The sequence below is a fragment of the Megascapheus bottae genome, chromosome 9 (genome assembly GCF_031878675.1).
Source record: "Megascapheus bottae isolate mThoBot1 chromosome 9, mThoBot2.hap1, whole genome shotgun sequence".
NCBI classification, from domain to species: domain Eukaryota; kingdom Metazoa; phylum Chordata; class Mammalia; order Rodentia; family Geomyidae; genus Megascapheus; species Megascapheus bottae.
Window position 1 is genome coordinate 12809735 of NC_143517.1, and position 144179 is coordinate 12953913.

Below are 144179 nucleotides of genomic sequence, written 5' to 3' on the forward strand. Positions count from 1 at the left end.
TAATAAACAAGTATTCAAGAAGGGAATCTCTGTGTACAATCACTGGCACATAGTTTTTAGAACATAATTAAAATTAAGCTGAGGGTTTGTGTCATAGATACAGCAATGGTCCAATAAAACATTAAGTAGATGAACTTCTGATTTTGAGAAAACTAATTTTGTAAACAAGTATAAAAAGATAAAAAGACATTTCATCTATGCTGTTTTCTGTAAATCTTCACTTTTCTTTATGCTAGAAAGTTAGTGAAACTGAGACCTAAGTATTAGCCACCATTACCAGTTTTACAAAAAGATTTTGACATTCTGAGTTATTACTGTAAATGTTGTTCATATGAAGCAATAAAAAAATTGATGTATAGTGCTGGTTCTAGGTTCCTGATAGAATCTGAAAGGTTTATTATAGAGACAATTGTAGTTTTGAATCGTGTTTAATTTATACATTGATCAAACAAGGAGTTATCATTCAGTACTGTTTCAACATATTCAAGATATTAAAATTTGCATAGGAATTTATAATGGGTAGACCTTTGCTTTCAAAATCATTTTTAGTCATAGTTATGACTTATTGCTATGAAATTCTTGGTCATAAAGGCTTTGACTATTTTTCTAGGAGAAGAGATGCTCTATTTGTATTTTTTTATGTAGGTATTGATAGAAGTTGTACAAAAGATTCTCTGGCCTTTGTGGAGCTGGGAGTTGATGTTCTAGCAGGGAGAACAAAGAATGGGCCAAGACTGTGATCCAAAAGAAATTTGACAGCATGGGGACAAACACTGCCTGCAACAGAGGACAAAGGAATTCAGGGAGTAAGAAAACCAAGGAGTAGCTCTACCATGCAGATTGTTTATCAAGGTCAAGTGAGAAAATCTATTGTGTAGTCATGATTGGACTTTAAGTGCTGAATCACCTAACCAAATATCTTTTTTAAAATGGGTAAATATCTTGTAAACCACCCAGGCAGCATCTCAAGGTCAGGAAGTTAGTTAGATTAACCTATGACTTTTCCATTCTTAACTATTCATGACAGAATTATGACAAAGAATAATATCTACCACATTTATGAGAAAATAAATGGATTACTGGATAAATAGTTGAATATACTGATAGAAGAATTCTGTGGATGGAGTTAAAAATACATATTGGACCAATTCTGCCTAAATCTAAAGTTTGAATGAAGAAGGGAAAGTACATTCGCAGTTTAATGATTGTTTACTAGAGATGTGATTAGTCTCTGAAATTATCTTCCTACCAAAGTTCCTACCAAAGTTTGTTCATATTTTGTTCTTGTGTTAATTTTCCTTTTTGTTTCAATGATTTCTTTCTGGATATATAGCCAGGATAGGATTATTTGTCAAATTACATTATTCTAAATATATGTACAACATGCAATAGAATAAGATAAGGTTATGTGAGTAAATATATGTAGGATATTTGCCATATTATGAGGCACTGTAATGAAATAGAGCATGTTAAATTTGGGCTCAAGTAGTCTAAAAAAGATGTAGAGTAAATTTAATTCTGTAAGTATACTATATTTTCTCTGCACAACTGGTCCCCCAATAGATGTACTGTGACTTCAAAGAGTAAAAAAAAAAATCTCGATGCATGCTAAATTACTGGAACTAACTCTCCTGGCACTTTCAAATACAGCTTCATGTTTTGTTTTGTTTTGTTTTAAATGACTTATGATAGGTTATTTTAAAATGCTTCTTTGTTATCATGTGGTAATAATAAAACTACATACTCAACTCTTGATTTAGAGTAAGGGAAGTCAAACTCTAACACAAAATTTGAAATCTGACCTGGTATATCGTATATACGTTTATTTGTTTATTTGAAATAGGGAAAGGAAGGGGGAAAACAAGATGGCTGGAAGGAGGTGGGGGGAAGGAAAAGGGAACAAAAGCATGAGAAGGGGTATCAAGTTTCAAGAAGTAATGCATCTGCTACCTGACAAATGTAACTGTAATGTCTCTATACATTATTCTGACAATAAAATACAATAAAAATAATATAAAACTTTTTTGGGGCGTGGTAGGGGGGAAAGGGATAGGAAACTTATGTCTCCACTAAATTCAGAATCCAAACACTTCACAAAGTCTTTTTCTCTTGTGATTTGGCTTTGCGGTTTTTCGGATCAGATTGCTCAATTGGTAAAACAAAGCTGAAAGATCCCTGGGCGGCTTTGTTTACCAGGTCTGTGGCAGGCACAGGGGATGGACTTCAGCAGCACTGGGGCCGGATTTCCGGCTAAGGGATCTCTGGGAAATCCTTTGCCAGTTAGAAAGATGGCACTGTCAGCAACACCTCTCAGGCTCCAATTGCTTTGGCCGGGTCTTTTCCAGCAGTCAAGATGGCACTGCTCTCAGCTGGTGGGGAGGGGCTCCCTCCCAATGCCGGTCCGCGAGCAGAAGTGGAAACCTCCTCGGAGGTACTTACAAATTGCTGGATTCTCCGGTTCCGTGAAGCTGGCAGGTCCGTGCACGGCCGGGTGTCGGCACTGGGCTCCCGCAGGCTCTGTGTGGCTCTGTCTGCAGCCTGCGGGTCTGCGCTGTCGTGAAGTGCTGTTTGCTCTGTGGCTGGTGGGGCTCCATGCTGTCTTCTCATGCCGGTATTCTGCCTTTTTCCTCTCTGACTGAGATATCTGTGGTGCTAAAGCTTACTTAGGATCAATTTCTGGTAAAGAACTGTCCCCTACACTGCCAAAACTGGTATCTTGGCTGGAGCTCAGAACAACCCACACTGAACCGCCGCCATCTTCCCAAATTTTTTGAGTCGTTAGATTCTTAAACAGTTTTAATAACTAAGACATCTCTGTACAATTACAACATTTCTTAATGCCTAAAATTGTTTCTTTATATGTAAAGGCTAGCAGTCAGTTTATATATTCAATCTTTGCCTAATAGAAGCACAATCCATTCAATATCAAAGTAAGGCCACCATAGAATCTCTGGCCCCATCTTATATCTTAATATGAAATATTAAGATATTAAAATCAGGATTGTAACAAAATTCCCAAGTGACACATTAATGTATTCAAATTTAATATGTACGACCCTAAAGATTCTTTGGAAAACTAAATTTAAAGAGCTATGTGGGTATATAGCTAACAAACACAGAATGAGTGATTACAAACAACTTGCATTTGCTTCATAAGTGTAATGGTGGATGATCTTGATGTGGGTATTTTAGTAGCCACTTACGCAATCCATTCAGGACTTTTCAAAGAGCCTAGGAGCAGAGTCCCTTCTCTTGCATTTACTGCCTGACAGTAGGTATGACATAAATATTACTTTTCTTTTGCTATCTGAAATACAAAACTTCATAAGAGTAGTTTTAAAATAAGAATTTTAAAATGTACTCCCTGGACATGCCTTTAATCCACACTATATGAGAAGCATTGGTAGGAGGTTTAGGGATTTGTAGGAGTTCACATCAGAAATATGAGACTCTTGAAAATAAAACGAGTGCAAAAGTGTTGAGGGATGTTGAATTACTAGAGCATTTATCCCTTAGTAAAAACTCCAATATTAGCCCCCAGATAAATACAACGTAATGTGTCAACAACATATTGTTTAGGACATTAAGCCCAATTAAAAATTGGCAAAGTGTCAGGTTGTGACTAAAATTCTAGCTTCTCAGGAGCCGGAAATCTTACAATTGTGGGACTTTCCCTGGGAGGCAAGTCTGTGAGACATTTATCTTCTTTTTTTCATACATTTTTTATTGTAATTAATAGAAGGGTTACATTATATTTGCCAGATAGAAGGTGATTTAATTCACATACATTGATACCCTTTCTCATTTCTTGGTTAAAACATTTTAATCTAAAGAAATTTTCATGCTTTAGGATATTAGACAGATTTGTGGCACTATAATGACACAAGATACATATAAAGAGGTCTATTTTTTTTTTCAAAATACAGTGGTGGCTCAATGTGCCTCCCCTTGCTGAATCACCTCATGATAGCCAGTGGTGGTAAGTACCTGCTGATCTCAGCTTACTTCTTTTATACCAGATCATCAGCATATGTCAAGTGATCACATAAAAACCACCTTCCAAAAGCACGCCTGCAGTCTCCTAGAGACTGTTCACTCACCTCCACATCTTAAAGGCTCTACAGTCTCCCAACTAATATTGGGAGCTATTTTGGGCACTAAACCTCCATACACACAAACCTTTGGGAAGATAATATCCAACCAAATTCAAACCATAGCACTCGGTATATAATATGCCCTATTGAATCTATGTACCACTTTAATGTATGTTAATTACTTTGCAATAATTAATAAGCAATCATGCTATCATTTGTTAAAGTTTGGGCTTCAGATTGGGCATCTCGAACTTTGAAAGACAGTTTCCTCTAACTTGTTAAAGTTGTCTAATAATTTCTTTCTCTCTCCCTCTCCCTCTCCCTCTCCCTCCCTCCCTCCCTCCCTCCCTCCCTCCCTCCCTCCCTCCCTCCCTCCCTCTCTCTCTCTCTCTCTCTCTCTCTCTCTCTCTCTCTCTCTCTCTCTCTCTCTCTCTCTCTCCTTTGTGAGTCATGGGGCTTAAACTTGGCCTGGGCATTGTCCCTGAGATCTTCAGCCCAAGGCTACCACCCTATCCTTGAGCCAAGCCTGCTTCCCATTTTCTTGAGGTTAATTGGAGATATCAGAGTCTCAGGTCCTTTTGTGCCTGGGCTGGCTTTGAACCTTGATCCTAAGATCTCAGCCTCCTGAGTAGCTAGGATTACAGGCATGAGCCATTCTTGGGACAATGCCCACCCATCTGTCATTACCTCAAATCAATGAGAATAATTAATGAAATATTGGCTAAATTGAGGATTATAACAGGCTATTAGGAAAGTTTCTTAGTTATCTTGATTCCTTAAGAAAGTAGATTTGCAGACTAATTGAAAAGTGTGCATTTCAAACCTTTACATATCCCAATATAATTTCTAGCTTTCACTTTTTAATGTGAAAGATCATCCTATCTTCATGTGTGACATGTCTTCATGTCTTCATGTGTGACACAGAGTGGGAGTTGAGACAAAACCACAAATGAAAGACATAAATAGAATATAAAGAACAATATTTATGTATCAATCTCTGTATGTATGTATCATCTATGCTTCTTAAAGGAGACACCTATTAAGACAGAAATATATCTGCTACATGAAGCATTATGTAAAGCATACAGATTCACTGGAAACATAGGTGACAATGATGAAAATAAAATTACATTAGTAACATTAGACTGAGGTAATAGCTCACTAGTAGTATATGTCATGTTCACCTGGTGTGAGGCATTGGGTTTATTCCCTAGCACCACACACAGATGCACACACAGACATATACACACCGAGAAAAGAAAACAAACAGGAAAAACTCCACCAATCTGTATGTTTTGGAGATTTTGTTTTAAAATACTATGATTGCTAGATGTGGCATGGTTGGTGTGCAGCAGCTCCTGCAGGGAAGGGCGAGTGCAGTGATGAGGACTTTACGTGTGGTCCGTGTGGAAACTGAGTAAGCCTGTGCAGCTCCATAGATGTTTGGATAATCCCAAGTTTAGTTTGTTCTGACAACAATGTCAACAAGAATTGAATGTGGCTGGAGGTAGAGGGTTGACTAGGTTTCCTCCTTAAACTACAAGTACATTTCCTAGGTTCTTCTAACACTTAGAATCCACTCCTGAAGAGAATGTAATCTGCCATTCGAAGTCATTTGCACCTGACCTAAAGGACAGAGCATAAAAGGAATTTTAAGTCTTTATAAAAGTTTATTGTTAGTTTTATGATATAATTAAATGAAACATAAGAAAGCAACACTGTGGCTATAGCTAACAAAAATAAGCAGAATTGACCCAAAGCCATTGCATGGGGCTCTGTGGATAAGGCAGATCATTCTGAGAGCTCCGAATGCACCAGATGCTATGAATTTTTGAGAGTTTTCCTAGTCGTTAATGCTGACACTCCAACATAGTTCTCTGTAGGAATACACTGTTCTAGCTGGACCATGGGCTCAGGAAAACAGAAAATCATTTAATAAACTGAAAAATAGAAGTGTTCAGGCAATTTACAACTTTGCCTCATTATTATTATTTGATTAGCCACAAGTACAAGAAAGTTTCATTGTAATATGTCCATGTATTTAATTCATTTGATCACAATCTCCCTCTTACCATTCCAAAACCAGTCTCCTCAGTTCTGCCTGCTCCATTTTCACACATGTACATAGAATACTTCAGCAACATTTACTCTCCTTTCTCTTCCTTCACATGACCCCTCCACTAGTAGCTATTCTTAGATAAGATGTTTCAATTTAGTATTATTCATGTATGTTGCAGCTCATCTTCAATGTTCAAAGTATTTCCCCGTGGTATCTCCAGAGGCTTTTACAATTCTTTAGTCAGAAGATCTTGTCTGTGGGTACATATATATTTATTATTTGAGTCTAATATCCACATATAATGAAATACATATGACCTTTGTCTTCTGAGACTTGCTTACTACCACTTTGCAGGATGTTTTTCATGTCCATGTAAATAGAGTAATTGCATTCTCCTTCTTCTTCTTCTTCTTCTTCTTCTTCTTCTTCTTCTTCTTCTTCTTCTTCTTCTTCTTCTTCTTCTTCTTCTTCTTCTTCTTCTTCTTCTTTGCCAGTCCTGGGCTTAAGCTCAGGGCCTGAGCACTGTCCTTGGATTTTTCTCAAGGCTAGAGCTCTACCACTTGAGCCTCAGCACCACTTCTGGCTTTTTCTAAGTATGTGGTACCAAGGAATTGAACCCGGGTCTTCGTGCATGCTAGGCAAGCACTCTACCACTAGGGCAAACTCCCGGCCTCTGCATTCTTCTTTATGGATGAAAAATACTGCATTGTTTTCAATCCATGGATCTACTATAGGGCATCTGGGCTGTTTTTCAAAGTTGATTATTGTGCATAGTGCTGCAATAGCCATGGGTATGTATGTGTTTCTATCATACCTGACTTTTATTTCAAGGTATTTCTGGTTCATACTTTCTCAGCTTTTACTTCCTACTTTGCCTCATGTTCATGTCATGGCAGATAGCTGGAACCACTTCTGGCCTAGATAAAGTATGTATATTATAGTTTTGAACAATTACCAGCATCGCAGGCCAACGGGAGTATCTTGCCATTTATCCAGTTTCTTTGTGGCTGTTGTTCCCAGTTGTCTCCTAATGACATATGTGGCTAGTGTGTTCCTAGACCCAAATAATGCTGGAGCGACACACAGCTGCACTGATTCCTTCGGCTAGTTGTCACCAGTTTTGATTGCTTTGGGCAACATCCTGAAATGTGTCTTCACATCTCTCCAACTGGAGCTGTTCCCCCTTCCCTCTGCACATCTGCCTATTCTCACAGTTTGCTCACTTTAGAGCTCAAAGGGAAGATGGGAAATTTTCCAGTACAAAACACCTGAGATTCCTGCTATTTTTATAGAAATTCCGTACGTTGAGACAACAATGAAAAATAAAGCAGAAAAAAAAGGAAAGAGGGAAGGTAGAAACTAAGGGAAGGAAGGATGAAGGGAGGGAAAAGGTAGGAAGGACACCTTCCTAGGGAAGTTGAATTCAAATATGTAGAAAACAGGATATTTTATCTTCTTTTTTTTTTTTTTTGCTAGTGCTGGGCTTGAGCTCAGGGCCTGAGCACTGTCCTTGGACTTTCTCAAGGCTAGAGGTCTACCACTTGAGCCTCAGCACCACTTCTGGCTTTTTTCTATGTATGTAGTACTGAGGAATTGAACCCGGATCTTTGTGCAGGCTAGGCAAGCACTTTAACCACTAGGCCAAACTCCCAGCCAAGGATATTTTATCTTCTATATACATTATGCTGTTGTATCCACACTGTTTTTACATTCATATTTAGGTCTTATTACCCAAATATGTCTCAGATATAGTGATTCTATTTACTATATTTGGACTATATCTAGCCTACTGCCAACTACTTTTTTGCTAAATTCTCTTATCAGATGTCTTTTTCAATCCTATAGTTTCCTTTGGTGGAATTTTCTTTTTTAAAATGAAATTCCCATGAGTCTATAGATATTCATTTTAAAGTAGTTATTTAAATGATAGTACTACTTGCTTCAACTTTGGTTGTCTGTTATATTACAACTTCTCCCTTGATTTTTAGTAATAGTATTCTATTTTTAAAATTTCTCTGAAATGTCATATAATATTTATTATATATTGAGTATTTTGTATATAAAACAAGCATGGAAGAAAATGCATTTCAATCCAGACCACAATCTGTTCTTCACTCATGTGAGACTAGATCTAGTATGAGTTTTTTTTTCTTTATTCCAGTTCACTCCTGGAATCAGATGCTTTGGAAGGAAGAACTAGTGTCCTTATTTTGGAGAAACTGAGATCTGAGAATTGTGAAACTTTTAAGTAAATGGTGCACTTTCAGGTAGGGATTTTTTTTTTGTTGTTGTTTGTTTTTTAATTGTTGTTGTTTTAATGGTTATTAGTGAGCTCCCAACACCTCTTATCTAGTATCATGCACCTTGAGAGATCTTACCTTATTTCTGGTTCTGACTTTAACTTTCAGTATATTTCCATGTCTATGGAGTCTTTATGTGAAAGAATTGGTAGATGGTTGGAAAAATACTTTCCTCTGGGACTTTTTAGAGTCTGATTTATCTTTCTCTTCATCCTGAGTCTATATACTCCTTCTCCTACATGCCCTGTCTATGGAAAAATTATACCCTCTGTCTTCGTATACTAAGCTATGAGCAAATGCTATTCTTCTGGAAACTACTCATTTCTCTCTTAAAGGTTCTTTGCTGTTGTCATATTTTGCATCATTTAATTTCTAATGCCTTCAAGAAAGATAAATATATTGTTAATTTTATTAATATTTTAATTATTATAATGAGACTTGTAGTGTTTATTAGCCATTAAATACTGAGTATAAATTTTATCCCAGGTCGCTGTTTTTGTTCTCAACTGGGACTTTAATGAGGGAAAACTGAGAATAAATGGGAAAATACTGTTGAAATGTCTTCAAAGTATTTTGAAAATGTTATAAGTATTTTTTGAGTAGTAAAGGAAAAAAATTCTTCAGTAAATATATATTCTCAGATCTCAAGAACAAACACAAATTGTTTTTCTGTTGACTGCTTCTCACTTTCTGCAGCAATGGTTGTTTCATGCAAATTTATGAGGAAATAGTGACAAGAGAGTGTCTTTGATAACATCTGCCTGTGAGTGTTCAGAGCATTCGACATTTGAATTGATGTGGGTGAGAACAAATGTTCGTGTTTCTGAGTGGGATTGAGGGGAATGCCTGCCAAGTCTAACAGAGAGAGGGTGATGTGGGAGAGGTACATCTGTAGCCACACACTTTCCCTCAGTGTGAAGGCTGCATGCAAATCACTAGTGGGGAGGCATGTTTGTTGGCCATGGCATGGTGATTATACTCTAATTTGCACTCTTTAACTTATGAGTAAGCACTGCTCAGTTTAGTCTGTGAACATGGGCTAAATGTAACAGTTAGAGCAGCGGCTTAACAGTCATTATATAGCCTTAGAAAATTCACCTCCTCTTTTATTACTAAGTTTAAGTACTACATTGAACTTAAATGAGCCTTTCTATGCAGAGTACACTCAGTGTAAGAATCTTGCTCTAGGGGCCTGGAGTTTGGCCTAGTGGTTAAAGTGCTTGCCTAGCATGCACAAAGACCCAGGTTCGATTCCACGGTACCACATACATAGAAAAAAGCCGGAAGTGGTGCTGAGGCTCAAGTGGTAGAGCTCTAGCCTTGAGAGAGTCCAAGGACAGTGCTCAGGCCCTGAGCTCAAGCCCAGGACTGGCAAAAAAAAAAAAAAGAATCTTGCTCTATCTTTTGTTACAGTAGTAATATTAAAACTTACATGCATGTAAAGATGACATTCTTTCCAAACCACACCTTTCCAGAAATTCCTAATAAACTACCTTAAGATGTTCTTCAAGTGATACCTGCCTCTACAGGCTAACTTGACCTAAATAACAGCTTGATTTTTTATGAGACAGGTGTGAATTCATCTCTCCCAATCTCAGAATATTTTTGACTTCAGAAAGATAAGAAATTTTAGGAACACTGACAAGAAAATTTCTGGCAATAGACACACAATCATTTCAAGAAGGTATAAGAATATAGGGTATGGACTAAACAGATTGTTATGAGTATTGCAGGTAGGGGTGACAAAGAAAAGTAGGAAATTATAAGTCCTGCTGAAATCTTTTTATCAATGTTGAAAATTTGAGCATTGAAACAAAATGCAAACAAAAATGTTTAAGGATAAAATAATTCCTTTATTTTAATTTTTTTATTGTGATTAATAGAAGGGTTACGTTATATTCACCAGATAGAAGGTGCATAATTTCACAAACATTAACACCTTTTCTCATGATATAGTCCCAATTTTCCTCCCACCCTCCCCCTGCTTATTTTGATTTCCCCCCTTTCCTGAACAATTTCAAATAACCAATTAAGCACATATAAAATATATCAGATAACAAGGTGAAATATTGTAACAATATAAGATAACCAAGGGATGGAAAAAGAGATGAGAGATAGTACATTAAGGACAACAGTCACTCATTATATGGGTTTTGTTTCCTTATCCTAGAGATCCTTATATTTAGTGTCATACTATTTGGCCTTATGTCTCCAGATTTTGTTCTATTTTAAATCTCTGCTAGGAGAGCCGAAGGTTTCTACTGATTTTGACAAATGAGGTAAACTCTTGGGCCTATGTTCCTTTGAGTCTGGCTTACTTGATATGTTTTTTTTCTAAGTCATTCCATTTCCTTACAAATGGGGAAATGTCATTCTTTCTGACAGCAGCATAGAATTCCACTGTGTATAAATACCACATTTTGTTGATCCACTCATCAACTGAAGGACATCTGGGTTGACTCCATATTTTTGCTACGGTAAATAGTACTGCAATGAACATCACTGTGCTAGTGGATTTAGTATGCCCTTGTTTCTGGACGATTGGGTAAATGCCAAGTAGTGGAATTGCTGGGTCATAGGGGAGCTCTATATTTAGTCTTTTGAAGAACTGCCATACTGCTTTCCATAGTGGTTGAATGAGTTTGCACTCACACCAACAGTGTAGTAGTGATCCCTCCTGACCACATCCCCTCCAGCATCTGTTATTAGTTTTCTTGATCCTGGCCATTCTAACAGGAGTGAGGTGGAATCTTAGAGTTGTTTTGATTTGCATTTCTTTTATGACCAGAGATGTCTACCATTTCCTCATGTGTCTATAAGACATTTTTGTTTCTTCTTCAGAGAAGACTCTCTAAGTCTTTGGTTCATCTTTTAATGGGATTGTTGTTCTTTGGAGATTGGTTTTGGAGTGATTCAATTTTTTGAGCTGTTGATATATTTTAGATATGAGGCCTCTGTCTGTTGTATGGTTAGTGAAGATCTTCTCCCACTCTGTAGGCTTCCTAATTAATTTACTAGCTATGTCCTTTGCCATACAGAAGCTCTCCAGTTTAGTGCAGTCCCACTTATCCAGCCTTTCTCTGAGTTGTGTTTCTTCATCCTTATTGAGAAAGTTTTGACCTGTGCCAAGGAGATCTAGTGTATCTCCTATTCCTTCTTGTAAAGTTTTCAGTGTGTGGGCTTTTTATCTCGAGGTCTTTGATCCATTTGGAGTTAATTCTAGTGCAGGGTGATAAAGAAGGATCCAACTTTAGTTTTCTGCAGGTGCTTAACCAGTTCTGCCAGCACCACTTGTTGAAGAGGCTGTCTTCCTTTCATTCTATTTTTTTGGCTTCCTTGTCAAAGATTAGGTCACCATAAGTCTGTGGTTTAATATCTGGGTCCTCAGTTCTGTTCCATTGGTCTTCAGGCCTGTTCTTGTGCCAGTACCAAGCTGTTTTGATAATTCTAGCTCTGTAATAGAGTCTAAAGTTTTGAATTGAAATTCCTCCTTTCTGCTAAGAAGTGTTTTTGCTATATGGGTTCTTTTATTATTCCATATGAAATTTTGGATTGCCTCTTCTATTTCTTTGAAGAACGACATTGGAATATTGATGGGTATTGCATTGAATTTGTAGATAGCCCTCGGCAAGATTGTCATTTTCACAATGTTGATTCTTCCAATCCAGGAGCATGGGAGGTGTTCTGCTTGAATTCCCTTTTTCAGGGTTTTAAAGTTTCATCAAAAGGTCCTTTACATTCTTAGTTAAGATAATACCTACTTTATTTTCTTTGAAGCTATTGCAAAAGGAGTTGCTTTCCTGATTGTTGCCTCATTTCTCTCACTGTTGACTTAGAAGAAGGCAGTTGATTTTTGAGGATTAATTTTATAGCCTGCTACCTTTCCAAAGTTTTGAATCAGCTCAAGGAGCTTGGGAGTTGAGTCTATAGGGTTCTTTAAATACAGAATCATGTCATCTGCAAAGAGGGAAAGTTTCACTTCCTCTTTCCCTATTCGGATCCCCTTTATGCTTTCTTCTTGCCTTATTGCTCTGGCTAGGAATTCTAATACTATGTTAAAGAGGAGTGGAGAGAGTGGGCATCCTTGTTTTGTTCCTGATTTTAGAGGGAATGGCTTTAGTTTTTCACCATTAAGTATAATACTAGCTGTGGGTTTGTGATACACAGCCTTTATTATACTAAGGAATATTCCATGGATTCCTAGTTTCTCCAGAGCTTTTAGCATAAAGGGGTGTTGGATCTTTTCAAATGCCTTTTCTGCATCTATCAAGACAATAATGTGATTTTTGTCCTTGCTCCTATTGATGTGTTGAATTATATTAATTGATTTGCATATGTTGAACCAGCTTTATCTCCCTGTGATGAATCTTGGTTAATCATAAATAATTTCTTTTTTAAAAGTTCATTTTATTTATAGAGGGGCTACAATTACATTTGTAAGGTAGTGAACATTCTTCTTGAACTCTAAGAAACTTCTTGAAACTTCTGAGAAAATTACCAATCACTTGGATTTAATTTACATTTCTACATGGCTGTCTTTCAAACTGTGAGAATAAGGTTTTTTATTTTTTGTTTTGTTTTGTTTTGTTTTTTACCCAGCCTTTTGTAAAGGCTGGATAGCCTTTGCTTTTTTAAAGAATTTATTAACATTGATTTTTACTTCATATTTCAAATGATGTGTTTAATAAACAAGTATAAGGTTTTTAAAAACTACCAAGCAAATGAGAAGGGGTATGAAGGTTCGAGAAGCAATACACACACTATCTGATGAAGGTAACTGTAATCCTTCTATACATTATCCTGACAGTAAAGTACAATAAAAATATCAAGTAAGACATTCAGTAAGGTTAAATTATTTATGATCTTAAAATAAATGACATATGTGAAAGAACAGAAATCCTGCAAGTTTGCTTCCAGATTAGCAGAGTTTAACTAGGGATCAGTGAATCAAAAATAACTGAAATTTCTAAGAATTGGGAGATCAAACAACATAACACAACACGGGGGATAGCCAAGAAATCCCAAGAGAATTTTTAATACATTCTGTGAAACTTAAAGAGAAAATAAAACATCAAAACAAAATTTGCACATTCCTTTGAACTAAAGCTATGTTTTAAGGAAAATTTATAGCATTAACTACACAGCGCAGGAAAAACAGAAACAGCTGCCTTTGTAAGTTTTATTTATATTTTAGGAAATTGGCAAAGATGCTGAGTTTAGTCTAATCGGAGCAGAAGAAAATTAATGATAATAATTAAAGCAATAATGAATAAAAATGAAAGTAGGAACATAACAGAACATGGTGGGTCACACCTGTAATCCTAGCTACTCCAGAGGCTGAGTATTGCCAGATGGGGCACTTGAAGACCATAAGATCCTTATTTTCAAATATACATTAGAAAACCCGAACTGGCTCTTTGGCTCAAGGAGTAGGGCAGTAGCCTTGAGCTGAGGACAGGCCCAGAGTTCAAGCCCCACAACTGACCAAAACAAAAAATAAAATAAATTCTCAAACTAGATCATATACTAAAAAATTAACTTTCTGGCTCAGTTGGGAAAGAGAAAGGGAAGGAGAGAGAGAAGGAGAGGGGGGATAACTGAAAATACCAAATCTATGAAAAGATTTATTACTTCTGATTATAGAAAATTAAATAATAAATGGATATTCTTAACAAATCTAAATCCCACAGCTTGATAACTTACATTCTATGTGCTAATCGCCTGAAAAATATGTCCTCCTACCTTATATAGGGAAGAATAGTTCATATGAACTAATTTTTTCTTACTAAATAAATAGAAAAGTAATTTACAAATTTCCAATATGACAACACTAAGTACAAGTAGTTTTACTGAGTATCTACCAAATATTTAAGAAAGATTTATTCTATATTCTCCATTCTCCTCCAGAAAATAGAAGCAAAGTGAACAGTTTAAAACTCATTCTAAGATCATCTTTTATGTTAATGCCAGCTAAAAACATGAAAACAAAGAAACACCATCTACCAATATGTTTCATAATGACATATGTAAAATTCCTCAATGAATATTATGAATCAACCAACTATCTATAAAATAATTATATACTCTAATGAATGTGTTTTTACAGTTTAGTATATATGTTTCACATTTGTAATTCCAGCACTCAGTAGACAGAGGCAGGAAGATTCTGAATTTTAGTCTACCTTCATCTGTATAGCAAGGCTTTATCTCAAAAACTAAAGACTAGGAATATAGCTCAGAAGGGGAACATGAGCCAGGCCCTGGTTTCAATCTTCAGCAGCCCCACAATAATAGGCTTTCATTCCAATTATGAAGTTTGGTTTATCATTTCAAAATTATTTACAAAGGCTCACAGTAGAACTAAAAGGGATTATAACATATTTTTTAAAACCAAGAAAATAATAGAAGGTTTGAAATAAGAAAACTGTTTTAGCTTTATTAAACAAATACTAATTTGTTATGATGTATGTTATATATATATATATATATGAGCCTCAGCACCATTTTCAGCTTTTTTTCTATGTATGTGGTACCAAGGAATCGAACCCGGGTCTTCGTGCATGCTAGGCAAGCACACTACCACTAGGCCAAACTCCTGGCCCATCATATATTTTTTATTGTAATTAATAGAAGGGTTGCATTATATTCACCAGATAGAAAGTGCATTACTTCACATACATTGATACCCTTTCTCATCAACTGAGGGACATCTAGGTTGGTTCCATATCTTTGCTATGGTGAATAGTGCTGCAATGAACATTGTTGTGCTAGTGGGTTTAGTATGTCCTTGTTTCTGGATGGTTGGGTAAATGCCTAGTAGTGGAATTGCTGGGTCATAGGGGAGTTCTATGTTTAGCCTTTTGAGGCACTGCCACACTGCTTTCCATAGTGGTTGAACGAGTTTGCACTCCCACCAACAGTGTAGTAGTGATCCCTCCTGGCCACATCCCCTCCAGCATCTGTTGTCATTAGATTTCTTGATCCTGACCATTCTAACTGGAGTGAGGTAGAATCTTAGAGTTGTTTTGATTTGCATTTCTTTTATGACCAGAGATGTTGAGTATTTCTTCATGTGTCTATAGGCTATTTTTGTTTTTTCTTCAGAGAAGACTCTCTTTAAGTCTTTGGCCCATCTTTTAATGGGATGGTTGTTACTTTGGAGGTTAGTTTTGGAGTGATTCAAAACTAATTTTAAAAGTTAATAAAGTTTATTTATTAAAGCTCAGTAATAAAATGGTAACCAAATTTCCTTTCCTGTCTTGATCACCCTAAATATAGTTTATTTTTTTTGTGAGTGTGAGAATTAAGGTTTGGGTTATTGTTAGGGTTAAAAATCAGGTGAGAGTGAGGTTGAGGATTAGATTTAGGGTTCAGGTTAGGGCTAGGGTAAGGGTAAGGTTGAGGGTGAGGGTGAGGATGAGTGTGAAGGTGAGGATTAGAGTGAGGGTGAATTTGAGAGTGAGGGTGAGGTTTAGGGTTAGGGTTTCGATTATGATTATAGTTATTGATGGAATTAGGCATAGGGTGAGTGTGAGGGTGAGGGTGATGGTGAGGGTGACGGTTAGGGTTAGAGTGAAGGTGAGAATGAGGTGAATGTGATGGTTAGGGTTAGGGTTAGGTTTAGGGTTAGGTTTAGGGTGAGGGTGAGAATGAGGACATGGTTGAGGGTTATGGTTAGGTTAATGTTTAGGTTTAGGTTTAAGGTGAGGGTTAGGGTGAGATGTGAGGGTGAGGGTGAGGGTTAAGTTTAGGGTTAGGTTAGGATAGTGTAAGGGTTAAGGTTACGTGTAGTGTTTTAGGGTTAGCATTAGGTATAGGGTTTTAGGGTTAAGGTTAGGATTAGGGTTAGGGTGAGAGTTAGGCTTATGGTTAGGGTGACGGTGAGGGTGATGGTGAGTGTGAGTGTGAGGGTGAGGTTTGGGATTGGGTTTATGTTTAGTTTTATTGTGAGGTTTAGGGTTATGGTGAGTGTTAGGATTAGGGTTAGGGTTAGGGTTTGTGTGAGGGTGAGGTTGAGGGTGCATGGTAGGGCTAGTGTTAGTGTTAATTTTAGGGTGAGGGTGAGTGGTGAGGGTAAGTTTTAGGGTCAGTGTTAGGGTTAGTGTTACAGTTGAGGTTACGTTTCTGGTTAGGTTTAGGTTTAGTAGTGATAGGGCTAGTGTTAGGGTTAAGTTTAGGGTGAGGATGAGGTTGAGGGTGTGTTTGGGGTTTCTGTTAGGGCTAGTGTTAGGGTTAAGGTTATGGTTATGGCTAGGGTTAGGGTTAGTGTGAGGGTGTGGGTGAGGGAGAGGGTGAAGTTTAGGAATAGGGTTTTAGAGGTATGGTTAGTGCTTGCATTAGTGTGAAGTTGAGAGTGAGGGTGAGAATTAGGTTTAGGGTTTGGGTTAGGGTTAGCATGAGGATTAGGGTTAGGATTAGGGTTAGGGTTAATTTTAGGTTTAGGGTGAGGGTGAGTGCAATGGTGAGGGTTAGGGTGAGGGTGAGGTGAATGTGAGGGGAGGGTTACCATTAGGGTTAGGGGTAGCATTGGGGTTAGGGTGAGGGTGAGGGTTAGGCTCTGGGGTAGGATTAGGTTTAGGGTGAGGGTGGGAGTTAAGGTGAGAGTTGGAGTGGGTTAGGGTTAGGGTTAGAGTGAGGGTTAAGTTTAGGCTAGTGTTAGCGTTAGTGGTAGGATTAGGATTATGGTTATGGTTACGGTTTGTGTTAGGGTTAGGTTTAAGTGTAGGGACAGTGTTAGGGTTAGGGTTTTAGGATTAGGTTTAATATTGGTGTTTGGGTTATGGTTATAGGTTTAAGGTTTTAGGGTGAGGGTTTGGGTTAGGATTAGGTCTATGGTTAAAGTGAGATTGAGGGTGAGGGTGAGGGTGAAGATGAGGGTTTTGGATAGGGTGAGTGTTAGGGTTAGGGTGATTGTGAGGGTGAGGGTGATGGTGAGATTGAGGGTTAATGTTTGGTTAGTGTTAGGGTTAGAGTAGTTTGAGTGTGAAGGTGAGGGTTATTGTTAAAGTTACGGTTATAGTTATGGTTATGTTTAGGTTTAGGGTTATGGTTACGGTTAAGGTGAGGTCTAGGTTTAGGTTTAAGGTTAGGGTAAGGGTTAGGTTTAGGGTTTTAGGGTTAGGTTTAGGGTTAAGGTTAGTGTTTCAGGATTAGGGTTTTGGGGTTAGGGTTTGGGTTAGGGTTAGGTTGACGTTGAGGGTGAGGTTCATGGTTAGGGTGAGTGTTAGGGTTAGGGTTAGGGATAGGGTTAGAAATAGTGTAAGTGTGAGGGTGAATGTGATGGAGAACGTGAGGGTGCTCGTTAGGGTGAGGATGAGGGTAAGGGTGACTGTGAGGGTGAGGATAAGGTTTAGGATAAGTATTAAAAGTAGGGTGTGGGTGAGGTTGAGGTTGAGGGTGATGGTGAGGGCTTGAGTGAGAGTGAGGTTTAGGGTTAGTGTGAGGGTTCAGGTTAAGGATATGATTAGGGTGAGGGTTATGATTAGGGTTAGGGTTAGGGTTAGGGAGAGGTTGAGGGTGAGGTTAAGGGCGAAGGTAAGGGTGAGGATGAGTGTGATGTTGAGGGTTAGGGTGAGGGTGAGTGTGATGGTGAGTGTGAGGGTGAGGGTTAAGTTTAGGATTATTGTTAGGATTATAATTAGTGTTAGGGTTAGGGTGATTTTGAGGGTGAGGGTGAGGGTGATGGTGAGGGTGAGGGTTAGGGTTAGGGTGAGTGTGAGAGTGAAGTGAGGATGAGGGTTAGAATTAGGCTTAGATTTAGGGTTAGATTGAGGGTGAGGGTGAGGGCGAGTGTGAAGGTTAGGGTTAGGGTTATGTATAGGTTTAGGGTTAAGGTGAGGGTTAGGGAGAGTGTGGCAGTTAGGTTTAGGGTTAGTTTAGGGTAGGGTAAGGGTTAGGGTTAGGGCTAGTGTTTTAGGGTTAGCATTATGGATAAGGTTTATGGTTAGGGTTAAGTTTACGGTTAATGTTAGTATTAGGGTTCTGGTTAGAATTAGGTTTTGGTTTAGGGTTAGGGTTAGGGTTAAGGTGAGGGTGAAGGTGAGATTGAGGGTTAGGGTTAGGGTTAGGTTTAGGGTGAGGGTGAGGGTTCGGGTTCAGGTTAGTGTACGGGTTAGGGTTAGGTTTAGGTTTAGGTTTAGGGTTAGTTTAAGGTTAGGGTTCAGGTTCAGGTTAGGGTTAGGGTTATGGTGAGGTGAGGGTGAGGGTGAGGGTTAGGGTGAGGTGTAGGGATATGGTTAGCATTAGGGTTAGCATTAGTGTGAGTGTGATGGTGACGGTGACGGTGAGGATGAGTGTGAGGGTGAGGGTTAGGTTTAGGGTCAGTTTTAGGGTTAGGATTAGTGTTAGGGTAGGGTTACAGTTAGGGCTATGGTTAGGGTTTTAGGATTAGGGTAAGGTTTAAGGTGAGGATGAGGGTGAGAATGAGGGTTAGGGTTAGGGTTACGATTAGGTTTAATTTGAGGGTGAGCGTGAGGATGAGGGTTATGATAAGGGTTAGGGTTATGTTTAGGTTTAGGTTTAGGATTAGGTTAGGGTTAGGGATCGAGTTAGGGTTTGGTTTTGGGTTAGGGTTAGGGTTAGGGTTAGGGTTATGGTGAGGGTGAGGGTGGGGGTAACGGTGAGGGTGAGGGTGAGGGTGAGGGTTAGGTTAGGGTTAGGGTTAGGGCTAGGGATATGGTCAGTGTTAGGGTTAGGGTTAGGCATCGAGTTAGGGTTTGGTTTTGGGTTAGGGTTAGGATATGGTTAGTGTTAGTGTTAGGGTTAGGGTTAGTGTGACAGTGAGGTTGAGGGTGAGGGTGAGTGTTAGTGTTAGCATTTGGGTGAGGATTATCATTAGGGTGAGAGTGATTGTAATGGTGAAGGTGAGGGTGAGAGTTAAGGTTAGGGTGAGGGTGACAGTGACGGTGAAGGTGAGGGTGAGTGTGAGGGTATGGTGAGGGTTAGGGTTATGATGAGGGTTAGGATAAGTGTTAGGCTGAGCCTAAATATAGTTTATATTCCCTAAAATAATGAGTTCAAAATAGGATCTGACTATATTGAGATCCTATAAACTAAATATAGATAAAGCTTAAATATAAAAATAGGCTAAAATTTAAAGGAAACAAAAGTACAAACTCCAAATTGATCTTGACCTCATGTCACTCCTGCTCCCATCCTCCTTGTTGATTACTGGCATATATACCAGGACTGTAATCTATTTTATAAATACATATAGTAAGCATATACAGGATCACATGCATATATTCACACAGGTATTAATTATATTATACGCAGGGGGGAATTCCAAATGCTTCAACTCCTTTGAAAACTAAAGTACAGTCTAACAAAATGAATACCAGAAAACTGAAACTTGAGGTGTCAAGGAAGAAAGGTTAAGGCATAAATAAGGAAGGGTGAGTAACCTAATGAAGAGAAGAAGGAATATAATCATAATATTCATGGTATATATGTGAAAATGGAATGAGGAAAATTGAGGGGATGTGTGAAATGGCAAGAGTTGGGGGGAAATGATCAAAGAGGTGACATTATTCAAGATGCATTGTAGTCATAAATTGACATGATGAGTGGAAATCTCTTTGTACATCTACTTACACATAAAGAAATGAACAAAAACAAGTAAAAAGATGTATTTAGTATGCTAGTAATAACCAAAGCAGACCAAGGCTGGCTCTACTAATATTCAACCACATAGATTTTACATCTTGTTCTGTCTCAAGAGAAAAAGAAGGATGCTATTGTGTCACCAATTTCATTTCCAGTTCCTGATAGTGGCAGCTGACGTTTGACACTGATGTTAACAAGACTAATACTTTTTTCCTTTTGTGGCAGGATCTCATTATTACAGTTGAGTTTCAGCCTCCTGTGGCTTTTTATTTTGCCTTATACCTGGAAATGGAAACCAAGAAACAAACACTTCTTAAAGTAGTAAAACCATAAAAGTCTGTTGCAAATTGTAAAATGCATTAATCCATTGTGTGTTAACAGATCAAGTAGGCAAACATGATTTGTAGAAATGAGAATGATGTCTAAAATCAGTTTTAGTTATGTCAGAAAACAAAGTCATGTTTTTCAGATTCTTATCTGTGCACTTAATGTTTAAATGGAATGTAATTGGGGGGACTGGTTTTCAGTTCAGCCACAGTTAGGCTTTTCTTCATGAAAGGATGAGAGGCAGCATGAAAAAAATGAAGTGTTAAGTCATATGAGCTACAACCAACCATGCCAACAGATCTTGCCTTTCCCACATTGTTTTGAAGCATATGCCTTGAATTCACATTGCTCTCCCAGAATATAGTTGATTCGATTCTTCAATTTGATTCAGTTCCATTCAATTCAATTATTTCTTCTTATTTAGAAATAATTCTTTAAAATAATTCTATGGTAATATGTAGTTGCCTAAATTTCCAATTTGTTGGTGGTGATGGTTCAGGACTTCAGAATGATTTAAGATGATATAGTAAAGTTTTTCCTCTACTAGAAAGATCCTCTGCTACTAGCAGAGGATCACAAAAGCTATGTACATATGTCCATGTAGAATGAGATTAGTGAAATGAACTCTAGTATAAGGAAACAAAAGGTTTATCTTTGTGATTTCTGTTCTTAATGTACTATGTGAAGTTATTTCTTCCCCCCTTATAGTTTATCTCATGTTGTAATTGTATCTGGTGTATCTGGTGTACTTGGTGTATTGTATATATGTTCATTTGAAATAGGGAAGCAAAGTATGAAAACAAAATGATTGGGAGAGGGTTGAGGGAAGAAACTGGGAGACTAACATAAGAAGGGATATCAACTTTCAAGAAGTAATGTACCCACTACCTGAGGAATGTAACTGTAACCCCTTGATATAGTACCTCAACAATAAAATACAATAAAAAGAATAATTCAAAACGTTTGTAAAGGTCTTTCTCTTCTAGTGTCTATGTGATCTCAGAGTCTTTCTGGGGGTACTCCTGTGGACAGTTTTGGGCAAACTGACTATGTTCTTAGGAAGAATAACTGAGAGATAATAAAATTATGAAATCAAAGAATGTAAATTATAATAGAATCAGGAGAAGTAAAGTAATTGGTTCTTAATTTTGTTTTTATATTTTTCCTCTTGTATATATTACATTTTAGATATCAAGCAGAGCAGCTTCTATAATCAGGCAACAATATTTTAGTTAGATTTTAATTGGATGTGTATAGTTCTTAGGATAAGTTAATTAACTCCTTTTTTAAAAAGCCTCTCAGTTGTTCTCAGAGGATGCCAAAAAGATAATTAGGCATTCTGTAAGGTATTTTTAACCATCTTTATTACTACTGATTGCTGACAAGGTAGCAGACAATAATTGACTTTTGGGGGGTAGTCGAGTATTTTTAAAAAACCTTTATTTGGGGGGGATATGACAGTACCAATTACTACAGCAATAATATCTTTTAGGCAAGTTGGAGTTAGAGGAGGAAACATAGAGACCCATTTATTTCATTTTTTTCTGTATTCAACTTATCTGTCAATAGCCTATGGATACATGGAATTGTTTCTCAGCACTCATGTTTCCAAACTCAAACTTCATGTTCAAACTTCAAGAGCGGTAAACCATAAATTTTATGTGTGACAAAGTTTACTATAACTCAATTTTGTTTGAACCTCAGGCATATGACGCAGTTGTTATCACAGGGTAGGTGTGTTAATATTTGTAGTTGAAATAATATATACAGCACACTTAATTCCAAGAGCAGATTTTTTGATACATGAGCATTAACTTTTGATCCTATTTAAAATGATTTTGTGAATGCAAAATGGTGTCATTATATTTAAAAGAAATTCTAGCTACTATAAGAGAGGCTAAGATATGAGGATCACAGTTAAAAAAGCCAGCTTGAGAAGAAAAGCCCATTAGACTCTTGCCTCCAATTAACCTCCAAAATGCCAGAAGCGAAGGTGTGGTTCAAGTAGAAGAATGACATTTTTGTGCAAAAAAGCCAGGCAAGAATGAAAGGCTTTGAGTTCAAGCCCCCGTACTAGGATCAAGAAAGAAAAATAAAAGGAAAACAGAAGAAACAAAGAGAGACATCATATAATCAGGAGCCATAAACACATTTAGAAAAAGTATAAGTGTAACTTTGGTTGTTACCCAAACAAATAAAAATCCAAAGCAGACATTTTTCCTCACTTTTTCTTTCTTACATGGGACAGCCCTTTAATGAGAATTTATTCCTTTAATTCACACTTCTCAGTAATGTATCTTTCCTTAAGAAATTTCTATAACGTGCAGGAGGAAAGTTCTACTTTAGCCTTTAAAATCTATATATTAGAAACAGAAGGCATGTTTTCCACTAAAAAGCAGCTGTCATATAAACAGATAATTGAAAATATGAGAATTTTATATAATAATGATGTAAAACTATATAAATTTTCAATGATAATGTTACAATATAAATTTATCAACATGGGCTATATCCTTCTGATAAGAGACTATTACATAGTCAATAAAGGCATGCTACAGAATAATTTATAACACCAAGGAAGGCTGTTTGCTGTCATTCAGTGAATGTATGTATTATATTTATTTCACATAGACAAAAAAGAAAAAAATCCTAAAGATGTATTTACATATCAATATAAAATTTACACAGACACACACACATATCAAGTAGATATGAATAGGTCTGTATGGACAATCAAGCAATAGTAATCCGTAAATAGTGTCCAAATGAATACCTGGAAACAAAAATGTTTTGGGGCAGAGTAAAGGTGGAACACACAAATGGAGGGAGGAAGAGTGAGCAAGTCATTCAGTGGATACTATGTAGAAATTAAACTATTTAACTGGAGGGTAGGGATGGGAAGAGGACTAAGGGGAGAAAACGAAAGGACTGAATTTGATCAAGATGCATTTTACTCACAACCTGACATGGAATTGTAATTAGTGATACATTTTTTTTTATTGCCAGTCCTAGGCCTGAGTCAGGCCTGAGCACTGTCCTTGGACATTCTCAAGGCTAGAGCTCTACCACTTGAGCCTCAGCACCACTTCTGGCTTTTACTTTTCTATGTATGTGGTACCAAGGAATCGAACCCGGGTCTTCGTGCATGCTAGGCAAGCACTCTACCACTAGGCCAAACTCCCAGCCCTTAGTGATACATTTTTAACGAAAACAATATTGTCAGCATCCTTATATTTCCCAACCTTTTTGCAGTTCATTTCTATAAGATTTGTAAGGAAAATAAAAGAACATTCAGAATATAATCTGTGCTCTATCTTTTCAATAATGTTACCCTAATCAGGATCCAAACACGTCCAAAGAGGCTCACACTGTTTACCTTCAATCTTATTTAGAAGAGAGTTTTGGCTGATTAATGGAAGGAAGTTAGTCCTTCAATGGAATTTCCTTCACATGAGTCATTTCTGGTACAGGTACCAAAAGTTTCTGAGACAGTTTACCCTAAATAAAAAGAAAAAAGGGTTATTTTTCTATCCAGAGTTACATCAATACAGTTATAGCCACTTATTTTAAACAAAGAGGGCAAAAACAGAGAAAAGACAGTCTCTTCATGAAATGGTTGGGAGAAAAGTAAATATCCACATATAAAAGACTGATCCCTGTCTTTCATCTTGTAGAAAAATCAATTCAAAATGGATCAAAGACAAAAATGTAACACCCCAAACTCTGAAACCACAACAGAAAAGCATGGGAAAAGTGCTTCAATACAGGCATAGGCCATGCTGTTTGAAAGAGGACCAGAGTGGCTCAAGAAATAATAGAAAAAATTAACAAGTGAGATTGCACCAATAAAAGCTTCTGCCCACAAAATAAACAATTTTAAGAGAAAAGAGAGAACCTTTAGACTGAGAGAAAAATTTTCCAGCTATCCAGTTGACAGGGGAGTAATAAGGAAAATATATAAAAAATTTAAAAGTTAAATACTAAAATAAAAGGTATTTGAGTCAATTAATGCCAAATAAATTGAACAATTCTCAAAAAGATGAAATGCAAATGGCTAATACATCCATGAGAAACTCTCTAATAACTTTAGCCATGAAGGAAGTAAAAATAAAGACTACATTTAAATTCTATTCCTCTCCAGTAGGAATGTCAATTAAGAAGAAAGCAAACAACAAATGCTGGCAAGGCTGTGTGTAGAGGGGGAAAGAACTATACCATATATTATATACTAATAACAACATATGCTGTGTACTACTATTGGAAAATCACACTAGTGTAGTCACTGTGGAAATCAGTATAACTGATTCTCAATAAACTAAAATTGGAGCTAGAATATGATCTTGAGTCACCATTCCCAATATATACTTGTGTGTCTATTGTTTGATAATTGTCATACATACACCTGCATATTCATGTGTGTTAGAGCATTATTCATAAAACAAGTTATGGAATAAGCCCACATAGTTATCAACAGATTAATGGATAGGGAAAATAGGATCTATATACACAATAAAGTATTATTCAGCCACAAAACAATGCAAAAAGTCACACCTTAAAAATGAATGAAACTAGAGTTCATCATATCAAGCTAAATAAGCCAGATTCAGAAAGACAAATATCATATTTTTCTCATGTAGCATGAAAGTGGTAGGGACCAAAAGGGAACATGCTCACATAGCAACATCAGCAAAGCTTGAATCCCCCACCAGCTATAGGCCCCTTCTTCCAAACTCTGAAGCCCTGAGACATACCAACCAAACAACAGCAAGCCTCTTCTGAGATGTGTGAGGTTCAAGTTGGTGGGCTTACTTCCCACAATTCTAACTTTGAGAGATGTTTATGTATAATATGTCTAATGTAAGGCCTATTTCCATAGAAACTTATGTATTTTTGTGTATTTTGCCTAGTTCTCTATACCAAGTTTTGTAATCCACTTTCTAGTTTTTCAAAGAATACCTGAGACTGAATAATTTATAAAGTAAAAATGTTTTTGCGGGACTGACTCATTTGGTGGCTGAAAAATTCAAGGCTATATGCTACATCTGCTTATACTTTGATTCACAGTGGGAAAAGAAAGACTAGAGAAAATGGATGCATGCAGAAGAGAAAAGAGAAGAATCCTAAATTAAAAACAATTCAGTTCTGCAAGAGTTGAGAACTCACCCTGCTCCCCCAACCCTCACCCTCAAATGGCATTAATCTGTCCAGGAAGGCTCTGTCTCTCAGGACTAAAATGCCTCCCAGCAGGCCTCTTCTTTCAATAGGGTTGCATCAATAATTAGATCTTAATGGTGATTCTGACTGTAGACAAACCATGGTCAACCCATAGCATCAAGTTAAGAATTCATTATATTAAAATAACGGATACAGCGACTGTCTCTTCGCTGTACACAAACCAATAACAACACTATTATCAAGAGTACCACCAGGAAACCATTTCTCAAGGACAGGAGTTGGGAAATGGTGTGGTCAGCCCTCAGACTGTGAGCAAAGTCTCCTGCTCCTTGCTAAAGGGAAATGGGATGTTAATTGGTCATAAGGTGTTGCAGAATTATGAGTGATCACCTGCACTACTTTATCAAGCCAACATCTAGAAAATGAGGGACTTCTATACTGAGTATTATTCAAACACAATGTTATAGAATATTGGTTGGGAGAATAGTTTTTTAAACAACTTATCCTTAAAAAAGTGAAGTGTGGTGTATTTCCTTCTCATCACAGGCAGAATCACGCTATGAACATTATGCATTCAACATAGAGCTAGGAAGAGAACTATACATCACCTTCCACTGGTGGTAGAAAACCAGCTTCATCCCAGATGGAAGAATTTTTCTGACTTTACCCTTATAACAAAAGAATCCTTATTAACAAAACAAACTCCAGTATGGGAAAAAAAGCTATCAAATGATACTGTAAGAGTTTGAGAGCCTCTTCAGTAGCTCTAGAAGAAGCTCTTGTTTGTAGCATCTTATGTTTCATTTTTAAAAAGAAAACATGGACTTTGAAGGCCTCAGAGCAAGTTAGATTTAGATTCTGCAACATTTTTTAATACAAAAATGAAGGTTTCCTTGGTGATGTGTAAAGCCCTAAGACTTGCAATAAGAATTTCTGTGCAGACTAGACCCTTGAGTCACCCCAAACTTGCTCAGTCAGTAAAAACAACTATTTCTGAAAAAATTCACCCCTTTTGTTTGAATATCTTGCCTTAAACATAGTCATACATAATTCATCTTCTTGGACACCTTTGTATGTTTCCATTGTACTTTCTGGACGATGGCAGTGATGTGACGGGGCTAAGGTTGAAAGAATGTTTTATATCCTAGTCCTCAGGCGCTTTTCTGTAGAGAGCTACATCTATATCACAAGAAATGTCTTCGCAATTCAAATTTCTGCATCCTTCCTAGCTCTTTTGAATAAAATCTCTATAGGGAATTTCCTTTAGCAACTCACCAAGGGATTCAGACTCAGATTCATACTAAAGTTTGAATACCACTGTTTGATTTCTACTTTAAGCAACTTAAAACTTGATCCCATTCATTAAGAAAAAAGACCTTGAACATCAATGCAATTTTATTTCCATTCTTTTGTGTGTGTGCAGAATTTGCTTTTTAACTGTATTCAAATCACATAAAGCAACTCAGCAATTCAGTGATTAGACAGTCTTATTGGGTTTGATCTGCTTAAAGTAAACATACTTTAAGAAAGGTGCAGTAAAACCAAAGCAGACCTATCCATTGTTGTTTCTCTTCATTCTTTACTTTCAGTGTTAGGATTCTACTTTTAACAATATCATAGAATGTTTTACTTATGAGATCAGATACATTGTTTATATATTGTATGCAAATATAATCATAAAAATGTCCAGTTTCTCCATTTCATATTATTAAAAGTACAAGTAACAAAAATCAGGTGTATGCTGGTTATATTAACTCAGCATTTGATTTATCATTTGTGGTGACTAAGATAAATCCTTCCTAGTTGTATGGAAGTGCGTTCCACTGATTCAAGGTATTACAATTTTACTGAGGAAATGAGGCTTATAAATAGCAACAACTAGTAATTAGTACAAACTAATTCATGCTCAAGTGACATTTTGTAGACTTCAGATTATTAATGTCTTATTTACTAGAACAGAGAAATCATTGTAATTAAAAGAATAGACTTCACTTGAAGGATTTCAACTGAGTCTTAAACAGGTATGTAATCATGATAGGTAGAAAGGAGGGGTCAGCCAGGGAGAGCTGGTAAGTACAGTGGCAGAAAGGTAGGGACGAACAGAAGCAGAAGGCAAAAAGAAAGCTAGATGCTTACCATAGTTGACAAGTTTAATTAAATAAGTTCAAATATATTAAATATTAACATCATTTAAGAATGTTTATTATAGCAATTTATCCTGTATTGAAATTGTCTTTGCTTATAAGTGCAGGGAAGATTTCAATGTAACCCAAAGTTTATGGATACATACTGTTTATCCTAGGGTTGGTAAAGGGCAAGAAAAATGGAAAAGGCAAGAGAACACACAGGAACCACAGTGCATAAAAATTCACCTTTATATTTTACCTTTCATCAACATGACATAAATTAAGGCATAAGAATAGCTTCAAGAAATAAGAGAAACAGTCTACCAAAAGCACTTTTTGGTTTGGTCCAGACACATTGCCCCAAAGTATTATCAGTCCACACAATTTTGCTTTTTTTGGCCAACACTAAGTAGTGTGACATGTCCTGTTTAGTATCTGTCCCATTATCTACCAAATTTATCCTTTTGAGGTTATGCTGGATAGTGAAAAATAGAAATGAAGGACAGTAGAAGAAGAAGAGATAGAACTGGACGAAGGGAGACATTTTACTGGTGTTATGCATAAGCTCTTCAGAATACAGATTTATGTGGAAAAGAAAAGGAAGGTGAGTGTTCCCACTGACGATGTTTTATGTGAAGCAATCCTTCTGGATAGCATTTACTACTATGCTCAACTAGCCCCAAAGAGGATGGCAGAGACAGAATTTCTTACCAGGCAATCTGCTGAAGACTGTTCTACACACAGTAACAAATGTTTATCGATGAATGATTTAACTGAAGAGGTACTTACCAGACAGTTGCAAATGTGTATTTCCTGAAAAGATGATAAAAATATATTAAGCAAAAGTCTGAAGGACAAAAGTTTTTATATTCATCATGGTAAATATTGCCTACTATTTGTAATATTATTTACAAATGAAGCATCATCGGTGTACCTTACATAGAAGCCCTCAGTCAGGAAATAATTTGACACCTGGAGACACACTATGATGTTTGGGGACCAGGATATTGATCAAAATCAGGAAGTGCTACTAGCATCTACTGGAATAAAGGATGCTTCTAAATATCACACAAAGAATAGGTCACTAAGAAAACATTCACTGTTTTCTCACACTTATTTTTAAAGTTCCAGACTCTATGTTCCAAGTTAGTTAAAAAAAATCTTTAAGAAGTTGTACAATGGAGAGAAGGAAGATGGCGCCGAGACAATAGGGACGCTGCCTAGCTTTCTCTGACAAAAAGAGAGAACCAGGGAGTCCCACGAGCCAACTACCTTAAGAAATCCACAACAACAAATTCAAAAAGCAACGGAGAAGGACTCAAACCGGAAAAGAAATCCAGATAAAGCTCACATCCAACTTTCTCAAAGAATTCGGAACGCGAGGACCCCTCCCCCACCTCTCGCCCAAAGCCGCGGAAAGCCGCGAAAAGCGGCAGCTGGCGCCGGACCAAGCCTCGAAAAGCGGCTTGAGCGGGCACCGGCTCCACGCGGGGAACACGGGGCGGGCACCGGCACTAATCCACGAAAAGCGGCGGCAGTGGAGAGCGCCAGGCTGGGAGCCCAACGGCTGCAGAAACCAGCACAGAACTGGGCCATCGAACGGCAGAAGCAGCGGAACCCAGACGCGGAACCAGAACAGCAAGCAGCTGAACCCAGAAACAGAACACAGGCGGCGGCCGGAGACCAGAGGGGAGTGAAAGACTCCCCACCACCATGGAGCACCCGCAGACTGACGCAGAGGCGTGAGTAATACAGCGCGTCCCCAAACACATCAGGAATGCGGAGCAGGTGCCAAGCAATAGAACTTAACTCAGACCCCAACACCCCGCCCGAGAAAGACTGGCAGGAGCAGGGAGGCAAGGAATTTAGAATCCTGTCCCTTCCCTCAACAGCCCCCTCCCTCAGGCCATTGACTGGAGATTGACAGGCGGGCTACCCATAAGACCCAGCACCCCACCAAGGGAGGCGGGGCTGTCCCAACTCCCACCCGCCCAACGGGCTCAACCCCCAGCCCTCTGACTGGAGACTGACAAGCGGGCGGACCCTAACACTCTGCATCACACCAGGGGAGGTGGGGCTGTCCCAGCTCCCACCCGCCCACCAGGCTCCTCACCCAGGCCACTGGATCTGGAGAGTGGAGGGCATTGGGACCCTGCCTTACAACAGTGGGTAGGGGTGCGGGTAAATAGGAGCCTGCATCTGCCCCCCCTCAATTCTTGAGCGGGGCATCCTCCAGCTGGGAATCCTGAGCAAGACACCACCAAGCCCCCCCCCCCCAGTCACAGACTCTGACAAAGCAGTGGAAACACAGCAGGGATCTGAAGGGCTGACCAGCAGCCAAGCTCCCCTTCTGAGAACCAAAAAGGCGCGGCTCCGCCCTTGGAGCCCACGTCCCCAGCTGGGCCCCGCCCCTGGGAACAGAGGGGTCTCCTGCTGGTCCTGCTGAGAGCTCCTGAAACTCTCAATCCCCAGACCCTTGGCTTGGGGCCGCCCCTGGAAGCAGCACAGGAAAACGTCCGCCAACCACGCTCAGACGGAAGCTCGCAGATCCATTCCATGGTCCACTGTGAGGCCACTGGTTGGGCTAAGAGCTAGTCGTGCAGCAACACATAAGTTTTATTCTAATACTTTCCAAACTTTGTACTCAAAAACGCTACCTACTTACCCCCTGACCTCTCTCATTATATTTTTCTATCTCTGGACCTCTGCTCCTCTTTCAACCCTTATACTACATGGATCTACACTTGATGGCTGTTGAGCAACACTGTATATCTAGGTGTTTAATTATTCTCTAGGCTCAGAGGGACTTAAAGACAATAGAGATTGGATTGAGAGGCTTATTGTTTTGGATATAAATCGCTTATCAGTGAATTACTAGACTAGTCGGTAACTGCACAAAAAGAAAGAGTGATAACACCAATCAAAACTTGTAAACATCTAGAGTCTGCCAGCTACAGAGGTCTAGGTTGGTTATATCTGAAAAACTATAATCGTGTTTAGTATTAATCTTGTTCCCATTTTCAAATGGGCAGAACAAGAAACTCAAGAAAAATGTCAAATCAAGAAACAACATCACCCACCCCCCCCACCCAATGTAAACAGCCAATGGAACAGTCACTGGCAAACCTAGAGGAGAGTCTTCCAAGTGCTGTACAAATGCAATTGATAAACATCATTAATGAAAAATGTGAAAATATAAAGAAAGAGATAAGGGAGGAAGCCATAGCTGAACAAGAGGAAACCATAAACAAGGTGATAAGTGAAAAAGAAGAAGCCATAAAGGAGGCCATAATAAAGGTTTTTCAAAGAAAGATGGATGAATTCATAGAATCCACAAATAAAAAGGTGACCGAACTCCAGCAAATGTTCAAAGAAAATAAAGCTACTGAGCTAACCACTCAAATGGAAATCAAGGAGCTAAAGAAATCCATACATGATCTAAAAGAAGAGATGCAAGGCATCAAAAATGAGCAATTAGAAGCAAGGGAGATGAAAAATAAAGTAGATAGCTTTGATAGCAGGTTAGACAATGCAGAGGAGAGAATTTCTGGGGCTGAAGATAATTTAGTTATTATAGAGAGAGAACAGAAAATGAGTCAATCCAAATCTAGGAATAATGAGAGAGTGCTTCAGGAGGTCCAAGATACAATTAGGAAGCCTAATTTAAGGCTAATTGGTATTGAGGAGGGCATGGAGAAAGAGGTCAATGGTATTGGAAATATACTTCAGGGAATCATCTCAGAGAATTTCCCAAATATCCAGAAGGGCAGACCCATCCAGATACAAGAAGCTTTTAGAACCCCAAACAGACCTGACCAGAAAAGAACATCCCACCGCCACATCGTAATCCGAACTGGATCAATAGAAACCAAAGAAAGGATCCTAAAGGCAGCCAGGGAAAAGGGTTCAGTAACCTATAAAGGAAAACCAATCAGAATAACCCCAGATTTCTCAGCAGACACCATGCAAGCAAGAAGTGACTGGAAGCATATATGTCATGCCCTTAAGTCAAATAACTACCAACCAAGGATACTGTACCCAGCTAAGCTCTCATTCATAACTGAGGGAACAATAAAAACATTCCATTCCAGGGAAAAGCTGCAACAATATGTCGCAACAAAACCAACACTACAGAGAATTCTCAAAGATGTTCTATACATAGAAAACCAAAATAAATGCAATATAAGGAAAGAAATGGCACCTAAACAGCATACCATCTAAGGACCACAAGAACTGTCAAGACACAGGCCCAAATAAAAGCTTTTAAAAATGGTAGGAACTAATAAATATCTCTCAATCCTAACTCTCAATATCAGTGGACTTAACTCTCCAATTAAATGGCATAGGCTGTCTAGTTGGATCAAAAAGCAAGAGCCATCATTCTGCTGTCTTCAAGAGACACATCTTACCCAAAAAAACAATTTTTGAAAGAAAGAGGTTGGAATAAACTCTATCAAGCTAACGGCCCCCATAAACAGGCTGGAGTTGCCATCCTAATATCAGATAAAATAGACTTCAAACCAAAATTAGTAAGAAAAGACAAAGAAGGTTACTACATACTACTAAAGGGATCTTTCCTCCAGGAAGACATAACGATCCTAAATATTTACACACCCAATCCCGGAGCTCCAAACTTCATCAAGCAAACTTTACTTACACTGAAACCATACATAGATCGAAATACAGTGATTGTCGGTGACTTTAACACACCACTCTCACCTATGGACAGATCAACAAGGCAAAAACTCAACAGAGAAACCGTAGAACTGAACAACTATATAGACCAACTAGATCTAACAGACATCTGCAGAATATTCCACCCAGCAACAACACAATATACGTTTTTCTCAGCAGCACATGGAACATTTTCCAAAATAGATCACATCTTAGGCCATAAAACAAACCTGGACAGATTCAGAAACACTGAAATTATTCCATGCACACTCTCAGACCACAAAGGCATCAAACTGGAACTGAACACTCATCTCCACCAACGAAAACCCTGTAACTCATGGAGACTGAACAACACATTGTTGAATCACCAATGGGTCATCGAAGAAATCAGAACAGAAATCCAACAGTTTATGAAATTTAACAGTAAGGAGCACACAAAATACCAACTCCTTTGGGACACAGCAAAGGCAGTACTCAGAGGAAAATTTATAGCGCTGAGTGCCTACAACAACAAGTTGGAAAAATTGCAAACCAACAATTAATGTCTCACCTTAAGCTACTGGAAAAAGAGCAACAAACCAACCCTAATCCCAGTAGAAGAAAGCAAATAATTAAAATCAAAGCAGAATTAAATGATTTGGAATCCAAAAAAACTATAGAAAGAATGAACAAAACAAGGAGTTGGTTCTTTGAAAGAATTAACAAAATTGACAAGCCCTTAGCAAATCTTACCAAAAAAAGAAGAGAGCATATCGAAATAAACAAAATCGCAGATGAAAATGGTAATATCACGACAGAAATTACCAAGATCCAGAATATCATGAGGGAATACTTCTCAAACCTTTATGCCAACAAATTTGAGAATCTAGATGAAATGGATGAATTCCTAGCCAATATTAACATACCCACACTGAACCAAGAAGAACTAAGCCAACTGAACAGGCCTATTTAAGTTCTGAAATAGAAATGGCAATTAGCGAACTTCCACCTAAGAAAACCCCAGGGACAGATGGATTCACAGCTCAATTCTATAAAGTCTTCAAAGCAGAGCTCACACCAATACTCCTCAAGCTCTTCAACGAAATTGAAAATGAAGGTTCCTTACCAAACTCATTCTATGAAGCCAGTATAACCCTCATCCCCAAACCAGACAGAGATTCATCAAAGAAAGAGAACTATAGACCTATGTCTTTGATGAACATCGATGCAAAACTTCTCAAGAAAATACTGGCCAACCGTCTACAACAACTCATCAAAAAAATTATACACTATGATCAAACTGGATTCATCACAGGGAGGCAAAGCTGATTCAACATATGCAAATCAATTAATATAATTCAACACATCAACAGGAGCAAGGACAAAAATCACATGATTGTCTCAATAGACACGGAAAAGGCATTTGACAAGATCCAACACCCATTTATGTTAAAAGCTCTGGAGAAACTAGGAATCCATGGAACATTCCTCAATGTAATAAAGGCTGTGTATGAGAAACCTACTGCTAGTATTACACTTAATGGTGAAAATCTAAAGCCATTCCCTCTAAAATCAGGAACGAGACAAGGATGCCCACTCTCTCCACTCCTCTTTAACATAGTACTAGAATTCCTAGCCAGTGCAATAAGGCAAGAAGCAAGCATAAAGGGGATCCAAGTAGGGAAAGAGGAAGTAAAACTATCCCTCTTTGCAGATGACATGATTCTGTATTTAAAGAATCCTATAGAGTCTACTCCCAAGCTCCTTGAGCTGATTCAAAGCTTTGGAAGAGTAGCAGGCTATAAAATCAACCCTCAAAAATCAACTGCCTTCCTTTATGACAACAGTGAGAGGAATGAGGCAATAATCAGGAAAGAAACTCCTTTCACAATAGCCTCAAAGAAAATAAAGTACCTAGGAATTAGCTTAACTAAGAATGTTAAGGACCTTTTTGATGAAAACTTTAAAACCCTAAAAAAGGAAATTAAAGCAGAACTAAGGAAATGGAAAAACCTCCCATGCTCCTGGATTGGAAGAATCAACATTGTGAAAATGACAATCTTGCCAAGAGCTATCTACAAATTCAATGCAATACCCATCAAATCCCAATGTCATTCTTTAAAGAAATAGAAGAGGCAATCCAAAATGTCATATGGAATAATAAAAGACCCCGTATAGCAAAAACACTTCTTAGCAGAAAGAACAGCACTGGAGGAATTTCAATTCCAAACTTTAGACTCTATTACAGAGCTATAATTCTCAAAACAGCTTGGTACTGACACAGGAACAGGCTTGAAGACCAATGGAATAGAACTGAGGACCCAGATATTAAACCACAGACCTATGGCCACCTAATCTTTGCAAGGGAGCCAAAAAAAAAATAGAATGGAAGAAAGACAGCCTCTTCAACAAGTTGTGCTGGCAGAACTGGTTAAGCACCTGCAGAAAACTAAAGCTGGATCCTTCTTTGTCACCTTGCACTGGAATTAACTCCAAATGGATCAAAGACCTGGAGGTAAAAGCTGACACACTGAAAACTTTACAGGAAGGAATAGGAGATACACTAGACCTCCTTGGCACAGGTCAAAACTTTCTTAATACGGACCAAGAATCACAACAATTCAGAGAAAGGCTGGATAAGTGGGACTGCATTAAACTGAAGAGCTTTTGTATGGCAAAAGACATAGCTAGTAAACTAATCAGGAAGCCTACAGAGTGGGAGAAGATCTTCACCAACCAAACAACGGACAAAGGCCTCATATCTAAAATATATCAACAACTCAAAAAATTGAATCACTCCAAAACTAAGCTCCAAAGTAACAACCATCCCATTAAAAAATGGGCCAAAGACTTAAAGAGAGTCTTCTCTGAAGAAGAAACAAAAATGGCCTATAGACACATGGAGAAATGCTCAACATCTCTGGTCATAAAAGAAATGCAAATCAAAACAACTCTAAGATTCCACCTCACTCCAGTTATAATGGCCAGGATCAGGAAAACGAATGACAACAGATGCTGGAGGGGATGTGGCCAGGAGGGATCACTACTACACTGTTGGTGGGAGTGCAAACTCGTTCAACCACTATGGAAAGCAGTGTGGCAGTGCCTCAAAAGGCTAAACATAGAACTCCCCTATGACCCAGCAATTCCACTACTTGGCATTTACCCAACCATCCAGAAACAAGGGCATACTAAATCCACTAGCACAACAATGTTCATTGCAGCACTATTCACCATAGCAAAGATATGGAACCAACCTAGATGTCCCTCAGTTGATGAGTGGATCAACAAGTTGTGGTATTTGTACACAATGGAATTCTATGCTGCTGTCAGAAAGAATGACATCGCCCCATTTGTTAGGAAATGGAAAGACTTAAAAAAAATCATATTAAGTGAAGTAAGCCAGACTCAAAGGAACTTAGGCTCAATGGTTTCCCTCATTTGTCATAATCAGAAGAAACCTTGGGCTCTACTAGCAGAGATTTGCAATAGAGCAAAATCTTGATACATAAGGCCATATGTGAAGCTAATTGAAAGGACCTCCAGGATATTGAAACAAAAGCCATATAATGAATGATTGTTGTCCTTAATGTACTATGTTGTCTCTCATCTCCTTTGCTGTCCCTTGGTTATCTCATATTGGTATAGTATCTCACTTTGTTATCTGATATATTGAATTTATTTGTATTTGGATATTTGAAATTTGATAGGGAAGGGGGGAAAACCAAAACGGGTGGGGGGTGTGCGGGGGGGGAGGGAAATGGGTACCAAGACATGTGAAAGGGTATCAATGTATGTGAATTAATGCACCTTCTATCTGACAAATATCATGTAACCCTTTTACTAATTACAATAAAAAATTAAAAAAAAGAAGTTGTACAATGGAGTTGCCATTAAACAAAATAATCTATGAACACAATCCATGCTTAGTAATGTCACCCTTCTCATCATTCTTCACCTCTCCCAACCTCACCATTTCCTTCAGCTTTCTTAATGTTGTAGAATGTGCATTGCATTTTATGATTGCATTCTAAATATTGCCAGTTGTCACCCTAAACTTTAGATCAGCCATCTTTTCTGCTTCGTCTTATTCCTACTATATTTGATTAGCTCCAATATAAAATTTCTGAAGTATAAGAACTTTGTTCTCCTATGCCCCAATCTCTCCAGTGCCTTCCTTTTGTATTTAAAATCAAAGCCAGTACAGCACATGGCCACAAGGCTTCTTTGAGGCTTCAACTCTGTTCTCATTGCCCCATGCTCCGTTTTTCACTATCTTCAGGGCACTCTGGCCTGCACAGACTTATGGCAGTGCTGATCTAGTTCATTTCCATCTTCAGGTTTTGTTCTTGCTTTTCTTTGTCTCCAGTGTTCTTACTTCTGAGTTTGCCATGGCTTCTTGCTTTTATTCTTCAGGATTCAGTTGGCAAGAACTGTTTTCAAGTGATTTTATCCTTGACCAAGAAAGAATTGTCTTTGAAGTCTTACCACCTTTATAAATTCTATTGTCTTTATTTCTCAGTCAACTAAAAATTACAAGCATGTGAACCTCACAGGAAGGAACCTTGCCTGATGGTATTTCCAATGTTTAGAACAGAGACTGGCATGTTGTAGACGATGAGCAAATAAATGAACGATAGAATGAAAGGAATAGCCACCATAAGGATTCTATTTTCATGTTGTGAATGAACAATGCTGGTATAGTACCTATATTTTATCTTGGATTTGCTTCCCTTCTCCACAGGGGAACTATAGGAACAGGACACACACAAGTAGGCAGTGAGGGAAGACTTTCCCTGGAAGGTAGACTAGGAAACATACACTGAGGTCCAGATTGAAGAGGAGGGTCCTGGCTATGCTGGAGACATGTGCATAGGGACCAGAGCAGAAGCTGAAGGGTAGAACAGTTATGTCTGTTGAGAGAATGGACTTTCTCCCCAGGGATTAGAAGATTCCAGAAGGGTTTTAAATCAGTAGGTATTGTTATTATGCAGTGACCAAAGCATGGAACATGAGTGAAACCAGGATGTCATTAAGCCACCTTAGCATGAGTTCTGATTTGGGGGAGAAGGAGGGTTTGTTGATGAATGGAAGATTGCTGCTACCATTTACAATCCACTGTTCAGGGCTCATACTGGATGAATTATTAGGTGGCTCTTAGCCAGTCAGAGAGAAAAACACTAGATTAAATGACATTCTCCTGCAATATGTTAAAAACAAAATTTGCAAAAATGCATTTCTCACTAATGAGACTACTTTGGTTGTGAACTCACCCAGAACTATCCATTTTATATAAATGCATTTAATTTTTCTACCTCTTTTCAGGTACAGACCTGCTAAATTATGTTTCACAAATGGTCAGATTCAATCAGACTGTTCATTCATACCAGCCAGGGCTCTGAGTAATTACATTTTATCTCAGATAATTGTAATTTGTCTTCCATTTACATAATGAAATCACTTGGTATCACTCTTCCAAGATCTCAGGAGGAATATATTAATGTGTTAATATTTAGTAATTATTTTGTGTATCCTATTTGTTTAGCAATCTTTAATACATCTACCAAGTGCAGGTGCTGTTATCGTAGATATATCAAGCAAAAAAATCACCACAATTATTTGCAAAACAGAAAGCCAAACAGTTTATTTGGATCTTTATGAAAAAATTAATGAGACAATCTGGGACTCCATATGAACTTTGGGAGCTATGTAATCAGATTTGATTTTTTCACAAACATATAAACAAATAAAATAATTTCAGTGTAATTTTGTATAGAACAAAATTCATGCAAAATAATTTAGGTATGTTTACAAATTTGGTTTTTGTTGAGTGTAAGGTCCTATAGCAACCACTGTTTTTTAATAGGACATTGAGTCTTACTTTTATATTCAATTATTTAACTATGTGAAATCACATGTGGAAACTCAATTCCATACTGAATCTATCCTTACATCTGTAGTCAAATGGTCAAGTTTATTGTCATCATCTCCTAGTTCATGAATTCCAGGCTGTCCTTTTCATCACACAGATACCTGTGCTTCCTCAAAGATTGGCTTTTGTAAAAACGGAAATGTTTGTACATGAATAATTTATATTTACATCTTGTCTTGTCTATCAAATTACTGACATTGAAGTTTATATAACAGAAGTGATATTGTTATTAATATTAAAGTAATGTGAAACTGCAAAGAAGTTTGCTTTGCCTTAATAAAATCTTTATGTAAACTATTATTCTACTGTCAAATTAGTAATGCAGAAATGTAAATATCACTTGAGAAAGCATCTTGAACTTGAAAACACCATAATGTCAGCACTTCAATAACTTGTCAAAAATGTTAACAAATTTTTAAACATGGGCTTAAGCAGATTTGAATAATAATATATAATATACAATAAAATATTATAATCATGTAATGATAAAATGGATAGGCTAAATACAATACAACAAAATGGAAATTCCCAAAGTTTTCAATTCACTAAAATGCTCTATCTTCTTCTCATTTATTTCCCCAAGTCATTGAGTAAGAAATACACTAATTGAAGAATATTCAACTAACAATATTATGGAGATTGTAGTAAGATTATAGTCATGGTCTAAGATTTGTTAGATTTATTACATATAATATAGCATACTATTTGGGATTATGAATTATTATTTTAGATTATTATTGAGATTCACAAAGAGACAAGAATTAGGAACAGTTCTTTGTGTCTATAAACCAGCTTCTTGAGAATCAGGGATTTGGATAACTGTAGTTCAAGGACAGTCTGGGGAAAACATGAGAATTCCTATCCCAACAAATGAGCTGGATGTGGTGACATGAGCCTATGACCCTAGAACTCAAGAGGCATAAGCAGATGAATCATGGTCTAAGGTTGGCCCCTGGAAAGAAAATGCCAGGCATTATCAGAAAAAGAAAAAACGAAAGCAAGAAAGAGAGTTCAGAATGTTTCTCAGCTGGACCAAGACGGATGGGGGGGGTGTTGGGGGGGAGGGTAATGGGTACCAAGACATGTGAAAGGGTATCAATGTATGTGAATTAATGCACCTTCTATTGGCAAATATCATGTAACCCTTTTACTAATTACAATAAAAAAAAAGAATGTTTCTCAGCTGGTAGACTGCCTGCCAAGAAAGCATGAGGTTCTTAGTTCAAACTCCCCCAATATCACCACCAGTAACAATAACTAATGATAATAATTTAAAATCTTCCAGTTTAAGAGGAAAAGAGAAGAAGCCAACGATTTATGACCTAGGAAAAAATCATTTACTGTATGTTTTGATTAAATTTTTGTAAGTTTTTATTGGTTCTTCATCTGTTTCTTTTATTTGTATACTTGCCCTCTACTTGTTCAAATCTCTCACTGGTTCATTATATTTCTTTTCTTTTCTTTTTCTTTTTTGCCAGTCCCAGGGCTTGAACTCAGGGCCTGAGCACTTGCTTTAGGCTTTCTCATGGCTAGAATTCTATCACTTGAGTCACAGTACTGCTTTCGGCTTTTTCTATGCATATAGTGCTGAGGAATCGGATCCAGGTCTTCATGTAAGCTAGGAAAGCATTCTACTGCTAGGCCAATCTCCCAGTCTCGGGTTCATCATATTTCTTTCTGCCCAAATTCTGCTTGTATTCCGGATGATTTTGGTACTAATGGCATGAATTCTAACATTAGGTGTGTGTTCCCATTCAGAACAGATTTGCATGTCTAAGTGGTACTTAACACCCCTCTGCAGAACAGCACCAATATGAGTTTACGTAGAATTCCATCACTCTCTGGGAATACTCTTCTGCTTTCCAGCCTTCTTTCTCCACATCTTTAACTGTATTTATTCAATTTGCTGCCTGAAAAGGCCCAGTTATTTAACAAAAAAGCACAGAACTTAGAATTCTCAGAGTGGTTGCAGTTGGTCTTTATTGTGACTTGTCCTGGATTCTTTGTTCTTACCAGATTGAGAGTTCCTTGTCCATACTATTTCAGGTGAGTCTTTCTATCAAGGTCCAGCCTACTGAAGTGTCCTTGTCTTTCTCTTTCTCTCTTTCCCCACAATAAGTTGTTTGCATGCCTCTTCAGTTAGGTAATATTTTAAATTCAGTACTTGATTTGAGAAAACTTTTTGGCCTTGTGTGGAAGAGATTTGGGTTCTGCTTTGACAGTTATCTGTATAATTCGTTAAGTCATTAACTATTACTTGCTACTTAAAAAATTGACTGACACAAAATAGTTGAATAGCTTTATGACACACACTGTGATGATTTTGTACATGAATGCAGTGAGTAATGCTCAATTCAGCTTGATGTTGTATTCAGAATTTTTCTATCTTTACTGAGAAATATTTTCATGTTTTACATTAACTTCAAACATTTTTCTTTTAGCTATTTATGTCTATTTTGACTTCTTTTAACTTTTTGCATATTCTGTGAGCTCACTTGCATTGCTTATTTGTATTATTTTGCATCTTATCTCCCTGTGTAATTTGTATATTCTCTGAGTTTGCGGAGGCATTTTCATTTCATCAAACATTCAAGTTTTTCATTTCATCAACTATTCTTATTGTCATTGTTCTTGAACCTGTATTTGAGAGAACATCCCTCTGTACTGTCAGGTATATCATCTCTCCTATAATTGTTTGCTTTTTGAGATGTCGAGTGCCTTTCTTTTTAATATTTTGTGGGTTTCTATATTGAGATTTTTCTCATCTGATATCTGTCCATTGGATTTTTCTCTTTCATCTGGCATGATTCAGCAGAAGTAGGCTGATGTGCCAAATCTCACCACTGGGGCATATGACTAAGTAATGAAACTTTCAATTGATTACCCAAGCAAGCATTTAAATATGGTAAAATCTCAATTATCTAGATAATTGATTTATTTGTGAGAGGGATGAGCTTAAGAAAGCAACTAGAGAAATAAGATACATTTGTAAAAGAGTCAACAAGTATTAAAAATTAAAATTATGAAGAAAGAATTGGGGAAGAGGTAAGTTGGGGGATGTGTAGAAATATAGTTCATTTATTGTGATGAATTGGTATTGTGAGAGATTTACAAAGGATAGGAAATTTAAAGAAAAGAGGAAGTAGAATAAACAATCAGAAGAGTGGTTTAGAGAAGTAGGAAGTAAATTAAAAAAGTAGATAAAAGAGTGACAAAATATAAAATAAAAAGAATGAAAAACTAAAAAAGAAAGCCCATCAGAGGAGAAGATTTTGGGTTCTAACACCAAAATAGATGCTCTCATCCTGTCACTGGTACTCAGCTTTCTGACCACAAATTTCCTGCCATTACTAACGCAGATCCCTCTGGGATCTAGGTTGACCTGGTACAGGTAAAGCTTCAGTGGAAGGACAAGAGTGGAGGCAAGCATTATGGGAGTAGGAGCTGTTTCCTGGGATTGGCTCTGTAGGGAAGTTTCAGGAGTGCAAGTGTCAGACAGTGGTAGGGGTGGACAGTGGAGTCTCTAAACACAGATAATCAGTCAGAAAATATTTGGTCACTCTCATAGTTCATGATTTGCCTAGCTAATGTCATCTAATGTCTGCTCTGGCCTACCCATGCAAGCTTTTTCCTTTGCACCCTGGTTTCCAGTGGAGAATTAGGAGCTAGTAGATCTTGTCAGCAGACACTGTGCTCTGGCTGGGGTGATACTACTTCCTTCTTTCATGTTGGCACTATATGCTCAAATTTGAGGTCCTGGCTTCCGATTTGTGCGTGCACGCACGTGTGTGTGTGTGTGTGTGTGTGTGTGTGTGTGTGTGTGTGTGTGTTTTAAGTTTTAGATATGGATCTAGATATGACTGAGTGAAAAAGGGATTCACCCATCCATGGATCTGAAGCCTTTAATGAGATCTTTAGCCAAAAAAAATGCTCAGGAGTCAGATTCGTGTCTATACATTGGGCTTGGCTGGGGAGCCGCCCTCAGGGATTCAAAAAGAGCATGGAGGAGTTCACATAGTTTTATCCATTCATTTGGTATAGAGTTATTAAATTATCCTGAATCGCTAAGAATTTTTTTTCATGGAGAAAAGGAATATTGGCATGCTTCCCTGGGTGTGTGATGGCTCAAAAATTGAAAACATCAGCCCTTAGGGTGAGTTTTCCTGTTGGTCTTTATGACCTCGAGAGGGGGGTGCAGGTATGTGTCAGAAGTTATCAAATGGGCTGATTAAGTCTTGCTGGCTTTTGCTATTATTTTGTTCACATTTGATTCAGAGAGGTCTTACTGGAAGCAGAAACAAGGAGAATAAAAAATGAGAAAGAAAGGTCCAAGCTGGAATGATGACAGGACAAGACAGACCTGTATAGTACTTCTCCCTCCTTCCAAGTAAGACATTCTCTTTGCTCCTTCTGGACATTGATACTTTAGTTCTTTTTAACTTTTCTCTAGCTTTTTGTGTTTTTTTTGTCCTCTTACACCTTATAAATTCCCCTACCTTTTATTGTAGTCATGTGTCTGTGATTTTACCTCTGGTGTGTGGAGTCGTGAGGGAGTGGTCCCGTCAGCAGATGTCATCTTGAGCCTCTGCAAAAGCCTTGCATGGCAAAGCTGCATTAATGTCAGATCAGAGTTCCTTGAGCTTGAAAGACCTTCTGATTGTTAATGGTAAGAGAAACAATAGCAGTATTTCTTACTCCATAATGACAGAGAGCAGAAACTTTTCCATTGTTTATTTACTTAAAAAAAATTAAAAGCTAAGGTGGAGCTTGCTTAACATGATGGTCCTGTTCAGTGGGATAAGAATTACATCATTTCTTGCTAAACCTTCTAAATGTCTGTATAGCCACACACAAGGATATATAGGGGTGACATTGATCAAAATATATTGTACTCATAAGCTGACATGCCTAATTGAAAAAAAATGTGGAAAATAAAGAGTAAAATGGATGTGTTAAAGTGTCTTTCTTTTATTACTGATTTTTTTTACAGCTCTAGCACACTAAACCTAGGGGGTTAAATATCACAGAAATAATTAGTATATAGCTCAATAAAAACTTATTATTATCCAAGTTTTATTTAATGCATTTCAACATTGATTCTGATTCCAGGAAATATTTCTATTATATATACTTTCTATCTCAAATCCACAGCCAAATCATAATTGCTTCTCCTATTGGAGTTGAATGATCTCCCAAGTGGCCTATCTGGCTTCCATCTTGCCCCACTCTTGCCAAATAGACAGAGAGCAGTTCTTTAGTAGATTAGATTAGATCAGATCACCTTGCTCCTCTGGCTAGAACATTCCTTTTTAAAAAAATTGTTTAAAATGAAATCCAAACCTTAGTCTTGCACAATGTAAAAATATCTTTTTCTCTGCCATGCCTCCATTTCTTTACTCATGGGGTACTCGTAGGAGGCTGGTTTGATTTAACCTGGTGGCTTCCTTTTGACTTGCCTGATAACTCCATGAAATTTTCACCTGATATCCCACAAGAACAGGTGAATGGATACTATAGTTCAATTTCGGTAATTTAGATAAAGAATCTGAATTAATTAAATGATAAAACTTTTAGATTTGAACATATAGATGCTTACCTACCTTTGGAACTAAAGATTTCCTTAACCCTCCTGAGTTCTTTACGTATAAAATTTGGATATAATCTCTACATCATAGATCTACTAGTCCACGTCATTGAAGTCACACACAGAGTAGACATATAATGAGTGATAACTATTAGTAAGCACCCAAAAGAACAAATAGAATTGTCCTTGTATATGCTATTTGAGTTTCAATTATCAACAAATTCATCCTCTGAAAAGTTCTAAATCTAAGGTTTTCCCTCATTTCACTATTATCCTATTATTGTTCTACTCACTTGCAACCTTGATTTATTATTTTCTTATTTTTTACAGAAGGGAAATAGCAATGTTAGTTTTTATTTCCACTTTGATTCCACATTGTTTTTACAATTTTTATGCTGATTTATCCCATTTGATGCTCAATTAACAATGTTAACAGTTCAAAGAAGTTAAGGCACAGCCACAAGAAGCTCAGGTTAGTTTCATTCACATATACCCCTAGTTTCTGGTTTTCTCAGGTTCTTCCCAGAATCATCCTAAAGAATTCTGAAGGCAAGGATAAGTGAACTTAAATATGAGGAAAACCATAAAGGAACATCAGTAATGAATTTAACAAAAGCACAAATATAGCTATACTACCAGAACACAAATCAAATATATATACATAAGTATCTATATACATAAACATGTATATATGTGTATGTAATTATATGCTAAATAATATTTTTGAAATTTTAAGTTTTAAACTGATGTCTTGAGTAGTTTTCTGATGGCCTTTTCAATGTTTAAGTTAGATTTTTATCTGAAACAAATTACCTTAAAGAAAGGGAATTTAAACATAACTACTTACAGGTATGGTCAGTAGGTAAATGATTTGTCATGACTATGTTTCAATAAACTTAATTTACAAAATTGAAAAAAAAAAGAAAGGGAATTTTTTGAAAAAAAATCGGTGTTTAATTAAATAGAGACAGACCTTAGAGACATTATTAAGTAAAAGTTTAAGGAAAATTTTAATTGCTTAGTAATGAAGCCTATCCTTGAAAATTTTGTTCTGAAATATCACAATGCTAAGAATATGAAGAAATGTGCATTTCAGAAGACTAGGTGGTGATATAAAAGTGAATGACTCTCAAGAATAAGAAAGATCAGTGGAAAGAGACCTGGAATTCAAGAGACCAAAAGATCACTTTTAAGATGGAAATACTGAGTCCTTAGACATGCTTTAGGGCTTCTCAAAAGGTAGACAGGATCTGGGTCCTATTTCCTTACTGAATTTCATAGTTGCATAGAAGAATGAAGTAACCAATTAATTGAAAATATATCCAGGAGCCAGTGGCTCCAATTAGTCTACCATCTTCTCTCATTTAAGTTGTATAAAGAGAATTATAGCTAATATGAAAGACAATGAGAAAAATTGGAAGTACTAATCACTTTCTACGTTCCCAAAATTTTTATGATTTTTTTCCAAATACATTTCTATCCAAAATGATGAAGTGAATAATTAAAAAGTTTATGGAGGGGCCGGGAGTTTGGCCTAGTGGTTAAAGTGCTTGCCTAGCATGCATGAAGACCCGGGTTCGATTCCTCGGTACCACATACATAGAAAAAAGCCGCAAGTGGTGCTGAGGCTCAAGTGGTAAAGCTCTAGCCTTGAGAAAGTCCAAGGACAGTGCTCAGGCCCTGAGCTCAAACCCAGGACTGGCAAAAAAAAAAAATGTTTATGGATACATTGTAAGAATGATACAAAGGTCAAAGGTCATGGCAGCAAAATCGGAAAATTGCTGACATCCATCAAGATGTATTGTATTCCTAAACTGCTTTGTCAAATGAAAGCCCCCGGAACTACTACTTAAAGATAATACAAATATAACTTTTTTTTAACTTTTTTTATTTTTGCCAGTCCTGGGCTTGAGCTCTGGGCCTGAGCACTGTCACTGGACTTTCTCAAGGCTAGAGCTCTACCACATGACACGAGCCTCAGCACCACTTGGGGCTTTTTTTTTTTTTTTTTGTATGTATGTGGTACTGAGAAATCGAACCCAGGCCTTTGTGCATGTTAGGCAAACACTCTACCACTAGGCCAAACTCCAGGCCCCACAAATGTAACTTTAAAAAAAAAGGAATCTTTTTTGTTGTCCCTAGGTTAGCTCATATTGTTACAGTATCTTACCTTGTTATCTAGTATATTGTATATGTTTATTTGTTTATTTGAAATAGGTTAGGGAAGGGGAGAAAACAAGGTGAGGGTGGGAATGGGGGAGGGAAATGGGGACAAAAACATGAGAAGGGGTATCAATGTTTGTGAAGTAATGCACCTTCTATTTGGCAAATATAATGTAACCCTTTTATTAATTACAATAAAAAAGAGTACTAAAAAAAAGGAAATGACAATGGAAGCAGGAGTGTTTTCAGGGGCTGAGGGTATTTTTTTTTAATGGACACCCTAGTATACATATCTAAGATGTGGAAACCATCTTACTGCTGCTGACACACAGAGCTGAAAGAGACAGCATCAACTACAACATCTGTCTGTTTCTGCAAGCCAGGTTGTCAGGTTCTCAGTATTTATAAGATAAGCAAATCTAAGTATGACTCTCAGTAAAACCAAGGCCAGGATACTGATGTATGAATAGATTAAAGGATTCAGAGTATTTACATCTTCCTGATGGAATTCTTGTAGTTAAAAAAATGTAAAGAATCTGAAATAATGTAAATATATGGAAGATCTCCAAATTGCTCAGATGTTTAGGGTCAAGATTTAAATTATTTGAACAGATGGTTAATTTACCAAATCCATTCTGATTTTCCCTACTTCCACTTTCAAAATTGGGAAAAATGACTCTAAAAATACTGTTATTATAAGTAACTACATGCAGTAGGGTATTTTAGAGAAATAAAATTAAGTAAGATTTCTGAGAAAATAGATCTATCAGGAAACAGACATGTTTCCCATGATTACAAAGGCAAGGCAGTCCTACCTTGTGCCATCTGCAAGCTGGAGAGCAAGGACATCAGGGCTGTGCAGGTCTGAGGTCCTATTTTTTATTGTAATGTATAGAGGGGTTACAGTTATATTCACCAGGTAGTAGGTACATTACTTCTCACACATTGATACCCTTTCTTACGTTTTTGTCCCTACTTCCCTCCCCCACCTCTCCCAATCATCTTGTTTTCCCCTTCCCTTTGCTATTTCAAATAAATAAACATATATACAATATGCCAGGTAACAAAATCAGATACTGTAACAATATGAGATTAACTAAAGGGCAACAAAAGAGAAAAGAAATAACATAGTACATTAAGAGCGACAATCACACCAGATAAAGCTCTTGTTTCCATATCCTGGACTGAGGTCCTATTTTTAAAAATAAACAGTTTTTCTTCTTTCCATCTATGTAAAAATACTATCAAGGTATGTAGTTTTCTTTATTATCTGTGCAATTTTATGACTTTTATTCCATGCTCAATTTTAACTGATCTTTCTACACTCAATTTGAAGGTAATATCTTTATAATTAGATTCTACTTACTTTTCTTATTTCTTTGCTCTCACTTTTATCTGCTGTTCATTTACAGTATCTCTTTAACCCAGCCTTTTCCTTGAGACTCAATTCCCAGCCTGGATGTATATCATTATTTCTAGCAAGAAGTTAGTGGTTTTACTTAACTCCTTTCTAAAAGACTATATCTGTCTTCCATCTCTTTGACCACCAACACCTTCAGTCAATATATTTTAGACATTTGAAATGCATAATACCAAAAATGGCCTCCCAAGTAGTAGCCAGGATGTTTTCAGGATGCTCATGGTTTGTCTGGCATTCCTAAAGGCAGCAGTAGGACTCTCCTTGTCCAACCCCAAAAGGAAAAACTTCATGCAATTAAGTAGTTAATGATAGGTAGATAACACTTATGTCAACGGGGGCTGTAAAAGCAAATACTCCTCTTAGACTAAATCTAGGGTCCTTTTTGTTCAGCGAAAAATCATTTAGAAAATAACATTAATCAGTAAGATGTGAATTACTAGAGTGCTTTAAATGATCTCCAGGGTGTCTGAAAAGTTAATTGCATTCCCTGAAATTATGAAATTTTATCAGGGAACACCTCATTGAAGAAGATATTCTATTTGGCAAAACGAAGACAGAGTAGTTATCCTTCATCACTCAGGTACATGTTTGCTTTTACAAGTTCAAGAAAGATGTAGCAAGTATTCAAAATTTTCTGCCCTTTGTAAAGACAACATTCACAGGCTGGGTGTTTAGCCCAGTGGTAGAGTGCTTGCCTAGCATGCACAAAGATCCGGGTTCAATTCCTCAGTACCACATAGATAGAAAAAAGCCAGAAATGGTGCTGCAGCTCAAGTGGTAGAGCTCTAGCCTTGACAAAGCCCAAGAGCCCAAGGAGAGTGGTCAAGCCAAGTGCCCACGGCCCAGGACTGGCAAAAAAAAGGACAACCATTCACAAAATTCCAAGCAAAGGGGTTAGTTGATTAACGAAATTGTGCTCTTTCTGAACCCTGAAACAAATATTGTTTCAAAGCATGAGTTTTCTATAGATATCTCTGCCACACTTTCCATGGCTTAGATCATTCAAACAAAGATACCCTTTGAATGTAATCGTGGAAAGGTTTTGGGAAGCCACTGTGCTGCATTTCTCATTTTCTATCTCAACCTATAGTGGTTAACTCCATCTAGAGAATGATTTTTACTTCATTTTGTGACTCCTTTTCATGGGACAACTCATTCTTGAACTTATTATTAAGATTAGTGAGAGGTAGGCTATTCTGAATTGAATGTTTGTGGCATACACATCTACACTAATTCAAAATCTTGAATAAAAATCTTGCTTTCACTTTCTGCCCCAACTCCATTCCTGAAATGTGATGGGACATGATAGGGCCCTTGGAAAGTGATCAGGTAAGGAGGTAAATTCCTGGTGAATAAGATTAATGTCTTTATACAGGAAGCCCTAGAGAGCAATGCAAAGGAAAAATACAGGGAAGCAGATTGTGAACCTTCAACACACGAAATACAGAATTCTGGTCTGCTCACCTTCAATGTCATCTGGCTTGGGAAAGTTAATGAATAGGAGACATGGTGATGCATTAAAATAATATTTCATGACTTTTAAGAAGCATATTGATAAAAATAATATGACTTCCCCTTGATGTCATTTTCCCAGAACATTTATCCTTCAGACCACTCAATGTGATTTGAGGAACTTCAGTATCCATGGAGCATGATCAGATGTCTGAATATGGTCCACTGCCCAGCTGTGATCCCTGTTGGCATGAGCATCAGCTGCCATAATGTGATTGAGCAATCATCAAATAATCCCATCCTCCAGCCTTCATCATGCCAGCTGGGACAGACGTGTGCTATCCCTGCCCATTTCGGACTGAGTTATAGAGTCATAAGCAAAATAAACATCGTTATGGTTTTAAATCACTGAGTTTTAGCTATGGTTTATTATGCAGCAAGAGATAGTGGTATTTACTTAACAAAACATTCCTCTACTATTCAGCACAAATTTTGTTTCATATGCATACCCTAAATTGTTGTATATAATCTGTGATCCTGCAACTGAGGGATATTACATTCGTCTGCTTCTCTCTTTGTAATTTTGGAATGTTGTTTTACTTTTCCTTGCAAATTATCTGTGAGATAGAGATTAAGCAACCTAATTTTAAAATATGAAAACTGGCACCTGTAATTTTAATTTCTACTATATCCCTACTATTTTATGTTAGAGATTAGGAAGAAAAAAAGAATGAAAGAATTGAATCAATGTTAAGACCTTCACCTTTTTCAAAGTACTCTGTGTACACCTTTACCTAAAAACAATCACTCAAAATCAAGGACTGATATAGTTGGGAGATCAAATGTTGTACAGGTTAACAATGGGAACGGTAAAATATCATCATTTTTAACTCCTGAGAGTTTTCTTATTCTTCCAGGTTCTCTTGGTGCATCCTAATTACAGGCCACAGCCTTACATCATAGCACCTTGAAGCTCCTGACACAAAACACTTCTAGTTGGACACCAGGAGCCACCCACTTCTTCAGACTGGGTTACAATTTCCTTATCCTCGGAATTTCAATTATATATATATATGTATATGTATATATTCAAGTATATATCTGTACATACATACACACATATAAGGCATGGGTGAATTTAAAATGCAAGCTTAGGTTATGACTATACCATTTTTGTTTTGCCTACTGCAAACTTTAGTATGAGCTATTTCCCTAGAAGTACTTGTTCAATTGCATTTTATGATTTATTTCCCTTCTATGTTGAGTCCTGTTGGTTCTTGAGGTTCTAGTCACAGATGGCTATCTACTCCATATAAACATCTCTCATGGCCAGTGATCTTCTGCTTCTCAACCTTTGGAAACTTCACAATCTTTCCATCTTTTATTTATAAGACATTTGTATAAGACTCTATTCTATTCCTCCCACCAGTTACATTGGTGATTACGGTCATTTGAAAATGGCTGGACTGTGGGGCCCGCATGTTCCGATGCAGAAGTTTGAGCCTCTGTGTGGTAGAGTTGGGAGGTGGTGAGACCTTTCACAGAGTAATTGGGTCACAGGAAAGTTTCTCAGGAAAGGGTTAATATATACTTATGAAATACTCTGCTTAACCGCTGAAGTTATAGGTTGTTATAATGTGAGAAAAACAAATCTTTTAAATCTCTTTAGCTCTTGTCTTGTCAGGTCATCTCTCCTGTATACATTAGTGTTGTTGGTTGTAATAACCTCTGCCGTGAAGGCCTCAGGTCTCACCAGAGGTCACTGATGACAGGGATATTTTGAACTGTTAGCTTTCAAAACCATGACCTAAATGAACTTCTTGCCTTTATAAATTATTTCTTCAGCAAATGGACTAATACAATGCTCTACTCAATTTTGTGACTTTCATTTATTCCAGCCCATTGATCAAGCGAATTCTGAGGCTAATATGTAACTTAGAGGAAATGACTTGTATTTATTTTAAAACACATTTAGATGTTTTGATGACTTCTTGGTGGTTTATGTAAATCACACTTGTATATTCATATTCATAGGTATATTTGTGGTTTTTTAGAAATTATTTTTATTTGAAAATTCTAAAAGCAGAGGAGTTACAGTTACACAAGTTAGGCAAACAGTACATTTCCTTTTGGACCATGTCACCCATTCCCTCACTTTTTCCCAGTTTTCTCCTCCCATCCCAGGAACAAGTTGTATAATTCATTTTCAGCAAATTCTTGCGTGAGTATCATTACTACCTTTGTTTACCCCTTGTCCCTCTATTTCTGTGCCTTCCCTTACACTCAAAGACAAAGACAAGACAAAAAGAAAAGCAAACAAAATAGCAAAACAGAAAAACTTCATTTCCATTTCATGGATTGCATTTTGATAAATATTATTTTGCGTACATATTTTTGTACATAGGCTTAGTGGCTTAATACTTCAATAATATGCCTTATGAACTAGTGTTAGATTCCAGTGTTCAGGAAAAACTGTGAGTAAAAGAGAACATTTGCAGTATATTGCTTTTGTCTTATAAAATATAATTCACATGTTCTATATGAACTAGATTTGTTTTTCTTTTGTGATATGTCTCTGTCTATCTAAGTCTCATTACTCCTCTCATCTACACACACACTCATGCAGTCTTCTTTCGTAAGAGTCAGTTTAAGCCAGATACAGTGGCTCAAGTCATAATCCATGAATTTAAGCCTGAGGCCAGCCCAGGTGAAAAAAGTTCACAAGGCTCCATCTCAACTAAAGTCTAGAAATATCTATTATCCCAGATGCAGCAGAAACATAATGTCTGGAAGCATTGGCACAGGTTTGTTACCCCAGTGACATGGAAAAGTGTGAGTAGGAGTAAATGCAGTCCAGACCAGCCTAAGATAGTTGCCTCACACAGCAAAAAGGGGTTAGAAGAGGAGGTCAAGGTAAAGCATCTGCTTCCTATCCGATGTAAGGGCCTAAGTACAATGTGCACTACCACCAAAGACTCATTCTACCTTGATTTCTTGCTTGATAAGGCATGTCAGTACATCCCAAGTAATAAATGTCATTTGTTTTGGTTTTACTATCCCATCTTCATAACCAATTATAAAATCATAGAAATTTGTATTCCAAAAATCTGAAAATAATTACAAAGCACTTACCAGAAAATATCCCTTGATCCACTCCTCTATTTTCTCTCTAAGAAAGTATAGCTAGACTATAATAGCAGAAGTAGAAAATATATTACACATTTCCAAAAAAAATCACCATGAGAAGAAGAGAAACACAATGAAAACAACACAATTTTTACGTTATTTTTGATGGTGCTGTTTAGGGAGTAGAATGAATAGTAAAATTCTTTCCCAAATTGAATTTTTAATAATGTTCTCATCATAATATTCCTTTGGAACCATAAAAGTACACTAATAAATGTAAACAACTCTCTTTCCAACCGTGAAACAGAAATAAAGGAAATATAAAATTATACAGCATTTTTGATTAAAGAAATTGCTTTTCCTGTGACAAAAATGTATTCAGAATTCCTTTCTTTGGTATGTGGATGGGATCTCTCAAGTTGCATATGCTGCTTTATCTTGATCTTTAGTCAGAGGCCCAAACCAGACAAGAATCCACCTAAAATTTAGGCCATCTTCCACAATACAACCAGAATGGGCATGCACTGCATGCCAGTCATAAATCTCGGAAGTATAAATATACTTCACAAGCCTAACTGAGATAATCTAAAGTGGACTGTGATGCCTGCAACAGTCTCTTTACTACATTTGAGGAAACACTGGCTGAAGCCAAAGACCATACCACCTTCTAAATGGAGCTGACTCTCCACGTTGGTGTCTTCCAGTCACAAAACATTTCTGTGCCAACTGACATTTTTCTTGTTTTCAGCCTGCTTCTGCTAATCTACTTTCTCTAGAAATGCTTAAGATTGATGCCCGAATCACACACAGCCATTTATTGGCTTGTTAGCATAATAAGTGCCGCTTTCCTTTTATTCTGCCTTCCTCCTACATAATGACTCTTGTCCCTTTTCCTCCATTGATTGCCAATGGCTGCCCACTATCTGACATCTTCCCTTGGGACAAACACTTCTTTGACATTTGGAAACAGTGTTGGGCTGTTTGCTTGAGGCTCCATGCCCTCCAGTTACCACTGCAGTTTTCCACAGATAATAACACCAGGAGCCTTGCACTTGCTCAGTGTCTATTCACAGCTGGCACTTTACAACTTAAGCTGTGCCCTTGGTCCTGTATTTTGCCAATTATTTTCTGATCCACACTGGTTTTGAATCTCAATCATTAATGTCTCACTTGTTTGAGCAGCTAGGTTTATAGACATAAAGCCACCAAGGACCAGATTTACCATAATATTTAAAAAGGTAAGTCAAATTGTATCATGTATCATTTGTTCATTCTTTTTTATTATTGTATAGCTTTCCTTTTTTGTATATACAACATTTTGTTGAGGCATACATTGCTTAGTGGAGTTAGAATTGCTCCCATAGGTCAGATGTTATCAGTAATGCTCCTATTAATATTTTGAAAAGATTTTTATATACTTTTTTGTCAGTTGTAGGACTTGAACTCTGGGCCTGGGTGTTGTCCCTGAGCTCATCAGGTATCACTCTAACCCTGGAGCCACAACACCACTTCCAGTTAATTGGAGATAAGTCTCACCAATTTTGGTGAGACATGTGCCTTTGAACTGCACATGGTCCTCAGATCTCAGTCTCCTGAGTACCTAGGATTACAGATGTGAACCATGGTGCCCGGTGGATATACCTTTTTACTCCTGGAGGTACGTAACCACATGTGCAATTTCACTATTGTGTCTTGAAACTATTTTTAATATTTGAAGGAAAGTTCACACTTTTGCAAAGTTATCATATCAGAATGCTCTCCACATCCTTGCTATCACTGATTATTATGATGTTTGTTAATTATAGACATTCTTGTGGGTATGATAGGTAAATCACTTTGAGGCTTTGATTAGTATTTTTGATATGGCTAATGGTCTTGAGCATATAGTCATATGGTTAGGAATAGTTAATATTTTGTAGGTCTTTTTTTTGTGTGGGTCATGGGGCTTGAACTTGGCCTGGGCGCTGTCCCTGAGTGCTTCAGCTCAAGGCTACCACCCTACCCTTGATTCAAGCCCCACTTCCCATTTTCTAGAGGTTAATTAGAGATAAGAGTCTTAGGTCCTTTTGTGCCTGAGCTGGCTTTGAACTTTGATCCTCAGATCTCAGCTTCCTAAATAGCCAGGATTACAGGCATGCGTCACCACGCCCGGCCTGATGGTCTTCCTTCGTGCAGAAATATATTTTCAATTCTTTGCTCAATTTTATTTGGTTGATCTTTTCATTGAGTAAGAGTTATAAGCTTTCTTTGTAAACTCTATATAAACATGATAGAATTAGTTCATTTGCATATAGGACAATAGAACAATTAAGCCTGTTGAAAGAGAGTAAACATGATAGAGGTATGAGACTGTTAAGATATACTATATGCATGTATAGAACTGTCACAATGAAAATGTCTGTACAATTAATGTATTCTACTATGTTGGAAATGAACCTTACCACTGTGGGGTGGGGAAGCGAGAGAGAGAGAGAGAGAGAGAGAGAGAGAGAGAGAGAGAGAGAGAGAGAGAGAGAGAGAGAGAGGGGGGGGGGGCGGGAGGGAGAGAGGGAGGGAGAGGAGGGAGGGAGAGGAGGGAGGAGGGAGAGAGAGAGGGAAAGAGAGAGAGGATGCTTGGAGGGTGGTGATCATCCGGAGTTCTATTGAAAAATTTTTTAAAAAGTAAAATAAATTCTCTTTAAATATATAGAAGAAAATTCTCTTTCCTCTCACTCTGATGTGTGTGTATCTGACATGACACAATATTTGTTGAAAAAGAATATTTGAGATGATGTGTGTATCATTAACTTTGTGTTATAAAATTTGACTAGGGTTAGGAAAATGGACAAGAATGGGAAAGGAATAGGCTGGACTTGATCTTGAGGACTGTTCATTGAGGAACAGAGAGGGGCACAGAGCTTCCCGCGGGCCTGGAGGTTGTGTGTCTGAGCTGGGACAGGAGCTGGGATTTTATGGGGTCTGAACAAAGAGGCAGAAGTTAATGCAAAAGCCATTGGGTCAAGGGAGAAGGGGACTTCCAGGTTGGGCCCACAATGGGATGTTTCCAGCTAGACTTTTGTGGATGACCCTGCTGGAGTCAGGCCCTCTGTCTTTGGTGGTTTGCCACGTGTCTGTGTGCACCTGGGGAAAACAGGATGGGAGTCAATCCTTCAACTAGTATATCCAGTGTAGTGTACAGAAGTTGTGGGAAGGAATGAACATTAATCGTAGGGAGAGCAAGAATTATATGTTTGTAAGATTTTTGGCGTTCAATTTCTGTTTTTTTCCTGTGTGTTGCTATTTTACATTCCACTTTGACAGAATCACTGCTTGCCATATATATTCATATATATCCATATGTATATTCTTTTTGCTAGTTCTAGAGCTTGAACTCAGGGCCTGGGTACTATGCTTGGGCTTTCTCAAGATTAGAGTTCCACTACTGGAGCTACAGCTCCACTTCCAGCTTTTCTCTGTATATGTGGTACCTAGGAATTGAACCCAAGTCTTTGTGCAAGCTGGACAAGCATTCTACTAATAGGCCACGCTCCCGGCAGTTGAATTATATTTTGTACAGTTATTTTTTCTTCTTAGTAGTTTGAAGAAAAGAATGATCAGTGGCAATGACAGGTAAGGCTCCATGATACCTGGATTGTCACATCTGGAATAGAGTTTGGTTCCTATCTACGATCCATGATGAAAAGAAGTCGACTCTATTTTCTGCCACATCCACCTAGATTTAAAGTCCTACAACTCAGAGCTGAGAAAGGTAAATTCTATTAGCTTCTTCAGGGATATCTTCTCTTTTCATTGAGAGCTTGGAGAGAGACTATGTCTTTGGTCAAACTTTCCTCAAGCTGAGCTGAGACATGGGGGAAGAAAATTTGAGGTCATAGCTCAACTGCTACAGATACAGTTCAGTTCTTAGTAAATAAGTAGCACTGTTGAAGAGATGTTTCTTTATTATTTTATTCACTTAGGATAATTTCCAGAGATTTAAATCATTGTTAAAAAGTACGATTTTCACAACATTTCAATTCCACTGGTATACCAGTCCATGAAAAGCCATATGCCACCTTTCCAGAGTTCTGAGCACTAAGTTCCACTATGCACCTTCTCTCTGCAAGGAGCAGCATCCTTCCACATGAGGTATTGGTTGGATTTAAAGAAAAATCATTCCTACTTTTAGTAACTTAATGAGTGCTTCCCAGTTAGCTATTATGCAGAGATATGGTAAAGAAAAAAAGAAGTATAAAATCCTGTTGGAACTCACAGTCAAAACTCCATTGTTTCTGAAGCATGCTGAAGGGGTTTTTCTAAGAAGCTGAAATGGCAGTGGCAGACAAAAGTGGAAGCAATGTATGAGGAACAAATGAGAAGATGCTCTCAAGAAGAATGGAAAATAAGCTTATTGTAATGAAAGGAGAGGCCCGAACATCAGATTGGGGAAAAAATGCAAAATCAGATCAAAAAATGTTTGACAGAAATTCTTTGACTCCATATTAGGAGTTACTTATAAGTTTTGGATATAAAGAATATTTTTGAAATAGTAATGATCAAATGGTATTAAAAATCAAAATAATATTTAGGAAAAAGACAAGGAATAAATGTATGAGTCATGTGACCATCAATAATGATTGATGAAGCTACCTGAAACACAGAACATTATGGAGAGTGAAAGAAAACAAGTTTAAAAGAGGTAAACAGAAGCTCAGTGATATAAATGTGTTATTTTACTCAGCTGCATGAATTTATTGATCATATACACATAAATTGTTGAATTTGTTTCAAGGATTAAAATAAAACACGAAAGGTGAATAAATTTAGCCTCTTGCCCTTCATTGAAGTATTTATGATTTGTCAAGTAGAGAAACAAGGATACTCCAAGGGAGAAAGTGTTAAATTCCATTAGAGAAATGTAATAAAAGTATTTTGGGGATACAGAATGCAAAAGGAATCGGTCTTATATAAAGAAAGAAGTAAGGAAGCTTCATAGATGAGTGTGGTGTTTTACTCAGAACTGGAATTTATAGCTAGGGCAAAAGTAAAGTTGGCAAACATCATGATTAGGGTCCATTCAGAGGAAAGCAGAGAATTCAGTTACAAAATGATGTCAATTATATAGGGGAGAATTTTATTTGACATTGGATGAATTTAAAAAGTTGTACTCAAATCGGAAGTTTGGCCTAGTGGTAGAGTGCTCTTCTAGCATGCATGAGGACCCGGGTTTGATTCCTCGGTACCACATACATAGAAAAAAGCCAGAAGTGGTGCTGTGGCCCAAGTGATAGAGCTCTAGCCTTGAGAAAGCCCAAGGACAGTGCTCAGGCCCTACATTCAAGCCCCAGGACTGGCAAAAAGAAATGTTTTTAAGTGTACTAAGGAAAAAGACTGGGAGAAAACGAGGGAGGGGCTAACATTCAAAAAGAAATGTACTCATTACCCGATGTATGTAACTGTAACCCCATGTATATCACCTTTACAATAAAAAGCAAAGAAAATTACTAAATAATTTTCTTTAAGAAAAACTCTGATCATATTTGTACTGGTATTTAAATTAGGCCAACTTAACAATGGAAGAAACAGTTACTGAAAGTCATCATTTAATTGTGTAAGAAAAATCAAAACCAAAATTACCATTTTACCTTACTTAGATGGTTGTTACCAGGGGGGAAAAATCCCCAAAATAAAAGAATTCAAAACAGAAACTGACAAACAGTCATGATGATGAAGAAGGAAAGGAACATTTTTTTTATAAGGATGTAAATTTGGTAGACATTATGGACAGCAGGATGATAATTCCTCCAAAACCTAAAAAGAGAAGTATCTCATAATGTAGCTGTACCACTTCTGAGCACGTATCTGCAGAAAATGGAATCAACCTGAAAAAGAGATGCCTTTGTTTATTGCAGCACTATTCACATTAGCTTAGATGTGAAATCTGCCTAGGTATGCACCCACAGATGAACAGATAAAGCAAAATGCAAGATATATATATATGTATATATTTCAGCCAAAAACAAGATTAAAATTCTGTCATTTGCAGCAAAACACATGGAACTAGAGGATATTGAGTTACATGAAGTAAGGGGGATATAGAGAAATGCTGCATGTTCTTTTATGTGTCAAAGCTAAACATCATTGACCGGAATACAGAATAATTATTAACATAATTTGTAAATTCAATGTGTGCAGGGAGGTTAAAAGCAGGTTTGGATTTGATCAATGAATGTTGTGTATATACGTGCGTGAGGATTTTACATTGAGCCCAGTCATTGGGTTAATTTTTTAAAAAATATTAAGGCTGACTTTAAACACACACACACACACACACACACACACACACACACACACACACACACGCACACATAATCCCTCCTTATGTCACCAGAAACTGTTGGGGTAAAGGAATTGCTGAGAGGAAAAAGGCGGGTGTGGTTGCAACATGAAAAAGTTGAAATAATGCTACCTCTCTCTTTTGCTGCCCTCAAGCATTTATGGATGGGGAATGTCTGACTAGAGTCCTTTTGTGGCTCTCAAAATTATCTGTGATGTGGTGGACTGGTTTGTTTGTTTCCCATATGCTCCTCAGTAGCTTTTTTAATATTTTTTATTGTAATTAATAAAAGGGTTACATGATATTTGTCATATAGAAGGTGCATTAATTCACATACATTGATACCCTTTCACATGTCTTGGTACCCTTTACACTCCCCCCACCGCCCCCCTCCCCCATCTTGGTTTTCCCCCCTTCCCTATCAAATTTCAAATAACCAAATACAAATTAATTCAATATATCAGATAACAAAGTGAGGTACCGTAACAATATGAGATACCCAAGGGACAGCAAAGGAGATGAGAGATAACATAGTACATTAAGGACAACAATCATTCGTTATATGGCTTTTGTTTCAGTATCCTGGAGGTCCTTTCAATTAGCTTCATACTATATGGCCTTATGTATCAAGGTTTTGCTCTATTGCAGATCTCTGGTAGTAGAGCCCAAGGTTTCTACTGATTATGACAAATGAGGGAAACCATTGAGCCTAAGTTCCTTTGAGTCTGGCTTACTTCACTTAATATGATTTTTTCTAAGTCTTTCCATTTCCTAACAAATGGGGAGATGTCATTTTTTCTGACAGCAGCATAGAATTCTATTGTGTACAAATACCACAACTTGTTGATCCACTCATCAACTGAGGGACATCTAGGTTTGTTCCATATCTTTGCTAAATAAAAATGGCCTATAGACACATGAAGAAATGCTCAACATCTCTGGTCATAAGAGAAATGCAAATCAAAACAACTCTAAGATTCCACCTCACTCCACTTAGAATGGCCAGGATTGGGAAAACGAATAATAACAGATGCTGGAGGGGATGTGGACAGGATGGATCACTACTACACTGTTGGTGGGAGTGCAAACTCGTTCAACCACTATGGAAAGCAGTATAGCAGTTCCTCAAAAGACTAAACATAGAACTCCCCTATGACCCAGCAATTCCACTACTTGGCATTTACCCAACCATCCAGAATCTAGGGCATACTAAATCCACTAGCACAACAATGTTCATCCTCAGTAGCTTTTGGACCACCTCCCTCTTCTGGTACTTTTGAAGGACTCATATATGATATTACAAAGATTCAAATTGCTCTTGGTATTTAAACTAACCAACAAACAGCCAAAAAGGACTTGCCACCTCTGAAGGGCAATCTTGAATGGAAGAGTTCCACAGTCACCTGTGGTGGTAGCTCTGTTTCAAGTCTGTTTAGGCTGTCAGACAGTGGTTCTTTAATATCCTTGTTGCACTGCTTAAGAAGGTCCTATGAAGAAGGAAAACTTGCTGCTTCTCTTGTCTCTACCATTATCTGCCATTGGTAATACATGTATATTTAGAAGAATTTACTATGAGTAATAAAAATCCTCTGAATAATGTTTGCTTATGTGATTCCCAGTTGCAAATCATACTTCGGTTAGCATACTATTTGGGAGCTGTGTTAAAATAAATCCTAGACTTTAATCAACTCAAAACGGAAACATTTGCTGTAGAAAAATTATCAAGTGTAAGAATGTGAATATGATTTTGTTGGTAAGCATAGCCACTCTAGTACAGTCTTTAATGTTTTCACAAGGTATTAACAAATATTCAGTCTAGAGTTAATCAGATAATTATGGAAGTATTGAGTTTGGAGGAATTTAACAGCTTGCATTATTGTAGAACTTCCAGTGTTTATAATAAACTGTTATACATCATGAAGCTTATAAGGACCAAAGTGGTACTGTGGGCCACGTGGTACAGTGCTAGCTTTGAGTAAAAGAAGCTCAGGGACAGTGCCCAGGTCCCAAGTTCAAAACCCCAGGATTGGCAAAAGAAAAAAAAGTATGTCCCTGAAAAATGATGTACGTCTTAAGGTTTATAACAAAATGTTTTAGGTTTCGTAGAATCAGAAATAATAATATCTTAGAAAACCTAAGTAAACAATTTCTTGTGAAATAATCATGGAGAATTTGGGCTTATTCGTTGTTTTTTAATTGAAAGTAACTCTCATTTAAAGTCTTTAAGAGCCAAAAACCAAACAAATAAACAATGCCTTTTGCATTTCCTTTGAGTAAAAGAATAATTGAGGCCGGGAATTTGGCCTAGTGGTTGAGTGCTTGCCTAGCATGCACGAAGAGCCGGGTTTGATTCCTCGGTACCACATACATAGAAAAAAGCCAGAAGTGGTGCTGAGGCTCAAGTGGTAGAACTCTGGCCTTGAGAAAGTCCAAGGACAGTGCTCAGGCCCTGAGCTCAAGCCCAGCCAGGACTGGCAAAAAAAAAAAAAAAAGAATAATTGAAAGGTCTAGTAGACCTTCACCAAACTTGCCATTTTCCTTCACTAGGGATAACATTTTCTTATAAAAAGAACTTATTTTAGAATCTAGGTAAACCTGATTGTTCTACAGAGCAAATGTGGGTTATAAGTAAGCAGAGCAGAGTGTTTTGAAATCATTCCCACTCAAAGTACATGAAAATGATTTTTACATAACTCCTAATAGTTCCCAAGAGACTGGATTTTACAGCTTAAAAACAATCAAATAATTTTTCAGCTCTAAAACTGTTAGAAACATAGAAGTTTTATTTCACACCTCCCCTCCCTTGTCCCACTTCTTGAAGTTTTAAACTATCTTAAGGTATTTTAATGAAGGTATGCTTTATTTGGTTGTTTCCAGCATGAACAATGTTAGAGAAATCCAATGCCAGGCAAGAGGTTACAAAGTGTGTAGTGTATGGGTAGTAACTACTTAGTTATTTACTTCACTTAATACGATTTTTTTCTAAGTCTTTCCATTTCCTTACAAATTGGGCAATGTCATTCTTTCTGACAACAGCATAGAATTCCATTGTGCATCAACATCTTGTTGATACACTCATCAAATGAGGGGCACCTGGGTTGGTTCCATATCTTAGCTATAGTAAATAGTGCTGCTATGAACATCCTTGTGCTAGTGGATTTAGTATGTCCTTGTTTCTGTATCATTGGGTAAATGCCAAGTAGTGGAATTGCTGGGTCATAGGGGAGCTCTATGTTTAGTCTTTTGAGGAACTGCCATACTGCTTTCCATAGTGGTTGAATGAGTTTGCACTCCCACCAACAGTGTAGTAGTGATCCCTCCTGGCCACATCCCCTCCAGCATCTGTTGTTATTAGTTTTCTTGATCCTGGCCATTCTAACTGGAGTGAGGTGGAATCTGTTGTTTTGATTTGAATTTCTTTTATGGCCAGAGATGTTGAGCATTTCTTCATGTGTCTACAGGCCATTCTTATTTCTTTTTCAGAGAAGACTCTCTTTAAGTCTTTCGCCCATCTTTTAATGGGATGGTTGTTTCTTTGGAGATTAGTTTTGAAGTGATTCAATTTTTTGAGCTGTTGATATATTTTAGATATGAGGTCTTTGTCCATTGTATGGTTAGTGAAGATCTTCTCCCACTCTGTAGACTTTCTAGTTAATTTGCTCGCTATGTCCTTTGCATTACAGAAGCTCTGCAGTTTAATGCAGTCTTGGTGGGACTTCTGTAACTACTTTTTGCTATTTCTTTGCTGTTCTGCTCTTGATGTCAGCCCTCCCTGTGCTGTATCCCATATCAATGACCTGCCTCAACAGCCACTGGCCACTGATGTATCTACAGGGGCTCCCAAAGAAGATTGTACTGGTTTCCAAGGCTGCAGTAACTATATTTCTACTTGGCTTTAAAGAGTGAGGATTTCTGCTTCATACTTTAGAGACTGGAAGACTTACCACCAGATATTGGCAGGGCTATGTCTCTGCTAAAAATGCATAACCCTCATTGCTGATCGTTTATTGGAGGAAGTGTTTTCTTCTTGGCTTTGTCTCATTCTAATCTCTGCTGGGTCCTTATATGCTATTCAGCTTGTCTATTTTCATGAAGGACGCCAGTCCTGTTAGGTTTTGAACTCACTTTACTTCAAGATGACTTCATATTTTAAATTTCAGGTTATGGATGGCTAGGGGATAGTTTCATTTTCTAACAAAAACTTAATTTTCTCATGTTGTACTCCATAATTTCTAAACTCTAGTTTATTTTTATAATCACTACCTTGCTGAGAACTTGGTTAGAAATGTTACCTTTATATTTAATAAATATTCTATTCTAGAATTCCACAGTCAGGGTAATAAATACAGTGTTAATATTGAAGACATCTGCATAGACTATCACTGTTGGCTTCTTCCTAGGAAACATTACATATATTAAAAACAGAATTTGAAATTAATTAAAACTATGTGTATCATGGATATTAATCCCTGGACCTTACATGTCTTTCTTTCCTTTGCTTTTGCCACAAAATGGAGGTTTATCTACAGTGATATCATGGAGAACATTCCTTTTTTTTGCAGGAGGGTTTCTCTTATCATTCCCCAGTACAGAGATCATGAGTCTTTGAGATCTATGATAATTTAGAGACTGTTTCAGAGACCACATCCCAATCATCTCCTGTAACTAAAAATTCAGAAAAGAGCTCAGGCTTCGAGATAAAGCTGGTGCCTAGCAAAGAAAAGATGTCAGAATATGTGGATACAGAGATCTCCTGCAAAATTCTGCTGTCCTGAGCCCTGCGGCTGTAGATGCTGCCATTTGGATATGGTAAGGAGTAGAAATACAGCAGTTAGAGGGAGAAAAAGGTCAAAGTTAATGAGTGCAAAGAAGGATACAGAAGACATAATTAGTGGGATGCTAAATCGAAGACAACCACCACAATAAATCTATGATAAAGATTCTCCTTGGCATTAACTCTGAACTGTTGTAGATGGAAAGACTGATTGTGAACCCTTTGTATGTTTAAGTAACATCCCGAAGAACCTTTGAGAACACAATGACCTTTGCATTCAGATGTTTTGCTTCTGAGAGTCCCACATTAAAATATTACTACATGTAAGAGTATTTGAAACATGAAGCTTGGAGTTCAGGCGGTGTGGCCTATGGCTAGCTTCCTCATCTAACGTGCCACTAAACCCTAGGTTCGATCCTAGAAACAGAAATAGCCAGAGGTGACGATATGGCTCAATTGGAAGAGTACTAACCTTGAGCAAAACCTGTCCAAGAATAATGCTCAGGCCCTGAGTTCCAGCCCCAGGATTGTAAAAAAAAGGCCTGGAGTTCAAAGGCAAACCTCTTATTTACCAGAGAATATTAGCCAGAGAGGCAAGATCCAGATATATGGCAAAGGAATCTTAGGAAAATCAAGAAATGAAGTAATTTTGATCAGAGAAATACAAGGAGTATAAAGAAATAAGTGAATTAAAGAAGAATTTATGCCTCAGTAGGGGACAGAACATACAGAGTTTATATATGGATGTAGCCCTTCTAACATGGCATCCTGAAGAATATACTGGCAGCATTGTGAGTAGCAATGAGTAGCTAGATTCCATCCACTCGACTATGAACCTCTGAGGTTTATAACAGTAAAATTTCATAGCATCTCAATATCCTGTCATTGTGGCAATAGAAGGACTGAGACTGTGAACCAACTGGAGTAGAAGAAGCTGATATACAATTTTTAAATATTAAACAACTCTGATTATCATAACTATAATGATCTTCTGTTGCCACAAATGCCTAATTGGGGAAAGGTCAAAACTATCCAGATACTCTTTGATGATCAACTGCAGAATGAAAAGAATACTAAGAAGCCTCCTGCACATTTCAAAATACCCTACACTGAAGTCTAGATAACACTATGTAAGTGTTCATTTCTGGTGGCAGCATGGAGGCCTTTCCCACAATTTTTCAGATTAACCACATGAATTCTGGTGTAATTAAGCAGTCTTTTCCTTTCTTTATTTTTAACTTTTACAATTTTTATTTTTTAATTGTAATAGTAAAAGTGATATACAGAGGGTTTACCATTACAGAAGTTGGATGATGAGTACATTTCTTTTTGAACAGTGCCATTTCTTCCCTTGTTTTCTCCCATTTTTTTCTTCCTGAACCCCTTTTACAAATTATATAGTTCATTTTTAACATAGTGTCTAGTGATTACCACTGTTGCATTACTTCATCCTTTGTCCCACCAAACAGATAAATTTATATACAAGACAAAGGTACAGAAAATCAAACCAGAGACAAAAGGTTAAAAAAAGCAAAATAAGAAACTCCCTCCCTCTCTCTCTCTCTCTCTCTCTCTCTCTCTCTCTCTCTCTCTCTCTCTCTCTCTCTCTCTCTCTCTCTCTCTCTCTCTCTCTCTCTCTCCTCCCTCCCTCTCCCTCCCTCCTTCCTTCCCTCCCTCCCTCCCCCCCCCCTCTCTCTCTCTCTCCTTGTGGGTCCTGGGCTTAAACTCTGGGCCTGGGCTCTGTCCTTGAGCTCTTCAGATCTAGGCTATGACCCTATCCCTTGAGCCACAGTTCCACTTCCCATTTTCTTGTGAATAATTGATCTGCATTTCTTGTATGGTTTCTGAATGATCATGTAACTGGATTTTCTCTGCCACACCTGCTATTGCCATCTGCCACTTCCATAAAGCAATGGGTTTGCCTCATCTTGGGGTAAATACTCCAAAACTATGAGGCAAAATAAGCCATTTCTCCCTTAAAGGTATTTTAGTTATTTATGAAGCTGGGTGTTATAGCTCCCTGAATTCCTACAGTTACCCCTAACAAGATAGTCTGAAATCCATGATATGTGTTTTGATTGGAAGGAAAGATTGTAGGAGTGTCCACAAGGCATTTGTATCACTGATCTTCAATTATCAGTAGAAGCAACAATAAAAGAATGCTATCTGCTTCTAAAAATGTATATTTGAACTACGTTCAAAGGAAGTGTAAAATATGATAAAATGGGGCAAAAGAACTAATATTAAAATTTTACTTTTCACCAATGTTTATAAATCCCAAATAAAATCGGGGGTCCCAGGAATTAGCTTAAAAATGCCTGATATTCCTAGAAGGGCTTAAATATATTTCTATTTTATTAAAGAATTGTCCCTGTGAGTAGCTTTTGAGCCTTTCACTTATGGCAAAAATGTTTCATAGATCACATATAATAGATACATCACAGGGTAGATTTTTTTTTTTGGTTGGTCATGGGGCTTGAATTTGGTCTGGGCTCTGTCTCTGAGCTCTTCAGCTCAAGGCTACCACCCTACCATGAGCCAAGTCCCACTTCCCATTTTCTAGAAGTTAACTGGAGATAAGAATATCACCAACTTTAGTGCTCAGGCTGGCTTTGAACCTTGATCTCAACCTCCTGAGTAGCTAAGATTACAGGCATGAGCCCCCATGCCTGGCTTACAGAGTAGATTTTGAGGTCCAACTTCAACGATAAGAGCTATTTCAGAACTGGGAATTGAAGAAGAGACAATATCATTTATTATGGTAGTTCGAGACAGACATTTGTTTCAAAGAGTTGAATTTTTTATTTTTTATTTGATTCTAGGAAACTCTTGCTCAGTTGATCATAGAAATATTATGAATTCAAATATTAAGTTTATCTCATGGACTCCCACAGCTTGTTGTGATAATCATGTTTATCTCAAAGAATAAAATAGTTTGACATTTTTACCCTGGGGTTTGAACTGCTTTTATTTTTCATGGCAGAAGCAGTGCAATCTCCCCAAATCCTACCGGGAACTGGAACTTGATTTGGGGTGAGCACAGGTGGTAATTTAAATAACCAATCCAGCTGTTTCATTCCATGCAATGCCATGTTCCTAGGTTTACTGATAGTAATTGTCACTTCTACCTCTTTATTTTGTTTGGAAACAATTCTCATTTAACTATTATGATTGTTATTTATACAATCGTTATGTATACAAGAAACAGAAACCAATATTGATCAATAAGGGAATTTTATCAGATCACTTTTGAGCTCATAAGTTATTTAGGTTGCTGGATCCCACACATAGAAACTCTGTAGGAATCAAAGCATTTCTCAAAACTGTGTAAAGGGAATAAAAATCTAATGTAAGGATGGGGATATTTTGTTATCTTCATTAATATGTTGTATCTTCAGTCCTGACAAACATCTAAACACTGTTGTCACTGTTGGAAGTTGTTCCATCAAATATTCTGCAAAGTTTTATTGCAAATTTATATTGACAGTCTTTGACTGTATTTTTAGCCAACAGGAAAACTTCCAAGAGAATGAGAAATGAGTTATTTTAAGACCAGTAATAATTAGGCTACTTCTAAGCATGACCTTCTTTAATCAGCATATAAACACTCGCAAAGCAAGAAAATTCATAGTGATTAAAACACTTCTTAGATTTCAGCTGAAAAATTAACTTGTAAATTATGCCTTGTTAAAAGTGTCTGGAATATTTTAGATAAAATTTCCCTGATTAGGCAAGTACCTTTATTTGGTAATGAGAAGCAGTTGAACTATTCAGAATGTATTTATGTTTTTCCCTATGGACACCACTATTGATTAGTATTTCTTTATTAGAAAAATTAAAGTCTTGTTTTTATGAAGCAACTCACATTTATTAATATGACTGGTACAACTCATCTTTTATAATTTTCATAAATATATAAAAGTATAATTACATAATTATTTTTATTTGTTTTGTCTCTTATTTCATTAATTCTATAAACTTTGCTATTTTGTCTTAATTTTTAAATTATTTTCCTTTGAAAGGTTTGGATTCTTTTGAGTCACTCTTTTGCCCAGACTAGTCTTGAACTCACCATGTAATCCAGACAGGCCTCAAATTGAACATCTAGATTCAGTGTTCCAAATTCTGGGAATGTGGATATATGTCACCATACCTGGTCCTCCATGTTTTTAGTTATCATCAATATAAATTAGTTGTACAAAGAAGATTCATTGTGACATTTGCAACATGTATATATAATGTAGTCTGAGCAAATTTGTCCCAACTGTATCATGTTTCCAGTTCTTGATTTTTAAATGTAATTTACTCTTCGTAATTTAGTGTTTTTGGTAGGGGTCACATTTTGCTTATTCCTTTCCAATAACCTTAGTATCTTGTCTATTATGTAAATACTTTTTATTGGATTTGTTAATTAGTAGTATATTTTGACTAGCAGTATTTGTTTTTACTTTTTTATTATAATATTTTATTGTCAGGGTAACATATAGAGAGGTTACAGTTACATTCTTCAGGTAGTAAGTACATTACTTCTTTAACATTGTCATCCCTTCTCATGTTTTTCTCCCACCTTCCCTCCCCCCGCCCCTAGCACTATTTTTGCAAATTTCTCCTAGCAGTATTTTCCTATCAGTATTTTTGTATATTTATTTTTATTGTCAGGGTGATGTACAGAGGAGTTACAATTACACATATAAGGCAGTGATTATATTTCTTCTCATACATTGTTATCCCTGTTTTTCTTCCACTTTCCTTCCCATCAACCTCCCCCCCCAAGCTCCCCTCTCCCCACACCAAGTTGTAAGATCATTTCCAACATGTTGGCTTGTGAGTATCACAGTTACCTTTGTTTACCCTTTGTCCTTTGTCTCAGCATTTTGTTGTTCCTATTCCCTTTCCTAATTCAAATAAACATATCCACAATACACCAGGTAACAAAATCACAGACAGTAACAACAAAGAATAAACCATAGGGGAAAAATGAAAGACAAAAGAAAAGATTTCAACTAGTACATTAACAACAACCACAAAGAAAACCTTGCGTTTCCCTATCATGGAGTCCATTTCATATAGCCTCATTTTATATGGGCATATGTGCATAGCTTTGTGTGATTGTGATTTTATGCTAGGAAAATCCTACTATGAATTGCCCACCGAAAATTCAGTGAGCTTGTTGCTCTTTAGATCTCTTTTTTTTTTTCTTACTGGGTTACTTTTACTCTGTCAAGACACACTCCATCTATTCAACACTGTTCTCCAACTCTTCTCCATCTAAGCCATAAGTGTAGCTCTCGATACCTATAAAATAAATCCTCACCATGATCTGCTCCAGTGACATTTCTCCTAGTTTTCCTGTGGCTCACAAGGTCATCCTTAGATCTCCACGAGACTCATCACTGCACCTTTTGTGTGTAACATTTTTTTCTATCATATCCATAATTTGTTGTTTGATCAATGTCAAATCTTTGACTTGCTTTTTAAATGGTTCTCAAGTAACAATAACATTAGTGTAATTTTTCCAATCAAATTATTGATCCTTATGATTCTAAGTCAAAAGGATTTTCCTACAAATATTTCTTCTTTGTCCTTTTTTGTTTTTGTTTCTGTTTTTGTTTATTTTTGGTCAGTCAGGCTTGAACTGGAGACCTGGACATTGTCCCTGAACTCTCAGCTCAAGGCTACTGCCCAAACCCTTGAGACACAGTGCCACTTCCAGTTTTCTAGTGGTTAATCGGAGATAAGAATCTCACCGATTTTAGTGCCCGGGATGGCTTTGAACTGTGATCCTCAGATCTCAGCCACCTGAATAGCTAGGATTAAAGGTGTGAGCCACCGTGCCCAGCTCTTGGTTCGTTTTTATAAAGGAGTGATTACATGGCTTGTCTTGCAGTCCAAGTTAACTCTGAATTCTCAAACTCAGCTTCCTTGAGAGTAGTGAGATAGAAAATGTATGTCATGACACCTGGCTGCTTGTAATCTTTAGGATATTTTTGTTATTAAGGCCTTACAGTTATATACATATGGAGTTTCTATTAAATACAAACTTGCTCAGATTTGTCTTTTTTGAAATGCCTTCTAAATATGCGAAGGTCCAGACTCAAGAAATGCAAAGGTTTATTCCAAGTGAATTTAAAGTTAGGGAAACTTTATAAGCTTTATAGGCCTTTGATATCAAGCTAAGGGTAATACATATAAGTCTGCCTATCTGTTTTCTATTTATCCCTTGTCTGTCTGTCTGTCTCTCTTTCTATCCATTATCAGCCCTCTATATATTTATAGATTTTGCAACTATGGATTAAATCACTCAATGGTCAAATTTATTTGAAGTTAAGTGCAAAATTATTTGCACTTAACATATACTTTTTGTTCTTGGTATTATTGCCTATGAAACAATATATAAACATGTTACATAGAATTTACATTTTAGTGGGTATTAAATGTAATCTAGAGAGATGATTTAAGCCCACCTGATATGTTAGGGGGTTATATGATCATGCCCTAACTGTACATCTGTGAATTTGGGGGTCTCTAAAGTCCATACTCTGTGGATAGATATTAGGAATTATGTTGTCACTGTCTGTATCAGTCTCAATCTGTTTATTTGCATGTGTGTGTGAGCATGTGTGTGTGTGTGTGTGTGTGTTGAAGGGGGAGTCTCTCTATCTGTATAAGGAACTTTTCAGAAACTGAATAATATCTACATATCTTAATTTCTAGTAGCATCCTAGTGTGGGAGGTCACATAAGAAGCTAGCAGCAGTGAACAGGGATGAGTTTCTAGGGGACCCCTTTCCGGCAGTTGTTAACGACTAGGATAAATACCATTTTGCTTTAAGTGAGTTATTGCTTCCAATTTATTGTTACACAATTAATTTAGGAAAATGTCTTAGGTATCTTCCACAATAGAAATTATATATTTTTAGGAATTTTATATTAAACAATGAAGGACTAGGCATGCTTTATTATTACCAGAGATTGTTGCTGTTTGGCTTTTAGAAACCAGTATATTTTTCAAGTTACTTCTCACCTTCCCTATCTTGTTTTCACTTTTTATTTTCTTGGTAATTTCTTCCTTTTACTGACAGCCATTAATTATCTTCTCCCTTAGGTATATTATAACTTAGTCATCATACTGATGTAATTTTAGCTGTCTTTTCATCTGGCCTTTCATTTTTTTCTCTCTTTAATTCTCCCTCCATCTTTTCTTCCATCTCCGTCCTCATTTTCTTTCTCCTTTCTGTCTCTCTTTGTTTCTGTGTCCCTGTCTCCATCTCCTCTCCTTCTCTTGGCAGTAAATACAGTTTGAACTAAGGACCTTGTGATTGTTAAGAAGGCTATCACTTCAGCCACACTTCTAGCCCTTTCTTACAAACAAAACTAGTCCTCAATCAGCACAATTTGTTTCCTCTATAGAAAAACTGACAAGTAGGGGCCGGGAGTTTGGCCTAGTGGTATAGTGCTTGCCTAGCATCCACAAAGACCCAGGTTCGATTGCTCGGTATCACATATGTAGAAAAAAGCCAGAAGTGGTGCTGAGGCTCAGTGCTCAAGTGATAGAGCTCTAGCCTTGAGAAAGCCCAAGGACAGGGCTCAATCCCTGAGCTCAAGCCCAGGAATGGCAAAAAAAAAAAAAAGAAAAACTGACAAGCCACATACCCTATGCGCTTAGATTTCAATTGCAATGAGGACTCTTGCATGTTTTCCCTGAAACTGGCCTTAAAATATGATTCTCTGTATCTCTGCTGGGGTTACAGTTGTCAGCTACTGTTTCTGCCCTTGACTCTTCCTGTTCTTTTCCATATTAATTTCTTCTTCCTCACTTTCTACTCCTGAGTCACATTTCACTTCACTTCCCCCTAAACACACAAATGTTGAATGTCTTATTCTAATTATATATCCAGAGAAGCTTGTCTGAAGATATTTAATCTCAATATTGTCTTAGGCTTTATTTCTGCTCTGTCTTTTATGCTTCATTTCCTGAGCTGGAATTTTCATTATGTAAAAGGTCCTCATTCTCTATTCTTTTCTTGTAGTAATTGTGGATAAAGAGGGATTATGTCTATGTGGACAGAAGCCAATGGGAATGCTTACAAGTTTTCTATTTCAAGAGTATCTTCTTGTTTCAGTGCTAAAAAATGCACATTTTCAGTAGTTGCCTTATTGGTCTCTTTATTTAGTTAGTGTGAGAGGCTATTGAATGCCCTTGACTTAAATCCTTACTTTTTCAACCAGAATTACAATTTCCCCTCTTGCAGTGTCTTTTCCCTTCTGTCAGTGTCCAAATGGCCCCTATCTGCATATTATGACATCTTTCAGAAAGGGCCTCTAGGATATAGAAACAAAAGCCATATAATGAGTGATTGTTGTCTTTATGTACTGCGTTATCTCTCATCTCTTTTGCTGTCCCTTGGTTATCTCATATTGTTACAGTATTTTACCTTGTTATCTGATATATTTTATATATGTTTGTTTGGTTATTGAAATAGGATAGGGAAGGGGGAAAACAAGATGAGGGGCAGGAGTGGGGGAAGGGAAATGGAGACCAAGACATGAGATTGGGTATCAATATTTGTGAAGTAATGCACCTTCTATCTGGTGAATATAGTTACAATAAAAAATATTAGTTACAATAAAAAATATATGAAAAAAAGAACTATCCATCTTCTCCTGGTGAATCCCACATACTACATCATCACTTCTCTGCTGTCTATGCTCTGATTTTACACAGTCCTATTTTTGAAAGAATGTGGATGGATGATAAACCCTTTCTTCTCTTCTCTCCCTCAGCAGTTTTCCAGCATCCATCCCCTCCTATTGGCAATGACTTTACCAAAGTTTGGTATATACGTTTGTGCTTACAGGCAATTTGAAGTTTGTAGTGTTCTTCAAATTCAAGTTATTTTCCTAGTTCAATTTGTTTTGTTTTGTTTTGTTTTTTGTATATATATATGTGGTCCCAAGGAATCGAACCCGGGTCTTTATGCATGCTAGGCATGCACTTTAACCACTAGGCCAAACTCCTGGCCATAGTTCAATTTGTTATATTGAACAAAATACACTACAAAGAATGACTTTTGGGAATTTCTCAATGTCACAACACTAATGGATAAAAGTTTTTCAAGAATGAGAGAAAGATTCCATGTCCAGATTGACTTCATTATTATTTTCCCAGGGCATCCTTCTGTAGCTGCAAACCAAAGAATTCCATTCCAAAATGTGCACTGCAGAAGTCTTAGGGTTTTGCTTTTGTGTGTGTTTATAATTTTTTTGTTTCATTAACAAGTTTTCTATAGTGCATTTTGTTAGTATTAAAAAGAATGTCTATATTTTGATTGTCATATTTTTGTGAATTTTTTTCGAGTCTTCCTTGTTCTTTTTGACTTTATTACATTATCCACATTCATGGTTGCAACATTTATTTCTGAGTCTTGTAGTATTTTTGATCCATTGGTCTTCATGTCTACTTTTACGACAGTAATATGCTGGATTTTGTTACTGTCTCAGAAGTACAATTTGAAGTCTGATATTGTGATCCTTTCAGTATTCTTATGTGTGTGTGTGTGTGTGTGTGTGTGTGTGTGTGTGTGTGTATGTATGAGCACCCATGTACACACACACACACACACACACATACACACACACACACACACACACACACACACACCAGTCCTGGGACTTGAACTCAGAGGCTGGGCTCTCTCTTGAGCTTCTTTAGCTCAATGCTAGTGCTCTACCTCTTTGAGGTACAGAACAATTTACAGCCTTTTCTGAGTAGTTCACTGGAGATAGGAGTCTGACACACTACCCTTCTCCATCTGGCTTTGAACTGGCATCCTATCTTGAGTAGCTAGTTGTGAGCAATCAGTTCCCATCTCCAATATTGCTTTTTGTTTTCCTAAACATTGCTTTAACTATTCTCTCTTTTGTGCTTCCATATGAATTTAAGAACTAATTTTCTTGTTTCTGTGAAAAAATGGTGGCATTTTGGTGGGTATTGCATTAAACCTATAAATTATTTGAAAAAAAAAGAATAAGAGAGAGAATGATGTGTTAAGGGTTATGAAGTGGCTGGAGACAGAACACAAACTCCCAAATCTGGCAGTCTACTATTGAGTTGCCAGAACAAATAACTAGTGGGACACATTCTGCTGAGAACAATGTGGGAAAGCAGATACAATAGGAAGTATAGGATACTAATTCAAGAATATTTATTATAAAAATTCAAAGGTCAGATACATATGTGGAAGTTAAATGAGGTCCAGTATTTTTTAATTATACTTTTGCTATCTTTAAGTAGTGGTACAAAGGGCTTACCATTCAACTTGTTAGTTTTGTATGTACAATGTATCTTGAGAAATATAACTTTTTTCATCATTGTCTTCCATCTCTACAGACAAGTACTTTTTATTATTGTTGTTGCTGGTTTATTTTTAAATTTAATTTAATTTAATCATTGTGACATATAGAGGGGTTACAGTTATATTCATAAGGTAGTGAGTACATTAGTTCTTGAACATCGTTACCTCTTCCCATGTTTTTCTCCCACCTCCCCTCCCCCTACTCCTCCCAGGTTCAAGAGTTCATTTCCATTATTGTTGTTATTCTGGTTTATCCTTTGTCCTTTGACTTATCAGTTTGTTTTTCCCTTCCCTTGCCCGATTCAAATAAGCAAATAAATATATATAAAATGTACTAGAAGGAAGAGGCCAAGTGAAATGAACTCCAGGATAAGAAAACAAATTTATCCTAGTGGTTATTGTCTGTAATGCTCTATGTGAACATATTTCTTGACTCTTTTTTCTTTTTATCTCTTTTTCTCTTTTCTTTTCCTTATGCTTTATCCTCTGTTGTTTCTGTGTCTGACAAGTATTTTTTAGTTAATTTTTTTTATTAACACTGAGTTTTTATATCATATTTCACATGTCATGTTCTACAAACAAGTATTCTAGAAAAAATCTCTATATGCAATCACTTGTGCATAAATTCAAGAACATAATTAAAATTAAGTAGTCTTTGTATGCCATGGATACATATAAATCTATATACCCTATCATGTTTTATATGTTTATGTAGATCTCCAACTTCATGTCAATGATTGACGATTACTTTTTTAACTTCTAATTTAATCGTATTGAATGAGTGTCTGCAGTTTCTGTTTTTCCACAATTTTAGTTACCTCCTGTCAACCCTAGTCTCAAAAGATTCAATGGAAAATTCTAGAAATATTTGATAAATTTGAAGTAATCTTTATTACAACATGCAATCAATCTATCATATTGTTATTGTTGTCAATGTCTTACTAGGACTAATTTATAAATTATGCTCTATCATGAGTGCGTAAAGAAAACATTTTAAATATGGGATTCCATACTCCTCATGGAGTCAGATATCTACTGGAGGACAGTCTTGGAATGTGTCTTCTGTGAAATACAGGAAAAGGTTGCATACAAAATCTATACATGTTTTAAAATATGTCAAGGTCTCAGAAACTTAGCTGACTGAAAAATCATGGAAAAGAACAAAGACACCAGACCCCATACCACCAAAACTGTCCTGTACAGCCAACTTCTTTACTATGTTCTAATACTATATCATTTAGAACTCTTATATAAGGGGCTGGGAGCATGGCCTAGTGGTAGAGTACTTGCCTAGTGGTAGAGTGCTCTCTTAGCATGCACAAAGCCTTGAGTTCAATTCCGTGTACCACATTCACAGAAAAAAGTTGGGAGTGCTACTGTGGCTAAAGTGGTAGAAAGCTAGCCTTGAAAAAGCTCAAGGATTGTGTCTAGGCTCTGAGATCAAGCCTCAGACTGGCTAATAAGTACATTCATTAATTAAGTTAAAAGAGAACTCTTCTGTGCCTGGATTCCCTTGTTCTGAATCATTCATTTTCCTATGAATGATTATAGGTTTTCCTTTCCCATTGCTGTTTAATTTTTCTATGTCTAGTTATATGACAAGTTGTTTACCTAGTATAGTACTTAGTGGAATTTGGGTAGTTTAAATTTTTGGACTATTATGTAAAATATTTTTGTATCTATAATTTTCTAGTTTGCAACCATGTATTTTCTGTTATACAAGTTGATGGACATATCTATGCAGTTTTACCTAGAAATAGAAATTCTGGACCATATATTATATAAATATAGCCTAGAGTTCTAAAATGTGTTACTTTCCTCAAGCACTTTCAAAGTGGTACAATTCATGAATAAACTTATGGGTTTTTATTGTTGTTGTTTTGGTAGTTAATTGGAGATGAGTCTCATGGACTTTCCTGCCCAAACTGGCTTTGAACTATGATACTCGTATCTCAGCTGCCTGAGGCTCTAGGGTCACAGATGCAAGCCATAAGCACTAGTCAGCCATATTATCACTTTGAAAGTGGCATTTTATCCATTGTGATGGCTTTTAATTTGTATTTCCTTAATAACTAAGGAAATCATACATCTATTGTTCAAGCAGATCATTTCTACTGAATTTTTTAAAATGTTTATTCCTTTTCCGATTTTTCTTTTTGGTTTTGTTTCTTCTCCACATTGATTCACAGGTCTTTAAAAGATATTCTTGATATAAGTAATTTCCTGGGGAAGACATATTTTGAATATGGTTAGCATTGAAGCGTGTTTTGTGCTGATAAGAAAACTCAGTAAGAGCAATGAAGCAGCTGCAGAACAGAAATCCTTGTCCAAGCAAAAGTTCGAAAAGTTCAGCCCATGGGAATGGAAGCCATTGAAAAGAACTTAAACACTGTTTGTCATTAAATGTATCTGATACGTTACTACTATAAATATTATGAATATATAAGTCAATAGATTCAAACCAGATGGCAGATCATTTTCACATACTAAACATAGAAACCATGGTTTTAAAATAAAAATACTATAGGCTTAGTGTAAATTCAAAGGAGAAAAGTTTTCTGACAGCTATACTGCGGTTTTGTTCTGAAAGTATATGTCTCAGTACATAGACTATTAGAATATTGTCATTCTATCTTTCATGTATATTGATCATAGCCAGTTTTCTTTTCTTCTTTACTCTTTTGAATAATAATCATTTGACATATTTTTTCCAGTGCTATTGTCCTAGCCCTTCAAATTTGAGCATTTTTGCTATAAGATCTCATGTATATGTCAGCCACTTAAAATTTTTGTCTATTTTTATTTTACTAAATGCTTTTTGGCAAGCTTTAGTTCTTCTGAATTTTATTTACTTACCCATTTATGTTTTGGTTACTAGACCTATTGCTTGAGCTCAGGGCTCTGGTGTAGTTCCTAAACTTTTGTGCTCAAAGCTAGCACTCTATCATTTGAACCACAGTTCCATTTCCAGCTTTTATTTTATCATCACCACTTGTTGTTTTTTTATGATTAATAAGAATAAAAGTCTCACAGACTTTCCTGACTGGTCTGTCTTTGAATTGTGATCCTCACAACTCAGGTTTCTGGGTAGCTGATTTTTCAGAAGTGAACACCAGTGCCCAGACAGTTCTGAAATGTTAGATTTTAAATTTGTATGTTTTTTATTTTCATTATTGCCATGAAAAATTTGTGCATATGTTTTCTAATTAGATTTTTATTAGTTGGAGATGAAAAATGTGCATTTGAACAGTTATTAAATAAGGGGTGACACTGTTCAAAACAAAATACTCAATACCTGACTTATGTAACTGTAACTCCTCAGTACATCACCTGACAATAAATAAATACATAAATAGGCAACTCATGCCAAAGACTCATTAGTTTCTTTCTCTCACTGGCCATCATTGATATTGCAATCCTTGCATAGCAAAATATGTAATAAAAATCCACAGTCCCTATTGTGCAATCAATAGTCCTCAGAAGCTCCATGAAATACATGGCTGCTTAGCAAGAGTAAGGGGGCTAATAATTCTTTTGAGGGAAGCTAATTCCCTCATCTCTGGGAATAATATAAATAGGGTTAAGCATGTATGAGATCTTTTAAGATCTGTCTTAAAATCCTGTAAGGAGGGAATTGACTAGGGGAAACTATTCTCATTACAGAATTTTGAATACAGTTTATTCTTGTTGGATTGCTTAACTAAAAAAATAATCCCCTAAAAAAGCAGCATGACAAATAGCCTCGAGAAAATAAAGTACCTAGGAATTATCTTAACTAAGAATGTAAAGGACCTTAGTGTTGTTTTGATTTGCATTTCTTTTATGACCAGAGATGTTGAGCATTTCTTCATGTGTCTATAGGCCATTTTTGTTTCTTCTTCAGAGAAGACTCTCTTTAAATCTTTGGCCCATTTTTTAATGGGATGGTTGTTACTTTGGAGATTAGTTTTGCAGTGATTCAATTTTTTGAGCTGTTGGTATATTTCAGATATGAGATCGTTGTCCGTTGTATGTGAAGATCTTCTCCCACTCTGTAGGCTTCCTAATTAATTTACTAGCTATGTCCTTTGCCATACAAAAGCTCTGCAGTTTAATGCAGTCCCACTTATCCAGCCTTTCTCTGATTTGTTGTGATTCTTGGTCCTTATTAAGAAAGTTTCGATCTGGGCCAAGGAGACCTAGTGTATCTCCTATTCCTTCTTGTAAAGTTTTCAGTGTGTGGGCTTTTACCTCGAGGTCTTTGATCCATTTGGAGTTAATTCTAGTGAAGGGTGACAAAGAAGGATCCAACTTTAGTTTTCTGCAGGTGCTTAACCAGTTCTGCCAGCACAACTTGTTGAAGAAGCTATCTTTCTTCCATTCTATATTTTTGGCCCCCTTGTCAAAGATTAGGATCAGGAAAACTAAAAACAACAGATGCTGGAGGGGATGTGGCCAGGAGGGATCACTACTACACAGTTGGTAGGAGTGCAAACTCATTCAACCACTATGGAAAGCAGTATGGCAGTGCCTCAAAAGGCTAAACATAGAGCTCCCCTATGACCCAGCAATTCCACTACTTGGCATTTACCCAACCATCCAGAAACAAGGACATACTAAATCCACTAGCAAAACAATGTTTATTGCAGCACTGTTTACCATAGCAAAGATATGGAAACAACCTAGATGTCCCTCAGTTGATGAATGAATCAACAAGATGTGGTATTTATACACAATGGAATTTCATGCTGCTGTCAGAAAGAACAACATCACCCCATTTGTTAGGAAATGGAAAGTCTTGGACAAAATCATATTAACTGAAGTAAACCAGATTCAAAGGAAATAGGCTCAATGGTTTCCCTCATTTGTCATAAGCAGTAGAAATCATGGGCTCTACTAGAGATTTGCAATAGAGCAAAACCTTGATACATAAGGCCATATAGTATGAAGCTAATTGAAAGGACCTCTAAGATATTGAAACAAAAGCCATATAATGAATGACTGTTGTCCTTAATGTACTATGTTATCTCTCATCTCTTTTGGTGTCCCTTGGTTATCTCATATTGTTACAGTATCTCACTTTGTTATCTGATATATTGGATATATTTGTATTTGGTTATTTGAAATTGCATAGGGAACGGGGGAAAACCAAGATGGGGGGGTGGAAGCGAGGGTAATGGGTACCAAGACATGTGAAAGGGTATCAATGTATGTGAATTAATGCACCTTCTATCTGGCAAATATCATGTAACCCTTTTATTAATTACAATAAAAATATCAAATAAAAAGAAAAAAAAGAATGTAAAGGACCTTTTTGATGAAAACTTTAAAACCCTGAAAAAGGAAATTCAAGCAGAACTGAGGAAATGGAGAAACCTCCAATGCTCCTGGATTGGAAGAATTAACATCGTGAAAATGGCAATCCTGCCAAGGGCTATCTATAAATTCAATGCAATACCCATAAATATCCCAATGTCATTCCTTAAAGAAATAGAAGATGCAATCCAAAATTTCATATTGAATAACAAAAGACCCTGTATAGCAAAAACAATTCTTAGCAGAAAGAACAGAGCAGGAGGAATTTCAATACCAAACTTTAGACTCTATTACAGAGCTATAGTGACCAAAACAGCTTGGTTCTGACACAAGAACAGGCCTGAAGACCGACGGAATGGAACTGAGGACCCAGATATTAACCCAAAGACCTATGGCCACTTAATCTTTGATAAGGGAGCCAAAAAAATAGAATGGAAGAAAGATAGCCTCTTCAACAAATGGTGCTGGTAGAACTGGTTAAGCACCTGCAGAAAACTAAAGTTAGAACCTTCTTTGTCACCCGGCATCAGGATTAATTCCAAATGGATCAAAGACCTCGAGGCAAAAGAAGATACACTGAAAACTTTACAAGAAGGAATAGGAAATACACTAGGTCTCCTTGGCACAAGTGGAAAGTTTCTTAATAAGGACCAATAAACAAAACAAATCAGAGAAAGGCTGGATAAGTGGGACTGCATTAAACTGCAGAGCTTCTGTATGGCAAAGGACATAGCTAGCAAATTAACTAGAAAGCCTATAGAGTGGAAGAAGTTCTTCACTAACCATACAACAGACAGAGGCCTTATATCTAAAATATATCAACAGCTCAAAAAATTGAATCAATCCAAAACTAATCTCCAAAGAACAACCATCCCATTAAAAAAAAGGCCAAAGACTTGAAGAGAGTCTTCTCTGAAGAAGAAACAAAAATGGCCTATAGACACATGAAGAAATGCCCAACATCTCTGGTCATCAAAGAAATGCAAATCAAAACAACTCTAAGATTCCACCTCACTCCAGTTAGAATGGCCAGGATCAAGAAATCTAATAACAACAGATGCTGGAGGGGATGTGGCCAGGAGGAATCACTACTACACTGTTGGTGGGAGTGCAAACTCATTCAACCACTATGGAAAGCAGTATGGCAGTGCCTCAAAAGCCTAAACATAGAACTCCCCTATGATCCAGCAATTCCACTACTTGGCATTTATCCAACCCTCCAGAAACCAAGACATACTAAATTCACTAGCACAGTGATGTTCATTGCAGCACTATTTACCATAGCAAAGATATGGAACCAACCCAGATGCCCCTCAGTTGATGAGTGGACGAACAAGATGTGGTATTTATACACAATGGAATTCTATGCTGCTCTCAGAAAGAATGACATCGTCTCATTTGTAAGGAAATGGAATGACTTAGAAAAAATCATATTAGGTGAAGTAAGCCAGACTCAAAGGAACATAGGCTCAATGGTTTTGTCATAATCAGTAGTAACCTTGGGCTCTCCTAGCAGAGATTTACAACAGAACAAAACTTAGATACTTAAGGCCATATAGAATGATGCTAAATGAAAGGACCTCCAGGACATAGAAAGAAAAGCCATATAATGAGTGATTGTTGTCCTTAATGTACTATGTTATCTCTCATCTCTTTTGCTGTGTCTTGGTTATCTCATATTTTTACAGTATTTCACCTTGTTATGTGATATATTGTATATATGCCTATTTAGTTATTTGAAGTTGGATAGGGAAGGGAGAAAAACAAGATGGGGGGTTGGGGTGGGGGGGAAATGTGGACCAAGACATGAGAAAGGGTATCAATGTATGTGAAATAATGCATCTTCTATCTGGTGAATATGATGTATCCCTTCTATTAGTTATAATAAAAAATATATGAAAACAAAGCAGCATGACCTTTTTGATGTTTTAGAGATAAAAGATCCTGGTCTCATCTCTTACTGCAATCCCCAGCTGTGCAAAAGAATGAATTCCATAATACAGCTGCTTAAGACTTAAAGCAAAGTTGTCTTGCAAAATTAATCAAAGCTCCTGTAAGAGGGAAGTCCCAGTGACCTGTCTCTTATTATTCATCAGGACGAGCAATATCATTTCCTAGTCCATGAGAAATAGATTCCCTTTAGTTGGCCCTTGGAGCTTCCTGTGTGAGTAGACAATGACACTTTCCATTCTACTTCAAGATATAATCATTCCACTATCTTCTCCCTCTCAACAGTATCAAAGACTTCATTATCTGTATTGTTTAGTACCAGCTAGCACAAAATGAAACCTACATTGGATAATTATCATAAATTGACTTAGTTTTTCCTCCTGCTATTCATTTTCAAGTAAAATCAAATCTCAAACCTGGAAAATTTTTGTTCTTTCTGCCAGAAAGTACTGTTACCTGCTACAGGCCTGCTCTGGGTGAACCCATGTACTGCTTTACGTATGCTATCTCCAATAAGCAACCATGCTTATGAGACCATAATTACTTACCCTCACTTGTGAATCAATCACTGTGAAGCAAGTGGCAGATCCTTCTATTAATAGCTAATATAAACATACGTGAACAATTCAGATTTTTCAACTATCCTCTATAGATTTAATACTTCCATCCTCTAACAATATCCAGATTTGAGAAAATAAACCCACTTTCTTTAAGATTTTTCATTATTGTCTTGAGTTACAGAGACAATAACTTATTAAAGTGCCCTGGCCGTCTTAATCCTAATTAAGGGCAAGAGGGACAAAGGGTGACAGTTAATCCTGGAATTCACATGTCAAGGTACACATTTTATAATTTGCCCATTTTGACAATGACATCTGTATCTACAGATAACATGCAGTAGCAGTTAAAGTCCTGCCTAAACTGTCCAGTAATTTGTTTTTACAGGAAAAGCTTCTATTCAGGGTGTCATCTGTAGCCTAGCAACTATCATAATTATTTCTCAAAACCAGAAACTAAATTTAGTAATGGCATTATTAGAGACAGGTTTACTAATAGACACTTGAAAAGTTGTTTTTCCTGGGGTAGTCATTTCCTGATTCCATGATAAACCTTCTTGATAAAATAATCAGTTGAGTTTATCAGTGCTAGGAAAGGAAAAAGCCACCACTTAAAATCTAAAATAGACAGAAAATATTTTTTACTATGCAGGGAAAATATATGCATGCCATTTGCTATTTCTTTGAATGGATTAAACTGCTCATTAATCAGGTTTGGCAATGCTTGCAGTGTAAGCTTTGGTAAATATACTCAAGCAAGATGTCTAAAGGATATGTTGGCTTTTCCTTGCAGAGGGTGTTTATTGCAGTGTTGCTGTGGCAGATAAGGTGACTCTCAGAAGTATGGATCTGTGACACAATGCCTTATCTCCAGTATGTGGTTGCTGATATCAAGTTGTCATTCATCATTCACGATTGTTATAGCGATCACACCTGTGGTTTGCTTATTACTATTGCTGAGTCAGTTTTTCCTCTAAGTCATTTTACATATTTCTTTTTGCCAGTTATTCACATCCAAGTTTATCTGTTTGATCACATTTTCATCCAATGGCTATCTTAAAGAATTTTCTTCCCATTCTTGAGAGCACCTTTTATGGTAACTTACAATATCAGGCTCTCAGTAGCTACAAAGATGCTACATGACTCTTTCAGGAATTCAGCAGTTTTGATAGTAGAGAAAAGAGGCAGAGATTCCTTTGTGTGGGTTCAGAGACATGAAGGGAGAAATAAAAATTCATATAGAGGTAAAATCAAATCCCATGGTATGCAACAGAGAAAGTAAAGGGGTTGAATGGAAGCCAAAGCCCCCTCCCGGATTCACAGGTCCCTCTTCGCCTTTCAGGCTCCTTAAATATACTTTCATCTATGATCTCACTTTCAAGTGCAGATCTGGCCTAATGCCTCAGATAAAAGATGGATCTCTTCATTTTCCCTATGCACAAATCTTTCCCCAGCATGGCATTGCTTCAACATAATTTATTTTTAAAATCCAAGTTGAGATGTAATCTTTCCCAGAACACAGGGCTCTTCCTACCCTAAGAAACAGAAGGCTTGAGCATTTTATACTCATGTAGTCTTTAGTCCTTAAGTCTTATGAGACCTTGTCTTTCCATTAATAATTTGAAAGATGAGGGGTCTGACAAGACTCCAGACCCACTACTAGTCATGTCTCACCTTAAGCTTCTAGACTCAGAATCTCAGTCTAGAGGGCTTGATTGAACTGATGATATATGGCTGGGACTTTGAGCCTCCCCCCCCTCAAATATCTAATAATGCCCAATTGTCTGAGAGCACAATCCATTAGGTTTTCACCCCTAGAAATTCTGAGTGCAAGGTTATCTATCATTCTTCTGATTGTGAATGATTTTCAATTATTATATCAAACTTGAGGACTCACAAGATACAACTAAAACATGGATATCTAAAACACTGATTGATGAGAAGAGGATGCAGAAGCATTTTTTCATATGTTTTGAGAGATTGCTGTAAGAACAGAGGTTGTAGCTCTATGTGATTATGTAATCACTGCTATGATGACTGTTACAAATTAAATGAGGAGTATCTACGGAAAAGAATCACTTATTAATTTCAGATAGAAAATAGAAGCCTTGATAACTCTTGTTAAAATTTTCTATTCAACATGGGTACATTAAGATAATAGCATTAATAATGAAGATTTAAAAGAAGAGGGTGTAATTTTCCTGAGAGCTTACTCCTTGTGGCAGATTTTGAATAATGATCAACAGAGCTCCACATTAACTAGAGTATCAAAACATCATGCTCACCCTTTTGTTTTCTGAGATGGATTTCCCTCAGTACTTCTAAATGATGGGAGTGCATCAGCTATGCAGGACTCCTATACACTTTTAGCACTGCACAGGTCTTGGAAGAATAGGAAAATGAATTAATTGTACAGGTTCCAAAACATGTTCCTTCAGACAAGGGGAAAGGGTGATTATGGCAAAGGGTGCACATTATATAGGTTAGTTGGGGGGAAGGTTCTGAAAAAATAAATAAATAGGGCAAAGTTATTTTGAATAGGTAGACTTAAGAACTTGAAGTGATTGGTAAAAGGAGAGTCACTGCTTATATAATTTGGGGGCAAACAATGATTTCTGCATATATACATCTTAATAAGACTTGGAATTTTTCTTTTAAATTAGTTTAACATCGCTAAGCATTTAGTAGGATCTTATTACAAAGCTATGGCTTTATAATAGAGCTTAGCTCAAAGAAAGTCTATACTGCTGAGGATGAAAAAGTTAAAAAGATTTGGATACAAAGTTTATGAACAAAAAAAAATTAAATGTCCTCAAGACAAACTAAATAGTAAAGTTAGTAGTAGACATTACATTAAGAGACAGAATATGCCAACCACTGGCAATTGAAGAAAAAGCTGTTTTAAAAAATTCTGCAATTACTAAATCCACTAGCACAATGATGTTCATTGCAGCACTATTTACCATAGCAAAGATATGGAACCAACCCAGATGTCCCTCAGTTGATGAGTGGATCAACAAGATGTGGTATTTATACACAGTGGAATTCTATGCTGCTGTCAGAAAGAACGACATCACCCCATTTGTAAGGAAATGGAAAGACTTAGAAAAAATCATATTAAGTGAAGTAAGCCAGACTCAAAGGAACATAGGCCCAATAGTCTCCCTCATTTGTCATAATCAGTAGAAACCTTGGGCTCTCCTAGCAGAGATTTACAATAGAACAAAATCTAGAGACATTAGGCCAAAACGTACGACACTAAATGTAAGGACCTCCAGGATAAGGAAACAAAAGCCATATAATGAGTGACTGTTGTCCTTAATGTAGTATGTTATCGTTCATCTCTTTTGCCATCCCTTGGTTATCTCATATTGTTACAATTTTTCACCTTGTTATCTGATATATTTTATATGTGCTTAATTGGTTATTTGAAATTGGATAGGGAAGGGGGAAATCAAGATAAGCGGGAGGAGGATGGGAGGGAAATGGGGACCATGTCATGAGAAAGGGTATCAATGTTTGTGAAGTTATACACCTTCTATCTGGTGAATATAATGTATCCCTTCTATTAATCACAATAAAAAATTATAAAAAATCTGCAAAATTAATTTAAAACACAGTAGAGATGAGGGTAGGAATAAAATTAGAAAAGATGGAGGAGAATGGCAGAAGAAATGACAACCAAATTGCATTGTACTCATATTCTGACTTCTAGAATTGAAACTCGTTTGTGCAAGTACTTAAAAAAATAAATATTTAAAAATTAATTTGCAAAAATATAATTATTTCCAATTGACACAATTTCATTTCGCGGCATTTATTCTAAAGGTAAACTTAGATGAAAATCTAAGAAGAAATAAGGCACATATTAAAATATACTAATTGATAAAAAAAGTATTATAGGGGAGATAAATTATGCCAATTATGTTAGACAATAAATGAACCTTTAGCCTCCTACTGGTTTTTTCTTCTAAAATAATTTTAGTGTCATTTCAGGACTATGAAACAGAGCATGTATGAGTATCGTAAATGGTTTATATTGAGTTTCTGATATGTAGCCATATTCATACAAACTTATACCTGTAAAAGAAAACTGAAGAAGCATCAAACTGTTAAGATTGCTTATTGCTGTTGGGATAAAATTTATTTTCTTCCTTTTAGTTACTAAAACCCTGTTATTAGTAACTAAATCCACATGATGGAATTTGAAGAATGAAACATCCAGATTGAGTGCTCATCTTAAGGGAAGGAAAAGGAAGCATTCCCTGATGTGATCTGTGATTGATTGTTCCCAAGAACCAACGTCCTCTTTCTGGTGATGGTGATGAAGCAGTCTCTGGTCTCTCATGTGATTGTTGATATTACTCAGATTTTAAAAGGCTAGAATTTCTGAATATCTTATAGGGTATTACACAAATCTCTTAGTATCATTCAAAGATAGATAGACCAACCCTGAATGGAAGATAATAGAAATTCTATCATAACTCAAAATAACAGAAAAAGAATACCCCAAAGCACTAGTAATGGACTTTGTAAATAATGTGATATGTATAGGGAAACTAACAGGGAAGGGGATACGTTCATATAGCCTTTGACCCAGTTCAAGCATTACGTGAAGTGTTTTACATACACTGCAAAATGTTGTCCCTTTTTCTAGAAAAAGCAAATCTTTTCATACTAGAATGAGGATTAAGGCTATGAAAGTCTGTTAATTATCCTTTTGTTTAGTGTATTTCAGGACTTTTAACCTGATGGCCAATTGTATATCCTAATCTTGTTAAGGAGCAAGATATGTGCACTGTACAGATGTAGGATGTGTGTGACAAACATGATGAGAGCACATGTTTTGGAGAAGAGATTGCCAGAAAATTCTAGATTCTAGGACGCAGCCTCCAAGGGCTTATAGAATGTTTCAGCAATTGGATGTTGGCTTAAGATGTGGAAATAAATATATGCAACGTATAGAAATATTTTTATCACAGAATAATGCCTGCATGAGAGCATTCAGTGTAAGGAAGCACTAAGCATTCAGATGTGCTTATTCAACACAAGTCTGGCAGCCTATGATATCATCCCTGTTATTACCTAAAACAATGGGCTCCACAATAAAATCATTTTGGCAGAATCTAGATGCTACCATTGTGTGACAAGTACGCTCTTTCACATGGCAGATGTATCAGCCATTACTGAGAATTCCGTTCTTCAGTCACAGAAACCAATGCAAGACTAAATTAAAAGACGAAGTGTGGCCTAGAGGATTCTTTCTTAGCATGTGTGAAGCCCGGGGTTCAATTCTCCAGTACCACATATACACAGCTGATGCTATGTCTCAAGTGGTAGAGCACTAGCCTTTATGCCCAGGCTCTGAGTTCAAGCCCCAGGACTGGCAAAAAATAATTAATTACATAAATAGATAAGCACAATCCAACCCAAATTAAGTCCTCATCTTGGTAGTAAATTGATCAGAGATGACATCCACCTCATTATAACAGGCTTCTTTGTTGCTCCGGGTTTTTGTTTCATTCTTTCGAGGTACTGGAGTTTGAATTCAGTGGCTTGTACCTGCTTAGATTGTCTAGGTTTTTTTTTTTTGCTTTTTATTTTGGAAATGGGGTTTTGAAGACTTTTCTACCTGGACGAGTTTCCAATAATGACCCTCTAGATTTTAGCCTCCTGAGAAGTTAAGATTACAGGAAAGAGAAAGAGCCACTTGTGCCCGGTTATGACAGGTAATTTTTCATTCTTAGTGAATTGACACTTATTCTTGGTTTGGATTTGCCTTTCTTGTCTGTAGTCCTTCAAGCAAGGTAATTATCCAAGAACTATTTCAGTGTCTAAATTCTAACAAGGACTGCTTTATAGTACATTATTAAGACCTAAGGACCAATTTTCTAACACTGGCAATACATCAGTGAGCACATGTTTTAGTGTCTTCTGACTCTACACACACTGTAGAATTTTTTTGCAACAAGGTAATACTTTTTTTTGGAAATAGCTGCTGGAACAGCAGCTTTGGGATGTTATCTGGGCTGGCCTGCTTTTCAGTGAGACACACATCTTAAATTAATGGTCAGTATGCAGGTTGTGGATTGCATTGATGTGAGAAAGAAATATAAACAATCAATTGTTATCACTTTCATCCATCCACTGGATGATTTTTGGGTACACTTCAGGCTCTACACACCTGAAGATCCTGCTTTTCAAAAACAGTCTCACAGTAAGAATCTCTCTAAAAACATAGAATTAAGCTGAGGATGCTATCACACATTCTGGGATTTTGCCATTAGATGATCAAAGAAAGGAATTAGAACAGTGGCCTTTGTGATTGGCTGTCATCATCAGGATGACCTTGTAGTTAGATGAGGCAAAAAGCCCTGTGATTCCCCCCTTCAATGGGCAGCACTAGAAGTAGTTATGTTCAGATTTATTTGTGTTTTGGCAAGTAGAGCAGCCATGATCTGATACAAGTGTAATGACTGGGTCCACATCTATGGTGTTAGTGTTTAAATCATTGCAAAGAGAAGCCATCTTTACCTGTGCAAGTACCAGTTGCTATGGAAGAAAACAGAATTATTGGTGAAGGATGATGTCAGTATCGGTTATAAACTCCAGATAAGTTATACATTATACTGTAAGCATCAACTATTCTATTCCAACTGAATAAAATAAATGCAATATGAGAAAAAGCAAGGATCTGAGCTTTGAAATGTATAGACAGTTCCATCCAGTTTAGATTCAACAGGAAGGGAATTAGACCCAAACCCTTAATGGAAGATGAAGCCCACACTGGCAGGCATTGTTACTATCACTAGTTCAACAGCCCAAAATAAATAATGTTAGCCCAATCAATGACAGGTTTGGATAGGCATTAAGAAAAAATTTCTTGAATATGTTTTTTCTTCTCCTGAATACCTGAGCGTGAATGAGACAAGGCATACTCTACAAAACGAATTTGTAGGAGAGCAAAGACAAAAAACACTATCTTCAAACTGTAGGGGCAGAAGGGCCAAAACACAGACTGATTCATAGAATTGCTGAATGCAGACATGTACACGTTATGAGTTCCATGACCTGGGCTCTATCAGCATATCTAGAAAATACTCTATTTCATTTGTATGTACCCTTCATAGATGAGAATCATCTTTCTTCCTTCACAACATACATCAGATTTGCAGTTGAATAGCCTTCCAATAACAACTGCCTCATTGTACACCATCCATGTTTCTCATTGCCTGTAGAATGTTTTAAGTTTGCTCTCTTTACACAGTGATAAGACGTGTATTTTTAACCACCCCTATTATTGCTCTTAAAGCACAATTCAGAATTCAAGCTCCAAAAAGAACATTGAATAGTCCTTGATACTGTCTTATTTTCTCCATATACAGACCTATTTATTCGCCCCAGCTCATACCAGAAAATACTTATTGAGTCCATTTTTTAAAGTCTTTTGCAGGGGGAAATCATTTCAGTTTTCCTCTGTAGCACATTTTGGTGTTTAATAACCTAAAGGATTCTCAGGAAATTTTTTCATTGTACTCATCCTAAGTTATCAATGGCACAAGGAATTGGAATCCAATCTAAAATGGAAGAAATTATTTTTGCTGTGGAGATAAGCGTTCACTCTGAATTGGAAGCAGTGTTACCTATTTGAAAAATACTGAAAACATCACTTTCTATGGAAGGAGTTAAGTAGTTTTTAATCAAGTATCTCAGTTCCACACAGTGAAGTGCTGTGGTAAGTTGGATGACTTTCATCGTGTCATGGTGAAGCTCTCCAAAAAACTTGTGTGTGAGTGATGTCAACAACAAGGCCAACCCAGACAACAAGAGATGAACCAGGACAAACGTTTACACAAATTGTGGTCAAGCTGGTAGGGTCATGTGTGATACCAAGGCCAGGAGTCCATATTGACCTCACAGCATATTATGTGTAAGCAGAAGAGGATCAACATTTTTGGCATATGCTAGAATCTTATAATCTAGAAGAATCTTCTCTGAGACAGATTTTTTTTCAAGAATTTTTCTCATGAAACCACTAACTTGTCTTCTTAACTAAATTATCTTCAAGAAGTTTTTCTTTTGCTTGCCCTTTAAAGTCATGTAGAAAGGGGAGGAAAGTGTTAAGAATCTATACTAAATGCTAGGAACAAATGGCTTATGTTTGTGATCTGAGGATCACAGTTCAAAGCCTGAGAAGATAGAAAAGTTGGAGAAAATTTTAGCTCCAAAATAACTAGCGAAAAGCAGTGTTGGGGGCATGACTGAAGTAGTAGAGTATAAGCCAAAGCAGCAAATTGAGTAGCATGAGGACCTGAATTCAAACTCCCATAACAGAAAAAATAAAAAATATGAAACAAAAATTACTAACAGGACTCAAAAAAGAAAACACCATGCAAAAGATTGAAGATGTGCATAGCCTCCTTCTATAGAATGAATGTACCAAATGGTTACATAGAGTCAATGATTACATACTCAAACTGTTGTCAATCAAAGGCGAAAAAAAATCTTGAAAGAAAACACAATACTACTTAACAGAAAAGCAAAACAAGAGTTACTTAATCTGACCTTTTCACTGGAAAGAGTAAAGCAAAATTCTTAAAGTATTGAGAATAATTGTTAATAATCCAGAATTCTGTTTTCTTTTCAAATTGAAGAAGAAATAATATATTTCTCACATAAATAAAAGCTGAAAGAATTTGCTTCCAATAAACCTGCCTTACAGAAAAAGTTAAAAGATCTTCATGGACAAAGAAAATGATGAAGGCCAGAAATTCAAATACCCTTAATAAAAGGAAAAGTAACTCATTCTATGATGCCAGTATAACCCTCAGCCCAAACAGATAGAGATTCATCAAAGAAAGAGAACTATAGACCCATTTCTTTGATTAATACTGACGCAAAACTTCTCAACAAAATACTGGGCAACTGTCTCCAGCAACTAATCAAAAAATTATACACTACGATCGAACAGGATTCATGACAGGGATGCAAAGCTGGTTCAATACATGCAAATCAATTAATATAATTCAACATATCAACAGGAGCAAGGACAAGAATCACATGATTGTCTCAATAGATGCAGAAAAGGCATTTGACAAGATCCCTCACCCTTTATGATAAAAGCTCTGGAAAAATTAGGAATCCATAGAACATTCCTCAGTATAAAGAAAGCTGTGTATGACAAACCCTCAGCTAGCATAATACATAATGGCAAAAAGCTAAAGCTATTCCCTCTAAAATCAGGAACTAGACAAGGATGCCCACTCTCTCCACTCATCTTTAACATCGTATTAGAATTCCTAGTCAGAGTAGTAAGACAAGAAGATCCAACAGGGCCGGAAGTTTGGCCTAGTGGTTAAAGTGCTTGCCTAGCATGCATGAAGACCCGGGTTCGATTCCTCGGTACCACATACATAGAAAAAAGCCAGAAGTGGTGCTGAGGCTCAAGTGGTAGAGCTCTAGCCTTGAGAAAGTCCAAGGACAGTGTTCAGGCCCTGAGCTCAAGCCCAGGACTGGCAAACAAACAAACAAAAAAAGAAGATCCAAACAGGGAAAGAGGAAGTGAAACTTTCCCTCTTTGCAGAAGACATGACTCTGTTTTTAAAGAACCCTATAGACTCCACTCCCACGCTGCTTGAGCTGATTCAAAACTTTGGCAAGATAGGAGTGTATAAAATTCAACCTCAAAAATCAACCGCCTTCCTTTATGGCAACAATGAGAGGAACAAGGCAACAATCAGGAAAGCAACTCCTTTTGCAATAGCCTCAAAGAAAATAAAGTACCTAGGAATTAACTTTGCTAAGAATGTAAAGGATCTTTTTGATAAAAACTTTAAAACCCGGGGGCCAGGAGTTTGGCCTAGTGGTAAAGTGCTTGCCTAGCATGCACAAAGACCCGGGTTTAATTCCTTGGTACCATATACTTAGAAAAAGCTGGAAGTGGTGCTGAGGCTCAAGTGGTAGAGCTCTAGCCTTGAGAAAAATCAAAGGACAGTGCTCAGGCCCTGAGCTTAAGCTCAGGACTGGCAAAAAAAATTTAAAACCCTGAAAAAGGAAATTAAAGCAGAACTAAGGAAATGGAAAAAACCTCCCATGCTTCTGGATTGGAAGAATTAATATCGTGAAAATAGCAATCTTGCCAAGGGCTATCTACAAATTCAACTCAATACCCATCAATATCCCAATGTCCTTCCTTAAAGAAATAGAAGAGGCAATCCAAAATTTCATATGGAATAATAAAAGACCCCATATAGCAAAAACACTTCTTAGCAGAAAGAACAGAGCAGGAGGAATTTCAATACCAAACTTTACACAGAGATATAGTGACCAAAACAGCTTGGTACTGGCACAAGAACAGGCCTGAAGACCAATGGAATAGAACTGAGGACCCAGATATTAAACCACAGACCTATGGCCACCTAATCTTTGATAAGAGAGCCAAAAAAAATAGAATGGGAGAAAGATAGCCTCTTCAACAAGTGGTTCTGGCAGAACTGGTTAAGCACCTGTAGAAAACTAAAGTTGGATCCTTCTTTGTCACCCTGCACCAGGATTAACTCTGAATGGATCAAAGACCTAGAAGTAAAAGAAGATATACTGAAAACTTTTCAAGAAGGAATAGAAGATACACTAGGTCTCCTTGGCACAGGTCAAAACTTTCTTAATAAGGACCAAGAATCACAACAAATCAGAGAAAGGCTGGATAAGTGGGACTGCATATAAAACTGCAGAGCCTCTGTATGGTAAAGGACATAGCTAGCAAATTAACTAGAAAGCCTACAGAGTAGTGGAAGTTCTTCACTAACCATGCAACAGACACAAGCCTCATATCTAAAATAAATCAACAGAGCAAAAAAATGAATCCCTCCAAAACTAATCTCCAAAGAACAACCATCCCATTAAAATATGGGCCAAAGACTTAAAGAGGGTCTTCTCTGAAGAAGAAATAAGAATGGCCTATGGGCACATGAAGAAATGCTTGACATCTCTGGCCTTAAAAGAAATGCAAATCAAAACAACTCTAAGATTCCACCTCACTCCAGTTAAAATGGCCAGAATCAGGAAAGCTAATAACAACAGATGCTGGAGAGGATGTGGCCAGGAGGGATCACTACTACACTGTTGGTGGGAGTGCAAACTCATTCAACCACTATGGAAAGCAGTATGGCAGTGCCTAAAAAGACTAAACATAGAGCTCCCCTATGACGCAGCAATTCCACTACTTGGCATTTACCCAACCCTCCAGAAACAGGGACATACTAAATCCAGTAGCACAGTGATGTTCATTGCAGCACTATTTACCATAACAAAGATATGGAACCAACCCAGATGTCCCTCAGTAGATGAGTGGATCAACAAGATGTGGTATTTATACACGATGGAATTCTAGGCTGCTGTCAAAAAGAACAACATCTCCCCATTTGTAAGGAAATGGAAAGACTTAGAAAAAATCCTATTAAGTGAAGTAAACCAGTCTCAAAGGAACATAGGTTCAATGGTTTCCCTCATTTGTCATAATCAGTAGAAACCTTGGGCTCTCCTAGCAGAGATTTACAATAGAACAAAACCTAGATACATAAGGCCATATAAATGAAAGGACCTCCAAGATATAGAAACAAAAGCCATATAAGGAGTGAGTCTTAATGTTCTATGTTATCTCTCATCTCTGTTGCTGTCCCTTGGTTATCTCATATTGTTACAGTTTTTCACCTGGTTATCTTATATATTGTATATATGTGTATTTGGTTATTTGAAGCCGGATAGGATAGGGAGGAAAACAGGATGAGGGGTAGAGGTGAGGAGAGGAAATGGGGACCAAGACATGAGAAAGGATATCAATGTATGTGAATTAATGCATCTGGTGAATATAATGTAACCCTTGTATTAATTACAACTAAAATATATGAAAAAGGGAAAAGTAGCAGAGAAGTAACAAAGGTGAAATAAAACTCTCAGTTTTTAATTACATTTTTCTTATCATCAAGTGTTGTACAGAGAAGCTTTGGTTTAACAAATCAGTTTATTATGAGTTCAAAGTATTGTGATGTTTTCTTATTCTCAATAGACATGGAAGTTTGTTAAATTGTTAGAAGAAATAATGATTCAAGAATACCTACTCATATATAACATATATGCTTATGTATAAATAAATGGATGCAATCAATTATAGAAAGGAAAGGGAGAATAATTTTGTAAGATACTTACTCTACTCAATTTTCTCTAGTAGCAATCTACTTCATATTCCTTATCATTTTGTAAAATGACACAGACCATTTTTTACCATGATATTCACCAAGCTTTCATCAGTAGCTTCCAATTATGATTTTGGTATGTGTTTATTATAGATGGGCTCCACTTATACTAAAATAATGTTAGTTTACTATTTGTGCCATTAAACAACTACCAGTAACTTAGTATTTTATACTCACAAATGTCAAAAATTCAATGTTGACTTCAATTCATTCTGGAGGTTAGCTTCGAATGACAAGTTTAGTGGAGAGATTGTCATGGCTTCTCCCATTTTCTAAGGCTACATCTTTTCCCAATCCCTGACTACTTGTTTCATTCTGTGATTCCATCACCCCACCACCTTGTGAGTAACAAGTTGCTGATCCTATATTAGCATAAATCTGCTCTTTGGAACTTAAGGAAAAGTAATCATTGTTACCTCAAAATCCAGGGGGGGGAGAAACAGATTAATACAACAGATAACACAGACTTTCTCTACCATGGTTATCCTCATCATGGTCAAACGAGTCTCAAGATTTGGCAGAGGCTGTAATTCCTGATCCAAATTCAAGTTACCAAGAAGAAATCATTTGTTTAAGAAGAGGGAAGGAAGATTAAGAGAGATTGACAGGATGTGATGGAGCCCATTGTATGCATGTGTAAGAATGTCACAATGAAATGATCCCTTGTATAACTAAAATAATAACTAATGTATGATAACAATTTTTAACACAAATCACTGAAAGAGAAATAAAATTTCATTTTATTTTATTTTGTTGTAAAGGTGATGTACAGAGGGGTTACAGTTACAAAAGCAAGATAATGAATACATTGCTTGTCAAACATTTTTACACACTCCTTCATTTTTCTCCCACTATTCATCACCCCCACAACCCCTCACCAAGTTGTAAAGTTCATCTCCAAGCTCAAAAGAGCATCACTGCTTCATTGGTTCACCCTTTGTCCTCATTTCACCATTTTTCTATTCCCCTTCCCTTCCCCAATTTAGAAAGCATATATACAAGACCCAGGGTACCAGAATCAAACCAGTGATTTCCAGGGATAAACCAAAGTGGGGAAAAAGAAAGAACTTAATACAGTATGTTACAAACAGCAACATCATCAACAACAACAAAAATTCTCTTGTTTCCACATCTTGGAGTTCATTTCGATTAGCATCATTTTATATGGTCATATGTACATAGCTATTAAGCTATTATGATCCTCTGATTGATTATCCTAGAAGTATACTATTACAAATGAGGAAAACCATGGAGCCTATGTTTCTTTGAGTCTGGCTTACTTCTCTCAATATGATTTTTTTCCAAGTCTTTCCATTTCCTTGCAAATGGGACAATAGGGAGACAAGATTCCCCAAAATAATTATTTATTGAATGTAATTTTTTACTTTGGCTATTATGAATAATACTGTGATAAACTCAGGAGTGAAGAAATTTCTTCACTATGGTGTTTCCCATACCTTTTTATCCATATTCCATAGTGAGATTGCTGCTTTTAAAAATATTTCTATTTTTTGCACAATCTCTATTCTGTTTTCCATAGTAGCTATAATAATTTATATTCCCACTAACGGGGCATGTGTTCCCTTTCCTCCAGAATCTAGCTGATGCTTGTTGTTGTCTTTATTTTTAACAACATCTCCCTTGAAGGCAAGCGTGTATATCTTGTTCTCCTTTGAATTCACAATTCTATAATACTTGGAGATGTTTAGCACCTTTGTACATGTTCATTATCATATATTTTCTTCTCTAAGTGTCTTGGTTCATGATCCATTGTTTGATTGAGTTGCTTTGAGATATTTTTGCTAATAACTTGTATAAGTTCTCTATCAGATATATGGTTTGGAAGTGTATTTGCTATAACAGGTTTCATCTTAATTTTGTGTGCAGAAGCTTTTTGTTTTTTCCTATGCCTCTATTTTTTTTAACCAGTCCTGGGGTCTGAACTCAGGGCTAGCGCTCTAGCAATTGAGCCACAGCACCACTTTCGGTTTTTTCTATGTATGTGGTACTGAGCAATCTAACCTGGCTCTTCGTGCATGCTAGGCAAGCACTCTACCACTAGGCCAAATTCCCAGCCCCACGATGTCAATTTTCCATGTTGTTTGTTTGTGCTTTGAGCATCATATTCAGTGCATTATTGTCTGGACTAATTTCTTTTTCCTCTTCTTATTTTTACAGGAGTTCTACAGTTTTACACATTGTGTTAATTGTACCCAGAATTCAAAAATTTTCTGACTATATCTTCTGAATAGTCAAATTTCTTTTTAGACATTTAAAGTGGTTACATTTATAACATAGTGGACCGAAAGTACCCAAAAATCCATTCATGGGAATGATATAGAAGAAATATCATTGAAGAGTAAAGAAAGAAGCTGGCCACCAGTGGCTCATGTCTGTAATCATTTGTAATTCTAGCTGAACAGGAAGGTGAGATCCAGAGGACATGAACCATCTCTTCTACATCCCCTCACCTCCAAGATGTCTGTATCACTATACATCATGAAACAGCTGATCTAAGGCCTGTGGAATTAAATCTCTGAAACCAGTGATCAAGCATAAGTCCTTCTTCCTTTAAGTTGTTGTTTCAAGTATATTATGCAAAGCTACAGAGAAAAATAATTAACAGGTACAGGAAGAATGTTGACATCTCAAAATATTTGAAACCCTGGGGCCCGTGACAAAAGCTGCGTGCAGACTTGAAACACTTATGTGAACATGAAGGATGCATTTCAGAAGCAAGACTCAGAAGCAGCTCAACCAACCAGAAGAACTTTGCAGTAAATCAGGTAAAGTATGAGACACTAAGCTAGCACAATGATCTCAGAGGAGGTGGTGAGGTGGAGGTGGTGTCTACAGCTAGGAAAGATGGAATACATTGTTTCTCACCTGCCCTTCATACTTCATTCTTAGATTTACTCTAATGAGTTAGTAACTCCAGGTTGATGAGCTAAATGCTGATAGACTGCCTGCTGTAGTGTATTTTTACATTTTGGGGAAGAAAACTGAAGATGAATGAGTACATGCATGGCAGTGGTTAGGCTGTTTTTTTAATGTTTCATGAGCAACTGAAGACAGATATCTGCCCTTGCACAATTGTCATAATCTGATGTATTTTGCCATTTCTTTCTGTCACTTTTGTAGGGAAATGAGGAAAAGAAAGATATGTAGACCTGCCCTTGCTATGATCTGACTACAGCTGCGGTGGTGTTCCTTTTTTAATCAAAGCATCATTCTTCTTCATGATAAACTCAGAGAGTAATGGAAACTACATTGAGGGGGAGAAACTGTGAATGTATGAGGTTACTTTCTGCTGTGCTGAAAACAAATAAAAGATAACATTTCATAGAAGTAATTTGCACTGCACCATAATCCATCAGACTATTAAGCATTTCTTGGAGGATAAAACTCTAGGATTATTAATCTATATAAAATCACATTTTTCAGCCTTAAGGAAAACAGAGAAAATTTCCCAGGGGAATTTCTACTTTTCTCTAAGCCTGATGAAAAAGCAACTTAGATTTTTATCAATAAACATCTAAATAAGATAATGTATAATGTTCTTTTTTAATGAAACAACCCTTCTGATAAGTTTTGTTGTGTAGCCTACCTCCACTGGGAATCAGTTGTTAGAATGTGTTCAAATTGAGCAATTTTTAAAGTACCAGCAACTGAGTAAACTAGCTACATACTAATTTGTTTTAAATCCACTACATGACTGCCTACAATACATTGATAATGAGAGTTATTTCTTACTCACAATTCACATGTTCTGGTGTCTTATAAATACTTTATGATAGTTCAGCTCTTCTATGATTTTGATGATGTAAAAAAATAGAAACTATTATTTCTTGATGAGTCCCTAGCAGAAAGTTAGTTTTGTGTATTTTGTTATTACCTTTAGTAGCCAGAGGGCTAGCGTGTGCTATGGCTCTAGGCACTTTCCTATATCAAGATTCTCAGTAAAACTAAACACAAATAAGAATAATCTCTTCTGTCTGACTAAAGATACATACTCTGAGAATTATTTTTCCATCATCACCAAAGTATCAATGGTACTTAATAGCAAGTATATGAAGGAATATTTTTGCCTCATTTTGCCACTGTGGGCAATTAGTAATGTTTTGAAGAGCATTCAAACATAGTATTTTGCTATGATATGTTGGTGCTGAGACATTTGGATCAGTTATATCTTGCAGTGCACTGGTGCTAAAATGTTGAACAACACCAAGTGCCAAGTTTAGCAATGAAGAAAGCTTAAGGACAAAGCAACAAGGCAGTACTAGCCTTACAATTGAAGAATTCAGCAGTGTAGATGGGTGTATCTTCTAATAAACTAGCACATGATTTTCAAGGTCCAGGTGGATTTTTCTGGTAGGATATTTTGTAGATGAATTTCCTCTAAGAATGTGATAAAAATGCAAAATGAATATTTTCCTCTGAACGTTGAATGAAAATGTTCTGGTCATTAAGAGCTACTGCTAAGGAAGATCTTTGCAGGAAGAGGAGAGCACTAAACTTACCCAATTACATTAGTCATTGAAATGCATCCTTACTATCTACTCCTACATTTTTGAAATGAAAGAAGCTTACAAGATATGTAAGTAACCATGAAGCTGTCCACTCTACTGTATTTATTCCAATTTTAAGTGAGAGAAATAGAACATTTTCTGAGCCTTTCTTTATATATCTTTTCTTTAGTTTAGTCTTAGTAACCACTGGGAGTTCTTTGAAAAGCCAATACTTTATCATTCTCTCATTCTTCTTCTTCAGTATTTGTTGATCAGTCTTATGATACATTATCTCCTCATACCCCAAAAGACATGTACTTGAGCTTACAGGTGTAACAATACTACTTCATGTTTTCTGAAATATTATAAAATATTGAGAATTCAAGCACCTATATGGAATTTTGACTGTTTCATGCTTTGGGAGCTTTTATTTTTCAAGCAATAATACTCCACTTTATGTGTAGGATTGCCTCCATTCCAAACTAATGCCAATTTAATTTAATATACACCTCTTTCAATTCTAGCATTATGTTAGGTTTTATAGGAACTGAAAAGGAAATGGAACACATGGGCCTAAAGCCAGTTGACAGCCAGAATATCAATTATCACACAACTCAATTTTGCTCCTCAAATGTCATACTCAGAAGCCTAACACAAAGGGGATTTTCCAAACACTGCATCAAGTAACTCACTGCCTACCAGAAGCAAGGAATTATTTGCCCAGTATAATGTTTCCTCTTGATTTTATCAAGCTTCCTCTATGGATAGGCTTTTCTTTTTTATTTTTTTTGCCAGACCTGGATTTGAGCTCAGGACCTGAGCACTGTCCTTGGATTTTCTAAAGGCTAGAGTGCTACCACTTGAGCCACAGCACCACTTCCGGCTTTTTTCTACATAGGTGGTACCAAGGAATCAAACCTGGGTCTTCATGCATGCTAGGCAAGCGCTCTACCACTAGGCCAAACTCCTGCCCCAGCTTTTCTAATTTTTTTAAAACCAATAAAGGCAACATTTTCCTGATTCGAACTAGCCACCTTTTTGATAGAAAAACAATTTTTATCTTGAGTCTGGATTTGAAAATTATCTTCCCGATGATTCCTAAAATAATATACCCTGAACAGTACACTTTAAGCCATGTAGGGATTCTCAGTGACCATTATTAATAACTTTAGTTCTTCTCGGTGAAAATACATAACTTTCTCTATAAAGAATATCTTTCTCTTTTAATCAAAGGTGAAAATTATCACTAATTCCAACCAGACCACCTTGCCACAAATGATTCCTATCATTATATAGTGAAATTGTCATTTCTTTATCTTCCAAATAGCACCCAAATATCACCTTTCAAATGAATCTGCTCACTCATCAAGTTACATCCCTTAGTAATATTATAATCCAAGAATCCAAATCAAAGGCATTCTCAGTTATTTTTTCTTGTGTCTATATACTCTCTAATTTCTAATTTTGTGGCATCATTATTTCTATTAAATAGTTTTTCTTATCTTTAATGGGATGACTATTCTGTTCGTTGGTCATATGAACAATTTTAATTTTATTTTATTGTCAGGATAATGTATAGAGGGGTTAGAGTTACATTCATCAGGTAATGGGTACATTACTTCTCAAAAGTTAATACCCTTTCTCCTGTTTTTGTCCCCTGAACTCTTCACTTTTTTATCTACTCTATTTTGCATGTTACAGCTAAATGTTATGCATTTATTCTGTGATTTTTTTTTCTGCTCAGGAGTTTTCAATGGTTTCCTATTTCCACACAATTATGGATTCATCTTATGCTTAATCTCATTTAAATACTGTGATATTGACCATATGGCCTTTCCATATAAATTCTTTCACCTATTCAAATTTTATTTCTTTATAGAGTCTACAGAAGAAAGAGTCTAGATTTCTAAAATACTCTAACTGGCTAGTTGGAGATTTTAATAAAATGAACATTTACAGAAAACTACCAAAGGTAGTATGATTGTCTGTAGAAGCTGCTTAATTCGTATAACAAATTGAATCAGGGGAAAGGACAGATGCTAGCATTTGCAAGATGATGATAATGTTTCTAGGGTAACCAAGGAACATTAGATGATTGACAGACAGATCACAGTCAGTCTGAGGCAATCCATAGGGGTGGAGCCAGGAGAATCAGTTCCCTATCATCTCCCTCATTTCCTGTCTCTTCTCATAATGGAAGCGCCATTTCTCCAAACCTTCAAAACATTGCTAGCCAAAGAAGTTAAAAATTCTTTAGTCAGCCTGTCATACAGAAGGTTTGCAGGAATTTGAATAGCTTTATAACAAAAAAAATGAAGCCAGGAGTTTAGCGCAGTGATAGAGTGCTTGCCTAGATGGATGAAGACCCGGGTTTGATTCCTTGATACCACATACATAGAAAAAAGCTGGAAGTGGTGCTGAGGCTCAAGTGGTAGAGCTCTAGCCTTGAGAAAGTCCAAAGACAGTGCTCAGGCCCTGAGCTCAAGCCCAGACTAGCCAAAAAAAAATAAGAGATAGACAATGAATAGTCATTTTGCTTTCCTTGAATTTGTTTTTATCTTTATTCTTTATTGTATGCTTCCCACTCACATTTTTCTTACTTTTATACTGTAAATCATGAGTACATTTTTGTTGCATGATTTTATGAGTTTGAACAAGTACAATTGTTAAAAAGATATCTTGATTTGTGTCAAGACAGACTATTTCTACACTCTCCCAATTCCCTCATGCAATTCCTGTGTGGTAAGTACTCTTCTCATCTCTCAACCTGGCAACCAATAATCTATTCTCTTTTGTTACTAGTTTATCTCTTCTAGAATGTCCTGGGAATGGAAACATGATACATGTAGCCTTTGAAGTCTGGTGCTTTTTTCTCTTATTAAAATACATCTAAGATTGCACTTATCAGTGGGTTCTTTTGTTTATAATTAATGATAAAAGTTACTGAACAAATATACTATATTTTAAGGCACATTCATTAGTTGAATGAAATAGATTTTTTGTAGTTTTGATAGTTTTGAATGTCATGAATATGATTGAGCTTCTGCATACTAGTTTTACGTAAATATCAAGTAGGAACAATACTGGTAAATTAAGTGATATGTAATGCCTTATTTTACAAAGAGAAAATAAAAAATAAACAAAAGTAATCAGAATTGGAGCTGTGGCTCAAAATTATAGAGCACTAACTTTAGCAAAAGAGCTCAAGGACAGTGTACAAGCCCTGACTTCAAAATGATCTACAAAAATCAAATAATAAGACATAGTGAAAATACTTGAATTTCCAATAGGTACTGTAAAAGAATTTTAGTTTCATCATATTATTATTGATGTTTGATATTACCATTTTCTTTTGCATTATTGTTTTGGCCATTGTAGAGTCTATAAGTGAACTTTCATTGGGATTTAAGTTTGTAATTAATGACTAGTAGTATATTTTCTTTATACTTGTGCTTATTTGACATTCATTTGTGCTTATTGTATCATTTTTCTGGGTCTGTCTATTCAAACTTTTCATGTATTTTAATTGATTAAATTTTTTCTAGTAATTTTTACAGCTCTTATGTGGTTGTACAAAGAGTCCTGGTTACATATTTTACTTATAAACAGTTTATCCTGCACTGAAAATTGCCTCTTCATTATTTTAATAGTGAATTTTAAAGATTAAAAGTTTATGAACAGAGAATTAAGGTTTAAAACAAAATTAAGAAAGTTGTACAAAGAACTACTTTACATACTGCATATTTAAAATACATACTAAATTAAATGGGCATTTTTTTCCTAGTAAAAAAACAAAGTCCATCCAAACTGACCTTAGTAGAAGTTCTGTTCAATTACCATAGAAAATGTAAAAGTGGCTGCAGAGTTTCCAACAGAACAAGATCGAGTCCACATGTTTATAAAATAATAATAGTAATAATAATAATAATAATAATTATGTCTGGGCAATATACAAAGTGGTTATAGTTACATACATAAGATAGTGAGTATAATGCTTATCAAATATTGTTACCATCTCCCATGTTTTTCTCTCACTTTCCCTGGCTCTCAATCACCCACAAGTTATAAAGTTAATTCCCAACATATTATTTTGTGTGTATTGCTGTTACTCTGGTCCATCTTTTGTCCTTTGTCTTACTACTTTATTGTTCCCTTTCCCTTCCCTAATTAGAATAAACATATATACAATAGTCCAGGTAACAAAATCAGATACAGTGACAAGTGATAAAAACAAAAATGGCAAGGGGCCAGGAGTTTGGCCTAGTGGTAGAGTGCTTACCTACCACACACCAAGACCAGGGTTTGATTCCGCCTTATCACATACATAGATAAAGCCAGAAGTGGTGCTATGGCCAAAGTGGTAGAGCTCTAGCCTTGAGAAAGCCCAAGGACAGTGCTCAGGCTCTGAGCTCAAGCCCCAGAACTGGCAAAAACAACTGGCAAAGAAAAACCTTTCCTTTCCATATTCTGGAGTTCATTTTGCTTGGCAAAATGGTCCTATTTATAAAGTTATTGAAATCTGAGGCATGCAGATCCACATGTTTTTAAAGGGAAATTCTGACAAACCTATAAAGATTAGGTAATCCATAAAAAATTCATAAATTTTATTTTTTAATAGAAAAAGAGTAGGAACAATGTATAAAGAGATATATGCGAGGGGGCCGAGAGTTTGGCCTAGTGGTCAGTGGTAGAGTGCTTGCCTAGCATGACCAAAGATCCGGGTTCAATTCCTCAGTACCACATACCTAGAAAAAAAAAGCTGGAAATGGCGTTGTGGCTCCAAGTGGTGGAGCTCTAGCCTTAAGAAAACCCAAGGACAGTGCTCAGTCCCTGAGTTCAAGTCCAGGACTGGCAAAAAAAAGAATAAAAAAGAAATGTATATGATACAAAACCGTGTTTGAGTTGAAAACTGTTAAATCCAGGTGATTTGGTAGTGAATATTTAAAGGCTAATTACATTCTTTTATAATATCTTAAATATTTCATAATGATAACTTTTTAGTAAATAAGCCACAGTTTGACAATAGGCATAAAACATTTAGGAATATGGGTGAAAAATTATATCAGTAACTCATAAAATTATGCTAAGTAAGCAATAAAATTAGGAAATTCATTATCAATAAAAATTCATTTGAAATATGGGAAGCTATGACAAGTAATTTGAACAGAAAATAATAAATATAGATATAACAAATCTCATTAAGTTTCATTAATAAAATATCGTTGTCTAATCTTAAAACAGTGAAAAGACTTACAACAAGAATTTTACATCTTTTAAAATATCTCTTGACAAACAAAGGAAAACCAAATCAAGTTGAAGAATTTATTTTAGAAGTAATCAAAACAATGAAAGTTATTCCATGTAATAACACTGAGGTAATAATCTGAGGAAGATTTATGGATATTAATATAATATCAATAAAAATGAAGAGAAGGGTGTAAATCAATTAAATATGTATTATAGAAAACAAAAAATAAATTTGTAGAAGCAGAAGAAACAAGAATTAAATCAGAAGTAAACAAGCTAGAAATGAGACAAAGCATCTGACTGACAGTCAAGAAAGTAGAATAGAGCTATGGATCTCCTCTTGTATAGGATATCCCAGAGCACTTAGCCCACAGCAGGAGCCACGTGAGCTCTGCATGTCAGCTACTACCACTGATCTAATCACTTAGCTATCACTGGGAGACTGAGATATGTTCAGCTATCATATTAGCAAAAGCAAGCATAAAGATTAATCTATGTTCCATGGAAAGGCTTTCTGATACTTTTCTTTTTTAATTTTAAGGAAATGATGATGTCAGTGTGAGAATGCAAAGGACATAAAGCAAGCAGAAAACCTTAGAGGTTTCCTTAAGAATGAGAAAAGGTTAGGGAAAAAAAAGCCAGGGCTGAGAATGTGGCCTGGTGGTAGAGTGCCTGCTTAGCATGCATGAAGCCCTGGGTTTGATTCCTCAGTACACAGAAATAGCTAGCAGTGGTGTGTTGTGGCTCAAGCTGTAGTGTACTAACCTTGAGCAAAAGAAGCTCAGGACAGTGTCAGGCCCAAGGACTGGCAAAACAAAACAAAACAACAACAACAAAAAATTCAACTGCATTGATCCAGTTAATTGCATCTTGATTCCGATTACACACATTTATACCTTAAGAAATTATGCTTTCTATCTTATTTTTTGGAGATGAGTTTATTGTATAAATTTCTTGGAGATGAGTTTGTGGTATACTTTTACCTATGTAATACTTTTAGCTGTTAGTATATAGTTCTAATTTACATTAGATCTAGTAGTTCCCAATTTGGTTCTTTGTCTTTTATAATCATAACATTAAAAGAGACTAGAATGAACATAAAAATGTAAAATTAAAATGACAGAGAATGTAACTTTAAAATTGTAGGAACTTAAAAAAAAAGTTCCTAGGAGAAGACATTAAAAATTCCTTGGCAAATTAATTTTAAACCTTCAATGAAAAAATTAAATTTGGAAGAAAATGAAATTTGCCAGTACAACTAAAGTAAAAAAAGAGTATCTGTTTTCAGGATTTTTTAAAGTTGTAGGCCTGGTCAGTTTTGCTGAGTAGCAGGGTACTTGTGTACCATATGAGGCCCTACGTTTGATCCCCAGAAGAACAAATCAACCAATCAGCAAATCAGCCAAACAACTCAATATGGCTTCATGAACACTGAGGGCATCATGCAGATGTTTTCATGGAGACTTCCACTCTTCAAAGAGGTGTTGGAATTTAAACAGCTTGTAGCTATTTAAAGGGTACCAGGATTTATAAAAGCAGAAAAATCTCCAAAATGAATTACAAAGAAAATAAATCATCAATAATCAAAATTTATAATTACTGTAATACTTAAAAGCACATTAGTGACTAACCCACAGATGAATATAGTCACATATATTGATAAAAAGCTACGAGCTATTGCAAAATTCAATCCAGCAAAGCATATTAGAACTTTTTGTTTGTTTGACAATACTACTGTTTGAACTCAAGGCCTCTTGCTTGCTAGGCAAGATTTTTACCATTTAAGCCATGCTTATAGCCACCAGCAATCCATTTTAAAATATCCATCACACTAAAGTAAGATTTGTCTTAGGAACATAAAGAAAAATCATCATGATATCTTAATTAAGATGTCACTATTAGTTAAGTTTCATCATTAGTAAAGCCATGAACAAGACAAGAATGACCATGACATCCACTAATACGTAATATAATAAGGGAGAAACTATTTGATACTTCAGAGAAGGATAATTTGAGGCACAAAAATAAAATGAAGAAAATTCATCTCATTTGCAGATTATTTCATAGTACGTCATTTTAAAAAGTGCTAGATGCTAGTGACTGATGTCTGTAATTCTAGCTATTCCAGGAGGCTGAGATCTGAGGATTGCAGTTCAAAGCGAGCTTGGGCATGAAAGTCCATTAAACTCTTATCTCTGTCAACAAGATGTGGTATTTGTACACAATGGAATTCTATGCCCCATTTGTAAGGAAATGGAAAGACTTAGAAAAAATCCTATTAAGTGAAGTAAGCCAGACTCAAAGGAACATAGGCTCAATGATTTCCCTCATTTGTCATAATCAGTAGTAACCTTGGGCTCTCCTAGCAGAGATTTGCAATAGAGCAAAACCTAGATACATAAGGCCATATAGTATGACGCTAAATGAAAGGATCTCTAGGATATAGAAACATAAGCCATATAATGAATGATTGTTGTCCTTAATGTACTATATTATCTCTCATCTCTTTTGCTGTCCCTTCGTTATCTCATATTGTTACATTATCTCACTTTGTTATCTGATATATTGGATATATTTGTATTTGGTTATTTGAAATTGGATAGGGAAAGGGGGAAAACAAGATGAGGGGTGGGGAGGGGGGAGGGAAATGGGGACCAAGACATGAGAAAGGGTATCAATGTATGTGAATTAATGCACCTCCTATCTGGCAAATATAATATAACCCTTCTTTTAATTACAGTAAAAAATATATGAAAAAAAAACTGTTATCTCCAATTACCCACCAGAAAACCACAAGTGGCACTGTGGCTCAAATAATAGAGAGCCTTGAGCTGAAGAGCTCAGGGACAGCACGCAGGCCTAGAGTTCAAACTTAAGACTAACAAAAGAAAAAAAAAAGAAGGCATATACAAATTATTACAAAGTGGGAAACCACGGAGCCTATGTTACTTGGCTTACTTTACTTAATGTGATTATTTTCCAAGTCTTTCCATTTCCTTATGAATGGGACAATGCCATGCTTTCTGATGGAAGTACAGAACTTCATTGTGTATATACTCTGCATTTTCTTGATCTATTCATCTGTCTAGGGGCAGATGGGTTTTTTCTGTATCTTAACTATGGTAAATGCTGCATTGAACATGGTTTTGCTGGTAGCTGTAGTATGGCCATGTTTGTGGACATTTGGGTAAATGTCCAGGTGTGGAATTTCTGTATTATAGGGGAGTTCTATGTTTAGTCTTTTGAGGAACCTCCATACACTTTCTAGAGTGTCTGAACCAGTTTGCATTCCCAACAACAGCGTACTAGTATTCCCTTTTGGCCACATCTCCACCAGCATTTATTATTAGTTTTCTTGATAATGGCCATTCTAACTGGGGTGAGGTGGAATCTCAAAATAGTTTTGATTTCCATTTCTTTTACGGAAAGAGATGTTGAACATTTCTTCATGTGTCTATTGGCTATTCTTGTTTCCTCTCCTGAAAAGTCTCTTTTTAATTCTTTAGCCCACTTATTAATGGAGTGGTTGTTTCATTGAGGATTTATTATAGGGGGTAAATATTTTATCTCTAGGCATATTTTTAATATGAGATCCTTATCTGTTGTATAGCTAGTGAAGATCTTCTTCCAGGCTTTCTGTTTATCTATGGCCTTTGCAATGCAGAAGCTCTGCAGTTTACTGGCAACACCATTTATCCAGGCTTTCCTTGATTTGTTGTGTTTCTGGGAAAGTCATACAGAGGAGCACAATAACTCAATAGCTATGTACATATGACCATATAAATTAATGCTCATTAAAACAAACTCCTAGATGTTCAAATAAATTTTTTAATGTGCTGTGTGAAGTTATTTCATTTTTCTTTCATTTTTTAATAATTTTTATTGTAATTAATAAAAGGGTTACATGATATTTGCCAGATAGAACGTGCATTAATTCACATACATTGATACTCTTTCACATGTCTTGGTACCCATCACCCTCCCCCCCCCCACCCACCACACGCACCCCGTCTTGGTTTTCCCCCTTTCCCTATCAAATTTCAAATAACAAAATATAAATAATTTCATTATATCAGATAACAAAGAGATACTTTAACAATATGAGATACCCAAGAGACAGCAAAGGAGATGAAAGATAACATAGTACATTAAGGACAACAATCATTCATTATATGGCTTTTGTTTCAGTATCCTGGAGGTCCTTTCAATTAGCTTCATACTATATGGCCTTATATGTCAAGGTTTTGCTCTATTGCAGATCTTTGCTAGTAGAGCCCAAGGTTTCTACTGACTATGACAAATGAGAGAAACCATTGAGCCTAAGTTCCTTTGAGTCTGGCTTACCTCACTTAATATGATTTTTTCTAAGTCTTTCCATTTCCTAACAAATGGGTCGATGTCATTTTTTCTGACAGCAGCATAGAATTCCATTGTGTACAAATACCACAACTTGTTGATCCACTCATCAACTGAGGCACATCAGGATTGGTTCCATATCTTTGCTATGGTGAATAATGCTGCAGTGAACATTGTTGTGCTAGTGGATTTAGTATGCCCTAGATTTTGGATGGTTGGGTAAATGCCAAGTAGTGGAATTGCTGGGTCATAGGGGAGTTCTATGTTTAGCCTTTTGAGGCACTGCCATACTGCTTTCCATAGTGGTTGAACGAGTTTGCACTCCCACCAACAGTGTAGTAGTGATCTCTCCTGGCCACATCCCCTCCGGCATCTGTTATTATTCGTTTTCCTGATCCTGGCCATTCTAATTGGAGTGTGGTGGAATCTTAGAGTTGTTTGATTTGCATTTCTTTTATGACCAGAGATGTTGAGCATTTCTTCATGTGTCTATAGTTTTCATCAAAAAGGTCCTTTACATTCTTAGTTAAGCTAATTCCTAGGTACTTCATTTTCTTTGAGGCTATTGTGAAAGGAGTTGCTTTCCTGATTATTGCCTCGTTCCTCTCACTGCTGGCATAAAGAAAGGCAGTTGATTTTTGAGGGTTACTTTTATAGCCTGCTACTCTTCAAAAGTTTTGAATCAGCTCAAGGAGCTTGGGGGTAGAGTCTATAGGATTCTTTAAATACAGAATCATGTCATCTGCAAAGAGGGATAGTTTTACTTCCTCTTTCCCTACTTGGATCCCCTTTATGCTTGCTTCTTGCCTTATTGCACTGGCTAGGAATTCTAGTACTATGTTAAAGAGTAATGGAGAAAGTGGGCATCCTTGTCTCGTTCCTGATTTTAGAGGGAATGGCTTTAGATTTTCACCATTAAGTGTAATACTAGCAGTGGGTTTCCCATACACAGCCTTTATTATATTGAGGAATGTTCCATGGATTCCTAGTTTCTCCAGAGCTTTTAACATAAAGGGGTGTTGGATATTGTCAAATGCCTTTTCCGCATCTATTGAGACAATCATGTGATTTTTGTCCTTGCTCCTGTTGATGTGTTGAATTATATTAATTGATTTGCGTATGTTGAACCAGCTTTGCTTCCCTGTGATGAATCCAGTTTGATCATAGTGGATAATTTTTTTGATGAGTTGTTGTAGACGGTTGGCCAGTATTTTGTTGAGAAGTTTTGCATCGATGTTCATCAAAGAAATAGGTCTATAGTTCTCTTCCTTTGATGAATCTCTGTCTGGTTTGGGGTTGAGGGTTATACTGGCTTCATAGAATGAGTTTGGTAAAGAACCTTCATTTTCAATTTCTTTGAAGAGCTTGAGGAGTATTGGTGTGAGCTCTGCTTTGAAGACCTTATAGAATTCAGCTGTGAATCCATCTGGCCCTGGGCTTTTCTTAGGTGGAAGTTCTCTAATTATCATTTCTATTTCAGAGCTTGAAATAGGCCTGTTGAGTTGGGTTAGTTCTTCTTGGGTCAGTGTGGGTATGTTAATATTGGCTAGGAATTCATCCATTTCATCTAGATTCTCAAATTTGTTGGTGTAAAGGTTTGAGAAGTATTCCCTCATGCTATTCTGGATCTTGGTAATTTCTGTCGCGATATTACTATTTTCATCTGTGATTTTGTTTATTTCGATATGCTCTATTCTTTTTTTGGTAAGATTTGCTAAGGGTTTGTCAATTTTCTTAATTCTTTCAAAGAACCAACTCCTTGTTTTGTTGATTCTTTCTACAGTTTTTTTGGATTCCAAATCATTTAATTCTGCTTTGATTTTAATAATTTGCTTTCTTCTACTGGGATTAGGGTTGGTTTGTTGCTCTTTTTCCAGGAGCTTAAGGTGAGACATTAACTTGTTGGTTTGCAATTTTTCCAACTTGTTGTTGTAGGCACTCAGCGCTATAAGTATTCTTCTGAGTACTGCCTTTGCTGTGTCCCAAAGGAGTTGGTATTTTGTGTGCTCCTTACTGTTAAATTTCATAAACTGTTGGATTTCTGTTCTGATTTCTTCGATGACCCATTGGTGATTCAGCAATGTGTTGTTCAGTCTCCATGAGTTACAGGGTTTTCGTTGGTGGAGATGTGTGTTCAGTCCCAATTTGATGCCTTTGTGGTCTGAGAGTGTGCATGGAATAATTTCAGTGTTTCTGAATCTGACCAGGTTTGTTTTATGGCCTAAGATGTGATCTATTTTGGAAAATGTTCCATGTGCTGCTGAGAAAAACGTATATTGTGTTGTTGCTGGGTGGAATATTCTGCAGATGTCTGTTAGATCTAGTTGGTCTATATAGTTGTTCAGTTCTACGGTTTCTCTGTTGAGTTTTTGCCTTGTTGATCTGTCCATAGGTGAGAGTGGTGTGTTAAAGTGACCGCCAATCACTGTATTTCGATCTATGTATGGTTTCAGTGTAAGTAAAGTTTGCTTGATGAAGTTCGGAGCTCCAGGATTGGGTGTGTAAATATTTAGGATCGTTATGTCTTCCTGGAGGAAAGATCCCTTTAGTAGTATGTAGTAACTTTCTTTGTCTTTTCTCACTAATTTTAGTTTGAAGTTTATTTTATCTGATATGAGGATGGCAACTCCAGCCTGTTGATGGGGGCCGTTAGCTTGATAGAGTTTATTCCAACCTCTCACTTTCAAAAGATGCTTGTTTTTTTGGGTAAGGTGTGTCTCTTGAAGACAGCAGAATGATGGCTCTTGCTTTTTGATCCAACTAGACAGCCTATGCCGTTTAATTGGAGAGTTAAGTCCATTGATATTGAGAGTTAGGATTGAGAGATATTTATTAGGTCCTACCGTTTTTAAAAGCTTTTATTAGGGCCTGTGTCTTGACAGTTCTTGTGGTCCTTAGATGGTATGCTGTTTAAGTGCCATTTCTTTCCCTATATTGCATTTATTTTGGTTTTCTATGTATAGAACATCTTTGAGAATTCTCTGTAGTGTTGGTTTTGTTGCTACATATTGTTGCAGCTTTTCCCTGGAATGGAATGTTTTTATTGTTCCCTCAGTTATGAATGAGAGCTTAGCTGGGTACAGTATCCTTGGTTGGTATTTATTTGACTTAAGGGCATGACATATATGCTTCCAGTCACTTCTTGCTTGCATGGTGTCTGCTGAGAAATCTGGGGTTATTCTGATTGGTTTTCCTTTATAGGTTACTGAACCCTTTTCCCTGGCTGCCTTTAGGATCCTTTTTTTGGTTTCTATTGATCCAGTTCGGATTACGATGTGGCGGTGGGATGTTCTTTTCTGGTCAGGTCTGTTTGGGGTTCTAAAAGCTTCTTGTATCTGGATGGGTCTGCCCTTCTGGATATTTGGGAAATTCTCTGAGATGATTCCCTGAAGTATATTTCCAATACCATTGACCTCTTTCTCCACGCCCTCCTCAATACCAATTAGCCTTAAATTAGGCTTCCTAATTGTATCTTGGACCTCCTGAAGCGCTCTCTCATTATTCCTAGATTTGGATTGACTCATTTTCTGTTCTCTCTCTATAATAACTAAATTATCTTCAGCCCCAGAAATTCTCTCCTCTGTATTGTCTAACCTGCTATCAAAGCTATCTACTTTATTTTTCATCTCCCTTGCTTCTAATTGCTCATTTTTGATGCCTTGCATCTCTTCTTTTAGATCATGTATGGATTTCTTTAGCTCCTTGATTTCCATTTGAGTGGTTAGCTCAGTAGCTTTATTTTCTTTGAACATTTGCTGGAGTTCGGTCACCTTTTTATTTGTGGATTCTATGAATTCATCCATCTTTCTTTGAAAAACCTTTATTATGGCCTCCTTTATGGCTTCTTCTTTTTCACTTATCACCTTGTTTATGGTTTCCTCTTGTTCAGCTATGGCTTCCTTCCTTATGTCTTTCTTTATATTTTCACATTTTTCATTAATGATGTTTATCAATTGCATTTGTATAGCACTTGGAAGACTCTCCTCTAGATTTGCCAGTGACTGTTCCATTGTCTGTTTACATTGGGTGGGGGATGTTGTCTCTTGATTTGACATTTTTCTTGAGTTTCTTGTTCTGCCCATTTGAAAATGGGAGCAAGATTAATACTAAACACGATTATAGTTTTTCAGCTATAACCAACCTAGACCTCTGTAGCTGGCAGACTCTAGATGTTCACAAGTTTTGATTGGTGTTATCACTCTTTCTTTTTGTGCAGTTGCAGACCAGTCTAATACATCCACTGATAATCGATTTATACCCAAAACAATAAGCCAATATCTATTGTCTTTAAGTCCCTCTGAGCCTAGAGAATAATTAAACACCTAGATATACAGTATTGCTCAACAGCCATCAAGTGTAGATCTGTGCAGTATTAAGGGTTGAAAGACGAACAGAGATCCAGAGAGAGAAAAATAGAATGAGAGAGGTCAGTGGAGGTACAAGAGGATTAACGTAGGCGTGTAAGAATATTGTAGTAATGAAGAAAAGGTATAGCGTAAGGATAACTTACCTAAGTTGGTAAGTAGGTAGCATATTTGAGTACAAAGTTTGGAAAGTATTAGAATAAAACTTATGTGTTGCTGCACGGCTAGCTCTTAGCCCAACCAGTGGCCTCACAGTGGACCATGGGATGGATCTGGGAGCTTCCGTCTGAGCGCGGTTGGCAGACGTTTTCCTGTGTTGCTTCCAGGGGCGGCCCCAAGCCAAGGGTCTGGGGATTGAGAGTTTCAGGGGCTCTCAACAGGACCAGCAGGAGACCCCTTTGTTCCCAGGGGCGGGGTCCAGCTGAGGACGTGGGCTCCAAGGGTGGAGTTGTGCCTTTTTGATTCTCAGAAGGGGAGCTTGGCTGCTGGTCAGCCCTTCAGATCCCTGCTGTGTTTCCACTGCTTTGTCAGAGTCTGTGACTGTGGGGGGCCCCTTGGTGCTGTCTTGCTCAGGATTCCCAGCTGGAGGATGCCCCATTCAAGAATTGAGGGGGGGGCAGATGCTGGCTCCTATTTTCCTGCACCCCCTACCCGTTGTTGTAAGGCAGGGTCCCAGCGCCCTCCACTCTCCAGATCCAGTTGCCTGGGAGAGGAGTCTTAGGGTCCCCCTAAGTTGAATGTGAGCTTTATCTGCATTTCTTTTCTGGTTTGAGTCCTTCTCTGTTGCTTTTTAAGTTTGTTGTTGTGGATTTCTTAAGATAATTGGCTCGTGGGACTCCCTGGTTCTCTCGTTTTGTGAGAGAGAGCTAGGCAACATCCCTATTGTCTCGGCGCCATCTTCTGTTTTTTTCTTTCATTTTTTTACCTTTATTTAGTCCCTATTGCCATCGTTTTAATTTAATACTCTGTGTCTTGTATATATATATTTATCTAATTTGAGAAATTGAAGAAGAAATCGCAAAATGGTGACACAAAGGACAAAGGCTGAACCAATGCAACAGTTATACTCACAATACACTATATTGGAAATTAACTTTACAAATTGAGGGTAGCGTGACTGAAGGATGGAAAATTGAAGAATTCAAGGGAGGGGGTAACACTATTCAACAAGAAATGTACTCATTACCTTACTTATGTAACTGTAAATGCTATTTACCTTTACAATAAAAGAAAAGAAAATAGTCAATCAGTGAAAAAGTTAAGACAGTGAATCAGTAATTTAACAGGCTATAAAATGTAAAAATCTAACTTAAATAAAAAAACACTCACCCCTTTAAAAAGCTATAAAACTACACATTAGAAGAGCAGACTGTCTCTCAGGATAGCCTAACAGTCAAGTGATCTACATCCTCACCTGACCTGAAATAGAACAAAATGTCAGCTCCTATAGCTTACAGTGCTTAAAAACCAAGGACTCCCTCATGAAGCTTCCAGTCAAGAGCAACGTTACCATCCCAGGAAAATTAGGTTGCTAGGGTTTCTCATGGTCTCAGACCCATATTGAAAAGAGCCTAGATTCCAGGTAAGCAAGGGACCTTGAGATGTTGGGCATCTTCTTTTACTCACAAGATCTCTTCATTGTAGGTGTGGAAGAGCAGATACTGTATCCTAATCACCTTTATCCTGGAAACCTCAAACTGAAGTTTCCAAGCGGAGAAAAATAAGCTGAGATGACCCAAATCTTAGTCTTCCTCATCAAAAATATCACTCTGAATATAAGGGGAGAAATTCTACAGGCTTAGCTCAGGAGCAGCAGTTCTGAAATTTTGTTCATTTAGAAGTATATACAGAACAGAGTTCTGAAAATTTGTTCAAAGTAATTTCAGTTGGAGCTGGATGGGGATGCTCAATCCTATGGTGGGCTTAAAAACTGATGCAGAAGTTTTTTGGCCAGTACTAAACTTGTGGCTTTATGCTTGCTAGGTAAACTTTGAGCCCTGCCCTCAACCCATGGGATTATGTGTATATACTACCACTTCCAGCTAACATGAACTTTTCATGAAATCCTCTTGCAGACTGGTAACTCAGTGAGAACAGAAATCTAAAGTGAAAGTCAGCAATGTTAAAGAGACAGAGAGAAACAGAGAGAGAGAAAGACTCGGAACAAGAGAAAGTTTCTTGACAAACCTTTGGAGGTTTGGGGGAAAAACACACCCAAAACACACCTCAAAAAATATCCCTGAAAGGAAATTTATGCCTTAGATCATTATTGAAAACGTAATTAGTCAGTTATTAGTGCTTCCTAATTGCTGCAGGAGATAGCATCCAGATAAACAGCTATATATTAGAAAGATGAGCGAGGAGAAGAGCCTGCTAACATCAGATTGATCTCTAAATGACTATGCCATGCCAAGGATACATTCTCTGGACATAAGTATGAACTCAACAATAGCATTTCCTGTAACTTGATAATCTTAAGAAAGAAGCCAAGAATATCTACAGCAAGTCTGGTCTGTCATTCATCATCTGTTGAAACAAATTAGACCTCATCTACCTGGCTCATATAAATTCACTAGGCTTTTATAAACTGAATGTCATGCAACTTGCTATTTTCAATATTAAGAACACAATGTGCAAAATTTCATTTTTCCAAAGTCCCAGTACTCCTTTCCTAAATCAGTTGTTACAGGAAGATGAAATGGGGACAGAGTTCATTTGAAAATTCAGAGAGATCCCCAAGACTCCATTTTAAGACATTCTGATTTAGTGCTTCAAAGGAGGCACAGAAGTCTGTATTCTGTTTTTGCTGTAATAGAAGGGTAGTTTCATTAATTGTATTTTATTGTTGGGGTAATATATACAGGATTTACAGTTACATTCATCAGGTAGTGGGTATATTACTTCTTGAACATTGATACCCCTTCTCAAGTTTTTCTCCCACTTCCCCCCACCCCCTCACAGTCATTTTGTTTTTCCCCTTCCCTTCCCTATTTCAAATAAACAAATAAACCTATATAAAATATGCCAGGTAGCAAAGTCAGATACAGTAACATGAGATCAACCATAAGGGGAAAAAAGAAAAGGAATAACTTCTTATAGCGCATTATGCACAAAAATCACAAAGATAAACCTTTTGTTTCTCTATCCCAGAGTTCATTTCACTTAGTCTCATCCTACATAGCCATATGTATGCAGCTTTGGAGTTATTGTGATCCTCCTCTAGGAGAATTCTAGATAAGTAATAATTATGACAAATGAGGGAAGCCATGGAGCCTATGTTTCTTTGGGTCTGGCTTACTTCTCTTAGTATGTAGAAATCTGTATTCTTAATTAATATCTCAGATTCAGGGGGTAAAAAAGACCTTAGTCAGCACTTAGTTTCAGAGATTATGAGAATCTATGTACATTGTTATACTCCTCTTTCTTTAAACTTCACTTCCTATGTAAAGAAAAGTGATTTCTAGGTATACATAAAATACATTGAATTATGTCTACTCGAAAATATAACTATGACTATGACTAGTTAATACACTTTCAGCCACATTTCCAAGAACATTTTAATACATAAAACGAATTCCTTATATTCTTCAGCCAGTCTACATGAGAAACCAAGTGTATAGCATAATAATGGAAAGGTCCCCTAATTTTAGAGTTCATATAATATGGTTCACATAATAAAGTGCAGGCTCTACTCTATTTCTATCTGTCAGTCTAACCCCTCTGCTCTCTGTGCCTTCCCTTTTGTCAGTGTGAATGAAGAAAGGATTAATGCGGATTTTTCAAATTCTCTCTCACTGACTCAGTTAGGGCAACAAAAATATCCATTTCTCTGAGAAACTTAAAGCCCAAAGCTCTCATTCAGAGAACTAATTGGCATCATTCACTTCTAGGGCACAGAAAGAGATAGTATAGAGGGGAAAAAAAGCCTGAATGACCCATCAGTCCAGTATGAATCCTTCAAGTTTAAGCAGCAGGAGGTGAAGTCCCTGAACTTAAGCACTATGGCATTCCAATTTCAGGTTATTGACTGCTCTTTGATAAAGTAAGTCATTTGAAAATCAATTTTGAAATATGATGGCAATATTTCATACTTCAAAGACTAAGTATAGAATATACAAAAAATTACAGTAGGTAATTTGTGTCTGGAATCTGCTAAGTGTTATTTTCACTGCAGTGCCTCAGAGCCCATCTGTCCACACTTGTGATATGGTGCTTGGGGCCTAGGATTCCTGTGAGGGGAGGCATCCCATTTACCTTCTTCATGAGCCATTGAGTTGAGCTTTCAGACACTCTTGAACTTCCCTTTTCTTAGAAGGTGGTTAGAACCAGTAGCAGACTGCTCACTAGGGACTACTTGGAATACCCCTAAAGCAGTATTGATGTGCTACATACGTACAGGATTCTGAAAGGTGAAAAATTACAGGTCTATGAGGCATACTCCTTCCAATGCTTCCAATTTGGCTCTAGGGTGAATTTTCTCTAAAAATATGATATCTGAGTGACGGTTAAAAATTCCAATAGCAATAACTTTTCTGGTTGAGACAGTAGGTTTGCAGTATCTGTGCCAAGTTTTATGGTGAAGATTCTGTGAAGCAGTCAACATCAGAAATCTGGCAAAAACCCCAGACTCATGCTGCTCAGGTGTTCTAAATAATAAATATTCCTTCTCCAATATTCAGTCTGGCTAGCCTTCTCAGTAGCAGTGAGCCCGTTTGTCATAAAGCAGAAAAAAAAACTTGAAGCTTTCAGAAGCATTTGTTTTTAGTTTAGTTTCTACTCGAAGTAGAGCTGGAGAAGGGCTTCAGGGCAGGTAGTTTGTCTGGGAGATGATCTGAGAAAGCGGAAGTCAGAGAGGGAGGGAGACAGAAAGTCACAGACGCGGGAAAGCCAATATAAGTATACATTATTGCTTCCACTGCTAAAGGCAATTGAGCTTAGTTCATCCAGAACCACTGAGAAATGAACAGAATAGTTTCCAGAAATATCCTCAGGACTCAAGAGGCTTTTTCCACTAACACCTTTCTCCCATTGGCTGAAGGTCATTGTCAAAGATATTTGTTTTAGTTCATATATTTAAATGGATCAAACCAGTTCTGTCGGCATCTCTGAAAGCTCTGTAACACACTGAATTAGTTTCAGCTATCCCTGCCAGTAGAGAGCCAAGTAAGTCAGACCTGACATGCTTCAACCTACATGCTTCACCACGATGTAGGTAGGGCTGCCAATAAACTGAGCCAAGTGGTATTTACTACAGCACAGATATGGGGTCCCCTCAGGTCATTAACTAAATGCACTTACATGTTCAAGCCAACAGCTTGGTTTAGGTAAGTTTACTTACATAAGCAATGGCCTTTTCTGTTATCACTGTTTTGAAAACTGCAATAGAAATCTGCCTCCCTCTTTATCCAGAATTTCTGTGGAAGTAAACTTCCTACCCAGATGGTCACACCAGTGAGATCTGACTTCTTGTGTTCTCGGCCCTTTGTGGAACATGGTTGTCATAATTTTCTATTCAGTTATTATCAGGAATACTATTCTCAAGGGACACCTGTTTGGGTCACCGTATTGCAGATCTAGTCCCTTTGAGCTTCTGATGGTAATCAGAATAGCACTTGAAAGCAGAATATTCCCTTTGTACCACCAGATAGAACTGAGAGTAAGCAATCACAAGTAATCAGGCCTCCAGTTGCAGGGAAAACTATTTCTTGGCAAAAGACTACCATCCCCTTATTCATTCTTAATCCAAGGGAGCTGAGATCTGTATTTCACCTATTCTTCTGGTGTGTGGCTGGGCAAAGGGACAGTTCTACTTGTGTCTTTGTTTGATGCATTTACTTTTCCTACTACAAGTCTCAAGGTGGCTGTACTTTTATTTCAGAGTCTTGATGTTACCAAAGAATGCTTTTCAAAGTTTTATATTTACTCTGCATAGAACCCTTACTAAGATTACTCATTTCTGGGCTCCTTTTGAGCACATCTTGTGCTATGCCTTACAGGAGACTCTTAAGTGTTGCCACTGAGTCTTTTGGGCAGTCAGAGTGTATTTTATGCTATTGGTTAAGCCTCGAAATCTTTTTGTCCAAGGCTTATAAAACAGTTCCCCAAAATGATCTCTGTGTTTACCATTGCCCTATACTGTTCTCAAATACCAGAGCGACTGAACAAATGGTTGCTTACTCTTCCCTCCTATCTCTCATACTAATCTCTACCTCATACAGGACTGAGTAGTTAAGAAGCAAATTATAACTGCATCTTAAGAGAAAGTGAAAATCCATGATACTCACTTCTAGAATGTTATTCTGAGTATTTTCTTAGGTATCTTCCTATATGAACGATCTCAAATTATGGTTTAATAGGAGAGTCTCTAATAAGAGATGGAATGATGTTTATTATGAGGGGAAATAGGATTAACAGAGAATGAAGAGCTAGAGAAATTGAGGTACAGAAAGAAAAAAAGGTCAATGCAAGGGTAAATGTTGAATGATGTCATAGGCAGTAGTAGCTCACTTATTTCAGAATTGCTATGAGGCATACTTCATGCTACCAAAAATATCCAATGATTACCTTGTACTAAGGAAATGCTAAGTTTTCTGCACTTCTGGGCTGTACATGAATAAAGGCTGAATGAGATCTAAGAAATATATGGCCTTATGTGAGAGATGGTTAAAAAAATTCATAGTGGTGTCTTTCTGAGTATGCTATCCATACACCAGTAAACTTAACTCCACTGGAACCATCCACCAGAGTTAAAACTGACCTTAAAACTAGTCCAAGTTGTTCTGAAGACAGTGTTGTTGTATGCTGTGGTGCAGCATTGTGGGAAGCTGTGATCTCTTCACCTCACCTTTTCCTACCAGGATTACCCATCCTGCCCAAATGCCACCCTAACATTGAGGCAGCCCCTGTGTATGAGCTTGAAAAGCTGCCAGAGGTTCACAGCACATTCTCCTGAGATCTTGCTTACCACCCCCCACAATTGATGCTGATTAAACGTATAAATAATATCTGAAAATCTTTCTAGAGAATGGTGACACAGCACACTGGGTTACCTTGCTTCTCTGCAGCCTCTACTATGCCTAATTTGAATATGAATCATTTGCAGGCTCCTAGTTTGAATGCTTGGTCCCTATCTGGTGATGCTGTTTGGGGTAGTTTGGAAGTTTATTTGAGATGGAATCTGGAGGAAGTAGGGTCATTGGGGTATCTTGTCTAGGCTTCTTTTTGTCCTGACTTCAATTGGTGGTTTCCTAAGAGCTCAGAAGACCAGAATGCTGATGAAAACACAGACAGTGAAGATTGTACAGGTAGTGCTTTGAAATATCTAGATGGAAACATGGAATTGGATGTGAGGATATTCATGTTACATTCTGGCACAGGATTTATCTACATTTTGTCAGTGTCCTGAAGCTATGGGAAGATGAGTTTACAGATAATAGGCTAATTCATTTGGCATAGAAAGTACAAAGGTGGGATAACTTTCACACTGTGGTAGTTAATGCTAGCTGCATTAATATATATATATATACACTGTATATAAACTAGTTTAAGTAGTTATGTAAAAATTACCATTCAGCAAATCAATTTGTGAATACAATGTTTTGTTGTTGTTTTTTTTTTTTTGCCAGTTCTGTACTCAGGTCCTGGGCATTGTCCTTGTTCTTTCTCAAGACTAGTGCTCTACCACTAGAGCCACAACACCACTTCTGGCTTTTTCAGTATATGGGGTACTGAGGAATCATGCATGCTAGGCAAGCACTCTACCACTAGGCCACACTCCTGGCCCCTGAATACAATGCATTTTGATCAGTGTCACCCCTTTTGTCATTATCCCTCATGCCTCCCAAATAGCCATTCCTTCCCTTTTTTTGTCAGTAGTGGGGCTTGAACTCTGGGCCTTGGCCCTGTCCCTTAGCTCTTCAGCTCAAGGCTAATGGCCTACAGCTCTACAGGTGTGGTTAATTGGATTTAAGAGTCTCACAGAATTTAGTGCCTGGGCTGGCTTTGAACCTTGATCCCCAGATCTCAGCCTCCTGAGTAGCTAAAATTACAGGCATGAGCCACCGCACATGGCTCTAAATGTTCTTAATTTTATAAGATATCCATTGAATATTATGACTGCAGCCTCTACCCCTCCTCCAGTCTTATTATTCAATACTGGCTGCTTGTAAGAAATGAAACTTGGGAGCAAAAAGCAGAGCAGAGGATTTGAAAGATATACAACTTGCCCAGAAAAGAAATAGCTACATACAAGGAGAATGTGGTTGTTAAAGAGATTGGAGCCATTATAAAAATAAATCAAGCATTTGGGACTGGGACAATAGAAAAGATGTCATGGGGTAGCACAGGAATTGGTCAGAGCTCATTCATCTCAAACTCTAGAATATAAAATAAAGAACCCCTTTTGCTTTGAAGAGAGAACTGCTCAGATGCCATTCCTAGGGCTGTTTGTGAAGCATGCTCTTGGATTCAACCACCAAGGCACTCAGAGTCTACTGCAGTTGTGGCCCAAGGAGTGCCACTACTTGTGAAGCTGGCAACAGACCTCTTGTAGTATCTATGTTGCTAGGTTTGCAGGCATGAAGTGTGCAAGAATCACAGTTATAGATTTCCAACCAAATTTCACAGCCAGTTTATGTCAGAGTGAGGATTTGTGCAAGTAGCCCCTGAAAGGTTGACACTTGAAGCTGTGAGGATCAAGCCTAAGAAAACTCTGTACTAGAGACTATTGGATGTTGGAGATGCCAATTATGTGGACATCTTGCCTTCTGAGCCAAAGATAATGAATGCAGCCAAATGAAGAGAGAGAATGTGTGAGCTGCAAACCACAAAACCATAGAAGCAAGGGTGACTTAAGCCCATTGGAGTTCAAAGTATGTTATGATGCCAGATATAGTGCTATAGTCATTAAATATTTACCTGATGAGTTTTGATCTTTTTTTTTGTTCTGATCCTTACATGTTCTGTTTTTCCCTTTTGGGTAGGAATGTTAAATTCACACCATTGTTTCTTGAAACTATACTACTTCCTTTTGTTTTATAGAGTATGCTAAAATTTTGCTAGAGTCTCAGAGGAGACTTTGAACTCATTTTGTGTGTGTGTGTGTGTGTGTGTGTGTGTGTGTGTGTGTGTGTGTATGATATTGGACCTATTAAGACCTTAGGAACTCTGGAAGATGGATTAAATACATCTTGCACTATGAGATGGCTGTTATCCTAGGGGGCCAAGGCTAATGTAATTATTTGGAAATAGAGTCCCCCCCCCCTCCCATGGGATCATGTTTTGAATCCTTGGTTTGCTGATGGTAGTGCTATTTTGAGAGGTTCTGGAAATTTTTAAAGGTAGAGTCTAGCTTAAGAAAGGGGTTACTGGGCATCTCCAGACCTTCCTGTCTCTGACTCTGGTTAACAGCTTCTATGATATAAACTTCTTTGCTTCCATTTGCTCTCTTTCTCATCATGATGTACTCTTAAATTGTGAGCCCATATAACCTCATACTGTTTCTGTCAGGTATTTAGTTACAGAATTGAGAAGCATAACTAATGCAATATCATGAACTATCTCAACATGCTCACATAGAACTTGGAATCCTTGGTGTTCACTCAGTGCCTATTAATATGCATGGGCCAAGTACAGGCTCCTCAAAGGCATTTCCAGAAAGTAATAGTGTCTTCAGTTTCTTTTATTTGTCTGGTAATCCTGTTAATAAAGAACATCATCCAAATATTACACTACATTTAGAAAATCTCTGCCATGAGGCTGGGAGCATGTCCTAGTGGTAGAATGCTTGCCTAGCATGCACGAAGCCCCTGGGTTTGGTTCCCCAGTACCACATATACAGAAAAAGCCAGAAGTGGTGCTGTGGCAGGCTCAGGTGGCAGAACTCAATCATTGAGCAAAAAGTATCCAAGGACAGTGCCCAGGCCCTGAATTCAAGCCCCAGGCATTTTGATGAACCACTCTCCCACCTTCGATAGGTAGAATCAAAGGCTAGTGGCCAGTTACAGTTTGTAAATACATGAATATGAGGGTCCCAGTTCTCCAAGAAGTTCTTTCCTAGATATGGATAGATGTGAAAAACTCAACAGAGGAATTCATTGAAGCTAGATATGGAGTTCAAGAATGAGAGAAGAATCTTTCAATTATGATTTCTGGTATGGTTCTTATGAGGAAAGGGAAAAGAGGAATTGAGGAAGAAGAGACTTAGCTCACGGGACAATTCTAAGGCAGTCTCATCCACCAGATATGAAGCAAAGACAAGTAGGTATGCCACATAAGCTAGCTGCTGCCTTCAGTCATTTCCAGGAAAAACAGGGAAACAGATTTCAGTCCATGTCTAAATAAGCACTGAGAAACACAGTTGAGGTTGACTTAATAGTGATAATATCAGGGCATTTCCACTGCCACTGATCTACCTCTACTTCAAACAGCACTATCCTATTTTGAGTCTTCCAGAATATCTGATTTCTGTACCCAGGTTTACAAATATCTTTGATTGAAGTTTGTCAAAATCAAAAGATTTAGACTCATTTAACTTGTAAATGTCCGTAGGTAAATCCCACGTAAGAGCTCAATTGTTCTGAACAACATGTAATATGCAAGATGATTTTGAGCTACAAAGAAGTGGTTGTTTTAATATTCAGCATTATTTTACCCGTAAGTGACATCTGGTTCTGCCTGCTCAGACTTGTGCTGTCTCAGATGTGGCAGATTTTAAATGAATAGCTCCTAAATTTTGGCTGTGTCAAATTCTGGATTTTTTGGAGGGTTGGGGGATGGATTAGAGCAGCTAGTCACAGATTAGTTTTTTTCCTGTATCATTGGACTTTGGCATATCGCCAACATCAGATACATCTCTCTTGTTCAGTGTGTCTCTCCTTCATTTCCCACACCTTGCACATTTCTTGTTATTAGATGCTCATGTTGGGTGCAGTTGGCAGGTAGAGTGGAGGACCTCAGACTGCTTTTTCAACAGCAAGCTTTGTCTCTGTCCTAAGATTTATCAGTCAGGTGCATGGGCACAATAATGAGTTTGCCCAGCTTATCTCTTGCCTCTATTGATGATATTTTGGCTGCAATTTTTTTTCCAGGAGGGAATCTCTATCTACAGGCCAATTTGGATTTGATGTTTAAAGCTGAGACTTCCTTCCATGTCTGAGTAGTTTTATTGATGATAGTTTCTATAGCCTGTCAGTTTCAATACTCTTTTGTATCTGTTCTAATTCAGTGTTAAGAGCATTGCAGAAAACATAAACAACCTGGCATTTTTGAGGCTTCCAGCACTCCGGTATCACCCAGTTGCAATTTATCTGTTTAGTTGATAACCAAGAAGCCAGACAGATTTTTCTCTTTACAATATCCTTCACCATAGTAAATTGCATGCCATGAGTTAGCTCTTCCATGTGGAGCGAACTGAGTCAATTTTTTGTCTGGGGATGGGCAACTATTTCTTGATTTTTATCTCAACAAAAGGAGCTAACAGTAACAGGCTTGATATGACAGGGTGATCCAATTCTCAGGATCATATATATATATATATATATATATATATATATATATATATGTGAAAACCTCTCTACTGTACCCTCAAATGATGCTACACAGGGATTTGCATATTGTTCCAGGCTTGACAGCCACATTATCATAGATGATGTCACTGAATATATCTGGTTCAGCTCTGAAAAGAGCACTTCTGCCACTGGCTATCATCTGCTTTCCCAGTGCAATCATTATTTAAGAATGTAAGTACTTCACAAGCAGTACCTCCATTTATGAATTGACTTATGAAAGCCAGAAAAGGATATAGAAGGAAAAAGGGTTAATCTCATAAAGATCTGCTTGTAGTGGTGATGTGAAGTAACCATGGCTGCCATTTGATTTCCAGATACTGGACATACAGCATAATATTGCCTTTCCAACTTAATATTGTCTTTTCTTTCCACTTGTTTCTATAGCCTCCCCACACCCCCGCTCTCTCTCATATGCTGGTCATGGGTGCTCTACCTGAGCTTTTAGTGCACAAGGCTCAACTGCTCTACCACTTTAAACCACAATGCCATTTACAGCTTTCTAACAGTAAACTAGAAATAAGAGTCTCATTAACTTCTCTGCCTTGGCTGGCTTTGAACTATAATCTTCAGATCTCAGCTTCCTGACTAGCTAGGCTAACAAGAAAGAACTGCTAAGACCTAGCTATAATTGAATTTTCAGTTAAGTACTAATTTCCTGGCACACGGAATTAGAGAGAAGCTGGATAGATAGATAGATAGATAGATAGATAGATAGATAGATAGATAGATAGATAGACAGACAGACAGATAGATAGATAGATAGATAGACAGATGCACTACTTTTCTTAGGGACAACTTCTGCTGTTTTTTTTTCTTATTTTCAGTCAATGTTTCCACTTAGCACAATGCCACCTTTCAGGATGGCAGGAAACCCAAAGACACAAGGCAGTCATCCTTTTTTCCTTGACCTTCAGGTCTGAGATTCTGATGTTTAAAATGGCTTCTTGTGCTGTGTCCTCACATGACAGAGTGCATATTGTGAAAGCTTTAGAACCACTTTCACTTCAATTCCATTAAGTGAAAATTTATGGAAACTAGTTGCACAGACGTATAGGGACACACTCTATGATTATTATTATTGATTGCAATCAGTTTCAGCCCTTTTCTAATCTTGGTGTCCAGGGTTCTCAGTGGAGCTGGAAGAAGTTGCTATGACCTTGGACTATACTGTTTCTGATCATGTGTTCTTGAAGTGTGAACAGTAGGAAGTCAGTTTTAATTTCTTTATGTGCATTAAAGTAAATTTTAATTTTCAAGGTGATTTTGCTGCTTAGAAGCAATATATTTTTAAGGCTTCATCTATTTTAGATGATAAGTTCAATGCACCTGAGATTAAATTGAGAATAACTCTAGTGATAACATCACAATCTGACATGACATATGCTAGCTTAAACAACAAGGAACTAGAAAGAATTTCTAATGGGGTGTGGGTGGAGTTCTTTTGTTAAAACATTCCAGAAGGAAAGAGAAGATTCAGGATGTATGTACTTACTCTTTATTCTCACCTTCCATTTGGTGTAGGATACATTTATTACATCTGTAACAAGAATGCAATCCTCCTTTGGGCAGAAAAATAGTCTGTGATTCAATCCCTGGCAATAGATGAAAACAGTGTAATAGCTGGGACACAATCCTTGATATCTTGGAAGTAACTGACCCTGGGTTCTCTCAGTTGACACATCACATTAATAAAAAAGAATGTTTACATCCCTGGGGTGCTCCAGGGGTTCTAGGCTGTGGTTTCAGTGGTGGAAGGATAGGGAGAGCTGCTTGAGTAGAAGTGGAAAGCCAGTTATTTTGTCTATGGTTGGACAGAGTTAAGGGATGGAAAACATAGCCCTTGTGTTTGGAGAATCTCTGTGGGATGAGACTTTGTCCTAGCAGATGAGGATTCTAGAGACTGAGGTGAAATCTTGCTTACTGACCCATGTTGCTGGTAGTCTGAGACCTGGACTTCTGCTGTGATTTTTAGGATAAAGTCTCATCCACACATTTTATGCTACCAGTTTTTTAGAGGGTACGGAGGAATCTAAAAAGGTTGAGGCATCCACAGGAGGAAGCCTTCATCTCTCTATCAACTTTCACACACAACATACTGAATCTAGGAACACTGACGGATCACCTTCCCCATTTTGATGACAAATGGCACCTCTGCCTGTTGGTATTCTGTCATCAGTGTCCTCTGGTTACTAGGTGAGTGGAGGTGCTGCCAGGGGTGCAGAAAGTATTTGACGTCATAAGCTAAAGGTAGAGCTCCTACCCTTCTTTTCTCCTCCCTCCCCTGCCAGCATTCTAGAGCAAAATTTTCTTGAGACTATGAGATGCTTTAAATGAGCTAGCTTTGCATTGTCCAGAAATTCAACAAGGGACATGAAAATAAATTTACTTTGAATAGCAGTCTTAAACTATCTTTCTGTGTGTGTGTGTGTGTGTGTGTGTGTGTGTGTGTGTGTGTGTTTACTGTAATTAATAGGAGGGTTACATTGGTGTTTTGTTGTTGTTGTTGTTGTTTTATCAAACTAAAATAACAGGTGATTGGCCTTGGTGGGTACAGGGATGAAGAAGGCCTGTTTCCAGTCCTCAAGAGACAATTAACTGGAAAACAAAGACCTAAATAAAGGTTCCTTAGGTGCTTCTGCAGTAGGAGAGGGAACTCTGGGGCTCTATCAGGGAGGGCTGCATTGACCATGTTATCAGAGAAGGGTGTGTTGAAATCGGGATGTCTTTGTTTAGTCACCACACTTCAGTTTTTAACTCTTGCATTGAGGTATCATGAGGAAAGAGCAATTTCCTGGAAAATGTACACATTCTGAAGACGTTTCTTAAAAAACAATCCCATAAACTAAAGAAATTCAGAAATCATGGGGCTTAAGGAGTAGTTCTATCTTATGAATTAAGGGCTTCAAAAACCCTTGTTTGGCTTGGAGTTTGGCCTAGTGATAGAGTGCTTGCCTAGCATGCACGAAGACCCAGGTTCGATTCCTTGGTACCACATACATAGAAAAAAGCCAGAAGCAGTGCTGTGGCTCAAGTGGTAGCACTCTACCCTTGAGAAAGCCCAAGAACAAGGCTCAAGCCCTGAGTTCAAGCCCTGAGACTGTCAAAAAAAGTTTTTAAAAACTATATTTTCAAACTATATTTTGACACTAAGCTGAAGAATTTCTTTCCTCTTTATATGTAGATTGTTTCCCTAAGTTTCACTATACTGCTATAGAAAAATTTTCACTTAACTATGAAAAATTAACAAAGACTATTCTCATTTTGTGTGTGTGTGTGTGTGTGTGTGTGTGTGTGTGTGTGTGTGTGTGTGTATGGATTGAGGGGCTTGAACTCAGCCTGGGCACTGTCCTTGAGCTCTTCATCCCAAGGCTACTGCTTTTCCCTTGAGCCAAGCCCTTCTTTTCTAGAAGTTAATTGGAGATGAGTCTCAGTCTTTTTGTGCCTGAGCTGGCTTTGAACTTTGATCCTCATATCTCAGCCTCCTGAGTAGCTAGAATTACGGGTGTGAGCCACTGTGCCTGGCTTTTATCTTTATATTGTAATTTCATTCACTTCATGCTGCAAATTTCAGTTAACAATTAGCAATTACATAAGGAAGAGACAGAGATCTATATTGATGTAGAGAAGAGAGAAGAAAAAAAAGCAATCATCTATCATTTCAAATTTTGTCAAAGCACTCCATCATTGTCAATGCTTTTGCCCAGATCAAAAATATCAATTATTGACCCTAACATTTTTATAATATGTAATATATAGATTTTATGAAACTTTTTTCCCATAAAGATTAATTTTGGAAGCCAGCCACTGGTGACTTGCATCTACAATGTTACTAATCTGGAGGCTGAGATCTGAGGATGATAGTACAAAGACTCACTAGCCTGAAAATACTATGAGACTTTTCTCTCCAAATTACCACCAAAAATCAGGAAATGGAACTGTGGTTCAAGTGATAGACTGCTGTCCTAGAGCAAAAACCGCCAAAACACAGCTGCAGTAGACTCTCTCTTTCTCTCTCTTTCTCTCTCTCTCTCTCTCTCTCTCTCTCTCTCTCTCTCTCTCTCTCTCTCTCTCTCTCTCTCTCTCTCTCTCTCTCTCTCTCTCTCTAATTGTGATTCTCTCTTGCATGAAGGAAAAGGGATCCTGGGCTTTCTGTCTTAACTCCACCTGGGGGAAATGTGCTTTGGGAATTGCAGGGTGAGGCATTTTTGCTGCTGAGCATCTCCTGCATTTCAAAGAACACAGGATGTGCCATCATCTGGACTGAGAAAGGACACACAGCTTGACAAAGCAGTTCTTGCATCTAATTCTCCTTCCTTTTCATCTGTAGCACAATAAAGGAAATTAAAATTAGTGATCAATTGTGTTTGAGTGCATTATCGTCATGATGGAATACGTGTACAGTGCAACAAACATGAAGCTACTCCATCACATTCTTTTTCTGTATTTAGGTCTATTTACCACCAGCCATGAAACTGACATTTATTTTATTCAGAAGAAGAAAAGAAATTTATTTATTCCATTTGAGCGTTTCTCCTTTGTGAATAGAACATTCTATTTTCCAGGATGAATTTATATATATGAAAGCACTCACAAATCTTTATTATCATATAACCCCTTTGAAAGCAGTACTATTTCAAGTTTACCCCATAGTTATTTGCTATTATTTATTTTAGTTCCCAGAAATCATGAATGTGAATTTTGATACTGTAAATAAACTAGAGAGAGTACCTCTATTAGAAAGGGTTTAAGACACTATTTTTTATTGGTTGAGATTATCATTTTACATTCAATTACACTGAAGAATAGTCTTCCTTCTTCTTTTCTTCTTTCCTTCTTCCTTCCTTCCTTCTTTCCACTCTCTCTCTTCCTTTTTCTTCCATCTTTTCTTTTCTTTTTTTTCCTTTCTTTTCTTTTCTCTTCTTTTGGTACATGCTGATGCTTGAACACAGGGCCTGGGCACAGTCCCTGAGCTTTTTTGCTCAAGGTTGGTGCTTTACCACTTGAGCCCATGACAATACTTCTGGCTTTTTGCTGATGGATTGGAGATAAGAGTCTCATAGAAATTCCTACATGTGCTGGCTTTAAACTGTAATCCTCAGATCTCAGTCTCCCGTGTAGCTAGGAGTAGAAATAAACCACAGGTGTTTGGCTGTTTGAGACAACTTTATATTTTCTTCTATATTACAAGTTCTTATCCTAATATTGGAGCTTATTATTTTCTATGAACTTTACAATTGAAATTAACATGTAATTTCCTCTTATACAAATTATCCCTGCCTCTTGTTTACTCTAAACAGATTCAGGTTTTACCTCCCAGAATCATATATATAATAGGCCAATCAGAGTCAGCCAAGGAAAAATATGGAGTGCACTTGGCACCACTTAGTTTGTGTTTCTTCTCCATCCGTATCTCTTTCACTGGCATCTGGTCCTCATTGTATAAGAGCCTGAAAAACACAAATCCAAGTTCCAAGCTTCACTGAGGACTTCTTCAATAGAATTGCTTATTTTTCTTTTACTGAAGCACATGCATTTCTATTATGACTATCTAATTGAGCTTTGTGGCTTACGCAATATATCTGTACTCATGGACAACTTTCATTGATTAAAAATCTGTAGACTTTTAAATGTATCAAGTAATATAATCATACATACATGTCGTAGATTTGTATACTACATGGATAGGCAGATAGGAAGATAGGTAGGTAGGTAGGTAGGTCGGTAGGTAGGTAGGTAGATAGATAAATATAGATAGAGAGATGGAGAGAGAAATAGATAGATGAAGAGATAGATAGATAGATGGAGAGATAGATAGAGAAACCAAAACCAAATATAGATATGTGTGGAAGTTGTAGAGGGAAGAAAGGCATGTCCAAATTTATCTCAGGGAGAACTGAGGACCAAATTGATAGGTGCCTTGCCTTGCCTTGCCTTGCATAGTACAGTGATCGGGGCATGGTAGATTTCTGTTTGCTTTTTAATTGTATTATTTAATGTTTATTTCTTTGTTTATTTGTGGCAATATTGGGTTTTGAGCATGGGACTTCTGATTTGCTAGGCAAGTGTTGCTCTACTTGAACTATGTGCCATTTTATCCATTTTTATATGCTTCCTAATAAATGAAAATATCTTTGGTGATACTATGGATTGGTTTGGTACCTGTATACAATATGTAATAGTCAAATCAAGGTAAGAATATTTATCTTCTCAAGCATTCATCATTTCTTGTAGTAAAAATACTCAAATCCTTTCACATATCTATATCAAACATATATGATTTCTATCATATACATGATAGATATCATATATATACATATCAAATATATATGATATATATAGAACAAGAAATTGTAAATACAAATTTAAAATAGTGTCATATACATATATAGAGAGAAACATGATTTATTGTTACATGTTCATCATCAGACACAAAGATGGGGAAATTAGGCTCTTTTTTTCTATGGCATAGGGCAAATCTTGTCGGCTGATCTTCCAGTCTCTGTAATCTGGAGCATGTAACATCCTTGAGTAGTAAGATCCAAAGCCAGAACTACCACCCAGTCTCTATTATAGTCTCTTCTCCAACAGAGCTCATAGATGGATGATTGGAAAAATCAATTCAGTTTACGTTTAGCCTTTACAATGTCTGGCTTATTTTACTCACTATCCCAAAAGCCATTGAGAACTACAAAATATTGTTATGCCACACGTGTAGATAAGTAATTAAACAAATAGACTATAATTTATAAACCAATTTTCCCACAACACAAACATCATTGGAAAAAAAGTGATAAACAGGTTTGAATCAACTTCATTGCTTTGTTATCTACTTTAAGAGCATCAAACTTATTTTCCAGTGTGAGTAGCTACTCAGGAAGCTGATATATCAGGATCACTGTTGGAAGCCAGCCCAGGCAGGAAAGTCAATGAGACTTTTATCTTGAATTAACCAGCAAAAACCCAAAGTACAGCTGTAGCTCGAGTAGTGGAGTATAAGCCTTGAGATTCAAAACTCAAGGAGAGTGCCTCAACACTGAATTCAAGCTCTAGAACCTATGTACACACAGACACAGACACACACACACACACACACACACACACACACACACACATAGTCCAGACATTAAATTCAGTACAATCATTCTTCCTGCTTCTTTCTTTTTCTTATTATGTTCAAAGTTTAACACTTTGTCTTCAGAATCATTTTTTTATAAGAAATAACCCGGTAAATATAATTAAAGTTCTTAATCCTTTTCAGTTCCCTAAATATCCTAATTTGTTTGTACCCACATATGTGTGTAGCCACAAACAGTCTGTGTGATGATGTATGCTTTTAAATATTGCATAAATTACATAATGCTTCACATATTTTGCATTTGTTATTTTCACTAAACATTGCTTTCCATATTTATACATACCCATTCAGACTATCACACTACCACTTGTTCCTCTGTTTTCCTTCTCTCCCTCCCTCTCTCCCTCTCTCCCTCTCTCCCTCCCTCCCTCCCTCCCTCTCTCTCTCTCTCTCTCTCTCTCTCTCTGGCTCGCTCTCTGTGATAGTAGGTTTAAACTCAGGTCTTCAAATAAGGTAGACAAACACTTTACTATTTGAATCAATCCCTCAGCAACTTTCCTTTTTACTTATTTTAGTGTTTGCCAAGAGTTATCCGCAGACACAAACACTCCTGAATATTCCTCTCAAGTAGTTGGAATGACAGATGTGCACATCAAGCTTGGTTTATACATTAAAATGAAAATCTCACTAGGATTTTGCACAGGTTTGGCCTTAAACTATGATCCCCTAATCTCCATTTCCTCAGTAGCTGAGTTTACAGACATCAGGGCCTGTTCTCATTCCAAGATCATTGATTTTAGCTGATAGATACTCTTCCACCCTGTGCATATACAATGTGCTTTTCCATTTCCACAATAATAAGCTTTTAGATAGTTTCTAATTTTTGTCTATTGACAATAGAAATCTAATTAGCACTTTCTGTAGGTTTTTCACAGGTGAATGTCTCAAGGAAGAGACATATAAGATTCCATATTTTCACTTCCATATTTATGAAAATCATAGAGTTCTATAGTTATTAAATTCTATTTTACTTTTTATAATTACATTTGATATTAGATTATCATTCAATTCTATCAGCTTTTGTGAACATTTTCTAATAAAACCCTAAGATTTTCTTGATAATCGCCCTTATAATTGGGGTGAGGTAGAATCTCAATGTTTTAATTTACATTTCTTTTATGGCTGTGTCTGTTGGCCATTTTATTTCTTCTTTGAAGAAGTCTCTCTTTAAGTCTTTAGCCCATTTATTAATGCAGTTTTTGTTCTTTCAGGATTTGCTTTTGGAGGGTTTAATTTTTTGAAATCTAAGACTATTTTAGATATGAGGTTCTTATCTTATGCATGGCTAGTAAAGACAGTCTCACATTCTGTGGGCTTTCTATTTATCTTGTTAGCTATGTCCTTTCCTGTGCAGAAACTCTTTGCTTTTATGCAATTCCATTTATCCAGTCTTTGATTTGTTGTGATTCTGGATCTTAGGAAGTTTTGACCTGTACTAAGGAGCCATAATGCTTCCTCTAAGCCTTCCTGTAATATTTTCAGGGTATTTGGTCTTACACTGGGATCACTGATACATTTGCAATTGGTAATAACAGATGCTTGTGGGGATGTGGCTAAAAGGGAATGTTACTACACTGTTGGTGGGAATATAAACTTGTTCAAGAACTCTGGAAAGCAGTATGGAGGTTCCTCAAGAGACTAAACATACAGCTTCGCTATGTCCCAGCAATCCCACTCTTGGGCATTTAATCAAAGGACCACAAACCAGTCTGAAATAAGTCACCAGTACAACTATGTTCGTTGCAGCGTTATTTACCATAGCTAATAATGAAATAAACCCAGATGCCCCTCAGTGGATGAATGGAACAAGAAGATGTGAAATGTATACACAATGGAAACTTATGCATCCATCAGAAAGAATGACATTGACCCATTCATAAGGAAATTGAAAGATTTGGAAAAAAAATATATAAGGAAACTAGATTCAAAGAAACATATGCTGCATGATTTCCTTCATTTGTCATAAGTAGAATGTATCTATAAATATGCAAATAAAAACATTGGATAATAAAATACAAATAATCATACCTGGACATGATTAATTACACAGCACTCTAAGCACAATGAGAATAAAAGAGGTTATTCTTATGAGGGATCACAATGGCTCATTCTCTGTGTGCCATTCTTTATGATCACATAAAATGATACTTACTGAATAAACCCCAAGGAATGGAAGAAGAGGAATTTTTATTGTACTGTTTGCAGTTATTTTTCATTTTGGTTTTTTTTCCCTCTTTGACTTATTTCCTGTTGTCATGGTTTTTATTTCTCTACCCTTTGTCTTGTATTATGTTTATCTGATTTGGGGAAGGGGAAGCACAGAAATGGTGGGACAGAAGGTGAACCAATTCAGAAAATTTTTGTATTCTTTGTATTTTGTGGACATTAAAGAAATCATGTCATTTTTTAGGAAAATGGATGAAAATGGTGAACATCATATTGCATGAAACAAGAATAGTTTAATAAGCAAGGTCTTTTGTTTTCTTTCATTTGTGAAAACAAGACATAGAACACAGGAGCTCATGTCCAGTATATATGAATACACACACACACACACATACACACACACACACACACACACATACACACACACACACACACACACACATATATATATATATATATATATATAATTAAATGTATGGTTAAGCACAGAACCTGACTCTAATGGACTACTTAGGAGGAGAAAGGAAAGAAGTAGGGAAAAAGAAAGATAGAAGGAAAATAATAGATACAACTACGTATGAAAATAGTATAAATAACTTAAATGAGAACTGCTGTGGGCAGTAGTGGAAAAAAGGAAAGAGAATTGTCTTTGTTGGAGCGAAAGAGATTTCAGCTAATAAAGGTTAAAGATGATGAATATGGTCAGAATAGATTGTTGACAAATTTGTAAAAGGCAAAATTGTGTTGGTTAGGGGAGTGAAAAGGGAATGTGAGGGGGGGATTAGAATTCACAAATGAAAAATTACAATTAAATTACTCCCTGTATTCTAAAAACTGTATTAAATAAAAATGAATTTGGAAAGCAAAATCAACTTTTCAATCATTTCTTGATTATTTTCACTGCTGCCAGGGAAACAATCTGTGGATATTCCTAAAAATCAAGCTTCTCCCCAGTGACCACTCCTTTCCCACCAAGCAGTCTGCTTCTAGTACATTTCCTTACTGCCTGCATGGGTTTCCAGTGGGTATGCATACTGTCAAGGGACAACTAGCAGAGTAGAATTTCTGACATGTTTCATTTTTGACTCACCAAAGCAAGATGCTCTATAACGAAAATAGACTTCTATTGAGATCGTAATGTGGAAGCAATTTGTAGCTATTAAACAATTAATAAGTTGATCAAAAATATAGTTTTAAAATTAATTATTGGATTCTCTGTAACAGCAGGTCTTATTATATATTTTGCTTTCTTTCTTTCTTTCTTTCTTTGACAGCTTTGAGTAAAAGGTGACACTGCTGGATTCTCAACTTCTGTCCCTTAGAAGCTTCTCTTTCCTTCATGTGTCTGAGTCCTTTGAAGGCAACCAGGGCTAACTGCAGAAAAACATTTGTGCAAACCAATCAGGATCATTGCAAGTGCAAGTTTAAGTGCAGGAGACAGGCCTACTTGTGCATTGTCTCCTTTGTGCAGCTATGATGGATTGGTTTTTGTTGAGTTCATAAGATTTCCAGGAAAAGGCACCATAAATGCTGCCCTCAGCAGCCTGTTCACTCATAAGTAGACTTTAAGTCTCAAAACCAGCCACTTGCTAGTTTCAAGGGAAAGCTACACACCAACACAGAACGCATTTGACTTTTCAGTTTCAACTGAAAAGCCATCACTGTGTACCTTCCTACAGGGTTCAAATAACAAGCACAAGTAAGGAATCCCATCTACAATAATGCATCATCAACTTGTAAGAGGAAGAACCGGTTGGAAAAAGCAGTTTCACATTGATTCCAATGTGCTTTGTAAACATTCCTACTTTTACAGATCTAGTTAAAAATTCTTTACAGAAGTATCTTTGCCAAGTATATGCATAGAACACAAATGAGAATAACAACTAAATAAAATTATTTTAAAACTGTGTGTGTTCTTAAGTGTAAGACATAAAATTATAATCTGTAAAGAAACATAGCAGTGTCAGATTGAGAAAATTAAAATGCTTCCTAATTCCTAGAATGTTTCACTTTTTTATTAATTTGGTTGTACCAAGAAAAGAAAAATACAAAACACAGAAAATAATAATGAATACCATACAAAAAGATCATGTAATCATATCAATGTCAATCTTCAACTGCAAAGAGAATATCTTAAATAAATCTAACAATGAGTATGGGGCAGCCCAAACTGCTTTACATTACTATATTCATGTAGATCTTCTAAGACTTCCATTTGTTTAATTTCTTTAATATCCTACTCAATTTATAGACAAGGGTACAAAAGTAAGGAAAGTCTTGCAAATTCTTTCATGAGGCAAATTCTTTTTCAAGCAATCTGCAACCTGTTTTTAACAATGGAGGATGGGAAGAAGGGAGGGAGGAAAAGGGAAGGGAAGGGAAGGGAAAGGAAAGAGGGAAGGAAGGAGAAAAAGAAGGAAGGAGGAAATGGCAACTAAATTGTCAGATATTAGCTTCATTCAAATTATTTTCTAATGCCTACATCCATCAAAACATCGAATTTAGCTGAGTGTGGTGGCGTACTCATAATTACAGCTACAAGGGAGAAACTGAACCAGTAGGATAAACCTTTTAGCAAAAACAAGTCAGATGTGTTGACACTCACCTGTCCCTGCATTCTTTAAAGTGATTGCAAAGTTAATTTTAGACTCTATTTTAGAAAAACAAAGCAAAGATAGAATAGTGTAGCTCAAGTTGTAGAGTACTTATCTAGAAGCTTTAGGCTCTAAGTTCAGCCTCCTTTAATCCCCAGTACTACAGAGAGAGAGAGAGAGAGAGAGAGAGAGAGAGAGAGAGAGAGAGGGAGGGAGGGAGGGAGGGAGGGAGGGAGGGAGGGAGGGAGGGAGGGAGGGAGGGAGGGCGAGACAGATAGAAGAAACCACATCAAGTCGTATAACTTAAATATATGCTATTTTAAGTAGAGAAAGTGATGATCTGCTGAGGTATGCATCCTGGATTCCATTTTTCCTGCCCAAATGATGTCTACAAATGATAATGAAATGCTCTACATTTTCATTTGAGCAGTACAAAAAATTTTAACTAGTAGATAAAATTTGCTTGCAGCATTTTGAGAATAGTAAGCATTGTTGCTATTGTTGTTTACTACTGTGACTTTTGATGTTTTACAATAGTATAGAGTAGTCATTACATTCAATTAATTGGCCTAGACATAACCTGGAAAAGATCTTGAGTCTCGTCATAGGTTCCAAAGACAGATACCTTCTCATTTCTTGTAGGAAAGGTAAAATTCAGCCAGGCCTTTTCTAGTGAACTTATATCACTGGTTCATCCAGCAAGCTTCCAGGGCTGAGAACTACTTGAAATATTTTGACAAATAAGAAACTCCAAAGATTTTGGCCAAAAGAGAAATAAACCATGTACTGGGTAGATGTTTTGGCCATCATTAGCTGGACAAATGGTCCAGGCATTATAAAACAAGGAAACAAAGAGTGAGAACAGACTCACCTGGAGAGCCTAGAGGATTTCCTTTGTCTTTCAATGTCAAAGTGCTACCTTAAGCTTTTTTTTCATATTTTTATTGTAATTAATAGAAGGGTTACATTGTATTCGCCAGATAGATGGTGCATTACTTCACATACATTGATACCCTCTCTTATGTCTTGGTCCCATTTCCCTCCCCCCACCCCAGCCCCTCATCTTGTTTTCCTCCCTTCCCTATCCGACTTCAAATAACAAAATGCGCGTATATACAATATATCAGAAAATCAGGAGAAATACTGTAACAATATGAGATAACCAAGGCACAGCAACAGAGATGAGAGATAACATAGTACATTAAGGAAAACAATCACTCATTATATGGCTTTTGTTTCTATATCCTGGAGGTCCTTTCATTTAGCACCTATATGGCCTATGAATCTATGTTTTGTTCTATTGTAAATCTCTGCTAGGAGAGCCCAAGGTTTCTACTAATTAGGACAAACGAGGGAAACAGTTGAGCCTATGTTCCTTTGAGTCTGGCTTACTTTACTTAATATGATTTTTTTCTAAGTCTTTCCATTTCCTTACAAATGGGGCAATATCATTCTTTCTGACAGCAGCATAGAATTCCATTGTGTATAAATATCACATCTTGTTGATCCAATCATCAACTGCAGGGCATCTGGGTTGGTTCCATATCTTTTCTATTGTAAATAGTGCTGCAGTGAACATGGTTGTGCTAGTGGATTTAGTATGTCCTTGTTTCTGGACGATTGGGTAAATGCCAAGTAGTGGAATTTCTGGGTCATAGGGGAGGACTATGTTTAGTCTTTTGAGGAATCACTGTCCTGCTTTCTATAGTGGTTGAATGATTTTGCACTCCCACCAACAGTGTAGTAGTGATCCCTCCTGGCCACATCCCCTCTACCTTAAGCTTTTAAGATATGATAATCATGCCTTCTGTATTTCCTTTTTGTGATGGTCTAAGTATGTTCATGCATAGCAGTGATGTGCCATAGAGTATCTGGTTTATTTATATCTTTATTGACACCCTATGATCTAGACCAAATAGTAATGAATTTGTTTGAATAACCATATAAATTTAAAATTAGATAATATTTAGGTCCCTTTGTTATGGCATATATTTGGTTTTCTGTGACTTCTGTATCCACACATTATTCAACCTAGGGTAAAAACACTTGAAAAAGATTTCCAGTCCTGGGGCTTGAGCTAAGGGCCTGGGCACTTTTTGCTAAAAGCTAGTGCTCTGCTACTTGAGCCACAGTGCCACTCCTGGATTTTTCTGAGTATGTAGTACTGAGGAATTGAACACAGGGCTTCATGCATGCTAGGCGAGGACTCCACTACTAAGCTACACTCCCAGCCTTGAAAAAATTTTTATCTGTACAGAAATTTTCTGGATGCTTCTTAAACAATACAGATTGAAAACTGTTCATAGCATTTTTCATTGTATAAAATACAATATATTATCTAGAGAGGATAGAAAACAGACAGCAAAATGTCCCTAGATTATGTACAAATATTATACTGTAAGATCCATGAATTTTAGTATCAGTAAGGAGATCCTGGAACAAGTATTCCACAGCGCAAAGAGTAGATGCTATTGAAGATAAGTTTACTAAGAGATTCAGTGATACTATAGAGATCTGAATGGTGCATACAAAGGACAAGGGCAAGCAAAATATTTTAAAGCACCAGACTTCAGGTGAGCTCAGATGAGACACAATAGGCTAATCTCCAAGATGTCTCTATGGCATTGCTTCTTGCCCATTATATATTTATGACATTATTCGAAAGCCATAAAAAATTACCAAACCTTAAAGATAGCTGTAGGTAGCCTGGAGAAATGTAAGAGAACATTATGTGTTTGTCCTGTGAATACCAACTTTCTTTTTAGGATTTATATGGTTAATGAGCTAGATATTCCAAACCTTTGTGAGGCAATAAGACCATCCTTGAACAAATGACAAGAGTTCCTGGTAGCAAGTGTTAGTGTGACCATATGTTTAGCATGTTGATGAACATCTTCAATAATTTCAATTATTGCTCATCAGGGGTCTCTATTCTTATCACGGTCCTGTATATACAGTCATTCACTAACCTTTATTAAGTCCATTCTATATGTCACAAGCTACTCTAAGCACAAAGGGTGAGCCAAGACATCTGCCTGAAATGAACTCTTAAGGGATCTTTGCAGCTTTTGATATGTCTGTACTTTGGGATTGAAAACCTGTATTTAAAATAAAGGCTGCTATTATTTTTTTATGGAAAATGAATTCTAATATTCCCATATAATATGATGCATGGATATGACAAATTTTAGAGCCTCTTCGGACTGTCTTTTCTTCTTTTCCTACCATAGTACAAGAAAGTAAGTCACAGTAGTCATAGAGTTAAACACATTTTTCTTCTCCAATCAAGACATGGAAAAATTCAAATTCCTGTGTCACTTCTTATAATAAAGCTCATAGGAATAAGTGTCATACAGACAGGTTTTTTACTGCTTCCTACAAGTCCTTGATTTTTATTCCTACACAAAAATAGTTATCACTGGGGAGTAGAATGGGATAATATTAGCAGGGTTTTAAAGAAGAGGTATTAATGATTTAAAAAAAACTTGAAGAGCCTAATATTTCTATGCCTTAGTCTTGTACTAAATTTTATGTATTCATATTTGTATAAAATATCACTTGACCTTCTTGAAAATAGAAGTAGCTCCAATACATATCCCAGAGGCCAGATACGTAGAGAAAAAAATGATCTTGTAAGTGTATAAATAATTATGCTCCTTACACTCAACTGTAGCTACTCTTCCTGTGGACTAAATGCAGACCATAATTATTCTCCTTTAGTTATGTTGCTTAATGATTGGAAGATTTATCTGATGATATAAGATTTAATAATTTGGCATATTTTAATACTGTGATGAAATAATAATGCACTTCAGTTAAAAATGCCAATCTGTATCCTGCATACAGAGCTTTCACCAAAATTAAGACAGGAAGGCTTCAACAATTTTCCTGTCCAGGTTTCTCTTCCCTTTCAATACCCTTGCTGAGGCAAAGCTCATGTTCAACTAAAACTTAGGAAGAAATGGGTTCCATACCCTCTCATGTATCTGGTAACAATGGACAGAGAATAACATCTTTATAAGCTACCTATCTCCTGGGCTTAAGTAGTAAGTGTTCTCCTATTACAGAGGACTAATATATCTAAATATTTCTCAAAGATGGCTGACTGAGCATCCAAATCACTATGGAGTTGTTGTTTTTTTTATTTTTATTTTTCCATATAGATTTCTGGGCCATACTCTGCTTATGTTATACTGTATAACAAATGTGGCCTGAAAAATTCAGTGCTTTAAAGACATTTATGTCTTGGTCACAGAAAATAGGAAATTGGTTCTAGCCCCACTGGGAGGAGTGTGAAATGTATGTTGCTTCCAAACTTGTATGTTAAAACCAAATCACCAAGGTGGTGGTGTTGGATTAGAAGATGGGGCCTGTAGGAGTAATAGGTCATGAAGGTAGAATCTCATCAATAGAAATGTTGTTCTTGCAAATGGCACCTTAGATAATTGGCTGATCCCTTTCACTGTTGGCAGACTCAGTTAGAAAAAAACTTTTATGGAGGAATGGGATCTTACCACTCACTGAATCTTCTGATACCTCATCTTTGATTTCTCACCCTCCAAAACATTAAGAAATAAGCTTCCATTGTTAACAAGCTGCCCAGTCTATGATAATTTGGTTATTGCCACCTAAAAGGTCCACCAGAGCTGGATTGAGGTCAAGTTGGATTCCAGTCTACCTGCATGGAACATTCTGGATCACAGACAGATGGAACAGTGATCATTTAGGAGCTGCATTCATCATAGTAGTGGGATGGAGCAATAATGTGAATAATAAATATGATTTAAAGCCCATCTGAGATGGAACAATTTTCTGACTGCTTTCTCAGATCAAAGTGAGAGAATTGTAGGAAAATTTTCAACTCGGTTTCATTAGAAAATACAGCTTAAGAAATATGTATTACCTCACCAATGTACACACCGAACAAAATCGATTTCAAAAATGCTACTATAACTCACATAACTCAGCGGTAGAGGATAATTAAGGTGGAAAGGAATGAATAAATGGAAGGCTTTCTAGAAAAGTCAGCATCTGAGCTCTGGGACTGATTGAGGGACAGTATTTTCTGAAGATGAGCAATACAGACATAATCTAAGCAGAGGAGATTACAGAAAGAAATGAGTCTAAAAACATGATGAATTAGACCAAGAAGTCTTCCTTTCCCTCTTTGTCCTGGAGGTAGGTCATATTTTTAAGCCCCCATAAAATTAGATATGATCTCTCATGGATTCTGATGATGGACAGGAACATACACCACCAAAGGTGGGACTCCCATGGATGGAGAACAGGAAAGGCTGATGTACTGGGGTGCTTGAACTCTGGTTCTCCTGGGCCCTGAAGTTGATTTGATTTGTAGAGATCACGGTAGCTCAGGCAAGCTCAGGCGATTACTGAGTTGTTACCTAGCTGAATTAGGATTGCAATCTTCCAGACTCTGGTATTGCTAAAATCTTAACCAGGACTTGAAGACTAGCTTTGCTTCCTAAGGATCTGAATGAACTTATACAAGTTAATCCTCTGGGTCCCACAGTGGCAATGGCACCTACCTCAAAAAGATGACTAGGAAAATTAAATGAGATTGCAAAATTTAAAAAAAATTAGATGTGATCATGTGGCTGATTTTGGACCATGAAATGAGGCCAGAAATATATTAACAAATTTTCTCTTCCAAGAACAGCCTTTAAAACTTGCCACTATCACTTCCAAATCTTTCTTTCTCTTTTTCCCTTCACTCAACTGAATGTGAGGAGAATGAAACCACAGACAGAAGACAATCACAAGACTGTAATATGAACAACCTCCCTTGTCAACTGAGAATGTGTGTGTGTGTGAGAGAGAGAGAGAGAGAGAGGGGGGGGGAGGGGAGGGGGAGGGGGGGAGGGAGAGGGAGAGGGAGAGGGAGACAGACAGACAGACAGAAGCAGAGACAGAGAGAACATTCATCAACTCATGTGCTAGTCACTTTTATGGCTATCTCTGGGGTTATTCTAGGAATTTCATGGGTCAAAATCATGAACTTGGGCAAAACAATAAGCCTACTTTAAGCCTACTTTAAGAGAGTTTATATTGCAGACATTGATTCATAATCTGATTTAAAGACAGGTGGACCATTCTGCTGCTATTTGTCTAGCATCTTTTATTTTTATACATTTTAATGTATGATCCTCCAAATTTTTATACTTTACTGAAGCTGAGGTGAGATGCTAGCTACCTGTCTTTCAATCTTAAAAGCATCTCTTTTTCTACAAGACCTAAACATAAAACCTCACTTCATTGACTATTCCGTTGTAAAGTGGGTGGAACTGCATAGTGGAACAGCAAACCCTCCAAGTTGTATCCATGTCAAGCATGGCAAGTAAATGTTTGTGCTTCATTTCAGAATAAGATACCATTTGGAAGTTATACTTCTTGCTAAAAAAGGGTAGAGATACCATAGCTTCGGCTTGCTTTCCCATATGGCATCTCATAAAAGAGCTGAGCTCTGCCAAAGAGGAAATAAGCTCTGACTGAGAAACTGGCAAGAAGCAGAATCCTTACTCAGAGACAACTTTTCCTGATAACAGTGATAATAATCTTTGTTTTAAAAATGGATATGAGGGGCCAAGAGCATAGCCTAGTGGTAGAGTGCTCACTCAGCATACACAGAGCCCTGGGTTTGATTCCTTGGTACCACATACACAGAAAATGCTGGAAGTGGTACAGTGGGTCAAGTAGTATAGTGCTAGCCTTGAGAAGACAGTGCCAAGGACCTGGGTTCAAGCCCCTCAACTGGCCAAAAAAATGGATATACGGCACACACATAAATAGAGCCTGGCATATTTAGTACACAATATATCAAGTCTTGACACAAGGGTGATTGCTCCACTGAAGAACCTCACAGAAACTAATGAGGAGAAATCCAAAAGTAGGCTTGAAAGAACCATAGCTTCTAGAAAGATAAATACACATGACAAACCAGACTTAGTACTAGTACACATTTTCAGGTCTCCCCTCAAAGACTTAACATTTCTGTGAGTCCTACAACACCATGTCCATATTTGCGGTGGACTAATCAAGCTTTTTTTATTTTATCACACTGTTCCAAAAATCTATTGAGTATCTTGTCATCAGATAGATGAGGTATTTGAAGTATATTAAAGAATACCTTAAGATGAGGTATATTAAGTTAGTTAGCCTAAAGGGCTAGAAACAATTGTAGTATTTCTTGCTCAGACTGCTCCTAGTCTTCAGTGATTAGTGGATGGGACCTTCCATTGTGTAAATCTCTAATGTATTAGTACTGGAGGCTGAGTCTATGTTGTAAGTTCAGAATCTATCTCCTTATCATTTCAATATCTTTATAAAATCTGAATTCAATTAAAATGCTTTCCAAATATTAAAAATGGGATTGGATTTCCTTGATTATTTCTTTAGGGTCCTGTAACTAGATTTTTATTAGGCGTTGTATGAACAAATACTTTGTTACAAGAACTCAAATGTTAACAGTTAAGTAGAAGGTGATTTCTACCTATACCATGGGAGAAAAGTACAAAAGATTCTTAAGGGGAAAGACCAAAAAAGGATGAACCATGAAGTAAATGACTACATGGGCTACCAAAGCTGAGACAGAACAGTATATGTACCCTATGTTCTCACAGTTCATGAAACTGAGGAATTTATATGTCAGCTTTTCTCCTAGTATTTATATGTAGCTTTTCCCCTCCTACAGAGGGGAAGTCCTTGAGGGATGGGTATCATATCTTATCTTGTAGGTGAAATACAATTTCTGGCAGAAAGAAGTTGCACCTCTGTATTCAGGAAGAGTAAAACAAGATGCTAAGGATGGGGCAACAGAAGCTCCTTCCCTTCTGGTCCCTTTCTTCCCCTCCCCTCCCCCCATCCTTTCCCTTTCCTTCCCTTCCCTTTTTTCTCTTTTTTTCTTTCTTTCTTTCCTTTTTGTTGTTGCTGGTACCAGGCTTTTCTGCCTGGGTTGGCTTCAAACCGTGATCTTCAGATTTCAGTCTCCTGAGGAGCTAGCAGACAACAAACCTTTTACTTGACTGGGATTGCTGCTTCACAAGAGTGATTTTGTGCAGTTCCCATTTTATTTCTGCACCACTGACTTCATTAAACACTTGAATATTGATATGTACATACTCAGGGGTACTCAGGGTGGTTTTTAAATGAAAAGTTAGATTTCTGTGTCTTTTACCTTTTATTTTTAATAAATTCATCTCAGAATGAAATGGAACTACATTTCAAACTGTTTCAAAACATCTATCAATTCCTACTGCTGTTCAGTATAGGGGCATTACAGAACACTCACTGGGTGCAAACCTAAGATAAAAGAACGTTTTCGAATAAAATGTGCTCTCCTGTAGTGAACAGCCACCTTCCAGGTAAGGATATAGCCTTACTGAGTGGGTACATTTGGGCTATAATAAATTGAAGGAAACTGATGAGATTTTACTTTGAATGTTACTTCTGATTTTCAAATCTGATACATCATACCACAGTCTTAAATAAATGATTGCTCTCTCTTGTGATTAACCTCATTCTCTTATTTTCTCATTTAAGAACATAGAGGATGTTTTGTGATTTTACATTTTTAATGACAGCTTAAGAAACCTCTCCCATATCCTGAATAACTAGAAATGATGGGCGGGGCTCTGATGACTCATACCTGTAATTCCAGCTACTCAGGAGGCTGAGATCTGTGGCTTATTGTTGATATTCAGCTCAGGGAGATAA